We start from the raw sequence: 144,179 nt of genomic DNA, 5'->3' as shown, positions 1-144,179 counted from the left end.
GTGGTCTTCTTGGGCTGAGAGCGGGGAGGAGCTCACCTCTAGGGACCACGGGCTCGGAGAATTATGTCACGAGGCAGCCGGGATGCACTGAAAGCACATGTGAATCCTTCTCCCTTCTGAGTACCATTCTCAGTACTATTTGTGTTTCAGAGAGGGGAGGGGGACGTTTGTAATGATAGAAATGGAACTTTCTGCTGGTCCCCTCCGAATGGAAATCCCAAATCAGAATTAAGTTAAAGTAAGAAAACAGTTACATTTCTTGGATACATACATGGATCAAGGTTTGCAAACGCACGTCCTCCACAAATATCTATCACAGGAGAGCATCACTCTACTGGCCCCACTGCCGTGACAGAGTTTTGATTCTTGAGACTAAGATACCTGCAGACCATGTTGATTCTACCCACCTTTGAGAAAATATATGTGGAAATCTGTGCAAAGTAGAAAGTGCTGGAAGCGATTATAATTACTAAATAAAATAGGTGTCAGGTATTGCTTGAAGGACTTGGAGTGAGAATCCCTGTGAAGCAGTATTGCAAATTTGAGGGAAAAAAAATTGAAAAGTTCCTTTAGAGATTTATAAAACTGAATTTTAATACAAAACATCACCAAAGAAATCTTTAAAATAATTTCAGGGTTGCCTATAACAATGCACTCTGAATCTCAAGTCTGGCAATCTCGCTGTACTTCATTTTCTTCATTTGTTTGAGTTTGGTTGAAACTATGAAATTGCCATTTTGTGGGACAAAAAATTGTCGACTGTCAGTGATTTCATGTAGTTTATTTACCCAAATCAGTGAGGGGGCTTCTGGTTTCTGGTCAGATGTGTGAAGAGTGTGAAAGTCCTCATTCCTGTCTTCACAACAAGAAAAAGGTTGAACAAAGTGAAGACTGACAACTCTTCTTAGATCCATCGGAGAACTGAGGTCACAGGCCAGCTGTCGCCCCTAAACCTGGAAAGACAGGTGGAGACAGTGGGTCACATCTTCCTGGGAACCGAAGCCCAGGAGCAGAACGCTGCAGTCAATATGGATACGAACACTTGAAGGGGTAATTGACAAGTTGCTGGAGGCTCAGTGTGGGTGCCTTGAGGGTTAGAAACTCCTGGCATCCTGGCCTCAGGGAGACCCCCCCCACTTTCAGGAGTTTTACCTCCAGGAGCTCTGCCAAGTTCTTCTGTGAAGATTGGAGAAAAATCCCCTTGTTTTTCTGGCAGGTGGAGGGGCAAACAAACATTCTGAAATATACCCAGAGCATTCTGTTCTCCTTAGCAAGGACCACACTCAAGGGAAATTATTTTACCCAAGCCTCAACAACCAGGCTGAAGAGAAGTCCCAACTCCAGCGCCTTCTAGTCCTCAATGTGGGGAATGGGAAATGCCCGAGACAGGCTCAGTAAAAGACTGAGACCTAATCGTAGGACTGTAAATGCCTCCCTTCCCCACACCTCACCACCACGTGACAGAGATCCTGGGCCATAACAGGGGAATATGGATTAAGAGCTGCAAGCCTCAAGACCCTATTTTTTTTTTTTTTTTCCATATGTGGGCCTCTCACTGTTGTGGCCTCTCCCGTTGCGGAGCACAGGCTCCGGACGCGCAGGCTCAGCAGCCATGGCTCACGGGCCCAGCTGCTCCGCGGCATGTGGGATCTTCCCGGACCGGGGCACGAACCCATGTCCCCTGCATCGGCAGGTGGACCCCCAACCACGGCGCCACCAGGGAAGCCCTCAAGACCCTATTTAAGGAGTCTTTGGGGAAATGCAAAGACAATAGGGGAGACAAAAACAATGGCACTGGAGGACATTTTAGCCTTGGACACCACAGCTATAGGAAACAGTAAACAGACTAACTCCTAGCCAGATAAATGTAAAACCTCATGCATAGCCCCTCTACCTCAACTCCTTCTAAGGGTAAAGGAGAGGCATGGATAGTCAGGAAGCACCCAGGGAATCTCTTAGAGGTGAGGGTGGGGATACACTGAATCATTTCCACAGCATTTATATACAAGTTACCCCCAGGCTATAGCAGTTATCCTGTGCAACACTGCCAAAGATTCACAAAGAAACATGACCCTTCTTGAAAGATTTACAGATTACCAGTGCTGAAAGGATTCATCTAGGGCTAGTCCAACCTTTATTTTGCAGATAAGAGCACTGAGTTCCAAAAACGATGAGCATTGCCCTGTACAATATAAATAATGGGAGAGTCACATCTGGAAGCCGGCTTTCCTCACTGAAGAAAACAAGCAAATATACTGAACAGGAAGGACTCTTGGGATGTTATGTTAGAGCTGAGTTTATTTTTTGTCTCCCACTGTTCTGGTATATTTGCTCTGTAGTGGAAGTTCTTCCCTTACCTCTGAAGGAAAAATACATCTACTGGTAATCAGCAGGTTCTTGATGTAGTAATTTACAGTGTTCAGACCTACATAAGGAGCAAAATTGCAATCAGACTTAGAGGAAACATCTCACCCTGTCCTTCCTTCCGCTCATATACCCAAGCTGGGCCTGCTGAGGACAAACCCCTTCAAATAGGAAAGGAGGGAGGGGTCATTCCCTCTCTTTTCTCCTCCTCCAGCAACAGTGTCTGTCCCTGTGATGTTGTGGTTTATAATAAAAAATATATATTTGGTCTTCATCCCTGGTTCCGACACAGAGCTCCTAAAACCCTTGAAATCATCTCCTAAATGATGAGAGTGACAAATGTGTCTTTTATTTATTTATTTAATCTTATCTTTGGCTGCATTGGGTCTTCGTTGCTGCGCACGGGCTTTCTCTAATTGCAGTGAGAGGGGGCTACTCTTCGTTGCAGTGCACAGGCTTCTCATTGCAGTGGCTTCTCTTTGTGGTGGAGCACAGGCTCTAGGTGCGCAGGCTTCTGTAGTTGTGGCATGTGGGCTCAGTAGTTGTGGATCACGGGCTTAGTTGCTCTGCGGCATGTGGGATCTCCCCGGACCAGGGATTGAATCCATGTCCTCTGCATTGGCACGTGGACTCTTAACCACTGCGCCACCAGGGAAGTCCCGACAAATGTGTCTTTTGTAACATTGATCACATAACTTTTGGGTGCATCTAAGGATGGGGACTGGTTGCCAGGGAACCAACCATGTGGTTTGAGGATTGGCACTTTTGGCCCACGCATTTTCCCTACCCCAAAAAGGGGAGAGGGGCTAGAGATTGAGTCAATTGTCAAAGGCCAGTGACTTAATCAACCATGCCTACGTCATGAAGCTTCCATAAAACCCCAAAAGGATGGGGTTCAGACAGCTTCAGCGTTGCTGAACACGTGGAAATTTGGGGAGAATGATGCAACTGGAGAGGGCATGGACGCTCCGAGCCCTTTCTTCATACCTGGCCCCGTGCATCTCTTCCATCTGGCTGTTCCTGAGTTAAATCCTTTTATAAGAAACAGGTAATCTAGTAAGTAAAATATTCCTCTGAGTTTTGCGAGCCGTTCTAGCAAATTACTTGAACCCAAGGAAGGGATTGTTGCAACCTCAGATCTACAGCCGGTGGACCAGAAGCACAGGGAACAAACCGGACTTGCTGCTGGCATTTGGGGGAGGTGGGGCAGCAGTCTTGTAGGACTGAGCCCTCAGCCTGTGGGATCTGACACTGTCTCCGGGTGGATAGTGTCGGTACCAAGTTGAATGGTAGGACACGCAGCTGGCAATGGCGAATTGCCTGTTGGTGTGGAACTCACCCCATCCCCTGTTAGAACCGATGATCAGAATTGTTCAGACCTGATTAGGTTGATGCAGGGAGAGCAAGAAGTAAAAGGCGATGGAGAGTTTTTACTTGAATGGTAATGTTTTTATAAATTTATTTATCTATTTTTGGCTGCGTTGGGTCCCCGCCGCCGTGCGCAGGCTCCCTCCAGCAGCGACAAGCAGGGCCCACCCTCCGTCGCGGTGCGCGGGTCCCCCACTGCGGTGGCCCCTCCCATAGAGCACGAGCTCTAGGCGTGCGGGCTTCGGCAGCTGTGGCTCGTGGGTTCAGTAACCGTGGCTCACGGGCTCCAGAGCGCAGGCCCGGCGGCCGTGGCGCACGGACCCAGTCGCTCCGCGGCATGTGGGATCCCCCCGAGCCAAGGCCCGAACCCGTGTCCTCCGCACCGGCAGGCGGACTCTCAACCACTGCGCCACCAGGGAAGCCCTGAATGGTAATGTTTTAAGGTGATTTCATGCTCTCTGAGTCCACTCTTTCCCTCCTGAGGCACTTCTGAGAGTTTCTGAGACTCTTTCCCAGCGGTCAGCAAACATGTTCTGTAAAAGGCCAGGTAGCAAATGTATGAGGCTTTGCAGGCCCTACAGTCTCTGTTGCAACTCAGCTCTGCCATTACAACACCACAGACAACATGTCAAAGAATGGGTGTGCTGTGTTCCATAAACCTATACAAAACAGGCAGTGGCCTGCGGGCCTCAGTTTGCCCGTCCCTGATCTCTGCAACCCTGGGAAGCTCCCACTGAAGTGCCTTTGACCTGGGCAAATGGACTTTATTTTGTGGCTGTTCACGCCCCTCTCAGGCCTTTGGGAAGAGCAGACCCCGTCACCTTCTCCTCTCCTGAAGCCTGGTGCTTTCCTGAAGGCCACCCAAACAGGTCCTAAGGCAAATCTTCATTCCTTCTCTTGGTCGTAGGCTCACCAGATCAGGCCCACGGGAAACACAAACCATCCCCCAATCTCCCCAAAACTGAGCAGCCAACCCTCAACCTGGCAATCTACTTCACTCTGCCATCAAAACAGCTGGCCAGGCAGTTCTGGACCTTAGATTCCTCGGGCACAAGTCAAATCCAAGCCCACTCTGTCTATCTACATGTAGGGCACAAGCGTTCTGAGTGATCCTTCAAAGACCCCCTGCCCACCCTCTCTGCTTGAGGTAAGAGGCATAGGTAGAACTTGTAACATGCTGATAGCCATCTCCAAATAAATATAATCTCCACAAACCCCTTCCATCTCCAACAAAGCGACCTCCTTGACCCTTAGTGTAGATGAATCATCTGACAAGCTTTCCCATTTCCATGGGAGAGTCAGTCTCACAAAGCACCTGGGACACATCATCTATTGTCTTCATGCCTCAGATAAACTGAGACAGGAGATGCCAGTTTCACATTGTGTGAATAAAGCACCATCCCCTGACTGTGCCCAATGATTCAGTCCCCGTGTTTCTCTTCCCTCCATCTGAGTTCCGGTTCTCCAGCGTGTCTCAAACTGGGGTCATATAGCTCTCTCACATAAATTTTAATTTTTTTGTGATGAAACTCTAAAAGTTGTGACGAACACACACAGCGAGTTAACACGTGCATGTTCACAATCTCCCTTTTTCCTTCACTGCACTCGTGAAACAGTGGGGAGGAGCTGCCAAGAGGGAAGAGGACAGATGTGAGGGGAGAATGAGGAGGAAGAGAGAGTGAGGAATCGCATGGAGACGGGGACAGGGAGGCTGCTGCAGCGGAGACCCGGGGGCGATGGATTCGGGGAGGAAGGATTTTAGGGTGCTTGGCTGTGTGTGTGATGCACCCACGTAAAGCATTGAACCCTCCTTCAAAGAAAAGCCGTAAGAAATATCTATATTACTCTTTGAGGTTTCTGGAAGAGTCTGCTTCCCCCCCACCCTTTTCTTTGTTATTGTTGGTGGGGAAGAGTGGCATCAGCAGGCAGAATTATGCTTCAACATGGCCCAGCTATATTCAGGCTGCATTCCAGGTTGGCGGATAAATACAAGTATCGCCACCTGATTTCAGTGCCCATGTCTGTCTTACCAATTACAGACCACCCTTAGGTAGGGTAACCCTATGGCCGGATTACCCAGAGCAGTCCCCATTATTGCCTGTTGTCCCAGCATAATAAGAGGGTGTTATTACACCCCCTTTCACTTTCAAAAGTGTCCTGATTTGCATGATACATTATCTGGTCACTTTGACTGACAGCTTTTAACTTTACAGCAGTGTTTCTCGCTGCTTGTATTGCTGAAGATTAAAGTATGTTTTATACTATGAAAAACTAGAAGTCAGGGCCTCCCTGGTGGCGCAGTGGTTGAGAGTCCGCCTGCTGATGCAGGGGACGCGGGTTCGTGCCCCGGTCCGGGAGGATCCCACATGCCGCGGAGCGGCTGGGCCCGTGAGCCATGGCCGCTGAGGCTGCACGTCCGGAGCCTGTGCTCCGCAACGGGAGAGGCCACAACGGTGAGAGGCCCGCGTACCGCAAAAATAAAATAAAATAAAATAAAGAAGTCAATTATTTCCATTGACAAAATCAATCTGGGACGTAAGAAAAACAACTGTTCAGAGAGTTAGTCTCACATTGGATCCTCATGGTTCCAGAAATGAGGAGTAATTTAATTAGCCTCTGTTGCACAGGAAGCAATGACTGGGATTCTACATCACTGTGGCACCAATGTGGTTATGGTTCACCAGCTTGGCTATCCGTTAACATCGGTACCCAGAGAATTTATTCTGCTCACCTTCTACACATGGGCAGTTCTGGGCATGAACACCTCCTGTCTCCCTTCCTCCTAACCAATATATTTCTGAGACTTCCCAAATAACCAGACTGTTCACGTCAGAGCCCCCAGGACATCTGCCATATTCTTCATCTCCTCCTCTTGTTTTTTCCTTTTCCATATCTGCTGCTTACAAACGTACTTGAAGGAGCCACCTTCTTGCTACAGCTGATGGAATCACAAATAAGGCCCAAGGTCAGTGCAAAGATGATCTGTCCTCAAGGGGTCGCTGCAGAGCCAGCTCCGTGGAGAACTCGGGAAAGGATCCCTGCTGGCTGCAGTAGGGTCCCTGGGTCCAAAACCCAGCCCATCCTATCGCATAAGGACTTTCTAATAAGTAGAATTGTTTGAAAGTAGAAATATGTGCCTGGTTAGGTCATGATTTGCCCATAATACTGGCAATATTCAAGGAGTAACTGGATCTGGGTCATTCCCAGGCTGTTACAGAAGGAGTCTCTTCATTGGGTGAGAACTTAGACGTCAAGCCCACCAGGATACCTGCAATTCTGGGTCTGCTATTCTGAAATTAAGTTACTTACTGTCCATCGACACACTTAGAGATATGAAAAGAGTTTTTTCAACCATGGTACATTGTTTAGATCATGCGATTTATAAACTAGAAAAAAAAGCATGGACAAAAGATGTGTTCTCTAAGCAAGCTACCTTTTTGGTTTACGTGATTCTTCTTCTCCCCTCTCAACTAATATTTTGGTTTGGGACAAGACATTCATTTTGGACTCTATATACTCTTGGCTTACCTACTTAGATCCGAATGTCAAACACTTTGATACCTACACTTTATAACAGAGCCGAGGCTGTCTACAGCTGTTAGTGATGACTGGGCCCAGACCCGTGCTGTGGTGTGTGTGGCAAGGCACCTGGTGAGCAATCACTCAACGCCCCACCTTCCCCTTCAAGGAGATGGGGTTGGTAGGTCTTTCATCGCTTCCCGGCTTCCTGTCACGCACTATGCGTCAGGACAGGATAATTGACAGGATGTATACCGAGTTATGAGTAATAGTCTTTCCCCAGCAGTACCTAATCTTTTATTTGGTTGCTGTTGCCCTATCATTAGCATTTCTTACAAGGACAAGAGGTCTGCCTAGCGGAAGAGCTGACACATCTGTGGGGAAATAAAGTTGCAACCAAGGTAACTACTTTCATTCCATTTGCCGAAAAGTTAGGACTTAGGAGAAGCAAACAAACAAACAAACAAACAAAATCCAGGGAAACCAAAAAAACAAACCCCAAGACAGTCTAAATCGTTTTTAAAGGCTTAGTTATGCTCTCATATTTAAAAATACAATGTTACATAAGCCATGCATATGCAAACTATATGTGATATCCAAATCCATTCCCTCCTCTGTAAATAAAGGGGTGTATACAACCTCTGTGCTCTCTCTCCACCCAACAATTTGATATGAACCCAAGCATCATGAACATGGAAATAATTAATTTTAGATAATGTAACTAAACACATTTAAATGTGTTTATGTATACACATATTTGCATTTACCCTGCGAAAGCAATAAGTCAAATATTAAAGAATACATTTCCTCTCATAGGGAAATAAACTGGGCGAGTGACTTTGCCTCTGCTGGTGCACAGGGACATGAAAACCTTTCCAGCGCGGCCAGATCTGGCCAACTAGCCTACTGTTGCTTGATGCACCTCTTCCTTCCTGAACCTTCCCTATTACACTCTTCCATTCCCCACCCTGTTTCTAAACCTTCTTCATTTTGTAACTTCATAGGGATACATTTTAGAATCTTGCAGCTCTTTTTATGGTTTTATGACCTCTTGGGAGAAAAGCTCCTCTAAAGAGAGAGAGAGAGATGAAACCATACCCTGTAACTTACAAGGCCCATTATTAGGTAGAAACAAAATGATCAACTGACACCCGCCACAGGCTTGCCTCCAAGAGTACCAGGGAAAGTGCAGGAGTGGAAACAACTTGCTAACCACGCATTCAGCTGGGCATGGCACGGGAGCATTGAGGGACTAGAATAAGGACAGGGAACTTTGGATGTCACAGGCTGAAAAGCCACCGCATGTAACACATGAACACCCTCGCCCCCCAAATTGCACACACGACCCAAGAAGAGGCATGAAGGCAGTCGCACCTGCGCATTGAACTCTTGAAACTTACACTTACAGTCGTTTCTTTTTTTTTCGCGGTCCGCCGGCCTCTCACTGTTGTGGCCTCTCCCGTTGCGGAGCACAGGCTCCGGACGCGCAGGCTCAGCGGCCATGGCTCACGGCCCCAGCCGCTCCGCGGCATGTGGGATCCTCCCGGGCCGGGGCATGAACCCATGTCCCCTGCATCGGCAGGCGGACTCTCAACCACTGCGCCACTAGGGAAGCCCCCCACCAGTCATTTCTTAGACCCCCTCCCCATCTCGTTCCCTATGTCCACGGTAAATAGCCCACTCAAAACCTGATCACGATAAATACCCCACTCAAAAGCTGATTGGGGAGACAGATCTGAGCATTGCCCGCATCTCTTTGCTCGACTGCCCTGCAATAAAGCCTTTTCTCTCTCTGAAAAAGACCATTGCTTCGGTACCTGGTCTTTCCGTTGTGCAATGGGCAGTGACCCCGCTTGCTCCATTACAGAGAAAGAGAGACAGAGTTATTCCCCTTCATTCCTTTTATCTTTATTACCATGGATTTCTTTCTCCTTCCCTGTTTCCCTAACCTTGCTGTCTCTTTAAAACTGTTAAAACGATTTTATTAAGTCTAAATACATGAGAAAAAATGTATCTTATGGTTCACAACTTATGCAAAAATATTTAATCGTTAGCCAACTAGTGGGACTGAGACAGAGAAATATTACCCTGTATATTTTTTCTCCTCTGCTCACAAGTTTCTGTCACCATTTGGGTACAACACAGGGTACTGCAAAGAGCATTAGAATGGGTCTTAGAGGACCAAATTTGGTATTCCTGTTGAGCTCCTACTAGGTCTGACTTCCTCATTTCATTTGTGCTATATGCAAATTTAAGATATATGCAAATATACATATGTATGCACACACATACGTAGATACACACACATATTTTTATTTGATCATGTAATCACTACAAACTTCATTCTCTTTTTTTGCTTTATTCAGTATAAATTGATAAAGACTTGTCTTGCTGAAATTTGTACACAACGGAAGTTGATTTTTTGAGGGTATAGTAATATTGTTTTTCATTTGGCTTTCAAATAATCAATATTAGGATTCAGAGGTGTATGATATGTATAAAGATGTGCTGTCTACAGGGGATGTCAGACGTATGCTAACCCTCCATTGTGTAAAGAGATCATCTCTAAATCCCTTGAGTGACTGTTTAGCTAACGTTTAGCGTCTCTTAAGCTTATATTCGATGCTAAACCAAATAGGCCCTTAGGGAAGAATTAAGAACGAGCCAGACAGTATAAAACTCTTATTTTGTTAAAGTTGAATAATATTTGTTGCATTAGGTATAGCCAGGGTGATTACTCTGAGGGTTAGTTGAGTACTGTCTGCCCTCATAGCCTCTAAAATAAAGAGACCCAGGTACACATGTGGACTAAACGGATTAAATGCTTTTATCTTATTATTTGCCATTCGGAGGATCGCCCTTTCAGAAACCAGAATGTCATTCAGATTAATAGACAAGGTCATGCCTCCACTACCACAATGAATCAAAATTGCGGGGGCAGGGGCTGGGGTGGGGGGTGGGGGAAGAGGTGGGGAACAAATCTTGACCTAAATGCCATGAACTTTCTTTTTGTATTCTTGAGTCTTGGATTTTATCCATAGAAACACCAATGTTATTCAAACAATAGGAAGTAGAAAAGACTCATCACTATTTAGCAAAACTTTAAGGAAACAAAAGTCAACAAACATTCCTAAATAAACAGATTTTTTAAACACTAACTCTCCTTTGGGTTAATATTGTGATAACCTAATATATGTTCTTTCATTTCAGGAAAATTATTCATGAACATTCTTTTTGTTAAAACACAGATTTTGCCTAAATTCTAAGTTAAAGCAATGCAAATACTTCTCTGTAAGCCTAGTTGAATGCGCCCCCAGGGAAGCCCTTTTTTTTTTTTTTAATTAGAGGTTACATGTTCAGTAATCACTTGTATTTATTGCTCTTGCCACAGTTTTTTTTCAGGGATTCTTCGGAGTTTTTTCGTATATTTATTCATGAATAAGATTACTTCTCTTTTTCCCATTTCTTCTGTTTGGACATAGCTCTGCTGGATGCTTCAGTAACTGCCAGGTCCCACCATCGCTTCCAGATACCGCAGCAGGTTTGGTATCACGGTTCTGCTCGGGACCTGCCGCCTCTCCTAGGCAGCATGCTTTGTGCACTGGGTGCCCAGCCACACTCCCGCTGAGCTGCCAGGTGCTATGGTCTCTGCCATCCTCCTGGCACCATTGTTTCCCACTGTTCGCTTTTACCCCCCAGACACCCAAAGTTGGATGTATAGGCCCTCTGTATCCGCAAGCTCTGCATCCATGGGTCGAAAATATTACCCCCAAAATTCCAGAAATTTCCCAAAAGCAAAACTTGAATTTGCCTCATATCTCATGGCAACTATTTACATAGCATTTACATTGTATTAGGTATTATAAGTAATGGAGAGATGATTTAAAGTATACGGGAGGATGTGTGTAGGTTATATGCAAATACTACATCATTTTATATAAGGGACTTGAGCATCCATGGATGTTGGTATCCGAGGGGCATTCTGGAACTAATCCCCCCGTGGGTACGAAGGATACTGAGAGAGGACTGTACCTCAGGCTTAAGCTGGCGTACACTCTGTATAACGTAACTTCCCCGGTAAGAACAGGAAGAGAATGAGGGGAGAATTTTCCCAAACCCCTTAAGTAAACTTACTCATCGTGAACTTCTGTTATACGTAGACCGTTAATTCTTATCCATTGCATGTAGCCGTTCTTTACTTCTTCAGTTCCTTTACTTCTCTGTGCTTCAGTCTCCCCATCTGTAAAGTGGGGATAATAATAGCATTCATCTCATAGGGTTTCCGTGAGGCTTAAATGAGTTAATAAATGTTTCGTGCTTAAGAAAGGGCTTATAGACTGACTGCTATTTAAGTGTCGGCTGTGATTATTTTCCTAGCTTATTGTAATTCATTTTGTCATATCCTGTATTTCATTAGCTAACTGAATGGTTTTCACAGGTGACCTAAGTTTGCTTTTCCCTTTCTCTTTTTTATTTTTGTCTCCCTACTTCCAATGTGAGGATTTTCCTTTGAAATATCCTTCCTGCTTTTGTTTAGCGCTTTTGCCAGGATTCCTGATGTGGTTGATTTCTCATTCATTTACTGGCTAATCTCATTCAGCTTTTCCATCCCTTCCTAGGCAAAAATGGAAGGGTAGGTGGTGCCTAAGAGTCAAATCAAGGAGAAGCCAGATTTGTGACAAGTGAGGCAGGATCCAGAAGAGGGGGATGTATGAATAAATTATCCCAGAGGCGGAGAGGGTGACGAGGGATGAGAGGAAGGTGCCCCTTGCTCCCCACAGCCTCCTTCCAATTCAAGGACTGTATGAGCCTTTCAAGGCTTGATGGAGAATCAAGAAATGGAAGTCCCTCCTGCCCCCACTCACCCGGTCCCCCGTCACTTCAGCCAGCTCACGGTACCCTCAGCTGCTATCACTCACCAGACGTGACGTGCTTCTCAAATCCCAGGCCTTTGTGCACCCCTTCCTTCTCCCCAGAATGAGCACCATTTCCTTCTTGGGGAAAACCATCCTCCACCTCTCAAGACCCAGCTCACAGCGTGGTCCTAACTAGCCTCTGAGAAGCCTTCCCCTCCCTGCATCTCCCTGACAGGGCCCCTGACTCTTTGTCCCAACTCTTCCTCCTGTTGCCACCAGCACAGAACTTACTGGGGTCTTCATGATGAACCGGGCTTATTTCTCCAATTTGAAAGTGAGCCCTTGGAAGGCTAGGACTTTTTAATCTACAGGCCTGCTAAACGGCCTGGCACCCGGTAACCAAACCAAACCAATGGTGATTACATGACAGACTGAATGACAGCAGAGCGAGGAGAGAAGAGAAAAGTTGCTAAGAGGTGAGATTGTCCAAAAACTCCCTGTAAGTACAGGATAGTAAACTATGGCCAGATGGTAATAAGTAAGGGAGAACAGTGGGAACAAGAAATTGTTAGGAAGTATTCAATATCCTTCCTTCTGTGAATGAGTCACTTGACCCAGCTGTACCCTGCGAACCTTTGTCTACCTGGCTAGTTCAGCTGGAGCTGCTACACCTCATCCCCAGGGCTGGACATGATTGAGGTCAAGTTCATGGCTCCCCATTCACCCCTTCCTGACTATGCAATTGGTCACTCCCAGGAGGGTGAGGGATCCTGAGAATGGAGCATGTAAAGTGCTGTGAGCATGGAGAGCTAGGGAACCAGCTGACCTCGCCAGCCATGTGCTGCTTCTTTCCCTGTCTCTGGGCGCTGTCCTTCACGTCCTTCACAGCGGTGACTTTAGAGCCCTTCAGAACTGGGGGCCCCCAGCTCAGTGCTGTACGCAGCCTACTCGCTTCAGCTCCAGGCTTCGGGGCCCCCCAGCCTCACCCTGGTCCGAGGTCTCAAGTTCAAGGTGGGGTCCTGTCTCAGTCAGGCCTTGTGGCACCTCTGTGAAAACTACTTCTTTTAAAGTCACAGGCCACAATTAGGCCTCTGCCGTCCTCTCTAAGCTGCTAGATCCCGTCTTTGGAAGTGCTGAGCACATGGGTACTATTTCTGAATCTGTGAGTTAATTGTCTTGAGTTCCAGTCCATTCTGTTGAGAAAATGGGCCCCTGCAAGTGTTTGATGGGAGACACTTCTGAAAAGTGGTGCAAGAGCACACCTCCCACTTCTCAGCCCAGGGAGTGAACGTCATTGATGGCCTGCTATGTGCGGGGGACAAGGCACAGCCTCGCCTTGTCCTCAACAGAATGGCATCTTCCTTCCCCGTGGAGGTGGCTGGTAGAAGCAAGTGGCTTCCTCCCACTCCTTCCCAAGGAGCCCAGAAGAGCAAACCCATCCAAGGAGCGACCAAACGTTCAGTTTGTTCCAAGAGGAGGATGTGTGGGACTCGGTGGAAGAAACCTGTGCTGAGTCCCCTGCCCGCACCCCGGGGCCCAGAGCAGAGCGAGGGACCTGGCGGGATAGGAGGGCCGCCCAGCTTCCTCCCTTCCCTGGCGCTCGGTGTGCAGTCTTGCTCGGCTCTAAGTCTCGGCGTCTGGATCCCTCTGACTCACCTCTTGCTCTGACTGGGAGGGTGTTTCCAGAGCATTCCATCGGCCTGACCTCAGCGGCAGCCCCGGCCTCACCCACTGCCGGGGCGCCCAGGGCGCTGCTTCCTGAGAGGCCTGTCACCCCTTCACCCCCTCTTTCTGCGAGGAGCCCACTTTCCTGGGAACCGGGCAGGTCACGCCTTCCCAGAGGCCTTGGCCCATCCACACAGAGGGAGATTTTTGTGCAGAGCCGCGAGACCGAGCTTTCTCTGAGCGTCCCTGGACCAGGAAGGGGAGAAATCCCGAGCTGGGCCTCAGGGCTTCTGCTCCACAGGGATCATTTGTGGAACAAGAGGACATCTTCTCGGTCGCAGGCACCCGTGTGGTGCAGAGAGGCTGCCAAGGGACCCTTCCCTTCAGCCAGGCTGGGAAGGACACCGGGAGGCAAAGCTGGCCGTGCGGAAATGGGGGTGGGGGCCGCCTGGGGCTGTTTCTTCTCCATCTTCAGGAGTCGGTGTGGAAAATTCCAGTTCAGACATGAAAACGGAGCCCTCGGAGGGGCCATGGAAAAATGTAGATTGGACCAAAGGACATAATGAGATCTGATTCAGATGCAACTTCCAAAGAAAGCTAAAGGTTTAGGCCTTCACTGAGTCCTGTGTAACCAGATGATGTGGTGACTTTGATGCCCTCCAGCTCCCTTCTTTTTTGAAATGGAGTTAATTGTATGTCTTGCCATCCCCCAAAAGACACAGCAGGAGCATAAGCACTTAGACGGTGGTGACATTATAGTAAAAAAATCACTAGTGTTCAGTCATCGCAAAGCAGGATTTGGAGCGCCTGGGAGAGACCAGGTGCGGAGACCAGGCAGAGAAATTCCTCTCTGAGTTTTAACTACTGGGTTAGGGTTTCGGGTCTGAGCTCTGCCTGGGAAGGTAGGCAGACTCAGAAGGGAAATGAATGGTGTCCCCTGAGGGCTGACCACCTAGACAGGGTGGGTGGGTCAGCTGAGAAATTCTTATGGATGGGGGAACTCTCGGGACAGTATTTTAACAAGTGGCAATGTCTCCCCACTAATGGAAGGTGGAAATCAAGAAAAAGCCAAAGAGGGTGAGAGAGAAAGATCATGTGAGACGAGGAAAGAAGAAAGAACCAATGGGTAGTGTAGAGGGACTCAGTGTCAGGAGAAAATGAATGTTAACATTCCAAAGAGTCTCTGCTACAGTAAGCCATTCAGCCACCTTGAGAAAGCCTTAACCTCTTGGAGAAGTACTTCAGCTAAACACAAAGACTGAGGATAAATACTCCAAAGGAATGATGGTAAGAAAGAGAGCAGGATAGAGGCTCTGCTTTAGTGACCGTAATTGCTAATAGTGGCAGTAGAAGATCTTAACCATTCATATATTTTAATAGCTTTAATCATAAGTTAAAAGAATAGTTGTGTCTATTAACAGCTTATCACGTACCTCCTCATTTTGACCCAAAACAAGGCCCTCAGAGCACTTACAAAGCACAGAAAAGAACGACTCAGGTGCCACCCCAGGACCACGGACCACAGAGAGGGCTCCAGTCAAAACAGCCAGATTCTAATTCTAATTCTCATCAGTGTCCCTCGGATTAGAGTCGCCCAGTGAGCCAGGATGGCTTGTCCTTTGTACACGGTCCTCAGCTGCATCTGGCTGGTGTTTAAAGACAATAGTCATGTTCAGTCCCCTTTTCGGTTGGAGTGAGCCAATTGTCCAAGGAGACAAACCCCAACCTACTGCCAGACTGTCTAAATGAAGAATCACAGTTAAAACTTGACAGGAAAAATAAATCCCTGAATTCCTAGGCTAAATGTCCAGGTACCATGCTGGGTCTGCATTAATAATAAAGTTCCTGACATCTGTGAAAGGGCGGAAACCTTCACTGCTTACAAAACAGATGCAGTCACGATTTGTTTGTTTAAGGGGAAATAGCCTCTGGAGAACCACAAAACTGGAAAAGACATCACAGATTATCTTCTAAGGTAACCCCTGGGCTAAATTTTTCCCCAAAAGATTTAAAATGGACTGATTATAAAAAATAAACATATTTATAAGTGATTACTAATAGTGAGGTCGTGTTTGAGAGACGGAAAAAGGAAAGCTGTAGTTTTAACCAGGCTTTAAGAAACTGCAAGTATAAAGACAGAAAGTAGCTTTGGAGTTGTCCAGGCCTGGGAGGAATGGGCGCTTGAGAAGGGATGGCTAAGGTGACAGTGTCTTTATGGAATAATAAAAATGTTCTAAAATCGATTGTGGTGATGGATGCAAAATTCTGAATTTACTAAAAGCTATTCAACTGTACACTATAAATGGGTGAATTGTATAGTATGTGAATTATATCTCAATAAAGTTTTTAAGAAGTAAAGCATTTGTATGATAATTGAGTATTTTGCTTATAGCCTGGGGATCTAGAGAACTAAAGGGTGTACAGCAGCACTTCCCAAACTTTAATGTGCAAACAAATCACATGGGGATCTTGTTAAAATGCAGCTTCAGATTCAGTAGGTCCTGGGTAGACCCTGAGATTCTACATTTCTAGCAAATTCCCAGGGATACAGATGCTGCTGGCTCATGGGTCACGTTTTGAAGGATGTCAAAGATGTAAAGGATAGTCATTTTCCCTGAAGAATTTGAACAAGAATTGGTGAGACAAGGTGCCCAGAAATTACTGATTAAAAGAGATGTGTTTGAAAGAGGTGTGTGTGTGTGTAAACTTTAAGTGCTATACAATTTTGTGAAAATTATCCAAATTCCAGCCCTTAGAATGCTCTAAGAAAATGAACATAACTTTTTTCAAGCCCTGACTATCCCCATCCTAAGCCCATAATCCTTTCTTCGTGTCTATGAGTCTCATGGATAAAAGTCACAGGACATGGTCATGTCATTGATCTCTGTTTTTTTCCCATATGGCTACCCTGTTCCTTACAAGGATGCTGGACAAGTGAGTGGGGGGTTCTAACCTGGGTGTAAAAGCGACTTAGGGAAACTTTCTGAGATTAGCATAGCTCTTAGTTGCTGAACAGTGCTACACATTTCTATCAATCAAAAAAGCAATGACTTGAGGACATTACTTAGGGCTCGGGGCATCCAACAGTGGCATTATAGCTCAGTGATTGACAGAGAGAAAACATGACTTCTCACCCTAGGATTGTGGCATGTCACATTGACTTTTTTTTTTGGCCGAGCCAAAAAACCCTGCAGGATCTTAGTTCTCCAGCCAGGGGATCTTAGTTCCCCAACCAAGGATCGAACCCATGCCCCCTGCAGAGGAAGCATGGAGTCCTAATCACTGGACCTCCAGGGAATTCCCTCATTGACTTTTTTTAATGCAGACAAATTTCCTGAGGAGATCTATGGATGCAAGAGTGAGTTAAATAGGAGTTGGAAATGTTTGTACCTCTCAGGTGTTCTTAAAAAAAAAAAAAAAAAATCTAATTTCAGCATTCTGCAAGATCCCAGATTTTACCAAGAGCTGGATATTATCAACTCAGATAGAAGCTTAAAAAAGGTTTTATGATCTTTATGGCACACGCGGCAACCTATGCCCACTTTGGAGACTTTCAGTTCTTGTCAGGGCCCTTGTACTGTCTTAACTTCCTCCACCCTTTCCGGATGATGCGAGCTGGGGGAAAGGCATGGCACCCACAAATCCACCCTGCTACAGCCAGAAAGAGTCCGTTGCAGTCACCCCTGACTCCGGATGGAGAGAATATAGTCATCCTCAGCTAAAGCAAACACTTTCCCATCTGGGAGGCCCACTGAGCGACAAGCAGCTTTTGATGTAGACATCACTCCCCCAGAGAGCTATTTGTCTGGAGGCTTTGGTGGGGGGGAGAGGAAAGAAGCTTGTCTGCCAAGATGCCGTGCTATCATATTTTTGCTTCCTGCAATGCGATCCTCATGGGTTTGGGTAGAAGCGGTTACCCTGGCACTTTCAAAGGAAAGTTGCTTCTGAAACCAGATTCTTCCTGCCAGAGCCCTGACATGCCTTTATTAAGGCTGATGAAATAATCTGCTAAGGACTGAGCTCACAGACCTTTCTGACCAGAAATGGACAGAAACCAGGCATAGGTCTGAACTCCACCAAGTGTGGCTGTCAGGGACACTGGGCTAGGTTCATAGAGCCTTTATGCCAGAAAGACTGAGAAATTATTTTGGAAAACTAAATTCCTGCTGTAAGAACATCACACTGAGAAGCAGCTCAAAGGGAAGGCACCGTTGGGCCATTGCCAAGAAATAGAACTGCGTCTTAAAACTGGTCGGAATTTTGGGAAACCCAAACAGAGCATTCATTACATAATGGAAATGTTTCTCAACAGTATTCCTTAAAAATCACTGATAAACATTTAAATGATTTGTAAACTTATGAATTCAGGTGATTCTCATTAAATTTCATCCTACCTTTTACCTAAGCGTTGAAGAAAAATGCACCTCATATAGAGGAAGTCGCGTGAAATTCTCTATTGCAAGTAACTAAGATGATGCATATCTAGCCTTTCAGCCCTGAGCCCCATTTCAGAGGTTCAGTGCTGGGGATATTGGGACAGCCTCATTAGAAGCCCTACGTGCCACCAAGCTGGCGTCTCAATGACACTCAGAGTCAGCCTTAAGGAGAAAAATCTCCCAATGCAGAGTGGAAAATAAGCAGCTTGCGAAGTGTGAAAACTCTTGCTTCCTTTCTGCCCAGGGAGCCTCAGTTCGGGGCAGAAAATGGAATTTGGCGTTTGGAGCCATCTGGCAAAGAAACCACACTGCTCTCTCTGTCCAGCTGTCCTTCCTGGAGCTGGGCGCCAGGGTGGCAAGCCCGAGGTAGGGAGACAGCTCAGGAGAGTGACTGTGGAGTCATAGCAGTTTCAATGTGAGTACCTGCCTGGGACATCCCCTACGTGCCCGTCACAGGCCCCTCATCCCCCGAGGCCTCAGCACAGCGGGGCGGCAGCTTGGCAACCGGTCAGGGCCGAGCAGAGGGTCTGAGGAAAGAGAATGTCTTTCTCTGGGTACCACGGAGGGGGGCATCATCACTCTGGGAGTGCATATAAGGTAATTCAATTGAAAATGGTGCTAATAAAACTTGTGTGCATCTGTTACTACCCACCTCATTCCTACACATTTTAGAGGGACAGATAGTGTTGGCATGACGTGCCAGAGAAATTGTAAAATGTTCCTTTGAATTTAACTTTTAAATTTATTTATTTATTTTTGGTTGCGTTGGGTCTTCGTTGCTGCACGCAGGCTTTCTTTAGTTGCGGTGAGCGGGGGTTTCTGCGCGGGCTTCTCATTGCGGTGGCTTCTCTGGCTGCGGAGCACGGGCTCTAAGCATGTGGGCTTCAGTAGTTGTGGCACGTGGGCTCTAGAGCACAGGCTCAGTAGTTGTGGTGCACAGGCTTAGTTGCTCCGTGGCATGTGGGATCTTCCTGGACCAGGGCTTGAACCCGTGTCCCCTGCATTGGCAGGCAGATTCTTTTTTTTTTTTTTGCAGTACGCGGGCCTCTCACTGCTATGGCCTCTCCCGTTGCGGAGCACAGGCTCCGGACGCGCAGGCTCAGCGGCCATGGCTCACGGGCCCAGCCGCTCCGCAGCATATGGGATCTTCCCGCCCGGGGCACGAACCCGCGTCCCCTGCATCGGCAGGTAGACTGTCAACCACCGCGCCACCAGGGAAGCCCCGAATTTAACTTTTGATATTAGTCATGGAGCTCAATGTAGTCACTATTGGAATGGAAAAACAGAAAGCAGCTTAGGTGTAAAAGACAGAGGCTTTTCGGTGGGGATGTTCCCTGTGTGAACAGGAGTGAGTCGTTCTTCAGAAATGTGGAGGCAAGACCGATGGGTTTGACCACAGAAGATGTGGTTCCAGTCTGGGTCCTGTCCCTCACCAGCCATAAGGACTCTCCCGCAGGTCAGTTCCTCTCTCTGAGGTGCACTGTGTGGACTGTCCTTGGCGAAGCTGTACCTCCTTGGAGGGCTGATGTGAGATAAGACATGTGAAAGTGCTTTGCAACTGTACGGCCCTGGGTGATGAGTGGAGCACCGTTTTTCCTAAGCGGTGGTCCCAATCGTCCACCGTAGACTGTGCATCATAATCAATTCCATCGACACGTTTATTAAGCACCTACTATATACAGTATAAGGGGCTGGGGTCGTTTCAGACATGGTCACTGCCTAAAGGAGCTCATGGCCTACTTGGTGAGAAGGAATATACTCCATCGCCACTCTTATTACAATGAGATAAAAAAACAGGCCCTGCCTCTCCATGAGCGTGTCAGGAGTGAGTCAAGAGTACCTGGTCAAGAGTGACCCAGGAGGGACTTCCCTGGTGGCGCAGTGGTTAAGAATCCGCCTGCCAACGCAGGGGACGCGGGTTTCAAGCCCTGGTCCGGGAAGATCTCACATGCCACGGAGCAACTAAGCCCGTGCGCCACAGCTACTGAGCCTGCATGCCACAACTACTGAAGCCTGGGAACCTAGAGCCTGTGCTCCGCAGTAAGAGAAGCCACCACAATGAGAAGCCCACGCACTGCAACAAAGAGTAGCCCCTGCTCGCCGCAACTAGAGCAAGCCCGTGCGCAGCAACAAAGACCCAACGCAGCCAATCCTCCTAAAATGTAGATTTCCTGTCTTGATTCCTACATACAACAGAGAAATGTTCTACGGAGGTAAAATGATATCTCAAACACCAGGACTTGAAGTCTTTTGGAACAGAGAAATCAGGTAAACAAGGAGACTATTATTATGTCATTCATAGTTTTCCAATATTTTCATTAGACACCAAACCAGAAACTTCTGTTTATACAACCCGGGGAGTTCACGAATGAAACGTTGCCCAGATGAAGGCATTCCTTTCTCGGTGCTCAGACCACAGGGGTGTGTGAGTGAAAGCTGGACAAAGAACCTGGATTACATGGCCGGTTTCTGTTCACTAAACATCGGGGTGTCCACTTACAGACAGACACACTGACAGCAAACAGAGTCCCGCAGTAGCATTCCCAGGGCTTGTGACATGCTCTTAACAGAATCATTCCAGGGATATTAAGTGTCTCTCTCCGACAGCCTTTCTTTCCCTTCACGGTAACGTTAGAGGTACTACAGAGGAGAAGTTCCAGACCTTCCAGGGTTTGTGCCCTGGAAGGTGATAATTCTGACTCTTCAGCAAACTGCTCCCAGAGAGGAGCTCCCAGAGAAAGCGCCTTTGTAGGAGCACTTGTGAGCTGGGCATTGCTCAGCAACGGTTATCCTACCCAAAGGACATCAATCCCCATGTCACAATGCCCTTGGTTTACTTCATTCCAATGCTTTCTCCGATGGGCTGCTGTCTTTCCAGAGTTGAAACAAAGGGGGCTGCCCAACGATCAGGCAGGGCCCAGCAGCTGGCTCGGGGCTGTCAGCAGGCTGAGGGCTGCAATCAAATGTGTGATTCATAGCTGGGAGGAGGCTGCCAGCTCCAGCTGCAGGGGTATAGTCAGTCGGCACTGGCCGAGAAGGCTCTGTCTGCTCTGTGCCCTTGTGTGCCTTCTGCGCTGGAAGCATGGCCCGCACACTCACTCCCCACTTCTCTCCCCCAGTCCCTGTTTCCATGCGGAGCTGTTCCACTGGACAGAACAGCCAGCGAGCCCCTTCAATTCTGTCCATAGTCAATCAGGTACTTGAAACAGCGCATGACTCATGCTGAACTCGGCCAAGACCAACAGCATCAGGCTCCTTTTGATGAAGAGTTAACTCTAAGTTCCATAAACAATTTCCATTAGTGGAGTTCTTGTTGCTTACATGGCACTGTCTACAGTCAGGGAAAAGCCACAGAAAAGCCAAGCCGCAGAGTAGCACAGTCTTTTCCCTCCTTGAACGCTCTTTCTGGAAGACCATTGTGGAAATGTTTTCCTCTGCGACCTGGCCATGGTCAGCAGGTCGAGTTGGTGGTGTGGGCTCAATCCAGAGTTTATCAGAGAAGTGCTGGGTTTCAAGTGCAAGAACCAGCAGTGCCACTCCAGAGAGGAGTGAGGGTCAAGGATAAAATTCATCTTTAAACTCAGGGGTCTGCTGTCAATGCTGACTGCGGTTTGGGGCAAACCTCGGGATTTCTATCTGGGAGGAAAAACAGTCCATACCTCTCCATGGCAATGAAATGGGTTGTCCTAAGAACTAAGGGATCTTTAAAACTTTGGTGGATGAATACTCTTCAAGCTGTGCAAATGATGTTTTTAATACCTGGGTTGAAGGCGATAAAACCCTGTCAATTCTCTGAATCAAGTGAGAGGTCAAGTTGCCTCCTCGCTTTAAGAAAGCTTCTGTTGACACACTGCTAAGAGAGAAAATCAAAGTGCTCTTGTATCTCCAGTCTACTAACTTTTGTGTGAGACAAAAGAAATATCTTTGCCACTGCTCATTTGGTTCATGGCACACAGGAAGGATAAAGAAGAAATCAGTGAGGATGGGTGGGAGCAGGGTGGAAACGATGGAGGGATGGCGACAGGAGATGGGGGGGGGGGTGATACTTCTCTGAGTATATATTTTTTTAATAGTTTGGGCTTTTATTGCCATGTTATGTTTTACATTCTCAAAATAAATAAAGCCAATAAGACTGAGGGGTAGGGGAGAGGCGATCTCTGTCACTCCTTTAGGAAAACCAAAAATTGTTTCCATCATCATGGTGATGGGAATCGTCAGTAAAGAAAGGACATAAATAAAGGGCACAGTTTTTAAAAATAAATTTATTTATTTATTATTTTTGGCTGTGTTGGGTCTTCATTGCTGTGTGCAGGCTTTCTCTAGTTGCGGCGAGCAGGGGCTATTCTTCATTGCGGTGAGCGGGCTTCTCTTGTTGTGGAGCACAGGCTCTAGAGCGCGCGGGCTTCAGTAGATGCAGCACATGGGCTCAGTAGTTGTGGCTCGCAGGCTCTAGAGCGCAGGCTCAGTAGTTGTGGTACACGGACTTAGTTGCTGCGTGGCATGCGGGATCTTCCCAGAGCAGGGATGGAACCCGTGTCCCCTGCATTGGCAGGCGGATTCTTAACCACTGCGCCACCAGGGAAGTCCCAAGTCTTTCTAACTTTTAAAGGAAACTGCTATAAACTTGGAAATTGAAATCTACACAATCTAGAGTTCTATAGTTTCCACATGGCTGGAGCTCTTTGAGAACAGAATAGTGTCCATATGATCCCAATGAAGGTCTTGACAAGAGTGATGCTGTGGACTGAATGTTTGTGTACCCCCCTCTCCCCTCAAAATTCATACATTGAAACTCAATTCCCAATGTGATGGTATTAGGTGGTGAGGCCTTTGGGTGGTGATAAGGTCATGAGGTTGGGGCCTTCATGAATGGCATTAGCGGTCTTACAAAAGAGACCCCAGAGAATTCCCTTGCCCTTTCTGCCACGTGATGATACAGTGAAAATATGGCCATCTATGGACTAGGGATTGTGGTATTACCAGAACTGAATCTGCTGGCACCTTGATCTTGGACTTACCAGCTTCTAGAACTATGAGAAATAAATTTCTGTTGTCATAAGCCACCCTTTATGGCATTTTGTTATAGCAGCCCTACTGGACTAAGACAAAAGAATACCTTTTTGGGAGTTGTGGGAAGTCCTCAGGGCTGGATCCAGGCAAGTGATAAAACAGGTGGTTTGTCTCTGAATCTTGTCTTCTCATTTCCTGCCTTCTCTTCTACCCTTAGATGAAGAGTTCAGTTGCCATGCTCAGTTCCTTAACCTGTCTCCATGCCTGATTAGCTCTGATAGGGCATCAAGTCAGGAGCCGGAAGAATGACCTTTAGGTCTTAATACCATACATAAATGTTTTGGTAGTCTAACCACATCTGGTGTTCAGGACAGTGTTTTTGTAGGAAATAGCTGTAATCGCTTCTGGTAAAATATCTGGAAAGATTTGAATCCAGCATTCAGAATATGTGATAAGTGTACATGTTCAGGTCCTACTGGGATAGCCCAATACCAAGTTGGCTTGCTGGCGTGCAGAAAAACCCCAAGTAAACCTGACTTTGCTTCCGCCACTCCAGAAAGTTGGGATGGATGTAGTCAAGTCCCAGGAGGAAACGTGCAGATCAGAGAAGACTGAATACCCAGGATCCAGGAAGTTTCCAAACTGACCATGGAAGTTCTGGCCCATCCCCGGTTCCCCCTCAATCAATGATATTGTGTTCGGGTTAATTCGGACTCCTTTCCTTAAGACGACCTCCTTTCCAGGGCACAGGTCCTCCAAAGACATCTCTTGCCTGGAGTAGGTTTCCTTGACTGTCATTAACCACATACTTAGCATTGGAAAAGAGAAGGAAAGAGTAATTTGTCAAGACTTTTGTCCCATAGAACTTACCCTAGATGTTTTATTCTTGCCTTTTATTTTTAGCAATGACAGCAGTTGGTTTAAGTTTCGGTTCCTAATAAATCAATTCCATTTACCTCACCCTCTATTAAATATGCCAAGCAGATTTTACGTTATAAAGCTACTATTTTAATGAGATTTAATGAGCTTATCCTTAGATCTTCAAAGATTTATAGACATTCATCAGAGTGGGAAAGGGCTGCTTCCTTTATTGGCTGTATATTTAAAGAACACATTTCAGAGAAGTCATTAAAGTAACGTGTGTCTTCCCTCTTCAAAATCTTCATAACTGCTTTGTGTACATGTGTGCATCACAAAAGAGCTTTTTCCAGCCCCAAGCCTTTGAAAACCAGGACGTGTCACACGGTGATAACTACAGCTCCCCAGAGCCCTGTCTTTTTAGATCTGAGCCATGTGTTTTGATAAATAAATCATCTCTGAAGTGCTTATCTTGCTTCTGGCAAGGATACAATAATTTAGATGCCTGCTTCGTAACGCCTACAGGAAAGAGAACGATTCCACATCTTGGCATGAGAAAGGGAAAGGCCCGTTAACAACCCAAATTACAATGTGGAAAGGATATGGGGGCGACTTGACTCAGAGTTGGAGGGAAAAAAACCTGGAGATTTAAATACCAGTAGTTGGGTCTAAAACCAAGAAAAAAAGGAGATGAACTCACAGATAACAGAACTATGAAATAGCCGGATGTTACAGGACTGTCATCATATAAAGGTCCCTGCTTATTTCTGAACCTCAGTCCGTGGAAGAAGCTTTTGTTACTGGACTTAATCCATTCGGTGCTTGAACCTTCTGTGAGGTAAAGCCATGCATCCCAGGTGTATTTTGGGGTAACAAAAAAACAGTTATATTGAGCCCCTGAATTTTGTGTGAATGAAGCTGTTTGCCAAAGCTAATATTTGTAGCCACGTGACTTACCGTTCACGGAAGAGGTGGACCAATGGGGATGAGTGGGTGGCCAGTGCCCTGCAGAACCACCTTGATGAAACGAGGCCTGAACACTCCACACTTGGATTTCACCAACAGTGGATAGAAGAAATTGTCCTATCTAGAAAAATGTTACTTTGTTTATGTGCTATTGGGAACATTATTCGATGCCTTCAAACAAGGAAATCCTTGGCAAAGTCCCTTCAAAACCAAGCGCCGGGAAAAGCTTTGCTCCTCCCGATGAACAGTTTCCTAAAATTACACGAATTCTGCAACCGGTTGTTTTCTACTTTTCTAGGTTGGTGGACAGCTCAGAAGTAAGTTTTATGTTTGATCGCTATCATTCCTCTCAATTAGAATGTATTGCTATAGTTCCTTTTCTTTCCACCTTAGTTTTGGGTTCATTTTGGTTCCTAAAACCTTTTCTACCATCTCAGTTTTTTTTTTTTTTTTTCCCTGAAGTGGGTGGCATATAAAAAAGGTGCAATTAGTTCAGAGGTTTAAAATGTGCCTCTTGAGACGTTTATTTCCAAATAGCGCCTTATTCCTCGGCAGAATATTTGTTTCCTCCCTCTCCATTGTTTATTTATTTGAAGTAAGAAAGAACAAGAAAGCAAGGCAGAGGGTTTGCCTGGAAAATTCCCAGGAAGAAACAACGGACAAACTAATACGCCCTGAAACAGGAAGGTCCTATGGAGAATTATGATTTCCATGTTCAAAACTCTTTCTCTTGTACAAACATAGTTGGAAGCTGGTTTTAGCCACTTCTTCCCTCAATGCTCAAGCAAGAGGTGAAATGACAAATGTGTCCCGAAGCCCCAGGTTTCACCTCAGATGCTTGGAAGTATAGGTGTGTTTACCTGGAGTCCCAGGATGGAAGGCTTGTAAAAGGAGTGAAACTAATATGCAGAAGGTGACCTGGGAGATTTCCCCATCCTGGTTGCTAGCCACATTCCTAGATTTCTAGGACATTCATTAAGATCTTTGCATTTGTTTTAAAGTTGTCCATAGTTATTAACAAGGTTTGAGAAATTAGTTCACAAGTTGGAAGATTACTCTTTAGGTAGAAATACAAGGGCCTTGGGCTGTTTCTCTTCAAATGAGTATTTAGTGACTTCTTGTGAGTCTAGTTTTGAGGAGGAAAGATCTGCTGCTTCCTAATTTTCTTTGAGTATTTTTAAAGTATTTTGAATGAGTTTTTGAAAATGGAAACCCAAAGGAGCTTAGAACAGCAGGGGGACTAGCGGTCTGAAAGTGGGAACACTGGAGTTCGATTCTTGCCCTGCCCTTATCTAGGACAGCAGTAACAGTGGGCTGTTTTCCACCTAGCCCTCCATCCATCCTTCTCAACCCTGCCCAGGGAGGCCAATCCTGCAGACTGTATCACCCAGGGGCCCTTGCTGTCTGGCATCTCACTGGTCTTGGCCTAGGGATGACAGGTGGGAAACAGGTTGAGTGAATCCTCCCCATTCCTGCCCTTGCTTTTGCCTCATCACCCTTTGCTTTTCTCTTAACCCTGCCCACAACTCTCTAAGTGGTCCCGTCAGGGTCTTGTCATTTGAACCATCTGGGGTGGCTTCTGCTTTGAGCCAGGCTTCTGATACAAATGACAACCAGGTTTAGCAAACTGGAAATGGATTTCAAGCAGTGGGATTAAATTCTGAAATTCTGGGATCACACCAGCTGTGTCTGAATTCTTCCTAAGAGACTTGTTAGGTGGGGAGAGAAGCAGGGAAGATTAACTGGTCTCCGCATGCCTGGGGTCCTTGCGGCCTTTTGCTCTATCTTACGAGAAGTGTAAGATAGAGGACAGTTCAGGTGGTCTTGAAGCCACTGCTTCAGGGGCTTAAAAACAATTTTACCCGCCAAAGGTATTAACGCTCTTGGGCACTTGAGGATAAAAGAGCTTTCTTTACTCATGAGTCAACCGAAAATTTTAATTAAAAATGGAGAGTTTTATGGTTTTTTTTTTTAAATAGCCATTTGACAAGAGGGTAAAGAGAGCCCATAATGGGGTAGTGAGACCAGAGTCCAGGCTTCACTCTGCTGGCCACACTGTTCTCAGGACCTTGCAATAAGCTAGAAATGTACACAATTGTAGGCGAAAACTTCAAGGCTAGGGGAGGAGAGGAGGCCAGACCAGGGTGGGCAGTGACATCCTCAGTCTTTTGTATTTATATCTTACACACACACACACATATATATATAACATCCAAGTACAACAGTCATTTGTACCATTTCCCAGGAGACACAGATGTTTCCAAGGCAAGGCAAGGCGGGGTTGGGGGCAGCACGCGGGACGGGGGCTGCCTCACAGAAGCTGCAGGAGCTTCAGCGATTGTAAGAGAGCTCCGGGCTCCGCCGACGCCAGATACTGGCAGCAGAGCCAGTCCTCCAGCTCCACCCCGCGCCGGCGGTCCACCGCCTTCTCGGCGAACTTCATCATCATCAGGGCCCGCTTCATGTCGATCCAGTTGCTGAGCGTGGCGCACAGCGCCTCCTCGGAGGTGCCCGGCTGCTCCACCAGCTCCCGCCGGGGTCCCCACAGAAGGCACTGCAGCACGCGCTTGGCCTCGCCGATGCGGATGCGCTTGATGGGGTCGGCCTGCAGCAGCAGGTGCGCGAGCCGCTGCAGGCCCGGCGAGTAGAGGGACAGCACGGGCAGTGGGGGCAGGTCCTCCTGCCGGTAGTCCTGCTCCCGCAGCTGCGCCCGCACCTCGAACGGGTTGGGCTGGTGGAGCAGCTCGTAAATGAGGATGCCCGTTTGGAACTCGTCGAACTTGCGGTACTGGGAGGCAGACACAATCTCTGGTGCCAGGCGGGCCTGGCTCTTTTTCTGCTGCAGGTTGGTGGAACCGCCCGGCTTCTGCTTGGCCTTCAGGAAGTTGCTGATGATGAGTCGGGGCAAGTGCTTCTCGCCGGGCCCTCCCTGACAGGCAAGGCCAGCCGGAGGGGTGGGCGTGACGCCGGCCGGGAGGGCGGCAGAGGGGCAAGAGGAAGGGGTAGCGGCAGGGGCAGGGGGTAAGGTGGTGGGAGGGGCCCAGGAGGTGGCGGAGGAGGGGTCCGGGGAGGCCTGCGGGGCGCAGTGCACCAGCAGCAGGTTCTCCAGGCATAGGTCCCGGTGGATGATGCCGTGCTCCTTCAGGTGCTCCAGCCCGTTGCAGAGCTGCAGAAGCAGGAAGCACACGCGCCGCTCGTAAACCTCGGGCTCAGACTGGTGGCTGGTGGCTGAGTCTTGCACAAAGTCCGAGGCGGTCTGGTGGGGTACCTCTCGGGTGATGACCACCACGCAGTCCTGCTCCTGGGCGGGGGGATGTGAAGGCAGGGCAGACAGGGGGTCCTTGGGCACATCGGGAGAGGTGAGCATGCTGGAGGGCACCGAGGCGACAAAGTGGCCGCAGTCCTGCTGGATGTTGAAGTGCACGGGCACGGAAGGGCTGCAGTACGAGGCTGCTTTGGGCTCAGGGGTTTTGCAGATCTGTGGGGGAAAGGGGCAGTGAGGTCAAAGGGCCAGAGCCATCATTCGGTTCAGCAACTGGGGTTGGGACGTTTGGATATCCACACGCAAAACGGTGAACTTACACCCGTATCTCACACCGTACACACAATTAACTCAAAATGGATCCCAGAGACCTAGGTCGCAATGGAGAGACTTAGATGTGAGAGCCAAAACATATGCACTTTTGAAGAAAACACAGGACAGGATCTTTGAGACCTCAGGTTGAGCAAGGGTTGCTCAGATACCACACCAAAAGCATGGTCCATAGGAGAAAAAAATGGACAAACTTGACCTTACTGAAACTCAAAACCTGTATGCTTCAAAAGATACTAAGAAAATGCAAAGACAAGTAATAGAGTGGGAGGAAATATTTGCAAAACACATATCCAGTAAAATGATTTCTATCCAGAATTTACCAAAAATTCTTGCAACGCAGTAATAAGATAAATTACCCAATCAAAAAGTGGGCAAAAGATGCATTTCACCAAAGAAATATATAATTGGCCATAAACACATGAAAAGATATTCAACATCATGAATCATAAGGGAAATGCAAGTCAAAACCACAATGAGAGACCAGGTGAGGCCCACCAGAACGGCTATAATAAAATGATAACAGCAAGTTTCTATGAGGATGTGGAGAAATGGGAACTCTCATTTATAGCTGGTGGAATGTCAAATGGTACCACCACTTTGGAATACAGTTTCGCAATTTCTTAACAAGCTAAACCTAAAATTATCACACGACCCAGCAAGAGTGAGTTCCCTTGGTAGGAAGACGTCCCCATGCCCAGAGCGTAGGCTGGACAAATTCTCAGGAAGCCAGATAAGAGCTCACACAGGCAGTCAGCCTCACTCCTCAGCCCTCGCACCTGAATTGGCAGCTACCTTGTAATAGATGTGTTCGACCCCTGGGGTGTTCCCTTCTTGGGGAATCTCAGGGGCAGATGCAGGCCCTAAACCTCTAGGACTTGGTCAAATTCTCTTAGGCTGCCCTAGTTTCTAGATCCAGGTACATATGCCATGCCTACCAGCTGGCACAACCTGTGGGGCTGATTTCAGTGGAGCCGCTAAGTGGAAGCCACGAGCTTTTCCTCCAAGGGTGAGTCAGAGCAGCTGAAAGAAAACAGAAAGCTCTCCAGAGAATAGGGAACCCAGAGGGCCCAAAGGCACCCTCTGAACCAGAGGTGGGAATAAACAGACGGATGATCTCAAGCTCCTTTGGGGAATTCCCAGTGTCTTTCCCACCTCTTCTACATCTTCTTGTACTAACGACAGCGACTGCCAACTAAGGATCCTGAGCAACAGGAACCCTCATCTGGTGGCCACACAACTGAAGAGTCTTGAGCCAGACACAACGGCCCCCTGTCAGGCCTCAATTTCCCTCTAATTACACTGAAAGGGACAGTATATGGTCTGTGGGTGCCCCTCTCAAAAGGAGATGATGCAACCCCAGCCATACTTTGTAGAAAGGTAGGGATCAGTGCGTAATCCTTAGAAGAAAGGCATTTCGCCTCCATCTATAAAATATCATCCTGCAAACAATCCAAAAATAACCCTTTGGGGTGCTGCATGGCTGCACTCAGATGAGTACAGCAGTGTTTATGGAGCACCACAATGCTTACAGGTGACGTTTTTAGAAGTTCTGCTGCAAGTACCTTTTCAAAGAGATATATTTATATTGCAGTTCTACAAAGCTCAGCATAAAACCTGGCATAAAAGAGCTCCGCTTCTGAGAAAACTTTTTAAAAGATAATTGGAGGGCTTGGGGGAGAGAACACATTAATTTATTGATCCCTCTAATAGAGAAGTAGAATAGAAATAAAAGGGAATTACATTTTATCCCAGACAGTGCTTCCTATTACTAACAAAAGTGATTTCAGAATGCATGCCTAAAAGGCACTGCTGCAGGCTCTTTCTTATCCAAGCACACCCAGCTATATTCAGTTTTTATTTTTGGCTGTGTTGGGTCCCCATTGCTGCACATGGGCTCTCTCTAGTTGAGGCAAGCAGGGGTTACTCTTCGTCGCGGTGCGCGGGCCTCTCATCGTTGTGGCCTCTCTTGTTGCAGAGCACAGGCTCCAGAGCGCAGGCTCGGAAGTTGTGGTGCGTGGGCTTAGCTGCTCCGCGGCATGTGGGATCTTCCCAGGCCAGGGATCGAACCCGTGTCCCCTGCCCTGGCAGGCGGATTCTTAACCACTGCACCACCGGGGAAGCCCTGTGTTCAGTTTTTAAATGGCAGTCTTCTGGAACACTATTACACTAAAGGAAATTTGGGAGGGGTCCTCAAAAAACAGTCTTGCATATAAATACCAACCCCTGTGTATGGACCTGTCTGCTGTGCCATCCACGGATACTAATGTCATCCCCTCCAGTGAGGGCTTCTCAACTACAACATATACCTACCGAACCCTTGCACCATGCCTACCAAGCATTTTGTCATGTAGTGTCTCGTTAAATCTCATTGAACAACTCAATGAGGTAGATGCTACTACAGAGGAGGAAACTGAGACTTCAAGAGGTTAAATTATTTGCCCTAGATTATACAGCTAAGAAGTGTTCTGGAGGTGAAAAGTACGGGCTTTGGAGTGAAAAGGACCTTAGTTTAAATATAAACTCTGCAAACATTGGCAACTTTCCCTTGATTCTTGTTATTTGTGGTCGTTATGTTCTATTAAGTAGCCACAAACACTGAATGCGTGAATGCTGAACCACTGCTCCTTGGGAAATACAATGTGAAGTTCTTGCAAGCCTCTGGTCACAAGGTGTTCACCAACTTATCAATATGTAACCTTGTTGTATACTGTGTGTGTTTCTGTTTAAAGATGCCTTATTCATGGATACTGCTGATGCACTAACACTGACTCACGGCCAACAGCAGTGTAACTCATGCCTGAGCTAAGCTGATCTAACACCCTCTCAAAGGTGCATCACAGCCTTCCTGACCTTAGGAACACGAGACAGGACTTCAGCGCTCAGCGTGGCCATTTTAAAGAGCGAAATCGCCAACAAAAAGCACAAAAGTGTGACGATGAGGCATTAAATAGACACAAAAAGTACACCTGTGTACAGTATGAGAGCTGAAACAAGAAGGCGGAGGGTCCCTTTGCACCACCTCAGCTGAAGATTTGCAAGTCAGATGACCCGGATTTCCGCCCCCGCCCACTGTGTGCCAGTTCAGTAATGAACCCCAAAGCCCTCCAAGTATTGATGTGGGGTTACAAGTAAGTTTCAGCATCGAATTCACAAACGCAGGATCCACGAATACTGAAGATCAAAGGTATTTATCTCCAAGTGTGTTTCTCCTCTGTATCTCAGGGGCAGTGTCCCTCTTCACAGGGCCACTGGGAGCATTAAAGGACACAACACAGGTGTGGCTTTCAACACAATGCCCAGGCGAGCACCCACCAGGAGAGGTTGCTATGGTGACTGCCCTTGCGGGTCCGGCTGTAGCCATGTGGTGGTGCTGGGCAATTCCAGAGCTGGCTGGCTGTACAAACCCAGAGGGTTCAGCTGCCGGGGCCTGGGCTGTGTTTCCAAGGATCCCCTCTCTCCAGGGTATCAAAGGCCTGGGCCCTGCAAACACTCTCCTTGGGAGCTCCAGGCACCTCGCACAGAGGTGTAGATGAAAGAGGAGAGTAAATGACAAGTGGCCTGGATGCATTTCAGAATCAGTGAGCTGGTCCCTCTGGCAAGACCTGCAGCTTCCTCACTGCCTCGAACAAAAGACAGAGCACAAGAGGCACAGCCCTGGGCCGCCGCCAAGATCATTCTACAGTGTCAAATTAGAGGTGAGGGGAGAGGAGGGGGCGGAGGGAGGGGACGGCTTCTTTTCCACCCCATCTCCCCTCACCGCCCCCCAAGTTCATTTTCAGGGAGTCTGTGCTTGGGTTCTGGCTCAAGACCTTCACACAGACCTTTGGTTCAGCTCAAATTTCAAACGTTTCACTGAGCCAAGTCTCACTTTAAACTTTGGTGCCACGGCCTGATTCGTGGTTGAAAATCTGGGCTAAGTCACGTCTGTTAAATAAAAAAGGCCCAGCCCGCTTAGCGCAGGTCCCTAATTACCGGAGTTCTGGCTGACTGAGGCATGAAACAGCTTCAAAAGTACACACAACTAAGGCATTTTTTTCCCTCCTCATACTCGTGGAGCTGGGCTACATGAGCTGGCTTCACCTCCTCGCGGCTACAGGGTGCCAAGCCCACAAACGGAGGGACCAGCGTCAGCCCGAGCAGGTGCGAGCCTGCAACTGAAGCTCCTGCTTCCCAGGCACGGATGAAATGAGCTCAGCCACAGCCAGGCGGTGCGGGAAGGAGCCCCGCTCCCCACTCCTGGGGATTCAGCCGATTCAGATGACTGTATTCCATCTAGGATCAGCACTAATGAAGTGCAACAGCAGTGCGGAAGGATGCTCCGTGCCCCGCCCCCCTCCCCTCCCCCGCCAGGCCAGGCCCATTTGCAAATTGATATTGTTGTTCCCCAGACTCTGAATACTGGAAGCTCTTCTCCAGATTTTCTTTTCACACATTACAGAGATAGTCCCTGAGCTGCCAAGGCTCCAGCAAAATCAAAGAGGAGACCCCGGGGACTCTCTTCCTTAAGAGGACCAAGGTCTATCGCTGGCTTCCTTATGGTTTAGATTTCGAATGCAATGAACGACGCTGCCTTTTAACATCCTCTGGAAATGCTGAAATTTCTGCACTGTTCTTCGGAGAACTGGCTAATTCTACATTGTTACAGGAGATCCTAGAATCCAAGCTGCACATCGCCATCGTGGATAAGAAAAACAAACCCCTTTGCCCGGAGGTTCTGATCCAGCGGCAGATCTTGCACCACGTGGCCCCCTGGGCCATATCACTTTCTACCCCATGGGCAAGAGGGATTGAGCCTGTCCCACCAGGCTCTTTCCTCCTCAGAATGGAGAAGTCAGCTGTCTCTTGGCAGTGAAGGAGGTGCCCAGGTCCAGCCCAAGGAGGCGGGGGAAGAGTAACACATAAACACAGGAAATGTTCAGGGTGGAAGCAGAGACATTATTCACAAATCCCTTTCTCAGGTCCACTAGGTTGGCAGAAGCAAAGAACTTCCTAAAGGCACCTCCATCCCCTTGACTTTCAAGGAGCTCAAACCTACATCCCTTTCATTGCATGGATACAGGCCCCTGGCTCTGGGCCACCAGCGATGACCAGGCTGACCATGTCCAGCTCTCTGGAGGGTCTACTCACTCTTCCTTTACTGGATACAGCACCAGGCTAATAGGAAGGGAAACGCTGGGGTTGTTTCTTTTTCTTTTAATTGTGATTGGGGGGGTGACCAGGTAGGGTAGCTCAACAAGAGAGTAGCTGCCGAGTTCAGATATAAAGAGGCAATGAAGTTCAAAACTCTATCTAGTCTTTTGGGGCCTTGATTTCTGACAATGAACTGGATCCTCCTAATAGCTACCTTCCTGCCTAGTTTTTTTGCAAGAAGGCAGCGAGTAATTATACAGAGCCCCTTGAACAAATAAATCAGGGGTTCCCAATCTATATTTTATGGTGGTGTCACCAATTTTTTAAAAGAAAAATCTCACAGTAAAATTCACTGCAATTTTCCTTGGGTAATAAGCATAGTATTAAAAAAACTCTTACTGGTAAGAAGGAAGCCACCCCGCCAAGACCGTTCCACGTTAGTTCACTGTTTGCATTTTTTCTAATTAGAAATAAAAGAATGTCTTGGGGCAGGTGATGGCAGAAAAGAGTTCAGGGTTCCCTTCTCACTCCTCACAAAAGCCTGCATTTATAGAAAGACCACAGACCACCAGGTACTCAAGGGACACCAAAAGAAGATGAGAAAAGGGGCCACCAGAGGGGCCAGATGGATACAGACAGCTCCACCAGCTTACTCAGAGCTGTGCCCCAAAAGAGCAATGGGGCGTGCTAGCAACAGCCCTGATCCAGGGCCAACGATTAAACAGCTGTGTTACTTTGGGCTAGTCACTTAACTTCTCTGAACTTCATTTTTCTTAACTGAAAGGGTGGTAGCATAGGCTTTGAGACAAGACAAAGAAGACTTCAAATCCATCTTAGCCACCTGCCAGCTGTGGGCAGATTACTTAATCATTTTGAGCCTCAGATTTCCCACCTGTAACACCTACCTACCCTGTGAGGATTTGAGGTCGTGTAGTTAACACACCCATCCAAGAGTCTAGTTGTATACTGACTGCTCTATCAGTAATATTACTGTTGTGGTTCAAGATGATGTTTGGGTCTAACTCTCCTTCCGGCTCTATTTTAAGAACTATATCTTAATTGCCTATCTCCCGTATTGGATTATAAGCTCCACAGGAACCGTATGTTCACCTCTATATACTCAGATCTTTACAAAATACCTGGCTCATAGTAGGCGTTCAACAGAAACCTGCTAAGTAAATGAATGAATTCTCCATCACATGAACAGGCAACTGTCTTAATCCAACTCGATCATGTAGGCTCGCTCCTGAAAGCACAGAATGAACCTTCTATTCATTGTACAAATCACATTGCACCACGTCCTGGACCAGGCAGAGAGTGAGATCACCGAGCATTTTTTGGAAACTACCCTCCTTCGGGAGCTGGCTGAGGGGAAATGACTTCCCCAGCCATAGCGCTGCCCCCTCGAGCCAGGACCGGCTGGCGGCACTGTGGAATGGGAGGAGGGGTTGGTACCTACTTTCACAGCGTAGGTGCTGCCGGGGTCCTCGGAGCAGGTGGCACAGTAATAAATGGCATCCCCCGAGTCGCAGCAGGGCTTGTTACAGGCCAGCTTGAACAGGGACCAGTTATTCTCGCTGAAGTGCAGCCCCTTTTTCTGGCCGCCCATGAAGAGGTCCTCACACCTGGCCACGAGGCGGACCAAGGACTGGGCGTAGAGCCCTCCCAGCTTGGTGTAGGTGCCCTCCTTGCTGCTGATGCTGCTCAGGAGGCTGTGGAGCTGCAGCTGGGCGCTGCCCGCCGAGGCCTGGCTGGACACGCTCATCTGGGAGGCCGCGGCCGAGGAGACCCCTTTGCCCTGCAGGCTCTGGCTGCCCGCCAGCCCTGGCGCTGGGCCCCAGGGGCCATTGTCTTTGAACGTTTTCTCCAGAGGCTCGGAAGCAGAGAAGATGTGCTGGTGGCGGCTGCCGGGGCCTGAGGAGTAGCTGAAGTGGGACTTGTCATGGACACAGACGTTGGTTTCTGAGTGGCTGAGGTTCAGCTTGGGACCTGCTGTTCTTGGCTTGGGGGAGCCTTGGGTCCAGAAGAAGCCATCCGGAGAAGAGGCCGCCCGGCTCACTAGCTTCTTCTGGGGGAGAGGTGGGGGTTGCAGGGGGCCACCGGGGGACACATCCTCAGTGGAGCCCGAAGGGAAGGGAACAGGGCTAAAGAGCTCCTTCCTGCTGCTGGTGGGCGAGTGAGTCAGCTCAGATGATGGACCTGAAAAAGAGAAACAGAAACCATCAGACCGGGGGCCCAGGCCACTCAGTTCCAGGGTCCCGTGGGCCTTTTTTTTTCTTTCCATCAAAGCAATGTATTTTATTTTGTTTTTATCTATTTCTTGAAGAGACAACATATGCACAATGAACACAACTCAAAATGCAAAAAAGGTGTACAATGCCAATGAAGTCTTCCTCCTACCCTGTTCCTTAGCGCCCAGTCCCTCTCTTCGGAGGAAACATGGCGGGCAATTTCCCACACATCCTCCTGGAGATCTGCCAAACAACCCAAACACACACACACACACTCACACATACATGCACACACACACATTTACACAAAGGAGAGCAAACGGTGCCCACTGATTGCAGTATTCCTTTTCTTCACTTGCCACTATGGCTTGGAGATATTCTACATCAGATGATGTTCAGGTCTATCTAATTCTTTTTAAAAGCTATCCCATACTGTATCATCACATGCAAGTACCATAATTTATTTAACTGCTCCCCTGTGGATGGACACTTAGGTTGCTTCTAATATTTTGCAAACAATGTTGCAACAGCACCAACAAGCTTCAACATGTGTGGCTTGGCTGGATTTTTTCAAAATGTCAGTTTATAGAGGGTACAATTTAGCTACAGTATAATTCCTCCTTTTTAGGGTATAATTCTCTGAGTTTTGACTAATGTCCTGATGGCCTGGGGGACAGTGCAGGCCCACAGACATTTCAGAAGACAGAGAATGTGATTTCATGAGAAGAAACAGATTTCAAGGGAAAGCGAGTGGTTCCCAGGCCCCACAGTTCCCAGAGGTGCACGTGGATATTGATGTGATTTGGGGAAAGTTCCATCACTGCCTCAGGCCTCCGCAGAGCATGGGGACCTTCAGAAATGTCACAGACTGTGAGATAAGGGCGAAGACTGGACTTACTCTTTATATCAATGTATGAAATGGAGAGTTCACAATGAAACAAGAGTTCAGGTAAAAAATATATAAGAAAAGGTACTGACATCAGAGACAAGAAAGGGCCAATTGAAAATAATACTCATTTCTTTCATTCTAAGAACTGACTCAAAGATGTATCCAATATTTTAATAACAGTTTTTAAGGGGATTAAAAAAAACCCAAAACATTAACTGTATCCATACATTATAAAATACATCCTATTATCCTGAAGGTTAAAATGTGAAAGAAACACGGGTCTCAGATTCAAGGAAATAGGCAGTTATGATGTGCGCCCCTCATTTAGTTGACTGTGCATGTAGCCCAAGGGCGGGGCACACAGTGCCTCTCTGGACCCCCTCCCACCTCAGCAGGACGACCAAGATGCAAGACGTACAACAAATACAGAGGCCGAAGGCAAGTGGAGGAAGGCCCCAAAGGAAGCAAACTGTCTGTTAGTTTTGTGTCACTTCACTCAGAGGCACATGGCCTTCGCAGGGCTGCTTCTGAACAGGTAACAGCTGTCTCTGCTTGAGTCCCTCTCTGCTTTCTCCAGCCAAAGAGGGACAGAATGGGCTGGCACCAAGCCTCTCCCATCAACACGGGGGCCTCCTTACATGGGGGTGCTCCACCGGCAGGAGGGAGCCGGGTGGATGACATGTCCTCAGGCGCCGATGTCCGTGCCTCAGCCCCATTGACCAGCATCAGTAAGTGACAGCAGGGGCCTCCTGCACAGTACAAGCTCCAGCGCAAAGCCCCCAGGAGGACAGAGTTGGTAAACGCAGCTAGTTGAACACAGGAGCTGGGAACCAGGTTTGTGCAAAGAGATGCATTATCAACACGCAGAAGATAAGGGTTGGGGAGGGGGCAGGCAGAGCGTGATCGGAATCCCGGTCAACGCTTTACTCAGCGCCTCCAGTCTCCCTGTCCAGACAGGGACAGCCTGCCTATGGTCAGGACTCCTGGGTCCCCCGTCCAACCGGCCGGGGAGGTTTTTGACAAATCAGTTTCATGGCTAGTCCCCTCCTTAAGCCTTATGCTTATTCCCACCCCTTTCTTTGGTTTGTCTTCCTGGGCTTCCCCCTACAGCTCTCCTTGACGCTTTCAACACATCCCTTTCTGCCTCTGGTCTGATCTGAGGGCGCACAGCGGGATGAACCCTGATGTAAGCTGTCAATCTTACTCGGCTGAATTTCCTCATTTAAAAACGGACTGGGAGGCTTCCCTGGTGGCGCAGTGGTTGAGGGTCCGTCTGCCGATGCAGGGGACACAGGTTCGTGCCCTGGTCTGGGAGGATCCCACATGCCGCGGAGCGGCTGGGCCCGTGAGCCATGGTCGCTGAACCTGCGCGTCCAGAGCCTGTGCTCCGCGACAGGAGAGGCCACAGCAGGGAGAGGCCCACGTACCGCAAAAAAACAAAAACAAAAACTGACCGGATTGCATCCCTGCGAAGGCTCCTTCCAGCACTAATAGTCTATAATTTCAGCCATTCTCTCCATTTTCAACAACTCCTCATGTGCATTTTGTCTCAAAGCTGCCCCTGAAATAAAATACCTCTAGGCAGATGGTTATCTTGCTTCCACTGTTCCTCTATCTCTAGTTCCCACAAGCTGCTGCTGGAAAACTTTTCAATCTTTAAGGATAGCAGGAATCTTAAAAAAAAAAAAAAAAAAAAAATACATATATATATATATATATCGGTAACACTTCTCATTCCCTAGATTACCAAAGAAAACCAAGAGGTTGTGCTTTAGCACAGAAAATAACGCGTGTGTTCAGGCAGTTGGATGGAAGTGATTTTCTCCTTTGCCCTGTGTGTGTTCTCTTGCTTTCTCGTGGGAACTGTGAGTGCGTGGCTTTGATCAGATCTATATCCCATAACCATTTAGCTAAGTAGGGGCAGGAGTACTGGGTATTAGAAGGAGGTGCGGGTTCAGGGATTAGCATGTGGACTGGTTCATTTTTCTTTATTTCTTAGATGTTAGGTGTTTCTCACCCAACAATCACTGCCTAAAGCACACAGTAATCAGAGGGCGGCACTGCACAGGAAGGCTCCCAGCCATGCACTTCCCCAGAGGTTGTAAAGGACTGCATTACACAGACCTCATCTGGTGAAGTGAGGCTCATCTGAGATGTGCACTTCCTCTGTATAACTGGGCATTACATACACATATTGTGATTTTTGCATTTTAAAAAAAATCTCCTACTTGGGTAACAGGTACACCATCTTCTGACCGTTCTCCAGATGTGGACCCGCACCAGGCAAAAAGACCATAATTCACTCTGATCGCCCCCAGGCACCCCAGGACCATATAACATCTCAGCCGTTAATATTCTTGGCTGTTAATATTTGGAGGGAGATGTCTACGTGTAGCCCTTCTCGATGAAACCGATTTCTCCAGCATGAGACAAGCAGTTAGCTGTCTTCTGCGGGACCAGAGAGCCCCCCAGAAGACCCACTCTGGTTCTGTCGTGTTGTTGGCTCTCGCATGGGGCACCTCCTCACAGACACAGCTTATCCCGGTTCTATGCCGGTGTTAGATCACCCTGTTTCCAAATTCTGGCTTACAATTAAGGGTGTAAAAAGGATATGAATGGAAAAATACTTTGCTGGGAAGTCTGCCTACATCATAGTTACATAATTAGTGTTTTTTTTTTTTTTAATGACTTTGAGTCCTAATTGGGCCAGAGAGCTACAAATCCCATTTCCTAAGTTTTCCTTCCAATTTCCAATTCTGCATATCAAGCCTGCAGCCGGCTATAGAGCAGAACACCTCTGCATCTCCTTAGTGCCTGTGCTTCAGAGAAGAGAAAAAGGTTTTCTAGAGAACTTCCTAGAGAAGTTTTCTAGGAAAAAACTACACATCACATTTGGTGCACTGGGTGGGATCTTAAAACGATGGAGAGGAAAGTATACCAGTTTGGTGCCATTATATTTATAAAGCAGGGAAGAGAAATCAGGATTTCAACGGTGGGGAAAAAAAAGGCTCAACTCCTATGCAGAAATGCAGGCCAAAAGTTCAAACCCAGCATTGTGAGGTTTTCTGATTATAGAGCCCTCTCTTCTGGCTGGGTTTTAATAGGTACTTTCACTGTTCTCTATAGCCAAAATGAGAGCTGGGCTTCAGGAGGAAGTGGTCAGTCCAGTTTTGAACCGTATAAATGAGCCCGTGTGGCTTGCTTGGCGCCCGGCTCTGCCTCCTGACGGCAGCTGGGCCAGAACAAATGTGGGGACAAAGGGCAGGGTCCCAGCTAAGAGTCCCCCAGCTCCAAACTTCAGCTTTGGTGTCTGACGATTCTCCAACTTAAAGGAAAGGAAAGCAAATTGAATTTTCTTTTGTTCGAAACACTGAGTGTTCTGTGGATCGTTTTTAAAAATGAGGATAAGAGATTTGGCTGGAAACGGCTGTATAGATTAATCCATTCATTCACTCAGTATTTCTTGAGCACCTACAAAATGCAAGGCAGAGGGAACAAAGCAGATGGAGAAAACCTCGCCCACACCCTGTGGCCTGGTTCAATCCCTTCATGTTCAAGGTGAGAAAATTAAAGCCATCTGTGTAGGCCAGGGTCACACAGGAAGTGGCAGTCTTACAGGTTTTGGCCAAAACCCCTCTTCCCACCCCCAGAAGACGTGAAGAGTGGTGGCAGAGGGGATGTTCTAGCCTCACAGAGAGGAATTTTTTCCTCCAAAGGAAAACTTGGTCAGAATAAACTCTAATTTTTTTTTTAAAGGAAGGCACATAGTATTCCTTCAAGAGGAACCCTTGCTTTTCCAAGAAGGTAAACGTGGTCTGAAAATGGAAGCATAGTATTAGCATTTTACAATTGGATGGAAAATGTGGCATTTGTGAGAAGTCTCTCCAGACCAGTTAATCATCCCAAGAAACAGTGATCCAGATGGGTAGGCAATTGACATGCAAAACAGGAGAAGCACTGTCTCAGTTTGGAAAACAGGCTCGTGGAAAATACTGCGTGTCTACAGCCCATGTGTGGTTCCAGAATCATGATCTTTCCCCTGTTGTAACAAAATCATTATGGGTTTTCTTCCAAATGAACAGTAAAGTTAAGTTAGTTCAAGGCACTTTCACATGCTGTTGACAGAAGCATAAACTGACATTTTTAGAGGTTAATTTGGTAACATCTGTTTAAAAATGCATATACATTTTGACATATCGATTCTACTTCTAGTAATTTATCTTACAGATATGCTCACCAAATTATCTTGGTGTACGTCATAGGATCTTCCTGCAGACTTGTAATGAAAGTAACCTAAACATGCATTGACAAGAGAAGGGTTTAACCAACTTATACAATGAAAAAAATATACAGCATGAAAAAAAATGAGGTAGACCTAGAGGTTCTGATTTGAAGGACTTCAAGATACATTAAGTACAAAAATGTGTAGAACTGAAGTTTATATTTAAAATATGGATACGAATTTCTGGGATGATATAGAAAAAAATGTTCCAAATGAGGGGTGGAGCTGGGAGTCTAAAGACTCTGACTTTTCACTTTGTATCTTTCTCCATTGTTTGGATTTTTATCATAGACATGTATTGACTTCATTGAAGTAATAATATATTTTTAAAAATTTAGTTTAAAGGGAATAGCTCAAACTAAAATGAAGCTTCACTTTAGAGATATTGTGAGGGCTCAGGCCACAGACAATCTTAAAAATGTGTATTTTTTCCTTTAGGATAACTTCTCCATCCTTCAGTAACACATCTCCCAGAATAGAACCGGTGACTCAGTCTGTCTCCGTGGGGGATGGGAGGGTATACTGTGTTAGAGCAAAACATCAGTGTAATATATTAGACTGAACCCATCAATTTAGGATCAAGTGCTCTAATAAGCCTGCTTAATTGTCAGAAAGCACGCTATTTTTGGCTAGAGAGTTTTAGATGCCTTTTTCAGGACCACCTTTCTTTTTTCTTTTTTTTTTTTGGCTGCAATGTGCGGCTTGTGGGATCTCAGTCCCCTGACCAGGGATTGAACCTGGGCCACGGCAATGAAAGCCTGGAATCCTAACCACTAGGCCACCAGGGAACTCCCAGGACCACCTTTTTAAAAATACTATTTCTTCTTCTTTTTTTTTTTAACATCTTTATTGGAGTATAATTGCTGTACAATGGTGTGTTAGTTTCTGCTTTATAACAAAGAGAATCAGCTATACATATACCTATATCTCCATATCTCCTCCCTCTTGTGTTCTCCCTCCCACCCTCCGTATCCCACCCCTCTAGGTGGTCACAAAGCAGGGAGCTGATCTCCCTGTGTTATGCGGCTGCTTCCCATTAGCTAACTGTTTTACATTTGGTAGTGTATATAAGTCCACGCCACTCTCTCACTTCGTCCCAGCTTATCCTCCCCCCTCCCCATGTCCTCAAGTTCATTCACTACCTCTGCATTCCTGTCCTGCCCTTAAGTTCTTCAGAACCTTTTTTTTTTTTTTAGATTCCATATATATACGTGTTAGCATACGGTATTTGTTTTTCTCTTTCTGACTTACTTTACTCTGTATGACAGACTCTAGGTCCATCCACCTCACTACAAATAACTCAATTTCGTTTCTTTTCATGGCTGAGTAATATTCCATTGTATATATGTGCCACATCTTCTTTATCCATTCATCTGTCGATGGACACTTAGGTTGCTTCCATGTCCTGGCTATTGTAAATAGAGCTGCAGTGAACACTGTGGTATATGACTCTTTTAAAAATACTATTTCTTCTTAGAGTCTCAGGTAACAGCCTGAGTGGGTGAGCAAGGGCTCAGTGAGGGTCAGGCTGTCACTCATTCTGACTGACGTCTTTGTGTACTATCTCCCCACCCTTCCCTGGCCCCTTCCTGGCTGACTTTTCCCCATAGCACTTACTGCCGTCTGACACAGTGGCTACTTTAGTCCCTTATCTTCCTCATTGCCCATCTCTCCCCACTAGAATGTGAGCTCCGCGAAAGGAAGGGACAGGGCATTTTTTGGTCACTGCTGTATCTTCAGCATCTAAAACTGTATCCAGCCCATAGTTTGTATTCAACAAATATCTATCAAACCAATGACTGAATTAATGTCTATATTTCAAAAATCTTCTTGGCATTATTGTTGAGAAACACAAGCTGACTACTGTCAAGATATTTAATTAACTTTCTGTGTTTCTGGTTTGCCAGTTACAAAAAAAATCAGAACACAAACACTGCCTTGGTGCATAGCTTCATGGGAGTTTGTAAGTATATTCACTACTGTATAGTTATTTAGATCTCTCATCTATCACTTCTGCCCATATTTTCAGTTCAACACAGCACTCATCTCCTTCGGGAAGAGGGGAACCTGGCATCTATGATGTTCGTTTAACTGTGGAACTCAGTTGTAATGTTATCCTAAATCAAAAGGGAAAATGATCTTAATGCAATTATGAGGTCTGCATATTTAAAAGTAACCATTTAAAAGCACAAGAGTCTTCTGGTGACCATTTCTGCTGATCATTCCCCCCACGCCCATCCATCCATCCACTACAGAGGACCTTACCCTTGGCAGCGTTCATGGATCTGTCCTAATGCATGCAGTTTGTCCCTCCCCAACCAAGCATAAACCCGACAACTGCTTAGATGGATTTTTCCTTTCACCGAGTTGACCCACTGTTCAATGGAACTGCCCACATGGACAAATGGGATAACAGATGTGCTTGGAGAAGTATGGAATGTGATACAAGCACAAAGAGCTGACATTAACACTGATATAAAATATTTTGTCAACGAAAAGTTTAGACACACTCGTTTTTAAAATGCAACCAAGTTATAGCTTTCGATTATGTTTATTTTACTTAGAAAATTTAAAACTATATTTGGGGGGACCACAAAACCTGAATGGTAGAAAACTAATTTTCACCATTAACCCTGATGAGGTTCCAAGAAGTTTACACAAACTACTACTATGCTATACCCCGGAATGACTTTGTCCTTAACTCCCCCAGGCCCGCCCATACCACAGACGCACAAAGTCCACGAAATGCATTGTTTTCGTTACTGAATTCTTACTGACAAAAAAATCAATGTATAGTTGAATGGTCTCTTTTGACTTAATATATAATATTAAAGAGGTGGACGCTACATTCTTGACCTAACTCTACCTCTCCTATTTGGATTCCCTCGCTCACCTTTGGCGCTAGATGCCGAATAGTAACAAAAGGCAGGATGGGTCAATATTTCAGCTACGAGGTAAAAGTGAGTAAGGATTCACAGGAGGGAAAGCTAATTGTTCAGTAATAGATTAAAGCCAGCTGTCTTGGCTACTGATGAGCGGTTGAATGAAGGGTTTCTTATATTTTAGGACCTGCGGTTCTGGACATTCTCCAGCTTAATGTTTAAGAGACACAGAAAAGGAAAAAAAGAGAGAGAGAATATGTGGTCTCTTGCCAGTTTCAAAGCATGGTTCTGGGTACAGAGCCATAAGTAGGAGCAGCAGATAGAAACTGCTTTGCTCTGAGAAGCCAGAGTCCGGTAAGAAGGTATATATACCTTTTTGTTGATCTTCTAGGAATCTAAATTTCGAGGTGCATTTCCACTGAATAACTCGTTCATGATAAAGGACTAACCATGAAAATATATTCTTTTTTAAAAATTGAAGTACAGTTGAGTTACAATGTGATTTCAGTGTCAGGCGTACAAGAAAATATGTTCATTTTAATTCGAAAATGACTGAGTTAGGTGTCACCGTCGTACTCATAAACCCTCAAGTGGCTCCCTATTTCCAAACTCCACAAACTGGTTTTGAGAGCTTTGTACAATCCAGCCCCCAGCCTCCCACCACCTCATGTCCCACTGCCCCTCATTTGCTTCCACTGAAGTGCGTCGGGCTGGTCTGACCCTTTCCCCATGTGCACCGCTAACCCTGTGCCTTCTCTCCTCTTGAATTGTTTCCTTAACCTGCAAAGACCCCTCCTCCTCCCTCTACCTTCTCAATTTTAACCACTCTGGAGACAAGAGCTGAAGTCCCATGTCCTCAAAAAGTCTTCTCTGGGACTTTCTTGGCAGTGGAGTGGTTAAGACTCCACGCTTCCACTGCAGGGCCGCGGGTTCCATCCCTGGTCAGGGAACTAAGATCCCGCATGTCTTAGGCACGGCCCAAAAGAAAAAAAAGGAAAAAGCCTTCCCTGAACCCTACATCAGCACTCATTGATTTCTCTCTCTCTGGAAGCTTTCATAAGCACTCCTGTTCTGAGCAGCCCAATTTCCTAGCTTAACCCATCCACCCACATGTCACGTATTTTAATCTTACCTTCCTGGCTAGACCGTGTAAGAGCCCTGAGAGCAAACATCATGATCTGCTGGTTCTGAGAAGCAAAGTGCTGGGGCAATTAAGTCCAGTTCTCACCAACACCAGCTGGCAAGTGGAGGATGAAAGACCCCTCCCTCAGAATTGCTCACAATCCCAAGACAGCAGGTCAGGGCTGACCAGCACAGGGACTAACGGTTCACGTGCGCAGCCCAGCCTTCGATGGCACAAGGTGCCTTGTAGAATTTCTGCACAATGGAATGGGAAAAGGAAAAAGATAGAAACCCAGGAAAACCTGCAGAGAAAGAAAATCCTCTTTTGCCACGTCCCACCCAAATCAAGGCTAAGATATTTCCTGTTTTGAAGTCAGAGCTGTCAGAAGTTTCCCATCAGAACACACCACAGGCTGACGTACAACATATGCTTTTGTCTTAGCAGTGCTAATCTTTTAGATAGAAAAATGTTGGTGACAGTAAATTCACAATGGAACCCTCTACTCCAAAAATGCCTACTGAGAGGAAATACTTCCTTAGGACTGAGAAAGACAGTCATGCTAGCACACGTCCAAACCTAACATGCTAGGGCAAGTCAATGAGAAATGCAGGAGAGGACACACACACACAAGTGTTAAAGGGTGAAGGTTTTAATACTACCCATCACAACTACAGGAAAGCAAGAGTTCTTTTTTTTAGGAATACAGTCGTCCTTCATTATCTGCGGGGAATTGGTTCCAGGAATCACCTCAGCTACCAAAATTCGTGGATGCTCAAGTCCCTTATATAAAATGGCGGAGTACCGTCGGCCCTCTGTATCCGCGGGTTCTGCATCTGCGGATTTAATCAACAGAGGTTGGAAGTTCTTTGAATCTGCGAATTCGGAGCCTGAGAATACCAAGGGCCGACTGTACACCCAATCAGGACTTAGCCACATATTATGCCTTAGAGCTTAATCCAGAAAGTGGGATGGATGGTGGTCTAATGAAGCCTGCATGCTTTAATTCAACACACACTTATGTAAACACCTGCTGTGTGTCCAAGGAAGTGTGTGCATATATGTGTGTGTGTGTGCCCATGAAAGAATGAGAGAGCCAGAGGGTGGAGGAGGGGGAATTTGTGGTTGGCATGCACCCAATCCCCTGTAAACTAATCCTGAGGACAGAAATGGAACGCAGACCTATACACAGATGTCTCATTACCCAAGGAATCAGGAGTATTTCGATATGCTTCCAACTTCAGCCTCCTCCCACCTTGCTGCCATGCGGATGCGCTGTGTGTAACTGGAGAGGGAGATATGGGATGAGGCACCTTGTCATAAATTCAATAGGGAATAAATGTCAACTGCTCCTTGGTAGAGTCTACTTCACAGGGAAAGTGGGACCAAGACAGTAGGTCAAGCTCGGCGCTTCCGAATCTAGGCAATTAACCCAGGCTGGCCTTCCAGACTCAGGGAATCTAAGCCTCTCCATCAAGGTCAAGTCTGTTACCTCCGTCGCTGCAGGTCCTGGAGTCGGAGGCCAGGCTGTCCGTGGAGCCCGTGGTGAAGCTGACGTGGACGCCCCTGAAGGATGGGCTAAGGCTCTCAGCAGAGCCCTGGCTCACCTTCTCCAAATCAGAGCTGCTCTTGTTCATTTTTAAAAGGTGCCTGGAAAATGTAGAGACAAATGATAGAAGTAATTAATTTGGTTTCTATTCAAAAACCAGCTGATGGATTATGAACTTACTATGCTCCTGAAGCCTGATCAGTGCCAGTAAGTTTTAAAAAAACAATTTGGGGAAGAGAGAACAGGGACTCTTCTGAAACCTTACGCACATGAATGGCAGGAGATTTCTCAAGCATGGTTAAGGAGAAGTGAGTCTATTAAATTTAGAAAAGCACCAAAATCATGATTTGGGAGGAACTGCCTTCATATTCTGGCCCTGTCTGCCAAAACATTTACGTCATCTACTATATCCTATGTAACATCTCTACAAAGAAAAATTAAACATTATCATACAAGCCAATGTATAGAGATACACAGAGATTGGGTAGGTTTTGCAAGATCAGAGGACAGGGGAATTGCAAATTCAGACCAAAAACAAGAGATTTCTTTTGTGCCTGATACTCTCTTGACATAGCTTCAAAGGGTCTAGCTTATTCCTTGGACTTAAGGTCAATTTTAACCAGACATCTAGTGCAATGTTTAGATGGAACCATGTTAACATAACCCTTATTCCAGAACTATGGAATGGATCTGCCCTTAGGCTTTCTATGAAATCTTTGATTGAATCTCTAAGATAGCATGACCGATACATCAGGGACAGGAATACCAAGTTCAAGAAAAAAGAACTCGCCTTGGAGAAAACAGTTCCATTATTAAGTAGAAGGTTTAGCTTATTGATTTCTCTTTCCCTCTTTCCAAGGACTACATGAATATTCACTCTGACCTGACATTTTCCCCACGCAGCGGGACAGACCACAATCAATCCAGCCCTTTCCCTGTTGGTGGTAACCCAGATTTGTCTGAACTGGTATTTCCTGATTACATGCCTGCTCCCACTACGGCAGATCTATATCTCAATATCTGCTGTAGGAAATACACAATACAGTATCGATTTGGCATCAGAACTGCCTCATCTAATGCACATGACCTTACAGCCAAGAATGTATCGATCATTCTCTGTGCTCAATATTGCACAGCCCTGTACTGGTCCTCACAGGCACTGGAATCCCTTGTTCATTAACAGAAAAGTTTAGAGAAAGTTCGTTCCCATGAAATGTGCTCCCTAGAAACATGTCTGTCTCCCCACCTCCACCCCTTAGAACCAGAATAAAAAACGTTTTAAAGCTGTTACACCTAAGTGTGACAGTGATGGCAAGGTTACAACTAATACTCTTCTTTATATTTCAATGTCACTGTAGGGACTGTGGGGATATCAAATCTTTTGGAAGTGCTACGGCAGTATATTATCTTTATTTTACCCTCTGGCAAAATATAATCATAGAAAGTTTCATAAAATATTTTTATCCTCATCAAATCCATCAATAATGGCTTTTGCAGATGAAGCCAAGATATGAAGCTGTGAATAACGACAAGTCCTCAGTCTAGGAAAAAAGCCAGATCTACGGCAATCCAACTACGCTGCCCTCTTCAAAGTGGCCCCTGGAGTCTCTTGGTTTTCAGGCTCAGAAAGCTGCCAAGGGAGAAATTCTAGCACCATAGCTGCTGAGCTGGTGCAGAAAAACACTAGATGAAATGTATATAAATAGATGAAACTAAGAAATACATAAATGTGTGTATGTATGAGTATATACAGATACACACATGCACACACACATAATTATTTAGTATAACAGTCAAGTATTAAAAGAAAGAAAAATGCGCAGTGCCGGATGCAAAGGGAACAATGATTTTCAAATGACTAGTAGTGAATGAATGGCCAGGTCAATTTCATGAGCCAAGGCAGTTTACCAACTAGCAGTTTATTTTAATAAGAACAGACCAGAAAAAAATATGAAAATATAGAGTGAGGATTTGTGAAACTTTGTTTTGTGGAATTTTTGTTTCGTGTGTGTTGGATCACAATATTAAATATATTTCTTTGAAATATATTTTAAAAACCTGGTTCAAAAAAGGTTAAATAGGGATAGACAAACTTTTCCTTAAAGGCCAGATGGTAAATATTTTAGGCTCACAGATCATATAGTCTCTGTTGCAAGTATCAACTCCGCTGTTGTAGCAGGAAAGCAGCCACTATATGTAAACAAATGGGTACGTTTTCTAGTAATACTTTATTCACAGACATAGATGGCTGGCCTGTGGGTGGTGGATTACTGACTCCTGATCTATTGATAGAACAGCCTTATTCAACAGAAGTATAATGCAAGTCATATATCTATACATGTATATATATATATAATATAAAAAATTTTAGTAGCCAAATTATAGATGAAATTTTAATAATGTATTTTATTTCACAAAATGCATAAAAATATTGTCATTTCAACATGCAATGAATATAACATTATTAAGGAGATATTTTGTATATTTTTTTCATTCTAAGTCTTCAAAATCTGGTATGTATTTTATATTTACAGCACATTGCAGTTTAGGCTCACCACATTTTAACTAGTGGCTACTGCACTGTACAGGGCAGATCTAGAGAAACTCATGTATGGACAAGACTGTTCACAGTGTTACTAACAGCAAAAACAAAATCATAAACAGTCCAATGTCCATCAATAAAGGAGTGGATACCCTGTGGTATAGTCTTGTAATGGAATACCACATAGCATTCAAAAATAAATAAACTTGATTTTAAGGTACCAGTATGAAAATTATTCTTAAAATGCTGAATATTAAAAGTAGATTGCAAAAGCCTCATGTAAAGTGTGATACCATTTATATACAATTTAAAAACACATAATGATGCTATGTATTCTTTATATATTACATATATGTGGTAAAATGGAAATAACGTCATCAACTTCAAGATAGTGATGACTCTGGGTAGCAAGGGGAAATTGAAATGGAAATTGGATGGACAGGGATCTTCCACTGTACCTGCAATATTTTATTTTAAAAAATCCAAAACAGGTAACAAAATGTTAATATTTGAAAAATCTTAGGGGGACACATGAAAGTGAGTTAAATTATTCTTTGAACTTCATCGTATGCTTGAAATACTTGATAAGTTGAAAATGAACATAGAAATGTTCATTTCTAGAAAGAAGGAAAGAAAATCACTAGGGCCTGAATGAGTCCAGGATGGCCATTCCTGTTGACCTGTTGCTGAGCCTCTGAAAGGCAAGGAACACAGAGATGACCCAGTGAGATTTCCATCAGTCCCCATGGGACAGACAGGCTCTATGAGGATTGGTTCCACCACAGAATAGCCTCATGGATGGAAAAAGTTATTTCTCAGTCCTAACAACTCGCCTGAGACTGTGGGTGTTAATTTTTCTGCCTCTAGTCACTATGAGAAGTCATAGCTGTGAAGCCCACCGAGTGAATGTAGACAAAATCAGATTCCTGTGGCTGCAGGATAAACTGTGTGTGTGTGTGTGTGTGTGTGTGTGTGTGTGTGTGTGTGTGTAAGTGGGAAGCCTCCAAATGCAGACTTTGGTCAATCTTAGTACAAGCCACAGTGGAATTTTCATGTTTCCATGGCTTCTGGGGATATTACTACTGTTTCTCTACCAAAAAAGCTCAGGAAGCCCAGGTTCCCGCCCAGTAACAAAAACCCAATAGGCAGTTGGGATGCTTAGATGTAAATCTAAGGAGGAAAGGGGTGACCCCTTCTCTTAAATCTGTCATATGAACTGCATCAAATATCTTCCACCTTGGAAACCTGTATGATCTGCTGTCTTAGAGAATTGCCACTTTAATTATTGAATGAACAAAAACACACCAGATTTGAAAATGAAAGGGGAAGCTGGCCATCAAAGCAGACTGACAATCACATTGTCTTTGTATCTCCAGTCTGTGTGTGCAATAGATTTCTTAAGAATCCCTGCAAAAGCCTTAACATTCCGAAGGTGACTTTTCTGAGCCCTAATGGATTGTTCTGTCAGATGCAAGGCCAAGGTCAATCCGAATGTACTCAGCAACACATAACAAGACTACACTTATTCTAAAGGCACTTTTCCCTCACTAACGACAGTTTGATTTGCCTTTCATAAAACCAGTGCAAACCATCTATAAGATGAACTGATGTCATGTGATTTAAGGAAGTGGCTTCATGGGCCCAAAACCACATACTCTAGTCTTTCCTCTCTGGGTGGCAAATAACACTCTTATCAGCTGCAGCGAGAGCCGGGCGCACAGATGTCTTTGCTCCGCGCTGTGATAAATGACTTGCTCTTGCTCAGACTTCCTTCCCTGCCTCCCCACGTTGATTAGACACAGTCAAGGAGAGCAGCGTGAAATACACAGCCAGTGGCACAGCGTCCTTAGAGACCTGAGCCCTGCAGCTGCTGCCCGGTGTTTGCAGAATGGCTTTTCCCCCCATTGTCCTTGGAGAAAGAAGCCTTGCCAGAGTTTTCTCCATACTGTATTAGTAGAAAGCTGCAAAAAATAATAATAATCCAGCCGGAAGAGCCATCTGCCAGACTTCCTCATTTGTAGGAAAAAAGCCGAGTCTAAAAATACCCCCTGAGTTTTCAGAATGTCCAAAATTTTTAACGGATACTGGACCCCAGTGTGGGTCAGAGATTGTATCTCGAACTTCACATGGCTACTAGAATCCTCATGCGGCAACACAACTTAAAGTGTGACACAGGCACAGTTTCATTCTCACGGCCGACTTTGGTTTAGTTCACATCCATTTGGTTGAAAACTTTTTGCTTCTGGAGCAGAAGATAGGAAAAGTCACATAATGCCAGCATGCAGTTTTAGACTAGCTCTCCAGACCCTGGTACACAATCACACCACCCAGTCTTTGGATTGGGCAAGTTCACTGCTAAGTTTAGCCTTTTGGAGAAGCCCTTGCAGGTAGCTCTGAAAGCACAAACACGTTAGAAAACTCTATATACCTTGTTTACATTACCAAGAAGTGGAAACAGACTGGTTTAGATGCGAATAAATCAAGGCATGCCTAAATCAAAGAATGAGAGCCTCTTACCATCCCGGACTCCAGCCTGCAGTGCTGTGATCATCCGCATGGCCCCCCAGAGCCTGGGGATGGGCCGTGCCAGTGACCGTGGGGTCCTGTGGAGCAGCCCTGAGGATGAAGGGCCAGCTTCAGAGGCGGCTGAGAGTGCCCTGTCAGACTGCTGTGAATTCACCAGCTCAGAGCTCTCCGTTTCCCCTCAGTTCCTCTCTGACTTTTCTATAAAATGCACTTCCTGCAAAAGCACAGGAAAATAGGGACGGCTTTGCCTCTGTGACCTGCAGCTTTCAATCTCCAATTGTCCTGTTGGGCTGCATCATTAGAAGCAATTCAAATACCCTCTCAAATACACTCGGTTTCACCCCATTCACTCTCTACTATTTGGCCACATCCTGAAGTCAAAATCATTCAATGATTTGAGCTAAAACATGGGGTTTGCTTGGTGAATAAGAGCACCCCGTTTTTATTTATCTTATGCCTGTAAGACCTGCAGTGCATCCCCCATCCTGTCTCTTCTGACTCTCAGATTTTCCAACGAATAAATATTGACTGCCTGCTGCGTGCCGGGCACTGTGTCAGGTCTTGTGCATACAATAGTGAGTAGAGGTGACACCGTCCCTGCTTCAACAACCCTTCCCTGGTGGCACAGTGGTTAAGAATCCACCTGCCAATGCAGGGGACACGGGTTCGAGCCCTGGTCCGGGAAGATCCCACATGCCACGGAGCAACTAAGCCCGTGCGCCACAACTACTGAGCCCGCACGCCTAGAGACCGTGCTCCGCAACAAGAGAAGCCACCACAACGAGAAGCCCACGTACCACAACGAAGAGTAGCCCCTGCTCACTACAACCAGAGAAAAGCCCGCGCGCAGCAACGAACACCCAATGCGGCCCAAAATAAATAAATAAATAAATTTTAAAACATATTTATCTACAACCTGGTAGATAAATATTGATCAATCTCCTTTCAAAAAGTATATACAGTGTTCAAGCCACATCTTCCAAAAAGATCTGCAGCCTTGGGGTAGATCATCCTGACTGAAAATCTTTCCAAAATTCTACTCTCATAATGATGACCAACCCTGAAGAGCCCTACATGGAGCTCTTGTAAGTATTCTGGACCTTGGCAGCCATACTAGATCAGCTCTGGTCCTCTATGGTGACAGAAACACACACCCTGGATTTTCTTTGACACTCCCTATTTCAAATATTTCCCCACACGGTCTGTACATTAGAACATATGCCTAGTTTTTAGTTTGGAAAAAAATTATCACCATTTTGGTTAATCAATACCTATTACTTATGCTCATATATACTTTGCTCTAATGGGGCTAGCCTCCCACTGGCCGCAAAGCACCCTGCATTCCTGTCCTTTCCCCACCTTGGCACAGAGGAAAACATTCTCTCTCCCCTTCAAACCTTTTCCATCCCCAAGACCTAGCAGCAGGATCACTCACCTAAAAACCCTTCCTAAACCACCTCAATCTTCTCTGACTGGTCTCTCCCCTCTGGAACTCACACCAAACAGTCTGATTCACATCACTAAGCATTTGGTTATAATCCTGGTTAGATTACTCTGTTTCATGTGAAATAGGCTTGTTGCCACCACAATTATAAACTGTTTGAGGAGCTCTGTCATAGTCAGGACATGCTGGAACACAGAGTAATTATTAAATACTTCTTGATTAAGTTTATCTGCCTCTGTTTCAATAACTGGGAGGCATCTAGGAGGATAAATGTTTCCTTTAAGAAAAGAATTACACTTGCCCAGCTACACTTGCCCAGCAAAACTTGCAAAAGGGGCAAAACTTGCAAGAGGCAGGGACACTGAGTAAACAACAGCCCTCAGCAAAGCTGGACCTTTCTCATATCTACAAAATATAACAGTCCCAAAATATCCTGAATTTACACAATCTTGCAGTTAAAAAATTTTCTTTTCAAGAGATGGGATGAGAAAGGCAGATAGCTACACCAGAAAGGTTCTTATTGTTTTTACCTTTAGTGCTCTTTGATGAAGATGCTATGGGAGTTATTTTGCAAGTGTCTAAGTGCCAAATGAAGGAACTAAAGGATCCAGTCTGCTCTGGGGCAGGTTTCCCCGCTGATTTATTAGCATGTATAAAGATAGGAAATCAGTTTCATTTTGGGTCAGATGACCTTTACGGTCCCCACGGTGCAGACTTGTTAATTTGCATTTGCAGTTAATGCACTGGTGACTGCTGGGGCTCTTCAAGCTGAAAAAGCCTTTGGTTCAACCCAAAAATGAATGTGCTTTGCATTCAGTGGAAACCATTTAAAAATAGAAATAAAGCCTTTTTTTTTTTTTTTTTTTCTTTCTTGCGGTACACGGGCCTCTCACTGTTCTGGCCTCTCCTGTTGTGGAGCACAGGCTCTGGACGCGCAGGCTCAGCGGCCATGGCTTATGGGCCCAGCCGCTCCGCGGTATGTGGGATCTTCTCGGACCGGGGTACGAACCCGTGTCCCACTGCATCGGCAGGAGGACTCTCAACCACTGCGCCACCAGGGAAGCCCAAGCCACGCTTATTTTTAAAGATAGTGGTAAGCGCGCCTGTGCATGCACGCACGCATGCCTGCACCTACACACACATCTTTAGGTTACTAGTTAGCTAGTATAAAAATGGATAAAAATGCTTAAATTGGTCAAATGGAAATTTGGAGCCATTTGCCCTGACTATACAGAGATATACTTTGGCGTTGAGAGACACAAATGGTTTTAAAAGATGACCTTTCCTGTCTTGGAAAATCAGTCTCTTATTTGTGGCCGCAAGTCTGCGTGGCTGTGTCCTTCCCCAAGGAGGTTCTGGTGCAGGAGTGAGAAGGGCAGATATTTGCAACTACCAAGCGTGGGGAGGTTTCAGCTAAGGCTGAGGATGGGGAGACCAGCTGTTGAGAGCAAGTAAGAGAGTACGGAAGAACACAGCGGCTGGACCCCATCACCTGGTCCACTACGCTTACACCTCCAATCCCATCACCTGAGAACAATAAGTCTTCAACTCCTGGCCTGTTAAGCCAAGGTGGAAGCTCTTACATCTGTTCACACAGGGGCAGATGGGAAAGAAGATGATGAATAACCACTGGAAGTAACTGCACTGAACAACTGCAATCCACAGAGGGGCCCCTCCCACCAGCTGCTCCTGCCCACAGGCCAGCATAGCGTGGAAGGACCCTCTGGAGCCTTTGGGAACAACAGCAATGTAAGCATTTGAATAGCTTCCCAGACAGATTTCAGAGTCACCCAGGAAGGCCACTGATGTAGTTAAGAGCATGAACACTGGGGCTCCGCTGCCTGGGTTTGGGGTCCTTGCTCCACTGCTTACTGGCTAGGTGTCTTGGAAAAGACGCTTAATCTCTCTGTGCTATAGCTTCCCATCCATAAAATGGAGATAACAATACTACTTACCTCACTGTGGGGAAGGAGAGTGGTTAGGAAGGTTCAATGAGTTAATATTTAAAAAGCACTAAAAACAGCACCAGGTACATAGAAGGTACTGGTTATACAGAAAGATGGGTGGATGGGTGGATGAATGGATAGATGGGGAGAGAGACAGACAGAAGACTTCAGCAGCCTCCAGCAAACCCAGTAATTCTTTCTGCGACCTGGATAGAAGCAGAAAATGGATGGGCTAGAGATTTCACTCTCTTGGTACTTTGAAGAGACCCAAAAAAGAAAGTTCATCAGGGTGATTCTCTGAGGACATGCATTATTCTAAAATAACTAGGAAGAGTTGACTTGTCTGTCATCCAGACCTCAGTTTGAATCTACATATTCAAGAGCTTGATAAACTGTAGTGTAGCTCCAGGTTCAGGGGCTGACGTAGTCTTCAGATGACCAGGTAGCTTAGCTCCATTACACAAAAATTTAGAAACAGAAGAACCTCTTTTATTATATTAGCCTGCCTCCCCACTGTAAAAAAAATAACCTCCCATGATTCCTTCCCCCTTCACACCACCTCCCCACCCTCTAGCACACAGAAGACTTCCAGTGATGGACTGAACTAAAACTGTACTGAGTTGTTGCTCACCAACCTGGGAATCGCCGCTGTTCTAGTCCTGACCTATTCCTGTTGGAATCAATCCACCACAATGATCTCTGCCTGGCCAGAATCTTTTTGTTTCTAGACTACTGATTTTGGCAGCCCTGCTTTCAGAATGATCTTTCCCTCCTTCTCTTGACTCAGCAAATGCTTCAAGTCCACTTTGTTGGCCCAGCTTCTGAGCCCAGCTATTGGGCTTAAGAAATCTGTATGTATTTATGTTAGATTTCATTCCTACCCTCCTGACTCGGGAGATTCAGGCTATTTGTAACTAAGCTCCTAGGATGATCTACTTCTCTACTCTCCACTTTGGTCCAGCCTGTTGCCTAATAAGGATAAGGTTCCCCTCCTACTCCTGGGTCAGTTTGTCAGCACCCTCTTACCTGCTCCCCAACAGCTTCATCTCCTGTCCACAGACTTAGCTGAACCCTCCCCACCCCAGGTAAGGGTTCTGGTCACCCAATTCCAACATGGGATGGTGTGCTCCTCACGCCATCAATTCTCGGACACCAGCTGGGTGTTCTACCATTCAACTCAATTCTGACACTATCTACCCAGAGACAGCATCAGGTTCCACAAGGTTAAGGGCTCAGTCCCACAAGACCGCCCTCTGTTGCAGACGACCGGCTAGGGTTAGACAGGTTGGAGGTTCCAAATTGGCTGCAGAAGCTCACAGAGAAACATTTTACTTAAAATTAAAAGCACAAGACTCAGGAAGAGCCAGATGGAAGAGATGCCTCGGGCAAAGTATAGGGCAAGGGCAGGGAGCTGCCACGCCCTCTCCCAGTGCCCCACAGGCCACATGTGCCACTTGCTTCACCAACCTGGAAGCTCTCTGAAGCCTGTCCTTTTGGGTTTTTATGGAGGCTTCATTACATTACGTATGCATGACTGATTAAATAATTTAAATCATTGGCCACTGGAGACAGATTCAACCACCAGTCCCTCTCCCCTCCCTGGAGGTGGTAGTGGGGGGTAAGACTGAAATACCGACCCTAATCACATGATTGGTTCCCCTGGCAACCGGCTTCATCCTTAGGTGGGGTCCAAAAGTCAGCTCATTAACATAATAAAAGACACCTTTATGGCTTTGGCACTTAAGAAATTCCAAGGGTTTTAGGAGCTCTGTGCCAGCAATGGGGAGGAAGACCAAATGTAGATTTCTTATTATAAATCAAAATGTCACACTAGGTAACTCCAAACATACTCACTCTTCACTAGGCAGCCCAGTGCTTCTCTAGGAAAGCACAAAACCGTGCAGACTGGGACCACAATTAACGCATGCTTCCTGACCATCTAGCTCTTGCGGCTCCCTGGCCATCCTTTCACTGGACCTCCCATTCTCCAAAGCAAGACTGCTGTTAAGTATTTCATCGCACACACATTTTACTTTTCTGTTTCCGTAGAGATGAATACCTGGGTTTGCTCCAACTCCCCGCTACTGTAAGCAATGTTGTTAAGATCTTCACTGGGGCTTCCCTGGTGGCGCAGCGGCTGAGAATCTGCCTGCCAATGCAGGGGACTAAAAAAAAAAAAAAAAGATCTTCACTGTATATGCCCCTAATTGGTCTGTGTGTGTTACCCTAAGGCATGGCTCAGGAATGAAGACCATGGGGACACAGTGTGGTCTCCTACTTAATTGTCCGGAGTAATTCGTTTTAGCTCCACTTACACCAAGTCCTCAATACTTGGTGATTAAATGACTATCAACACCAAGAAAGTCTCAGACTCTGTACTGTTGGAAGAGTCTTTCATTAGCTTTCCCTGCTTTCACAGGAAGCGCAGACCAGTATTTAAGGTAGGCCAAGAAGCTGGATCAAGGGGCTGGATTTAGGATTTACTGCAGACAATTCCCTGTTTCAAGAGAACACAAATATAGAGAAGGCATTTTGAGAGATTTGAAGGGAGGTCACCAAGTAAACGTAACAGATCAGTGAATATTCCTGTCCCAGTTTTCTTCTACTTTCTTACCTAGGGAGATGCGTTTTGTCCTCACGTTGAACATTTTTATTAAAAAGATGGCCTTGGGCTTCCTTGGTGGCATAGTGGTTAAGAATCCGCCTGCTAATGCAGGGACACGGGTTCAAGCCCTGGTCTGGGAAGACCCCACATGCCACAGAGCAACTAAGCCCGTGCACCACAACTACTGAGCCTGTGCTCTAGAGCCCGTGAGCCACAGCTACTAAGCCCGCATGCCACAACTACTGAAGCCCACGTGCCTAGAGCCCGTGCTCCGCAAGAAAAGAAGCCACGGCAATGAAGAGTAGCCCCCGCTCGCTGCAACTAGGGAGAAGCCCATGCACAGCAACAAAGACCGAACGCAGCCAAAAAGAAATAAATAAAAGAAATAAATTTATTAAAAAAAAAAAAAGATGGTCTAACTTGCTACCAGTCAAAAAGACTTGGAAAAATTATATGTAATATGAATTATGAAAACAATAATTTGTCTTCAATTTCCAAAATTTAAATTTATATTATAATATTTAATTTCCAATTACAAAAACTATTCCTCCAAAAGATTCTGACATACCTCCTAACCCGACCCCCTTACCCCTCAATCTGGGACACAGAAAGTCAGTGCTATAAGTCAAAGAGGGTGAGGCTAAGTGAAAATTCATTGTTTAATGAGATTTAAGGACCGAAAATGTAAATTTAAGGTCTATAAGGAGAAATAATACTTTAAATATTGGATACTAGACTTAATGGTAACTGTTTTTTACTAAAACAGAGTTCCCAAGATGCATGGAATGTTCATAATCACTCATTAAACTTCACAGAATATTCACAGTTCACTCATTAAGAGAAAACCAACCATTTTGGCACAATAGTCTGAGATTGAGGCTGTAATCAGAGAGGAAGACCATCTTTTGCAAACTCTTTGCTTTGGGCCATGTGGGCTGGACAGACCACACACCCCTCCCAGGTATGAACTTTTAAATTAGTATACAAAACAGTTATTGACTACCAATGATTTTGCATCACCGATGGTGAACTTTAGATTCCGAAGCTGGATTGGCAAGCAGGTGGCACACATGTCTGCACTCCCCCCTCGTATAACGTGCAGACAGTACTGATGGGACGATGGCAAGCTCTCCTGCAGGGTGGGCACGTGGCCTCACTGTTTTCCATGAAGAGCTCCAGACTGGTACTCCAACGGATTGCAGCTGGTGTGGAGGATGCAACCTAACTTGTGGTGCGAGAATATGCAGTCACAAAACCCTCCTTTTGATCTGCACACATTCATAAGGATTATTTTAAGTGACCTCCTCACTACGACTGATTTTAAAATTCCAAGGACTCTTCTTCCCTTTCTTCCTGATCTTCAAGGTCTTATTACTAATTAATGTGTCTATTTATCTCAACCATTCATGGTTTTATCCAAGGTGGCTGGATTTTCATTCATTTTGACTGTCTACAGAGCTCCTGAAGTCAGGAGCCATTCTGGAGGGTTTCTACAACTCAGGGACATACGGTGCACACACCGCCAATTATGGACCTAAAACACAAGTTTTAAACTCTAGGGAAAATTTTTATAGCATGTGCATAAATGGGCACGAAACGGCTAAAAACCAAACTGACAGGAAGTCAGGGGGATCATTTGACAGTGACAGATACTAAAATTAACTGGAGAGTAAAATATCTGAGTAAAAAGGGAAGGATTTTTTTAAAGTAGTCTTTAATCTGGAACTTCCCCTTTGCCCCCAATGGAGAACACTTGTTTATATAAGTCTGCCTGTTAAAAAAGTACAGAGAATAAACTGTCCAGGGCATCAGACAAAAGTGGAATCAGGGGATTTTACAGAGCTGTATGGGAACTGCACGAACACCCTTAATACCCAGCATTTTTAGGGATCTGCTCAAAAGCCAATAGAAAGAAATAATGAGCGATTTTAGCACAGAGGATGAAGACTCTCATCTTAAACTCTGAAAAGTATTAGCTACAGAAATGGCTGCTGAGGATTCTTTGTAGTTGGTCTATCTACCCTGATAGAGGGAAACGCAAGCCTTTTCATGATCGCCAAACAACAAATTTCTTGCACTACAAATAGAGAATAGAGGTGTGAGTTCCACACCTCAAAGGTAGGCTGGCTATTCTAGGAACAAAGTCCCTTTGATCACTTGATGGGCAGAGGGGGCTTGATCATATGGCCCATGCTTGTGTTTCCCAACCCACCTCGGAAAGCACAGAAAATCTATTCTCAGAGAAATTAAACCACACCCTAGAATTCCTTGCAATTCATGGGTGGGGGAAAAAAGTCCTTAGGTGATTACTGCCTGAAAGGAACATTCTTGCGGCAAGAGAGGGCTGGGCTCCACACACCTGCTCAGCTTTAAAAAAAAAGAGCAAATGTACAATCGTTGGAGAGTAATTAATCCATGAAAGGATGCATTGTGCCCTCATGGTGTTTGCCCACCTTGAAGCATTAATAATTATTAACTTCAGTTTCTTTAACTCAAGGCGACAATGTTCTATTGAGCAAGGCTGGCCACAGAATTATAATGGGGTGTCCAGTAAAAAATAAGGCCAAGATCTGTAGTTCCCTCTGGCCTTTCTTCCCCCAATTCAATAATCTTTTATTGAATACCTACTATGTCCCAAGGTATCCTATGGGAAAGTCAAAGGAAAATGTATAAAACATGGTTCTTGTACTCCCAAGAGTTTACAAGCTTTCAGAGAGATATGAATATGAATCCAGTTTAGTTCAAGACGCTACATTAGCTGCCAAAACAGAGGCAAGAAAAGAGCACTGGGGCCACCCGAAACCTGGGTGTCAGAAAGATACTTTGATACAAGTATTTAATGATGCTACTTGTTCCTTTTCCAATATTTCTTCATGCGCAAAACATAAAGTTAGGTGCTTTGGGCCATGATGAAATAAACAGGGTATGGTCTCTGCCTACTACTGTCTAGTGGATAAAAATTTCTTGAGCATCTACACGTGCCCGGCATCGAACAGGATATTTTGGGATGACAGATGGTTAAGCATGCTTTTCACCTTCAAGGAGCATCTGGATTTTTTTTTTTTTAATAAATGGTTATGTATATGCTGTACTATGTGTGATCTTGTATCAGGTCAAAGGACCTTAAAGGAAGGACTATTTTTTCATTACTCCTGGACACCAAGCCGAGCTTACCTTGGCCTTACTGAATAGAACAAGGAATCTGGTGAGAGTCCAGATGCTATGGTAAACAGTCTCATCAAAAGCAATCAAAGCAGGAGTGAACCTTTCGTGGTCATTTTGCACATCTGCCGATTTAATTCATACCAACTCAACCCTCAGGGGCCTTAAGGGGCAGAACCCCAGTCACTGGCTTTTTAGCACCTTGCACAAAGTGTAACAGAAAGTAGGCAATTAGTAGATATCTGATGAATAAAATAAAGAATCTCTAATCCCTAACCTTCACCATGGATGCCTGCTCAAAAATGGAGAGAATATTGTAAATATTTCATATATATGAAAATCAGTGGTTTTTAAAAAATTTACAGAATAGGAAGAGAGGAATCAATTTGATTTCTCCCTGCTTCAGCATCACTAGATATCCCATGTCAGGTTCTACCCACAAACTCATGGGAAGAGGCCAGCTAGTAATTTCCCTCTGGCACAGAGCAGGATATAAACTTGTATTGTTGATACTTGTGCTTTGTTCTGTTTGCCAAACTTTGTGTGTGTGTTGAGGGGGGCGGGGTGTGGAAGGCAATTTCTCCCCCTGAAGTATGCCCAGTATTCAGTCTCCCCTGGACCGACTCGACCTCCAGCTGACTTAGTTTTGTCAAAAAGGCTAAACATAGAGAAGATTCTTGAAGCACATACAGTGCTTTCCAATACAAACTGTGATCTTCAGAATGCCACCCAGAAAAACCTGTTGTACATGAAGAGTGTGGGATTTCTTAGTAAATTGTTGCCATCCCATTGTAATCCACTACAGTAGAAAGGGCTTCAAGAATAAAGCATTTGGAGGTTTCATCAGATTGGATATGGGGTCTGGAGACAATGACCCATCTCACTCATCTGACTCCCATCCTCAAGGTCATGCTAAGGGATCATGTGATTGAGAGACCACACCATGAAGTCGTTTTGGTTCCTCTGGATAGCAACGTGGCCACTTCTGTGTGCAGAAAAGACCTCCATCTTTGACACCATCACCACCTGTCTGCTGAGAAGCCATGTGGAAGGGAGGGAGGGAGGGAAATTAGGAATGAACGGAAGTCCAGGAAAGACTCAGTCTCTGCCCCCAGAATCCCTGCAGAGGAGGAGGAGAACTTAGTACTCTTGGGTTAAAATTACAATAAGCATGAGTGATAACTTGAAAACAAAGTCATCCCTCACTTTCTTGGGGAAACGTTTCTTTCTTTTGATTAGTCTCACCTGGGGCCAGACCATCTGGAAACTAAAACCCTATAAACCTGTCTTATTTCTCAGTCACCTGTTGTCCTCCAATTCCACCTCCGAGTTCAGGTCTACCAGCCTAATTTGGGGTTTCTTTGTGAAATGCCTGTTCTGCATTAATCAGATGATTTTCCCTCAACTGACCTTGTCATTCAAAAGCCATAAGTCATTTAAAACGCAGTTTGCATCCACAAGGAAATAAAAGGCAGAAATAAATTTGATTTTTTCGCATCTTAATTACTCCCCCAGGCACTGGCTGCTCTCATTAAACTGCCTTAAGTCTTGAACGTGACATTTAAACTAAGAAGTCCACACTTCCTTCCTGCAGGTTTTCATTTTCTAACCAGCAATATTTGTTGACCCTCACCTTCCAACTCTGCTCTAAAGTGGAGCAGGGGTGACCCAGACTCAGTGGGGTCAGTTAGGCTGAGTAGGTGTGAGCTTGTACAGGTAGGAGGTTGCCTTGGCAGCAGCAGGTAAAGAAGGACCCAGGGCCCTTACCTGCCCGGGAGGAGGGGTGGGCATATACTTAAACACCTCTAAATGGCTTTCAGGCATTAAATGAGTATTGAGAGCCTTCGTCCTACATGGCATTACAGCAAGAGTTTCCTCAGGAACCCTAATGGGAGTTTACAGAGGATGATATCTCAAAACAGATAAGCTACTGCCAGCCATTCAAAACAAGACCACAGGAAAGCCAAGCCACTCTCAACATCTTTTTTTTCTTCCCTCCAAGTGAGTCAGTTTTGTAAAACAGGACCGTAGGAGCACGATTCTTTCTTCTTCCATAATGGCCCAAGAAAGTAGGTGGATCTGCTTAAGTAAGTGTTAGTAAAGAGTAACACCACCTTGCATGCAGCAGCCCCCTTCTCTAGAGCTGTGAGGGTACATAATACACATCGTGACAGCAGTTATCTTTGTTCACAGGTGAGCTTGATCCTTAGAAACAGGACCCACTGAACAGATGACCCATGTGAAGAAATTAACCTGGGATGTCGCTCAAAGACCTTCCAGCATTTTTCCGTCTTGGAAAACTGACATCAGCCTGCGATAGTCACCAATGTGGTGCTGGTATCGGTACTGGATCAACTGTGGGCTGCATTCTCATCAATACTCTGATGTGCCATCACATGGCTAGGTTTGAAGGCTGTGGGTTCCTGACACCCTCCTCAAAGGAATTCAGTACGTACAGTACCGAGTTCCAGAAATAAAAGTCAATTTATGGTCCTGAGCCTGCCCTCTTATCTCCTCATGGGAGAGATGTGATGATTCAAAAGAGAATGTTGGTAATGCTTGAAAAATCTTCCTCAAATGAATATATATATACTAGTTTGATTTATTTTAAGTGGTACCAGATGCTCTTTTCTTTTTTCTGTGTTCCCTTATGCTAATTTTATTTCCTAGATTTTTCTCCCCAAAGTTCTGAAAATAAAAACGTTTTTTTAAGAGCTGGCACCTAGAACTTCTGAGATTCCCACCTGGTTTATGTTTTATATAATCCAGTGGTTTTGTCATAAAAAACTGGCCCCCAAACTTGATCTCAATCAAGCCAGATGCTAACGAACATTCTACCTGAGTCACATTGTTACACTGGGTGACCGGGGTTTCTCCAAACATTATGATTCTCACCAAGAAAGTTTTAGTTCCTTCCCAAGGCTCAGGTGGTGTTCCTGGGATCGGGCCAGGCCCATTCCTACAGGGTGTGTGTGTCCCTGCCACTGTCAACAGCTTGGGGTGGCTTTTGCCTACATAACTAATCTCTGCATTGGATTCTGCTCATCTCACTCGAGCCTTTCAAGAACAGGGTGCTGCAAATGTATTACTATTATTAGCCCATTTTGGACAATAACTTGGAGGCCCGTTCACAGCGAGTGGCTTGCGTAAGATCACTTAACCTGTAGGTGAGACAGGCACAGCATGAACTCGATTTTCTGACTCCAAAGCCAGTGCTTTCCACCAACCTTCCCAGGCCTGAGGCAGACAGATACAATGCCCACGTTTTACTCGCATGTCCTGCCTGCTCCCTAAGCCGGCTGATGTGCCCTAGGTGTTTGGAAGCACAGACTTTGGAAGCAGACTGCCACGGATGGCCGTGTGACCTTGGCAGGTTACTCAGCTCTTCCTATCTCTGTTTCGTCATCTGTAGATGGTAATTCCTACTTCCTAGAGCTGTTCTGAGCATCAAATGAGTTAACATGTCTAAGTCTCTTAGCTCCCTGCCTGGCCCATAGTAAGTGCCATATAAATGGGAGCTCTTCTGAGCTGCCTCATTCATTTAGGGAGTGAAAACTGTAGCCCAAGAGTCTGCGGTCACCCTACGATCTGGAGGATGGCTGTCTACTCTGCATAGCAGGCGCCCAACTCAATACCAGAATAAAGTAGCGGTCCCAGAAAAAGCCCATGTTAGAACGCATCACAGCCCGTGATGCTTTGATGTTCAAAGTCAAGTGTCACAGCCGCTTCCCCCTGCGGTCAGTTCCCCGCATCCGCTTCTGACATCAACCTGGAGGCACATGAGCTAAAACAGAACCAACAGAGATGACCCGACTGAAGGAAAGTCTGTTCGGAAAGGCTGTCAGCTTTTGAAAAACAGCAGGTTGCCCCTTTCCCTGATAGGAATCAGTTCTGCTCTGATAGAGGGCCATTTTTACGCCCCAGAATTTGAATTCCATGCACAACTCAATACCTTAAAAAAGGCATTTATTTTTCTTGGGCCTTTGAGAGGGACTTTAAACTGGACTTTAAACTCGGGCCTTTGAGAGCAGTGAAGCAGTAGAGAAAGCTTTCAGTTTCAGCATGCCACCATGAAACTATATATATATTTTTTTCTTTAAAAACCCACATCTGAGGGTTCCAAACCATGTGCAGCACCTCCTACTATTCTGCTTTTGGCTCCAAAGCCTAATCGCCATCATGGTCACAATTTAGGAGCCCTTGCTCCTTGGCCTCCCCATCTCTTTGCCTCTTGAGATTCTGTAGCATAGCCTCCTGGAGCCTTCTTTTCCATGTTTAAAGAAATGGGGAATTTCAGGATTTGGGGGGAAAAGCCTGCTGAAGACACTTCAGAGGGATGGAGAGAAAAAAGAGTACCAGATTATAAGAGGACGGGCACCAGGAAAGAGGGACAGCTTGGCATTGCTTCTTGGAAAGATGCCTTCCGAATAGCCAATCCCAAGCAGGGCACTGCTTGTAGGTTTGTGTGCTGAGCACCAAGTCACAGAAATTTACACAAAGGCACGAGGGCCTTTGGGCCGACACTGGTGCCTGGAGGTAGGGCTCTGAGCCTGGGCCTGATGGCTTCGGTACAGGTGGCAAAGACCAAGGTTTCTGGAAGAGGCCTCGGTCCTGCCAGATGAGCCCCGGAGTCGCGCGCACACACACAACTGTACTCACCGTGACTTCGGAGGCGGCGGGGGAGGCGAGAACGCCTCGATCCCACTTTTGTCCTTGGGGAACTCAAAGGCAAACGAGGCCGATTTGCTCATCCCGGTCCCGGCTTTGCTCTTTGGCCCAGAGGCGCCGTCTGTGGGGCGGGAGCGGAGCCAGGTGGAGGAGCTGCATGGGCCTGTGGGGCCACCGTCCACCCCTCTCCCCCAGCTTTGGCTCAGCAAGTCCTGCTCCACCTCCTCCTCTTCCTCTATCCGGCACTGGCGGCTCCAGGCGCCGGTCTGGTACCGGGGCCGCCTCTGGTCCGAGGCTGACGTGGCAGTGGCGGGCGGGGGGCCCCTGGCAGAGTCGCTGGCAGGGACACCGTTGGCCCGGCAGGAGGAAGCAGGGTCAGCGGGGCCCCTGGATGGAGGCTGGGGCCCAGTGACACCCGAGTTGCCTTCGCTGAGGTTGGGCTGGGGGGAGGCCGATGGGGACACTGGGGACCCTCCGGGGCTACTCTTGGACAGCTTGGGAGGGATGGCAGGCCTCCCCTTGGGCGTGCTCTCACTGGCACCGTGATGGCGGCTCTCCCTCGAGCTGAGCCCCTGCCCAGCCGAAGGCTCCCCTTCGCCTGCCTCAGGGGCCTGGCTCAGGGGCCCGCGAGGCCACTGCACCCCCACCGAAGAGTCGGGGCTGCTCAGGTAGATTGTCCGGTGGTCTTCTTCTGGGTGGGCCGCCATGACTGTGATGGTGGCCGCCACCTGGGGTGCCACCTCTGGGCCTTCCCTGTCCTGGCCCCAGCCAGACGCTGTTTTCTGAGCCCAGGTGTTAGCCATCCTCACCTGGCCCTGGCCCTGGCCCTGGGCAGCTGCTGCCTGTTCTGCCTTGGTCTGTGGCCTGGAAGGAACTGGAACAGCCTTCTTCCTCTTGGTGCTCTCAGCATAGATGGGTTCAGGCTGTGCAGTCTCCCCGGGGTGGGATGGGGCCTGGGGCTCCCCAGTCAGCCCCAGGCACCTGCTGGAGGCCACCCCGTGGCAGCCAGAGTCCTGCTGCTTCCCCGGCCCAGGTGCCTTCATGAGGGAGCAGGAATCGCTCTCGTGCTGGGGGACCAGGGGGCTGCTGGCGCGGCTACTGGCACTCCCGCAGGAGAGGCCATCCGAGGAGCTGGCGGCCTCTGAGGTGAGGGAGTGCTTCTTGGGGCCCAGGCGGGGTGGGTTCTCTGTCAGGCCCTGGCTGCGGCACTCCCCGGGGAAGCTCAAAGCCCGCCTCTCCTCCTCGGTTGGCTTCGAGCACATCCCCTGCTCCCAGCAGGCCGGCGAGCAGTCCCTGCAGCCCTGTCTGCGCCCGGAGTCCTCAGCCTGTGAGGCGTCCTGACCACCTGGGCTCCCAGGGCAGCAGTCCAGGATGGAGCAGTATTCTCCCCCTTCGCTGTCCCCTGAGGGCGAGCACCTTTGATCGCTGTCATCCTCCGAGGGCAGGGATTCCCGCAGGGGCTGTGCAGAGGGGTAGGGCCTGGGGCCCTTGTGGCAGCCAGAGGTCATCTCAGCAAAGGCAGCCAGTTTCTGGCGGAAGCTCTCCTGAGGGGAGGTCAGCTCTTGGTAGGGAATCGTGGGTTTATCTTCTCGTCCAAGCTTCTCATCGGGGAAGCTCACTGGGTGGAAGGCGACACTCCGTTCCCCCCGGGACTCTAGGCTGTGCAGGCCGACCATGGCATAGGCAGGGGGGCAGCGAGGGTGCCCCCCGTCTGCCGGGGCCAAGGGCCCAGCAGGCTTCTGGACGCCTCGGAAGCTGCCCAGGTAAACTACTGGCACATCTTCCTGCTTCGGGGTGGGGAGCTTGCCGGGGGCTCGTCTCCAGATGACCTACACAGCCCCAAGGTTAAAAGACTTACATTAGACCTTGTCAGAGAAAAAAGGAAGAGAGAGAAAGTGAGAGGGCAGGGCCATGACACTGTAAACTGTCTTCCGAGCCACCATGAAGCAGGCGGGCAGCGTGCCTACCCTCTAACCTCCCCACAGCCTTCTTGTCATCACTGGGGGCCCGTGGAGCCACTGGGCTTCCCATACACTGCACTCCTCAGCCCTGTCTGTAATTCTTTTGGCTTAGGTCTGTGAGGTAGGGGGGGAAAAACGCCAAAGAATAACGTTTTGCCTTCTCCCTCGAAACTGCTGGACGAGATAAGTTCTCCCAAGGGCTTCGAAATAGAGTTTGGGGTTTTGTTCAATTTTTGCTTTGTGTCCATTAGTGTTTTGATAACATTGTCACAGCACAAAGAAAACAAAGCCATAAAGCTTTTAAAAACACTTTGGGGGGCTTCCCTAGTGGCGCAGTGGTTGAGAGTCTGCCTGCCGATGCAGGGGACACGGGTTCGTGCCCCAGTCCGGGAAGATCCCACATGCCGCGGAGCGGCTGGGCCCGTGAGCCATGGCCACACAGTCTGTGCGTCTGGAGCCTGTGCTCCACTACGGGAGAGGCCACAACTGTGAGAGGCCCGGGTACAGCAAAAAAAAAAACCAAAAAAAACCAAAAAAACACTTTGGGTGGGTGGTGGTGGGGTCAGAGGGCAGCAGGGTGAGGGCCAGTCTCCGAGCTGGGTCCCGGCTTCCTTGCTTCGCTCTGAGCTGTGCTCTTTCTCCCAGTTACAGGCAGTGACCTCAGCCGAGGCTGCATAAGTGGCTGGACTAGTCGAGCTAGAGACAGCGATGTGGGGTGGTCATTCCCATCACTGAAATCACTGTCCCCTCCTCCTTCCCCTCTAGTCTCCCCTATCCCCACTTTTAAAGCAGTCTCAAGGCAGGGTCGGCCTCTGGCTCGTTTCCAAGATGATTCAGAACAGAAAGAGTCCCTGGTTTACATCTATGAAGGTCAAAGGTATCGAGAAAGGCCTGGGGAATGGGTGTAACCAGCTTCTGCAAAATGGAGCAGCTTTGAAGAGGACAGGAAGCTGAATGCAGCCCCAGGAGATGGCTCACCTTAGTCAAGCCTCCCTCGATTTAAAACTGACCTCTGATTTCACATACGCTCACACCCCCTTCCTGACCCACTGACTATGATATTTTAAGGAAAACTAGTTAAGTTCTTAGAATATGCCCTATGAATGCAGATTCCCAGAAGACATGTCTAGAGGCAGCAGGCTCCATGTGCCCTTTAAAAAATTAAACCTTGGTCAGGGTCACCTGGGGGATGAGTGGAATGGTCTAATCTCTAAGGATGTAATTGTCTTTAGTAATCCTAGATCAGAGCTGGAAAAACCCAAGCTTCGAAATTGAAAATATGAACACTGTCTGGGAGTTGGATGACATTATGGAATTACTGCTGACATTTTTAAGTGTGATAATGATATTTTTGTATAAAGACTTTATGTTTTAAAGACGTACTGACATGATGCAGTATGTGGGGTTTGCTTTAAAACCCCAGGTGGGGAAGGGAGGGTCGGGGCAGGGGTAGAGACGGAACAAGATTGGTCATGAGTTGATGATTGTTCAAGCTCACGCGGCAGGGTGGTGGATGCATGGGATTCGTTAAGCACTTCTTGCTACTTTTGTATATATTTAAAATGATCCATTAAATTAAAAAAATTTTTTTAACTTTTTAGAAAAAGCTTCATTCTGGTGTGCCCTGATACAGTCTTCAAATGAACTTGGGGGGACTGCATTGATGGTTCTCAGCCTAAAGGGACAGAGAGAAAGGAGGGCAGAGAGAAAAGAGAGGGCGGTAGTTGGGAAGGAGCAGTTTTGAGGTGAGCCGACAGGAAGCCACCCTGCAGGAGTCCTGCTGGGACAGCCCTCCTTGGCCGCCCGCCAGTCACCGGTGTTACAACAGGAGCAGCCTCGTAAAAATACCACAAAAATACCACGGGGCTGAGTCAGCCTCACCTGCGCAACTTCGGCACTCACGCCAGCCTCCGTCCACCCATCGGAGGCATCGGAGCTCATCATGGTGGGCTTCACGGCAATGGTGGGCTTGGAGTAGGGCGAGCTGCTCAGGCCTTCATCTTCCGGGCGGCCGCTCTCGGGCCTGGGGGGCAGGCGAGGCGGAGGGGGCAGGCTGCCGGCTCGGGGCTGGGGGCGGCCAGGTGCCGGCTGGTGGTCGGTGCGCAGGCAGAAGCAGTTTTTGCAGGACCCGGGCTTCCAGATGTGCTCCACAAAGTCGCTGCACGCAGACATTTTCGGGCTCTCGGGGTTCACTGGGATGGTCTGGTGCATCTTGAGCAGCAGGCGGGGTGCTGGTTCATCTTGCGCCTGGCTCCCTGCCGTGGTCTCAGGGGAGGCGGATGGGGCGCACAGGGCGGCTTCCTGGAAAGGCAGAACACTCCTCATCAGAGATCTCCCCTGCCAGAGGACGGGGGCGTGATCAATTCGAGCCTGACGATGTGACTGGGGAGCAGAGCGGGGAGCAGGGGGAAAGGAGGAGAAAGAGGTAAAGATGAATATTCTATTTATTCTGAGACCCTCACCCATTTGTCATGAGGCTCTTAATCCCTTTCTAGTGGTGTGGCCTTAGAAAAGCCGTAAAAGCTAAACACGGCTCTGTTGCTTGAGTAGAGAGCGTAAAAGACACTTCAGTCCCCTAAACTCCTGAGTGCTTGGAGGTTTGGGGCAGTTAACAGGAAGAAACCGCACAGGGCTGGCGATGAGAAGCTTGTGGCTGACCCATGCCTGCCCTGCTGCTAGGGGTCTCGAGCCTGGGACTCTGCCCCAGAGAAACAAGAACTACCAAGTAGGACAGCAGATAAAAATCGTGGCTTCTGGAAGACAAGCCACAATTTTTAACCAAGAACCATGTGTGTGGGGAGGCAGGCCTGGGCTCTGAAATCAGCACTGTAACCCATACTTGTGAGGATATGGAGACAGAAGTGGTGAGCAAGGGGGGAGGTGGGGTGCCGGCTGCCCCCCAGGGACCTTTGTCGGAAGGTCTGGCATCTTGGGAATTCGCCCTCCCCGGCCCCCCTTTCTTAGTATGCCTCATTCAATCCAGGGCTCAGTGAGATCAATACAGCCAGAGCTGCAGGGCCAGGGGGAAACCGAAAGAGAGATCCATGGTCACGACAGCCCTGTGGTCTAGGGCTGGTTAGGCTACAACAGAAGGAAGAGATGATCACAGCTATTTTCCCTACGAGGCCCCTGAAGGGGAGGCAGTGAGCTTGCTGAAAGAGTTTGTTGCCTCTGACAGTAAAAACTGAAGGCTGAGAGTTTGCACCATAGAATTCACTCGGTAAATTCACCATTGAGGGGGAACTCGAAGGGTTGCAGATTTTAACCAGTTAACCTGAATAACATCCATCAGGTAGCTGTCATCCCCATTTTACAGATGGGAAAAGAACGGCAGCGACATCAACTAAGACTTGGCCACAGACACAGAGAGTTCGGGGGTTCTAGAAAAAGAAGCCAACTTTGCTGGCAGCTCTTCATTATCACCTCACTCATCACCTCATTCTTTATACTGAGTTGCTGCCATTATCTGTTAGCTGCTTTTGCTCTTCTTTCCTCATTTAAATGAACTGACTTCCTCAAAAGGAGAGCGTTCAGGAGAAAATCGTCCTGAAGAATCTACAGTGAACACACTCTCATTAAACAGGGAGGGTTTGGCCCTGGGATCTGCTTTCCACTTTCCTCCCGTGAGACCTGGCTCTGAGGTTGATGCTCTCTATACCGTCAACAGGACTAACCAGGTGGAATGAGCCAGGAGCCCCAAAGATCATTCCAGAATCTCTGTGGGAAGAGCTCTCTTTCTGGTCTCCCACACTCACAGAGAGGGGTGCCTATTCAACAAGAGCTGAAGCTATATTGGCCTCTTTTCCCTCCAAAGTTAACCAGGAAGCCCACCGCATCATCTTTAAGCTAAATGAACTCTCTGAAATAAAAGACAAGTATTTGTCTTTTAGTTTGTGACCGTTGTTAGGATTCATGCATCAAGATGATTGCAAGTTGGGTTCTCCTCCTCCTGCTACACCCAAGTTGCAGGTTCATTCCCTGCCAAGTTCCCAGAAGAGGTCACTAAGCTTCAACAGGCAGAGGAGAGCAAGGATTTTTCTTTCTCCTACAGTCCCAGGCCACGGAGAGCTCTAGGCTCTCCTGCTAGATTGTGGAAAGAGGAAAAAGCAGAGGAGGTGCTCTGGTATTCAGTAAGGCAAATCTCCGTACCCCTGCCCCGAGGTGAGGAGAAAGTCCTTTCCTGGGGTTCCTGGCCCCCCTCTTCTACTGCAGGCAGAGGCTCCCACGCCCCAGGTGGGATGGAAGGAGAGAGCTTGGGAATCGGTTCTGTGTGGGCTCATCTCCTTCCTGCAGCTCCTCACAGGGCTGGGCTATCTGAGGACTGGGGTGGGGGGGGGGCATCCTACAGTTTCGCAAAGCAGCCGCTTGGGGTAGCCACGCCTCATCTCCTGCTCAACAGGCAACTGACCCACGCTTGTCATGGTTGCTTGGTGCCGGAGGTTCCCCTCCTGTGCCGCAGATGGCCCACTCCAGCCCTGGGACTTTTGGTAGGCTCTGGATTACCAACGTTCGGGAAGCTTCCAGAACCCCTCACCAGTTCATGAGCACTCTCCTTGCTCCCATCCTCAGCTCTGAAATTCTCTGACGGTGAGTACAACTTCTACCACAGACTGGAGAGGTTTTTCAGGAAAAAAGAATGAAGACAAGAACAGAATAAAGCCCTGAGCTCCTCTCCATCGCTGACTCACTACACATCCTGTTAAAACTGGTTTGTCAGTCACAGCAAACAGAATCTATCACTACATCAAGCCAGAAAGGATTCTCTGTCTAGAGAGGTTCTGTGCTTGGAATTATATCCAATTTGTTTTAAGTAAAAGATGGTGGAAAACTCAAGTGGCACTCACAAAGCAGGAGCCCTGCCTGCCTGCCGGTGCCAGCTCTCCACAGCCTGGGAATGGCACCTTTCCAGCCCACATTCCTTGCCTCCGAGGGGAGGTAGCCCCCAGAATTATGCAAATTCCTCCATTTCAGTGGGAGGCAGCGGTGTAAGATTAGAAAAAGATCTCAGCATTCTTTCTGATCCAAGTCATGATAAAATATCTTTGCCTCTGCAAACTTCTGCACCAGATTTGTGGCTAAAATGTGCAAGATCGAAGCTGTCAGACACACACCCACCCCACTGGAAAAAGAATCCGAAGAATGGTGACCAGATCCATAAAACGAAATCTTTGGGCTCCAAATGCCCCTCATACTTGCATCGAAAGTTGCTCACACCTTACCCTGAAGTGACAGAATTCCACAAAATTTTCATCTAAAAAAATTATCTACATTACAATTAGATGAATGCAACACCGGAAAAGAGAACTATTTATGAAAGTGTTTGTCTGGATTTCAACACTCCATTGACAGAGGTTGCCCCGGCAGAAAGGAGAAAGTGACGGCCTTACCTCCCCCCTCCCCCCGCGCACACAGAGGGTAAGTCATGATATTCACTCAACTTTTAATTTTCTTTTTTCCTTCTCCAGTGCAATGTAATCTAATCTTAGCAGTAGGAATGTGGTTTCTGTGGGTTAGACCCATTAGTCTAAACCAGTAAGGAAGATTCCCGCGTTCCACAAGACCCCATGATAGCGAAATAACCGCACAATTTCCCAGTGCTTCCTGTCAAATTTCCGGCTCAAAAAGGTAAGGGGTTGTTAAGGACAGTTCAGGCCAATGATCCATAGGGCCTTCCCAACCTGACTCTGGGTTGGACGCCTTGCAAAACTCCTCCCTCCTAGACCTTTGGGCTTTGCTATCGGCTCTGCAAAGCCATGTGCTTGCTGGCTGAGCTTCACCTGAGAGAAATATACAGAGCCGGCCCTGCCTCCATTCTCAGTGGAGAGGTTCTATTTTCTAAGTGTGTGTGTGTGTGTGTGTGTGTGTGTGTGTGTGTGTGTGTGTGTGTGTGTGTGTGTGTCTGGGGAAGCGGCAGCACAAGCAAAGGTTAACAACGTGCCCACAGTAGCCTTTCAGAAGGCTCTGCCACGGCTCAAGAAGAAGGCATCGTCTCGTTCCCCTTTGAGACCCCCAGGCTGGCATCCAACTCGGGGCTGCCTAAGAGGCAACTACTAACTTGGGGCCCCAAAGCATCACCCCCGGGGGCCTGGTCTGAGGCGCGCGGGCGGTCTCTCCCTCTCTGCTCCTTTGACAATCCTGCGGCCGCGGAAAGGCAGTCTCCACAATAGCAATCCCCAAAGCGCTCCGGTCTCCTGCCCCAAACCCAGCAGCCAGACCAGCGAGACCAGCAGAACAGGCGGTTCCCTTGCCTGAACTCGGAGGAAAGTTTCCCCGTTCGAAACAGCGCGATTCTCGAATGAATCGAAAACACCTCTCCGGCTCCCCGGTCCTCCGGGATCGGCGCCTCCACCTCGGGCGCAACCCGGGGCGCACGCGGTCCGGACGCTCCACCCTCCCCCAGCGGCCGCCTGTCACTCCGGGTGACGCCGACTGGGGTCGCCCGCTCGGTAACCGCCGCGCTCCCCCGGACCTTCCCTCTGCGCCCACGTTTGCCAAACAAAAAGAGGCAGGCTTTGGAGAAGGCGCCGCGGGCTCACCTCGGGGCCGCGCTCCCCCGGCCTCGCCGCTGGTCTCCGAGCCGCCCGCCGCCCCGCCGAGCGCCTCGGAGCATTGTTTGGAGAGTGTGTGCGCGCGGTCCGTGCCCGGCCGCGGGCGGTTACGGAGGCTCCGCCCCCAGCCCGAGACTTGGAGGCGTCCGACCCCCGAGCGAGCGCCCTTTTCCACCCCTCTCCAAGGAGGGCCCGAGGGGTTCTGCAGGGGCGAGTTTCGGTGTCTAAAGCCTTCCTTTTCCCATGATGTGCGCATAGGTATGTAGTTGTCTTGCGTCCCTTCATCCTGCCTGCTCTGAGAGACCCTGAGAGGACCAGAGAGGCGTGGAGGGTACGGCCCCAGAGCTGGAGGGGCGGGCGAGGGGGGAAGGAAAGCGAGGGGTCCGGAGGGGAGTGATGAGGTCAGGACCGAGACGCGTTCCGAAAGCTGCGTGGGCACCGAGATTGTCATGACTTTTGCAGGTAGTAGGAGGCTGACGCACGACCCAGCCGGACTGGGCGTCCTGACAGCGGGTTCTGGGTCCTGCTCAGTCCCTCGACTGAGGCCTCAGGCAAATAGCTTAACCCCCTTGAACTTTAGTTTTCTGAAAGAGGCATACAACGATTAGAGTGGAAAGAGCTGGTCTTCCTCCACGCTGGGAAAGTGAGGGCTTCCGCAGGCCAGTATTACACCTGTGTTTACACAGTTTCCAGTGACTCATTCACTGAGATAGAATGAGTTCGAGATAGTCCTCGGGCTAAAAATCTTTTAACCGAGAGTATGACAGCCTACGACCCAGTCAGTGCCCTCCCTTTCTCCTGCTGCCTGCAACAGGCTTGCACCTTGACCTGGGTGTTTCCTCAAGGAGCCCGCACCAAGGTCACCACCTGGCGCCGGCCTGGTTGGGGGGAATTCGCGAAGACCCCAGAAAAACACCTGTGGCCTTCTCTCTGCTCCTTCCTCCTCTCCAGAGAGGCAGTGTATAGTAACTCCAGCGGGAGTCCTCCGCCAGGCAGCCCACCACGATGCGCCTGTGAGCCTCCGCCCAGCTCAGAGCAGGAAAGCTGGTTCTCCTTGAGATTCCTGCGTTCTCTTAGTGATCCGGCGGTGACAGAGCAGGAATGGGGGGTGGGATAAGGGTGGGGAGAAGACATGTGTTTGAGGTTTGGTTTCTGTGTGAGAAAAAGAGAAAGTTAGAAAGGATATTAAAAAAAAAAAACTTCCTGTGCTCCAATGTCACTGATTTCTCCTGAGTATGAGTAGAACTGGGGAGAAGGTTTAGAGAGAGGAAGGTAGGTTAAATACCTACCCTGTACTAAACAACCCCATGCGAGGGACATCATCCCCATTTCACAGAGAAGAAGACCAGGGCACAGGGGGGCCACATCATTTGCCATGGCCCATCAGCTGAAAAGTCGTGGTTCTGGGGTTGGAACCAAGAGCTGTCTGACTCCTCTGATGGGCACTTGCACTCTGCCACTCTGCCCTCTGCTAGTACTGGTTGTCCAGCTCTATTTTTCTTTCTTCTCGAAGTGAAGGGAAACCATTTGAACAAACATGGAAGGAAAACTCCGTTTAGGCTCCATCATCATCCAACAAAACTGAAGGGTCAATCCCACTCATTTACAGAGAGACCAGGAGGGGAAGGTGTTGATAAGCAGGTAGGGACAAAGTGGTTGTCGCTGGAGAAATCCAAAAATGACATCAGGAGGTGCATGCAATTCAGTTACAATGGAAGAGGGCAAACCCAGGTGTTTGACAAGTTCCTAGTTCCCATGATTCAGGTGGGATATCTCCGTCCTTCCTCTGTAAAGCCTGGTGGGGACACCCACCCCGCGGAATGGAGCATACAGGAGGCATTCGCGTTCTCACATTGTTCCTTCTCTTTACTTAATTTGTCTTTAATATATTAACAGGCTAAAGAACGTAATTATAAGAAGCAAAGGCTATAGTATAAGATTGGCGGTTCTGTGGCATGGTACAGCAATTGAATGGTTAATTCAGTCTTGCAAAATATACTGTGTTTTCAAGCGTTTTGCTGCGCTCACACGAAGTAAATGCATTATACTGTAGTTGCTGACATATAAAGTGCATCTTTTAATGCCAGCGACATGGCCTTAAAACTGGCTTCATCTTGCCTAATGAAAAGAATAAAAAAATACTTCAAAAGAGTTGCTTAGATCCGCACAAAATACCTGTTATCTTATGCAGTGCTCCACCAGTGACTGTTAAGTATGTTATCTCCTCAGTGAAGCTACAGTAAGCTCATGCATTTTAATAAACAATTCTTGCTTGAACTTCCAAAATTCACCCTGCAATGCAGTGCAATTAGCGTATACACAGCATTCTGCGTCTACCCACTTATCAGTTCATTTTCACAACATTTTTAACTGCAGGGCTTGGCTTCCCAGATACAGATCAGACCTCGAAGAAGAGTGATTCCCTTCAGGGTTTTAGTCCTGGAGCACCATTCTGTACAAGAGAGCAGTTAAATTTGGGGAAATTAAGACAAAGTCTGGGGCAGGTGGTGCTTTGAGATAAATAGGGTAAAGTAATTTGGAATTAGAAAGGCAAAAAGGTAGGATTAAATTATACAGAGAAAATAATGCTAGCTGGGGTACTTGAGGAGTTAGCATGAAGATTGGACCAAAATAATCCAAGCCTGTGTCTCCCTAGCTGGAGAAGAGACCTCAAATGATAGAGAGGTGTTCAATTTTAGTCAACAAACATTTATCGAGTGCCTTCTCCTTATGAAGCACAGGATGAGGGAATATAGGGGAAAAAAGAAAGATGAAAAAAAGACAGAATAAAAGCTTTATGAGAGGAAGATAAGCTAGGAGCAGTGAGGATTCAAAGGAGGAAAAGATAAAACCGCAAGAAGTGGTTTCAGGGAGGAAGGGGCTTTGTAGGATGAGAAGGATTATAATTTGTGGACAGTGGGGACTTTCCAGACGGAGAGAGTGGTATCCGCAAAGGAATGGACGTGGGCGAGGCAGAAGACTTTTTGAGAGATTTCTTATCCAGTCTGGCTGGAGCATGATTATTGGAGACAAGCCTGGAAATGGCGTGGGGCACTGGACAGGAAAGGCTTGCTTTCTAAGTGAGCGAACGGGAGAGGATTGACATTTCTGATCAGCCGAACGATGCTCTCCAAGTTAGTTTTTCATTTGCTCTATCTGGATCTTATATCTCAGGTGGATTAGGAAGTGGGAGAAGAAATTGGAGACAAGGAGACTGGCTTAGAGTTTCTAACCCTGGTCCAGATGGGAGGTCAGGGCTTGATAAGGGACATAAGCAGGGGCAATGGAAAGGATGGATGTTGGAGGGAGGGCTTTGAAAGACATCAAGAGGGAGATGTGGGAACTGGATGCTTCCTGATCACTGTGAGCAGTGAGATCTTAACTACTCATGGCTTACAGAATGGGGTGCTTCCTCTGTGTCAGGCCCTGTGTGCTACATGGGTTACGTACTTTCACTTAAACTGCAGAGGAACTCTGAGGTCAGTGCTGTTGCTGAGGGAGAGGAGGGAATCAAAGATAACCGACAGAACTTCCGCTTCAAGAGACTGGTAGAAAGATGATGTCATTAGTACAAATAAGGAAGTCAGAGGATTTCGTTTGTGGTCTCTGGAGTCTGAAGTGTATGGAGCCATCTGGTGAATGAAGTTCTCCTGCCAGAGTGGTGTCTGGAGCCAGAGGAAAAATGAAAGAGCTTGGAGGGGTGGGTGAGGAAGGAGCAAAGATGAGGCGAAGAGAGACATGGTGATCTAGCAGGCCATGCATGAAACAGGAGTTCTCTTCCAGACCTTGTGTAATCCGGAGCAGTGTGAAGAGAGGTCTCTTGGAGAGGATGGAGGAAGCATTGTCAAGGGAATTCCAGGTTTCTGCTAATTGCATGAGGTGGGGTGTGTTCAAGACCAGCTTAAATTCTTAGTTACTTTGCTTATATCAGCAGGTGTTTCCAGCAGACCCCATGGAAGTATATCAAATGGGAGCACAGATGGGATGGGAAAGGCCGGCTTGACAGGGGTGCAAGTCGGGAAAAGGCGGATTTAGCAAGGGGAGGAGGGTGACGGCAGGTGAGAGAGGATGAAACTCCTGGAAGCCATGGGTGTATGCCGGGCTGCCTTGGTGGCATCTGAAGTCCCAGAGCCATCATGGAGGGGATTGCCAGGGTAAGGAGAGAAGGAAAAAGGTCTTCTGAAAATTTGCTGTAAGGAGCCCTTCTGGGTTCCTTCTGTCCTGCGAGAAGATGGTATTCTCAGCCAGCCAGTAAAGGTTCCTAGGCATACACGGCCCCACTCCTCTTTCTTTTTCCTTCCAAGTGATAATCAGCTCTTTAAGTTGCCAACCCTCAATTCTCTCTTCCTTCTCGAAGGTGTGGAAACTCAATCTGATCAGTTAATCCTGGTCCTGTGGTTATGGCATCACATCCTTGTGTCCCAACTTTTTTTTTTTAAACCATTCCCAACATCCCGTTCTTCCCTGTCTTTAGTCCCAGGCAGTGCTACCCAGGATAAGCCATGTTAAATAATTTACATTATTTTATCCCAAGCACTGAATAGATCCCCCCCTCCAAACTGAAAGCTATTATTTTAAATAACTGCAGATGTCAGAATCTCAACCCACATGGGACTGAAAGCTTAGGGTTCCGGATTGTTACGATGTTTCTTTGTGCCCAAGTGCCATAGAACTCAGATGTCAGGTGCTGAAGAAGGAAAACACTTTTCTCCCCTTTTATAATGTAATTACAGTGAGATGTGTATTCAGTGACAGATACCTTATTGCAAACCTCATTTTTTTCCAAAATGTTACTGTTATGGATTGACTTGTGTTCCCCTACCACCCCTCCCCCCCAAAAGATATATTGAAGTCTTAACCCCCAGTACCCCCAATAAGGTCAGATGTGACCTTATTTGGAAGTAGGGTCTTTACAGATGTAACCAAGTCTAAATAAGGTCATTAGGGTGGGTCCTAACCCAGTATGACTGGTGTCCTTATAAAAGGGGGAAATTTTGACCCAGAGACAGACACACAGAGGGAGGACAGTGTAAAGACGAAACGAGAGAAAGGCCATGTGGGTAAAGTGATGCATTTACTAGCCAAGGAAGGCCGAGGATTGCCAGTGCACCCCAGGAGCTGAAAGACACAAGGAAGGATTCTTCCCTGAACCTGTCAAAGAGAGCTTGGCCCCTGTGACACCTTGATTTGGGACCTCTAGCCTCCAGCACTGTGAGACATTAACTTCTGTTGTTTTGAGCCACCCAGTTTTTGGTATAGCCAGCCCTCTGTTTCTAAGGCTTCAGATCCACAGCTGGTTGACTCCAAGGATGTGAAACCCAAGGATACAGGAGGCTGACTGTATTCATTGAACTACCTCATTTTATATAAGGGACTTGAGCATCTGTGGATTTGGGTATGCGGGGCACTCCTGGAACCAATCCCCCACGGATACCTAGGGACGACTGTACTTTGTTAGAGCAGCCCTAGGAAACTAATATAGTTCCTAAAATAAAAATGTTCCAATGAGTGATATACACTACAGCTTCTAGACAGATGATCGATATTTTTCAAAAATCAAGAACATGACCTACAGAGGCATGTTAATTAATGCCCACCATGAATGTAATGCCAGACAGTTCACTAGAATAAGAAAGTCAGAGTGTCCCTTCATTCAACCTGCCCGAGGAAGAAAAAGGTCATTCTTTCATCTGTAGCTCCCTCTTTCTCCAGTTTTAAGGTCCATGGTTAGGGGAAAGTCCCAGTTCCTTAATTGAGTTTGTATTTGCATGGTTGAGAAACTCTTTACCTCCATACCCAGGCAGTGTGCATTAAGTATCTCGAAGCCCATCAAGGGATTTTTCTGGGTCCACAGACACATCCAGAGATGCCCTTAATGGACATTAGAAGTCATCTTGGCCTAATCCTTCACTGACAAATGGGGGCCCTGAGGCCCTAGATGACCAATGTGACTTGCCCAAGGTCTCATAGAACATTTCATAATACTTCTTCTGAGCTTTCAAGGTTGTTTGATTTTAGTGTGAACTCAGCTGTGAGTTAAGGATGTGAAAATGAGAACTATTTGAAGAATTAATTCATCACGCCCACTGCTTGGCTTTCTGACTGAGCTGGGGTCAGAGTTGAAAAGCAGCAGAACATTTTACATTGGGGAGGTCACAAAGGAAAAACAAACCCATTTGAAAGATGTGTTTACTTACCCTCAAGCAAACCTCCTGATGGCACAGCCACTTTGGAAGACAGTCTGACAGTTTCTTAAAAAGTTAACTGTACAAGAGGGAAGGCATATGGGAACATATGTATATGTATAGCTGATTCACTTTGTTATAAAGCAGAAACTAACACACCATTGTAAAGCAATTATACCCCAATAAAGATGTTTAAAAAAAAAAAAAGCATAAAAAAAAAAAAAAGTTAACTGTAAACTTGTCGTATGGCCCAGTAATTCCACCCTCAGATATCTACCCAAGAGAAATGAAAATATGTCCACACTACAACTTGCATACCAATGTTCATACAACATTATTCATAATAGTTAAAGAGGGTAACAACCCAGATGTCCATCAGCTGGTCAATGGATAAGCAATATGTGATATATCTGTGTAATGTATTACTATTCAGTAATAAAAAAGAATGAAATAGTGATACATGTGGCAACACAGGTGGACCTCAGAAACATGCTAAGTACCAAGTGAAAGAAGCCAGACTCAAAAGACAACTTAATGTATGATTCCAGTTCTGTGAAATATCCAGGGGCTTCCTTGGTGGCACAGTGGTTAAGCATCCACCTACCAATGCAGGGGACACGGGTTTGAGCCCTAGTCTGGGAAGATCCCACGTGCCGCGGAGCAACTAAGCCCGTGCGCTGCAACTACTGAGCCTGTGCTGTAGAGCCTGCGAGACACAACTACTGAGCCCACGTGTCACAGCTACTGAAGCCTGCGTGCCTAGAGCCCATGCTCCGCAACAAGAGAAGCCACCGCAATGAGAAGCCTGCACACCGCAACGAGGAGTGGCCCCTGCTCGCCGCAACTAGAGAAAGCCTGCGCGCAGCAACAAAGACCCAATGCAGCCTAAAAGAAAAAAAAGAAAAAAAAAAAGAAATATCCAAAAAAGGCAACTTTTCAGAGACAGAAAGTAGATCAGTTGTTGCCTAGGGCTGGAGGTGGGAAAGGGGTTGGGGAGTGAGGATGAACTGTAAATGGCCGTGGGGGGGATCTTACTGAGATGATGAAAATGTTCTAAAACCAGATTGTGATGATGATTGAACAACTTGACAAGTTTACTAAAAATTATTGAGTAGCACGCTAAAAATTGTTGCACTTTATCGTATATAAATTATACCTCAGTAAAGTTGTTTATAAAGAGAGAAAGATGGAATAGTATTCAGCCTTAAAAAGGAAGGCAATTTTGACACATGCTACAACACAGATAAACCTCGAGGGCATTAGGCCAAATGAAGTAAGCCAAGAGGACAATTGCTCTTTGATTTCACCTAGGTACCTAGAGTAGTCAAAGTCATAGGGACAGAAAGGAGAATGGTGGTTGCCAGGGCTTTTGGGAAGGGGGAGTGGGGAATTATTGTTTAATGGATACAATTTCAGTTTGGGAAGATGAAGTTCTGGAGATGGATGGTGGTGATGGTTGTACAACAATGTGCATGTCCTTAATGCCATGGCATCGCACACTTAAAAAAAGTTATAACGGTAAATTTTATGTTACATATATTTTATCACAATTAGAGAGATCACCCATGTCTCTGTGAGAGAACTGCCTGAGTGTGAAAGATGAAGCAGGTCTGAGAAATCTCATGTATCTTTAGGTCAATGAGCCTTAGTCATTCAGAAGGCCATCGGGTTTAAACTCCTGTAGCAGATAGGTGGATCCATAATTCTTTAACATCACAGAAACTCCAGGCTGATTGCTACCTGATAAATCAGGTCAGGGTTGAGAAAACATCACATGCTTTACTGTGGTTCAACAGTTGCTTCCCCCTCGTCTTTCCCAAGGCAGCTTTGGTTTTGGTTTTACTAGGTCAGTAGGCTTCCCGAGTGTCCTGACCTCTGTGTTGTTGTTGACTTTGACAGGAAGCCTTCTGTGTAACCTTACCTCTGAGACCTAGTTATCAGTTGCCAAAACCCAGCCATAAGGATGTCATTCCATGGACCATATCTTAGAGGTTTTCACTTACAAAGGTAAGCCGGTGCTCTAAATCAAGTTTTCCTGAGGATTTTTTCAGTGGTAGAATAAAAGGTTTCTATTTATCTAAAAAGAACATGTCATTTGCCATCTGTTGTAAAGTTGTCTAAATCTGTTGAAAAACTGTTTCCTTTGGTTAGTCACCCTTGAAGTGAGGTGGCCTTTTCTCTTTTCCTTCTTCTTTTTTTTTTCCTTAGCTTCTCTTTTTTTTTAATTTTTTTTTTTTGCGGTACGCAGATCTCTCACTGTTGTGGCCTCTCCCGCTGCGGAGCACAGGCTCCAGACACACAGCCTCAGCGGCCATGGCTCACAGGCCCTGTCGCTCCGGGGCATGTGGGATCTTCCTGGACCGGGGCACGAACCCGTGTCCCCTGCATTGGCAGGCGGACTCACAACCACTGCGCCACCAGGGGAAGCCCTTCTTAGCTTTTCATAGAAAATATACCACAAAAGGATCTCAAGACAATTTTTGGACACAGAGCATTTTACCAATAAACAGTCTTGGCCCTTTGCAGGAGTAAAATCCCATTTTAATACAGCACAAGGGACGCTGGAGAGAGGTCTTATTTCTCTCTGCGGTATACCACATGGTGAAACCAAAAAAAAGACTTTAACTTGCTTCCTTCTTTCAGGTTTCTGAGTGCATGCACTCAGTCCAGAGACATATGTTGCTTGGTTTCTGCATGGGGTGGGGTGGGGTGACATGGGGGAGCAAATAAACCTCCCCTGTAGGACCTCTGGTACCCTGTAGCCTCCTTCAATTTCAGGTCCACAGTACATCATTGACACAGAGTATCTATCTATGCCAACCCCTGCACCTTCTACAAACACTGACTCTTTTTAGTAAATGACCTCTTCCCAAGTCATAATATCACAGAGTTAACAGTCTCGTTTTGCATCTCTGTCAAGTAGTAGGGGGAGGACTTGCCTAGGCAGACCAGTTAATAATCAAGTGTAGAAGATTGGAGGGAAAAACACAGGATTAATTTGGTCTTCCAGATCCTCTGTATAAAACTCCCAGGTAGTGTCGCATGTGCAGTGTCACCAGTGCGGCACTTTGTGGGGTCGGGATGATCAGCACACTCCTGACTGGTGCTGACATATAATAATTGTGGCCGAGAGGCTGCTGGAGGGACACTTGGTGGAGTATCCAGTGACCACAGAATGTAGCCGATTCAGCAAGCTTTGCAGTGACCAGTGAATGGGGAAAGGGGGGCATCATAGCTAGAAGAGAGAGCAGAGCAAAAGCTTGAGCTAATTTACTGGAAAGCCCCAGGCCTTGTTAAGGAATCTTTATGATAATAGCTCTTTTGACTGGCCATTCTGTTTTTTCCCTTTCAGAAGTAGCAATGGTGGTTGGCTGGGAAAGATGTGGAGAGAGCAGGGTAGGAAGGGGGTCAAAAGACACGTGACAGGGCTGATTAACAAGTAGTCTTTGTGAGCATTGGCCAGGGGACACCTGCAGCTCTTCCAGACATGCCTGCCCAGTAGGGGTGGTTTGAATGAGAAAACAGCTTCCCAAAAGATGTAACACAAGAGCATAAAAGGAAAAGAAAACTGTGCATTTGTGAGATGAGGGAATTGTAGAGTTTTATCTCTGATTCTCCTTTAAATAAACCTTTTACTATCTAATACTCTCACCCGTAGGTCAGGGCTCACCAGATGACGAGAGAGAGGACTCATTACCAGGGCTCCAAGCTGGTGTTTTGCTCAAAAAGGAATCTGCTTTCAAACAGACATGTATTCACTAATCTCTTTTCTTTAAAAAAAAAAATAAATAAAACAAACAGAAAATCTCTTCCAACTCAGCTGACTAAGTCTGAGTGGGGATGACAGCAGCATTCACTGGCGTGATCCCACAGAGCAAGTGTCCAGGATGAAAATAAATGTGACTTTTCCTATCAGGGCACAGTGGTGCCTTGTTTGTAATTCAATTAAAGAACAGGCGTTACAATGCTCTTGTATGACAGAGGAGATAATAAAGAGATCCACATCTTTGGGGCTGAAATTCAGCTAAACCTGTGCTTGACAGATTGGAATCAGTATCTTAAGAGAGCCAGAAGGGGACAGTCCTTGGTTTCCAAGGGGCTATACTTGGGGGAGGGGGGAGAAGCAAAAGAAAAAATCCTCATACCGTCCATGTTCAACCAGCTTAGCCCAGATGTATTCTAGGTGGTTGTTTCTCAAATTTATTGATATTTTCCATAGCTAATAGAGCCTTGATGAATATCAATTGTGTGATCATATTGTGAGATATTAATTCATTTTTCGGTCTGTCTCTCTCTCTCTCTCTCCCTATTGAAATGCTAAGTCGCCAAATAAGGTTTTAGCAGGACTTGGAAGGAATTAAGTGAGGTGTCATCACTGTCACCTTTGGAAAAGCTTTCCTGACTGTGGAAGCTGAGTTGGATGTCCCTTCTTGGCATTTTCACTGGCTTCAATTTCCTTGTCTGTAAAACATAATTAGCGATACCTTCCTCGGGAGGTTGTTTTGAAAATTAAGTAAGCTAAGTTATGTAAAATGCCTATTTCAGAACCTGGTGTCTTAGTCCATTCAGGCTGCTATAACAAAGTACCAGAGACCAGTGACTTATAAGCAGAAAACATTTCTCAGCGTTCTGGAATCTGGGAAGTTTGAGATCAAGACACTGGCAGATTCAGAGTCTGGTGAGAGCTCACTTCCTGGGTCATAGAAGGCTGTCTTTTTGCAGTGTCCTCACATGGTGGAAGGGGTGAGGGAGCTCTCTGGGGTCTCTTCTATAAAGGCACTATTCCCATTCATGAGGGCTCCACCTTCATGACCTAATCATCCCCAAAGACCCCCCATCTCCTGGTACTATCACCTTGGGGGTTGGGTTTCAATACATGAATTTGGGGGGGACCCAAACAATCAATGTGTAGCACCTGGCATGCACTCTGAATAGTTGATGGGCATTGTTAGAGCATGCATCAGAAAGCTAAATCCATTCATTTACTCATTTGGCACGCTTTTTTCTTTTTGAGGACACACCTTGTACTAGGCGCTAAGCAAGCCCCTGATGATAACAGCAGTGAGCCCAACAGATATGCTTTCTGACTTTCTGAATCGGACAGTATGATGGAGGGGAGAGGGGTAGGCAATGACAGAGCCAAACAGGACCATGAACTTTTGATGACAAATTGTGACAGGTGCTCTGAACGGACAGTGCTTTGTAAGGTCACAGTGCAGGAGAACTCCATCATCTAGGGAGTCAAAGAAGGCTTCCTTTTGAATGGACTTTGTTGCCGAGTTTGCAAGGATAAGGGTTGACATGGAGGGTGGGACATGAGACAGAAGCAGGATGTGAGAAAGGGTATCTGTTCTGTTGTGGTTTAATTTCATACTGTTGGAGGATCAGGAGATTTATTGATGTGAACTTAGAAGACTAATTCCTCCAGTGCCTTTTCTGGCATGAGTTGCTGTCCTCTGGTATCACAGGGATGTGTATGAAGGGAACACAGACAATGCAAGGGAGATGGTTTAGGGGTCTGCGGGGAAGGCACCTGGCTGGCAAATAGGAAGGAGCCAATAGGATCATGGAGTTAACACAAGGAACACCGGACTGAGAGGCAGGAGAGTCAGATCTTGTCCCCATCTAGCAGTTGTAGTTTACAGATGAGAAAACTGGTCTTCAAGAACATTGTGTATTTACCCAGGATATACACCTGATAGGTGGTAAAACTTAGACTAAAATCCAGGCCTTTTTATTCCAGGTCTCTTGACTATACCACAAATGGAAGGATTTGAGAAAATAATCGCTGAGGTCCCTTCCAGGTTTAAAGTTCGATATTATGAATGATCCCTATGGTGCTTCCTCAATAGTAAAGAGAAAAAAAAACGAAAAAGAAAGAAAAGGAGGAAAGGTAAGGTCAACAAGGATGGAAGGAAGGAAGGATGGAAGGAAGGAAGGATGGAAGGAAGGGAGGAAAGAAAGAAAAAGAAAGAGAAAAATGAGATGAAGACCCACAGAGACAGACAAAAAAGAAAAAGAGAAAGGAAAAGAGAAAAGAAAAAAATCTTAAATTTTATCTATGATTTTTCTACTTTGGATTATGTCCAACTTAATCATTTATAGAGCCGTTAAAATCCACATCAGAGCACTTGCCAACTGAGTGTTCTGTCTCCAGCCCACCGTCAGGGCACTCACTAGGATAGATGTGAGACTTCCCTGCCATATTATCATAATGTTTATTCCAGCCAATGCTTGATTATCTGTGCCAAACACAGGGCAAGCCATGGAGACACGAACCCCTGAGAGAGTTCACACGGTTCTGAGTCATTAGCTCCAATATCCTCGCAGCTCCAAAAGCGGCCAAGCTGGAGGTTTCTGCTGAGCTTCATTGCCTTAACCTCTTCCATGCTATTGTGTTGAGCCTGTAGGTTCAGAAATGAGACATAACGCCAGGCAAAGAAACAATTTACTTTGCACCCAGGGCAGACAAGTTAAGTCACCTGGCCGAAATTAGGGTCTCGAATGTAGGCAGTGCCTTGTCCTTTTATTTTTTACACCAGACCTCCTTTTGTCTACTCTAGGTATAAGGCAAATTTGCTTCTCCTCACAGCCTTTTGGGCATTTCCTTTTTCCCTAAGCCATGGTGACCAGACACTGTTCTTCATGCCAATGTCTGCTTCACTGCCCTCCCCTGTCACACACACACAATTTTTCAGTTTACGCTTTTGTAAAAAATTTAAATGTGTTGCCAGTTAAACACAATATCAAAGGCCCCAAGTTGTTTATTTCTGTTTCTCTATTAGAAGAAAGGAATCATGATAAAAATTGGCCTTTGTGGTTCTAATGGAATTTAGATATGTTTTTAAACAAAATGTTGGTAAGAGACACCTATCTTCTCCTCACCAAAACCCCTCATTTTATAAAACAACTGTTTAAAAAAGTTGGATCTATTTTTTTCTGTGGAATAGAAACTCAGGAGTGACATTGAAACTTGCTGTTAGTAACACATAGCAACAGCTCCCGGGCTCTCTGTGGTGTAGAAAGAGCAAGCTAATGCCTAAAATTGAGATATTCTGACGTGATATAATACATAGAAAAATAAATTGTCTCTAAAAACAGCGTATTAATAGCACTCTCATTTTTTTTTTTTTTTCGGTACGTGGGCCTCTCACTGTTGTGGCCTCTCCCATTGCGGAGCACAGGCTCTGGACGCGCAGGCTCAGCGGCCATGGCTCACAGGCCCAGCTGCTCCGTGGCATGTGGGATCTTCCCGGACCGGGGCACGAACCCGTGTCCCCTGCATCGGCAGGCGGACTCTCAACCACTGCGCCACCAGGGAAGCCCAGCACTCTCATTTTTAACCAAAGTTACTGTAAAACAGAAGGATCTTCTCAACGCTTATCCCAAATTCCATTATTTAAGTATTTCCAAGGGCTGGAGGAATATCTAGAAATGTACAGACCAGAAAGTACAAGAGAGTCTAGAGAGAAAATAAGGTCAGTTCTTCCTGACACACAAACTACTTCAAAGGAAACTGGACATCTTTTAAGGAGCAAGGGACTGTCTTTTGGGGTCTAGGCCATCAGAAGACGGTTCTGTTCAGAAAGGTCATCTGTGTGTCACGGAATCCCCAGTCTAAGATTTAACTCAAGACTGGCTACACTGCGTCATGTCATTGGAGAGTAACCTATGTTACTTTAGAAAAGATGTTTTTTTTTTTTTTGGCCACGCAGCATGTGGGATCTTAGTTCCCCAACCAGGGATTGAACCCACACCCACTGCATTGGAAGCACAGAGTCTTAACCACTGGACCACCAGGGATGTCCCAAGATATTGTGTTTTAAGAAAAGACATTATTGCCCTTTGTGATGCTAACCCTCTGTTCAGGATACAGACACATCCCTAGTTCCTCTTAATGACCTATGATGTGTGTATAAACTGTGAGTTTGTATTCACACTTTTGAATGTATATACATTTAGTCTGTATCTTTCAAGGTTATCAGGTTCAATAAGGTTTCCAACTACTTTGCAAAGTAATACTTTATTTTACTTTCTCCAAATGCTCTCATTTTCTATCTCCAAAAGGTGATCCTACGTCCCCTTTGGGCTTCAGGGAAGCTGTTCATATTCTTTCACTACTTCTGCAAGATTTCTTTTTTTTTAATTAATTAATTTATTTAAAAAATTAAAAAAAAATTATTTTAGGGCTTCCCTGGTGTCGCAGTCGTTGGGAGTCCGCCTGCTGATGCAGGGGACACAGGTTCGTGCCCCGGTGTGGGAGGATCCCACATGCCGCGGAGCGGCTGGGCCCGTGGGCTATGGCCGCTGAGCCTGCGCATCCGGAGCCTCTGGTCCACAGCGGTAGAGGCCACAATGGTGAGAGGCCCGCGTACTGCAAAAAAAAAAAAATTATTTTATTTTTGGCTGCATTGGGTCTTCATTGCTGCGCGCGGGCTTTCTCTAGTTGTGGTGGGCAGGGGCTACCCTTCATTGCGGTGCGCGGGCTTCTCATCGCGGTGGCTTCTCTTGTGGCAGAGCACAGGCTTTAGGCGCACAGGCTTCAGTAGTTGCAGCACGTGGGCCCAGTAGTTGTGGCACTCGGAGTCTAGAGCACAGGCTCAGTAGTTGTGGTGCACGGGCTTAGTTACTCTGCGGCATGTGGGATCTTCCTGGGCCAGGGCTCTAACCCGTGTCCCCTGCATTGGCAGGTGGATTCTTAACCACTGCGCCACCAGGGAAGCCCCTGGCAGGCGGATTCTTAACCACTGCTCCAGCAGGGAAGTCCCTGCAAGCTTTTTTTAAAAATCTCTCTTGGTCTTGCCCTAAGTTTCAGTACACAAGTTCGTCCTAGACATGTCCCCTTAAATCTGTCATCATTGATGGAATGCGTTTACCCTACCAATGAGTTTTTCCTTCCATATTTTCTATTCTAATCAGTTCTAATTGTTCTACCCATAGAGATCTTTCATTCCACCCTCCCCCAATCTAAATTCTGCTCATTCTCCAAAGTTCATCTTTAGGTCATTTCCCCCACTCCCCCCACCATGTCCTTTCCCTCTTAATCCAATCCACTCCAAACTCCAAACTACTCTACCATTTCTATTGGTCCCCTTCATGCCACCTCCAAGCCTCCTTTCATTGTTCTTAACCATTTTAGAGTTTTCTCTCTTGCTCTTGCCTTGACAGTGAGAGACCAAAGGCCAGATATCCCAGTTTAGACTTGTTCTGTAGGAGGGGGCTTTGCATCTAGCAAGAGCCATACACTGCATTTTAGAGTCTTTAATGGTTTTTCCCTGTCAATCTTTGTCAAGAAAATATTTAGTCTGTCCTCTTGCTAAGTTTATTCCCCACCTGGATCACTTTTATTGCATCTGTACACACAAGGACACACCTATTATGACCGTGGAAGCTGGTTATCTCAATATGAAGCAGCAGGAAGGGGATTCAGTGGGTTATCATGCTGATAGATGAAGACTCTGCAGTCTTTAGAGCATCTACAGACTTCGTGGAGGTTTTTGACTGAAAATTTTATGGTATCTTTGGGTAAAAGAAGGGAAATAAATTGTGCTGAATCTGAGCATATCTGGCTCCTGAAGCAGTCATTGCTTGTTCTGAATTAACTCACTGGCCTTCTGGATTTTATCTACTGTACAACCTCACAGGCTTGTCCTGCCACAGGCAGCATGATTGACCTTCAGGGTACTAATAAGGTCAGCATTTGCTGCCCTGGTCAAACCCACCACACGTACTTGGTTGTCATCACCGCTTTTCTGAGCCAGGGACCTCATCTTTTCCTTATGCAGTTTCTATCACCATAAGCTCAGGGTTAAGCCAACAACAAGGTGATGTGTTACCAAGAAAAGTCAGTACTATCTTAGACTCATTGCAGCTTTGGGTGATGGCATCCTGGGCAGAGCTGACGTTCTAGCAGAGCCAAGAGTCTGGACACTGTTGATAAGGAACAGTTTAAAAGGCTGGAAGCTGTATCACCCAGAAAAGAGGATGAGAGCGAGCAACAGGATTCTCTTTTTATCTCTACGGGTTGGGAGGTAATGTGGAAGTGGGACTTTGTTCATATGAAAGCTAGGACTAGTGAGGTTAAATTATAGGGAAGCTCCATAAGTTTAAAAATGGAAGGGATTGCATTGTAACTGGTGAGCACTCTTCTAACACTAGTCAGATGTAAGGACTTGTGTTCAGTGGTTAATCAAGATACTATGGAAGAGATGCCTGCGTTACACGAAACTAAAGAGACGCAAATCAGCTCTAACTCCAGCCTTCTTTGAATCTGTGATGGTTTCCAATTCATTTATGTCTTTCAAGAGATGTAGCACCTGAAACAAGTAAGACTCCAGATTTCGTATGGATGAAAAGATTTTATGCGGGGACAGGATTGGGAGGGGGGAATGGGCAGGGGGAAGGTTTGTCCAATATTAATCTTGATGGTTTTGTTCTAGTAGGTCTATCTTGAAAACAGCAGTGGTCACTCACAAGGCAATACTAATTTTGTTCCCTCCTTCACAACCAGTACACAACTCAATACAGTCACCCCTTACTATTCATGGGGGGTTGGTTCCAGGACCCCCACAGATACCAAAATCCACAGATGCTCAAGTCTCTTATATAAAACCTGGTAGTACCATCAGCTCTCTGTATCTGCGGGCTCCACGTCTGCGAATTCAACCAATCTTGGATTGAATTTCGACTATAAGTATACCAGGATGTCAGGCATTCTAAAACCTCTAAAACTTTGAAAAATAATGTTTGGTTGCTTTTTCATGTCAATTTACAATGACTAGGAGTACCAAATAATTAGGCTTTGGGGGAATTATTCTTTGGAGAAAAAGTACCTTTTACTGAGTTGCTTTCATACATATATCACATTCAATCTCTAAAATAATTCTACAAGGTAAGCACTTTTATTCCAATTTTACAGTTGATGGAGTTGGGGACTGCAAGCAACTTACTCAGGTTCACATGACCGTAATGCTGCTGAGCTAGTCTTTGAATCTGGGCCTGTGTGATGCCACAGTCCTTTCACAGAATCCCATGGCTCTAATCATATATCCTGCATATTTTTGAAAGATGGAAGGCAATGTTTAGAGAAGCCTGTTACTTCTGAAAGACATGACTTGGCTTTACAAGGATGGAGGAGTATTTGCTTAGTGGGTGGGAACTCCAGCTCTGGCAATGCTCTAGCATGGGTCTGAATATCAGCTCTTCCCTCTTAAGTCGCTGAGTGCCCTTCAGCAAGTTCAATAACTTGTGTAGGTCTCTATCCTTATCTGAAAAATGGGAGTGCTAACAGTATCTTCCTCATAGGACTGTTTTTAATAGTAAATGAAATAATATATGGAAAGCACCTAACACAGTGTGGACATGGTAAGTTTTAGCCATTGTGAGGAGTATACGGTTGACCCTTGAATGATACAAGTTGGAACAACACTGGTCTACTTATATGTGAACTTTTTTCTATAAATATATTGGAAAAATTTTTGGAGATTTGCAACAACTTGAAAAAACTTGGAGATGAACCGTGTAGCCTAGAAATATCGGTAAATACAGTACAGTATTGTAAATGTATTTTCTCTTCCTTATGAGGGATTTTCTTAACATTTCAAGATATAGTAGTTCTGTCACCCCCTCAAAGTTCCCTCTTGCCCCTTTGTGGTCAACGCCATCCGGCCATTTCTGGCCCCTGGCAATCGCTGACCTAATTTCTGTCCTTATAGTGTTGCCTTTTCCAGAAAATCATACTGGTAGAATCATATAGTATGTCGCATTTTGAGTCTGCCTTCTTTCACTTAGCATAATGCTTTTGATATTCATCCATGTTGTTCCATGTAGTAGTATGTTTTTTTAAATGCTGAATAGTATTCCATTATATGAATATACCACATTTGTTTACCCACTCGTCAATTGACGGACATTTAATTTCTTTCTGGGTTTTGGTGATTTTGAATAAAAATTCATTTTGAAAGGGTTTTTTTTTTTTTTTTGAAAGTTGTCAACCTTGGTTTTTAGCAACTTCCCATAACTTACTCATGTAGCAATTAGCGATTAGCACTTTTAGTTTGATTTGATATTAAGGAATTATCTTTCGCCTTTTCAACTGAAGTATTCGTTCTGAAATATGATGACAACTAGGGCAGCCTGGTCATGGGAAATCAGCATAGATGCTCCAATAGGTAGCCTTCTTCCTGTACTTGTCATTCCAGGCCTGCGACTTTCCTCGTGGAGAATAGAACGCCACTTCTTCTCCGTATCCGAACAGGCAAATATTCTGCTCGAGGAGGAGACTCAGAAGGCAGTGGTTGTAGCTGCCTGAGATCCAGTAGTCACCCTTTGCAATAAGGCTGTGATATAAATAATCACCTGTGAATGGGTTTTCAACTTTACTCGTGGGAAATTGGGAGCCGAACTTCAGTTCTTCAAACTGTTCCGTTTTGAAAATTACCTATCTGAGAAGTAAGAAGAAAAGGGCTTATAAAGACATCAAAGTTCTCAGATAGGTGAGTTCTGATTTATTACTTAGTGTATTCACTGAAACTGGAATTTGACTTTTAGATTCGTCTGCCTTTGGCATCACAGTGCTGCAGCATGCTGCAGTATCGCATTGCAAAGCTATGGCTGTTGAAACTTCGCGCTCTCTCTCTCTCTCTCTCTCTCTCTCTCTCACTCTCGCTCTCTAACATCTTTCTTTTCCCAGAGAAAGGTTGGGGGGAGGAGAAGATGAAGCAAGGAAAAGGGGGTAAGGAGTGGAGAAGAAGGAAATAGAAACCCTGGGTAATTATATAGCACCTTGGATGTTAGAATCTCAAAAGTTGTTTTCAGAATCAACTCACTTGACACTACTTGACTGTCAGGACGGGGGAAACCAGGCAGGAACTGGAATGGGTTTTTGTAGAGAAACACAGTGCAGAGGTGAATTTTATGTGTCGACTGGCTGGGCCACGGGGTGCCCAGATATATGGTCCAACCTTATTCTGGATGTTTCTGCGAAAGTGTTTTTTGGTGGAGATGAACATTTAAATTGGTGAATTTGAGTAAAGCAGATTATTTCCGTAATGGGAGTGGGCCTCATCTAGTCAGTTGAAGGCCTGCATAGAACAAAAACTTGAGCTCTGGAACGAGAGGGAATTCTGCCAGCCCACTGCCTTGGGACTTGAATTGCAATTCTTCGTTGGGTCTCCAGCCTGCCAGCCTGTCCTGCAGATTTTGGACTTATCAAGTGTCCGCAATTACATGAACCAATTTCTTAAAATTTTTAAATAGTTGTAGATAGATATAGATATAAATAGATACACACACATATCCTCTTGGTTCTGTTTCTCCAGAGAACCTTGACTAATGTACACAGCGAGTCAGTGGCAGAAGGAGAACAGCCATCTGAGTGGAGACAGGAGAGTCCAGTGGTTAATGGTAAAGGCCCTGGAGCCAATGAACCGCCTTCAAATTAAGGTTCTGCCAATCATCAGCTGTTTGCTCAGTCTCCTTATCTGGGGAGCAATTCTACCTACCTTATGAAAATGTGAAGGAGTAAGGGCCCTGGACACCCAGCTGCAGTTGCCGTTGTAATTAATATCTGAGTCTTCGTGGCACCTGTTTTCTAGGTCTGATTCCACACTACGATGGCAGAATTGAGTAAGACCTGCAAAGCTGAAAATATTCACTGTCTGGCCCATGCTTGAAAAAGTTTGCTGACCTCTGAACTATGATATGGGAAAATCTGACAGTAATACTTCACAAGTAATTTGACTAGATAATGTTCTTTTTAATCAGAAACCACATTCTTGCAAATCTATCTTGAAGTTGGTCTCTTTGTATTAAACTTTAAAACTTTTTAGAGGCATCAGACAATCTTGCTAAGTCTCTGTGACGCAGGTTATCGTGTTTGAGCAGAAATTAGTCATCCTTATGTTTTCTTGAGTAGGCTCCTTCTGAATCTATTAAAATTGCCAGTATCATGTGTAACAGGCTTCTCAAAGATCTTGTTTTTGATTAGTTTGGGAATTAGTAATTTGGCCTAACCACCTTTGAGAAAAGGACAGAAATAATTACTTTAAAACTTGGAACATTTTCTGGGTTTGGGAGTGACAAGGTAGGGGATTTTGTTGGGATTATCTCATTTGAATTAGTGCCAGTCGAGGCATGCCAAGAGCATTTCTCTTAAGAGCAAAAGGAAACATGTCTAGGGTGGCTGATGTTTACTAAACAATGTATATGCTGTAGGCATAGATATGCATCCACACATATGTCACAAATACACACTCACATGTACGCATTTCAGGCACACCACTCTTCTTCCCGCTGAGATTTATTTTGTTATAATTTTTCTATTGCTTCCAAGAGACAGAGACAGCCCTGTCTTCATTCTGTGACTCTTATAGTCCTAGACTGACTACATTGGTGACCACAGTGGTGATTTCAGAATAGGTTGCATTCAGCCTTGCAAGTCCTACTCAGCAACAATTTCCCATCACCCCTTTATCACCATTCTCACTTGTCTTTAAGTTTGTTTGCTGGGCAAATGTCCAAGCAGTGACTGGGAGAATGACTCACTGCGGGGAATGACATCATAAGGAAGATTCAGGGGGTGCTCATCCACCCAAGGGGGGTACCTGCACACGCTGTGATGGGAACTGGGTGATGCAGATGGGGAAGACTATTTATCCTGACACAAGGGATACTTCCTGGCAGATGCGTTATCTGATTAGAATCTTAAAGGGTGAGTAATGACTATTGCCAAGAAAGTAAAGAGGAGCAGAAGGGACGAGTTTGAGTCAAAGGGTGCAAATGGTCAGAAGTCCCTAACAGTTACTCACTGGTCATCGGTTCTGCATCGCTTCCCCCTGTTTAAGTTCCTGCCTCCCCCTACTGCCCACTGCTACCCTGGATGTTTCCAGGGGAAGATGAATCAAGTCAACCCCGTAATTGAGGAAGTGCCTTCTGACCTCTGGTCTCTGTGAAACTCTAACTTCTGTTTCTTCCTCTGTAACAGCGTCTCGCGGTAGGAAGCACCACCGTCAGTTCATTCCTTCACGGGGCGCCTTGCGTGGCAGGCTCGCCCTGGGTGGGGCGGGGTGTAGCTCTTCCACAGAACACTCTTTATCTGGATTAGATGAGAGGCTTGATCTGCCATTGGTGCTGTTTAACCAAAGAACTGCCTTCAGGACTTTCCTTAGTTAGTGAAACTATTGTTGACAAACCAAAACTGCATGCAGACTCACACCCACAGTTTATTCAAGCCAGGTAATACGCTAAGTGCATTGTGAAGGTAACAGTTTCTTTCTTGTCAGAAGTCGTGGGCTCAGATATCAGTCTGGTGGTTTCATAAACATCTTCCATTAAGATTCATTGTTAGCCAAGTGTCTGCAGGATCTGATTTAAACGTGTGATAAAACACAGTGGGGCATGTGTAGTTTACACGTACATGTAATTTACATGTATAATTTACATGTTTAATTCTTTCCTGAATTTTTTCCTCTACTGTTCACAAACTTAGACATATCTCTTTCTTGAATTAAATAGTAAGTAAGAATTTTAATAAAGCACTCCCTGAATAAAATTTTAGAAAGTCTACTGCTAACTTTGATGGTTGGAAGATGGAACTGGTATGTCAGTGTTGATATTTGCTGGTGGTCCTCATCTCGCCTACATAATACGGTTTTATGTAGGGATGTGAGCACTGCCTTGCACAGTAATATGACACAATCCTTGATATTCAGCACAATTCTGGAGCAAAAGCATGACACTAAGACCCTTCTGACAGGCTTCCACTTTGCCCTGTTCAGCATTACAATGGGGCCATTCTTTTTCCAAGATAGTCGTTGAGACCAGCACTATCAGATTATGGCTTGATAGCTATTTATCACTTTGGTTTGATGTAAAAAGCAGGCATCCCTGATCACTCACAACTTAAAAAGGACACAATGTTATCAGAGAAGAAAGTTTTAAAGAAATATTTTAAACATTATTTCACAAACTTTCTAAACCCTTAAAGAAATCTGGCTTTCCATGCAGATATTTAAATAATACATGAAGCTGTTAAATTTGATCACTTTTTAAATTCCCTTCTATTTTATGTATTTAATGTGGAGAGGGCCAGGGGACAGAAAGAATTTCACTGCTCCTTCTAGGATTTAATCACAAATACCTTGTTTTTTACTTCTGGGGAATACTATAAAGGGAAGTTGGATATGATAAGAAAGGCTTGGTTGATTCGATTATATCTGATGCATTTGTCAATTGATTGAAATGATCAGGTTTCAGAAGTACCTAGGACAGAGGATGCAGTCTCCTGAAGGTGATAGCCCAGTGCTGGGTGACAGAGGGGATTGCACAGAGAGGACTTCTCCTTCCCCCATCTGAGTAACAGATGTTCTGTGTTCCCATCACAAGTGTCTTTTGCACATCCCTAGTCTGATATTCATATCATGAGGTTTCACGATCTGCCCATTCCATTCATCTGTTTCTTCTAGACTGTGAGCTCCTTGATACCAAGCATGTGTTCTTTATACTGTTTTCCTAAATCCTGGGCAGAGTAGATGCTCAATGAGCATTTTGGAAGGAAGGAAGGAAGATAGGAAGGAAGAGAGGAAGGAAGAGAGGAAATGAGGGAGAGAGGAAGGAACGGAGGAAGAGGCAAAAGTTTACATATAATGTTTACAAAGATACTCAACAAAGTAGAACATGTACTTAGTTTGATGAGTCATTTGATTAATAACGAAGTATGATTTATTTAAGATTCAAATACAAGTTATAGGACTTCTGGGAGGGGCCAAAACAGTGAGAGGCCCGCGTACCGAAAAAAAAAAAAAATACAAGTTATAATTGAACGGGTACTCTGGGCCTGACATATGAAAAATAAGTGCAATACATTCTAAAGGCTTTCAAGTCTTTTTTTTTGCGGTACGCGGGGCTCTCACTGCTGTGGTCCCTCCCGCTGTGGAGCACAGGCTCCGGACGCCAGCGGCCATGGCTCACGGGCCCAGCCGCTCACTGCGGCATGTGGGATCTTCCCGCACTGGGGCACGAACCCGGGTCCCCTGCATCGGCAGGCGGACTCTCAACCACTGCGCCACCAGGGAAGCCCTCAAGTCTTAAGTATAAGCTAAACAGATGAGATTTTTCAACCTTAAGAATTACCTGGGATATTAGCTTTGGAAAGTGTAAAAGGCAAAAAGAGGGAAATTGCTGAAATGAAGTCAGGGGGATTATTTGCATAAATATGTACAGTCACTATAAACTTCCAAAGGAATTTAAAATCACAATATAAACTTCCAAAGGAATAAAAAGGAATTGCTAAAAGAAAGCAGCTTTACTTATTGTCTTTATGTATTGAACCAAAATATTTTAGTAAGTCTTACTGTTAAGTGGTTGATTTAATTCTTTGTAAAGTTATTTTTTTAAAACCTGGATAATGTAAATATGTTGGTTAATCATTGGAGAACTCCCAGTCTTCTTCTTTGTTCCACTTCTTAAACAACCAGAAGATTGTAAATCCTTGAAGTTTCCTTGGAGTTATCTTAGGTAAAGTCCAAAGTTTAAGATAGTGTTCCATAAAGCATAAATCTCACCACCAAAGTCCCTAAATCTCACCACCAAAGTCCCCTAAAGCAGAGAAGGATCAAAGGACACTCAGCATTCTAGGTTAGTCCTTACTTAGCCTGCTTTCAACCTGTTTCTTTAAAGATTCATCATACTTGGCGTTTCACCCATGATCTATCCAGCTTTTCTTTAAAATATACTTTTTTTTATCTTAGAATAGTTTTACTTATTTATTTTTATTTTTTAATATTTATTTATTTATTTGGCTGCATCAGGTCTTAGTTGCAGTGCGTGGGCTTCTCTCTAGTTGTGGTGTGCTGGCTCCAGAGCGCACGGGCTTAGTTGCCCTGTGGCATGTGGGATCTCAGTTCCCTGACCAGGGATCGAACCCACATCCCCTAACTTGGAAGGTGGATTCTTAACCACTGGACCACCAGGGAAGTCCCCTAGAACAGTTTTACATTTATAGAAAAATCACAACAAGAGTACAGAGAGTTCCCATATACTCTGTACCCAGTTTCCCCTATTATTAGCATCTTACATTAGTAAGTTACATTTGTTACAATTAATGAACCAGTATTGACACATTCCTATTAACTAAAGCCATAGTTTACTCAGATTTCCTTAGTTTTAGCCTAATATTCTTTTTCTGTTCCAGGATCCTGTCCTGGGTACCACCTTTCCTTTTGCTGTCAAATTTTCTTGGGTTCCCCTTGGCTGTAACAGTTACTCAGACTTGCCTTGTCTTTGATGAACTTGACAGTTTGGAGGACTAGTGGTTAGGTATTTTGTAGAATGTCCCTCAGTTGGGATGTTTTTCTCATGATTAGATTACAGGTTTTTGGAAGGAAGACCGCAGATGAAGGGCACCTCTCAATACATCAAATCAAGAGAACATACTACCAATGTGACCTCTCAGTGTTGATGTTGACCTTGAGCTCCTGGCTGAGGTAGTAGTATCTGTCAGTTTTCTCCACTGCAGAGTTAACTCTTTTCCTTCTGGTTCCAGACTGTCCTCTTTGTTTTATTTTTTTTTTTTATTTTTTTTATTTTTTTTGCGGTACGTGGGCCTCTCACCGTTGTGGCCTCTCCCGCTGCAGAGCACAGGCTCCGGACGCGCAGGCTCAGCGGCCATGGCTCACGGGCCCAGCCGCTCCGCGGCACGTGGGATCCTCCCAGACCGGGGCACGAACCCGCGTCCCCTGCATCGGCAGGCGGACTCGCAACCACTGCGCCACCAGGGAAGCCCCAGACTGTCCTCTTTGGAAGGAAGTCACTAGGCACAACCCACACTTAAGAAGTGGACAGTTATCTTCCGCCTCTGGGAGGGCAGAGTACAGAAATTATTTGGAATTTTTCTGCACAGCCAATTTGTCTCTTCTCCGTTTATTTATTTATTCAATCATTTATTTATATACACATTATGGGTATTTATTTTTACTTTTGGTTGTAATCCAATTCTACTTTATTTATTTTCTTGCTCAAATTGTTCCAATTTTGGCCATTAGGAGCTCTTTTAGTTGGCTTCTGTGTCCCTTTGACATATGTCTATCATTATGGGGTTTTCTTTTTTATCACTTTTTAAAAAACCTCCTGGCACAATAAGATACTTCAGACTCATCTTTGGTGTTTCCTGCCCCAGTCCTAGAATCAACCATGTCTCCAAGGAGTCCTAGTTCCTTTTACTGGAGGATGCTATAAGGAACCAAGGTTTGAGGTCTAGGTATTCTTGGTGTCGTTGCTTCTAGGTCCTCTCAGCTGACAGAGAAAGGAAATTCATGTGTGTATATTAACTTGTATTTATATGCATGTCTATAAATATTTGTATATGTAACCAAATGTTTGTATATGTAGCCATACAGACACATCTATACCTCTATTCAGCTTAACATACAGTGTTTCCAATGTGGATCTATTAACATATGGATCATTCTAGCCTTCTCCCTTTGCTTATCTGTAAACTCTCATGCCAACAATGAGAAATCTGACTCCACTGTTGGTCATTCATTTACTTAATTGTCAATTTCCAGCATGCAGGTATAGTAAATCTGAATTGTTCATCTGTACCCCTGTGAGAAACAACTTTATCAACTCAAGCACAAAGCTTGCTTTCAGTTTCTTTTGCCTTTGGTCTTACAGACTCCACTTACTTACAAAGTTACTAGGGTCAACACCAATTTCCCCCAAGCCCGAAACCCCTTGATGGGTTGTTTTACGCATTTACAGTATAGTTAACTTGTTTCCTCACATTCTGCATTCCATCTCTGGGATCCCCAATCTCCAGATGATTTTTTTGAATTTGCATACATTGAGGTTCATGCTTTAGTATTAAAATAATGTTTTAAATTACCTAACATCTAGCAAAACCAATAAACTATGGCCTACCTTGTGTCAGGCCCTATAACAATGTCATTCGGTGGGGCTTTATCTTGTAGTCTCCTCGGAACAGCCCTGATGTGTCCCTGCATAATCAAGGCCCAGGCACCCCAGTCTAGGAAGCACGGACTACGGAAACTGCCTTGTGATATTTATGGCCGTATCTCTAAAATTCTAGGATTCCTTAGATTTGTGTAACCACATTTCTCTTAGCGGTTCCAGAATCTGCGAAACACGATCTATTTGGAGAACTGCATTTACATAAAGTTAGAATTTTTTTTCTTGTTGCTCTTTTGGTCCTAGGAAGAAAGTAATTTAAACCGCAGGGGAGAATAATAACTACTGAAGTCAATACTAGCTTTTGTCTAGAACAAATGCCATCAGCGCAACTTAAATTAGAATCCCCTTTGTCAGTCTGGGTTTGCTGAAAGCAACAATTAAGTTGCTCTGCACTCACAAGCGATCTGCTATATTGTTTTTGGGGGGGCTTTATTTGTTGCACCAACCACATTATCCAAACAGCATGTGCAAAATTATGCCAATAAAGGAAGGAAAGGCAATGGTTGTGTGTTGCTGTTATTGTTGGGTGGGGGTGAAGGATAGGACTGGCTGGAATTAGCACACTAACAAATAAATTGTCGTCCTGAAGGACTTTCATGCTTTGTAAATCTTTCCAACTTCATTTTACCTAACTCCCAGGACGATCATCCACCACATGATGGCATAAGGTTGTCCCCAGTGGGGAATATTTATTTCTAATGCTGCCATGACAGATTGAGGACTTGGTAGGAGTGATGCTCTGCAGTTGTATGATTGAGCTGAAAAGTTTAAGAAAAATATACTTAAAATCGTAACATTTATGTAGTAAGGCACTGGACTGTATCTTTTGTTTGTTTGTTTAAGCTACTATTTTTTAAACATCTTTATTGGAGTATAATTGCTTTACAATGGTGTGTTAGTTTCTGCTTTATAACAAAGTGAATCAGCTATACATATGTTCCCATATCTCTTACCTCTTGCAGGACTGTATCTTTTGATGTGCTGCCCCACTGAGAGATTGCAAGCATCCCTGGGGGTGGAGCCTCCCCTGTGGTAGGAGGGACTGCTGGGCGGGACTTTTCTGCATGTTAGTTATAGATCAAACAGCCACCTGTTGTGCAATGGGAAACTTGGAACCCAGAGAAGGAATCTAGAAGCAGATGCTTCAGGTTGAGATGTCCTTTGGCGCTTAGCAATGTTGATTAGGTATAATAACAGAACTCCACCTCTGAAGAGATAGAAAAAGGTTTCCCCCAAACTTTCCAGAATATTATTTTTGTTCACGGAAGCTAAGCATACTTTGTCATCCAAACACTTGGTTTTGAATGACTGGGAGGAAGAACCAGCTTAGTCAGGAAGGACAAGCTTACCTGAACTTCTGTTCACTTCAGGCTGGAGGAAGGGCTGAGAAAAGGAGTGGCTGGGCTGGGTCATTCAGCCTGGACTGTTGTCACGGCCCCCACGAGTGGTGATTTCAGGTGAAATGTGCCTGACATTGGGAGGGTTCTCAGGACTCCCATGATCGCCATGCCCGAGCTCTGAGGGTCAGACTCTACCTGCTTAAGACAAGGGTGGGATTTCACCCAAAGGGAAGAAATAATGATCTCTTATCCCAGAGGAAGAAGAGGCTCGGTTTGGACCAGACTGAGAAGATTCTTCTCTTTTTTCTGGGAACTGAGTTGGGCTTGGACTCTGAACTGTGGAGGTGGGGACGGTGCCAGGGGAGGCCCATGGAACCTAGACCGGGGTGCAGAGGTTGGGTCTGAGCCTGAAATCCTGACAGTATCCAACTCTAGAAGCAGTTGTGAATTTCACCGAGCTTATGACCAAGTCTTCTGTAAAGTTTTATGAAAAACCTGATCTCAGATGTACTATGTACAGATGTATTGCAGGGGGTTAAGGAGAATCAGACCCCCTCTTGGAGGCTGGAGAAAAGGATGCTATGAGGACAGAGATGCATGGCCCAGTAGAGTTGCATTCTTATATAAGAAGCAGCAGCAGAAGGCTGCAGGCCAAGAAGCAGGAAAAAAGCAACCCCCCAAAACTTACCCCTGAGAACATATGTGATGGCACCTTGAGAAACCTCAGATTAGCTGGGAGGCATGGGTTGAGGGTGTATGTGGGTGTTGGGGAGTGGGGGCTACATCTGAGTAACTAAATCAGGAGGGGCTCATGCAGTAATGTCTTGGGAGGGCAAAGATGGGAACCTAATTTCAGTTCAAGGTCACAGTTTGGAAATGTGAAGGACACAGAAGTCCCACTTAATTTTCTTCAGCTCATAAGCATGTTTCTATGAATTTTATCCCATGAAAGGAATGCTACTGCACATCAGAAACAAATTCAGTGGCTAATTTGAAAAAGCAGTTATTTAAAAATAGAACAACATTTCAAATATCTTAAGCTAACAGCAGCACATGGGAGTCACATTGCCCCCTTTCTCTTCTTCCCGTAACTCCGACGTATGTGCTTTCTTGTGCACACAAGTTCACTCTTCTCTCTCAAACATCCTTAGCACAAGTGGAGGACTTATGTTCTTTACAATCCTAAAACCTTCGATTATAACCCACGCTAACATAACAAAGGTAATAAAATGGTGGAAGCTTGCCAAACATTTGTAGAGTACTGTGCCATTCACAAAGCACTTCAAAAATATTTGGTCTCATTGGAATAACACTTTCTTGCCAGCGTAGCTGTGTAGGTTTCTTTCCATTTTATTTTATTTTACTTATTTATTTATTTATTTATTTATGTGTAAGTAACAACTCATTTTTAAAGACTGGGCAGACATGAGCTCCCACTAGCTTTCTAGATTCAGCACACAGGAAAACAATGTTCAGTTTCCTTTTTTGGTATCACATGCTCGATCTCTAAACAGATACATGAAGTGGGTCTCTAAACTGTGAGTGGAAGTAAGCTAATCATTGACATTCCAGACACTTTGCTACTTGACACACTTAAACAAAAAATGCCCAGCCGCTCTGCAAACTAAGTTTCTACTCTGGAGAAAAATTATCCCCTTAAGGGGCCCACACAGCTCTGCTGAGGTTCCTGGTAGACTGTGACCTGTCTGCTTGTTTTTTTTTTCCAGCATCCCTTGGAGTACCCCGCTCAGAGACTGGCACAAAGGGAGTGGGTATCGTTGTTGAACAGGAAAAAATAAGGTAATTGCCATCAAAGGCACACTCCTTCAGTCCCAAGCCTTTGCTAACAAGTGACAGATTGAATCCTCTTAACTACCATGTGATGTATTGATTATAATCCTATTTCACAGATGAAGAAACTGAGGCTGTGATAATCTGATATAATAAGAAATATATATTTGGTCTTTGTCCTCGGTTCCTGGCACAGAGATCCTACAATCCTTGTAATTTCCTGAGCAATAGGGGTGATAAAGAGCATATTTTGTTATCATATTTGTTGTAGTCCTCAATTCCTGACTCAAGGGCTTCTAAGCTTTTGGGATCTCTGGAGTGATAAGAATGTCATTCTTATGCTAATGAGATGACTGGTGGCTAGGGTCCTCTAAAGAGCCTCAGGATGGGGGCTGGTCACTGGAAAGACTACATTGATCGGAACTTTCATCCCCACCCCCTGAGTTCCCGGTGGAGGGGAGGAGCTGGAGACTGAGGTAATCACCAATGGCCGTGATTTAATCAATCATGCCTATGTAATGAAACCTCCATAACAAGCCCTAAACTGCTTGGGGGCGGGGGTTAGGGGTGATTTAAAGAGTTCCTGGTTGGTAAACCGACTGAGGTGCCGGGAGGGTGGTATGCCCACATACCTTGTCCTGTGCATCTCATCCACTGACTGTTCTAAGTTGTATCCTTTACAAGAAGCTGGTAATAATAAGTAAAGCTTCTTCCTGAGTTCTGTGAGCTGATCTAGCAAATTACCAAACCTGAGGAGAGGATGGTGGGAATCCCCGATTTACAGCCAGTGGGTCAGAAGTATGGGAGGTCCAGAACTTACACTTGGTGTCTGAAGTTTTGTGGGACTGAACCCTCAGCTTGTGGGATCTGATGCTAACTCTGAGAAGCTAGTATCATAACTGAGTTAAATTGTAGGGCACAGTTGGTATCCAGAGACTTGGAGAATTGCTTGGTGTGGAAAACCCACACTTGGATATCACAACTGTTATGAGTAAAAATGGTTTATAGAGACTCAGAGAGATTAACTTGTCTAACTCCACACAGCCTAAGAGTGTAAAAGCTGGTATTTGAACCGAATTCCTCAGATTTTAATTCCGTAATACCATGTTGTCTACTGTTTTATCTGTTTAACTTCTGGAACATTCTTATTAATCCTGGTGCTGATAAAAAATGTATTTCATGAGAAACCCACAGTGGCACTTCAAAATGAACATTTTTGTAATCTTTACGAGAGAAAAACAAAGCATAAATACACCACTGAACGTCACAGTGAGTGGCTGAAGTGCTACGTCTGGAAATTAAGTCTCTGGTCCCAGGTTCACTATGGACTAAAAATATTAATTCTGATAAAATAGGTGGTCTCTCACTTTTGCTTATTTTGTTTTACTCTTTCAAAACATAAGCAACTCATTATCTGTGTTTTTGCTTATGAGATAATATTAAACTTCAGGAAACCACATTGTTCGCTTCAGTGGAACCAGCTGGGGAAAAGGCATGATAAAAATTAGAAGGATCACGCCCACTAACAATAATTCCACCACCAGCAGCAAAACCAACAGCATAATCATCACCACTACCCTACCACCAGTAAGACGACCACCACCACCACCACCATCAGCATTAGGTTTTCTTGGGACAAGACAGAAGGGGTCGATTTCTCTTCCTTATGTGGATATCACATTTATGACTTCCCTTTCACTAAAAAGTTATGTCCCATCACTATCCAAGCCTATTCAGACTTCAAACATTGAAACATGGTTTTGACAGGATACAGAGTTTTAGTAAGTAAAAACAAAGAGCTAAGCCACATTAATGGCAGGGGTGGTTTACAAACTCTTTTTCATCAGTCAGATTCTTTTCATCATGTATATAGAAGTGGTCAACTTTCAAAAATGTCTTTGAAGTAAGTTTGAATATACGCTTTTTCTGACTTACCCCCACACCTCCGAAAACACGCGCGCGCGCACACACTCACACTCGCTCGCACACTGACACACTCACACACACACACACTCACGTGATTCTATAATAACATTTAGCTCTTCCTTATAAATTTATGTTATACAAATACAAATGTCTCTCTCACTACTTGTCTTTCGAGGCCCTAGATTAACACACTGTATGACTAATAAACGGGGGATCAGACTTTGCTCTCTGCACAGGGTAGTTTCTAATCTATAGTGACCTGTGTGATGAGCATAATCCCTATGTTTAAAAACTGTAACAAGTAGATAATGACTAAGATTAATTTTCTTAACCAGTTAGATTTTGAGCACACAAACAGATATTTTCCTTTTCCAGATATCAGTATAAAATCTATTAAGAATCCATCTGAAACTGTTCTCAAAGTCTATGACATCTCTTATTTTATGGTGGTGAACTCTCCCTATTCAAAATGGATTTGTTTTGAAAAAGGCCTCATTCAGAGGCAGGCTGTTGAGTAAAGGGAATAATCAAACTGAGTATGAAACTGTCTGTTTTTTGGTTAAAAACAAGCTTTTACTAAAATGTAATACAGTGATTCTGAGTGGGTAAGTAAAAATTCTGGGGATGGTGTATGTGTTGGTTATTTTGAAAATGCATTCTGAGATGGCAGATTGAAAAAGAAAATCCTTGATTTCATTAAATAAACAGTAAAAAACATTTCAACTTAAGTTTAAACTTTCTGGGATGGCATGATAAGTGTGGTGGGGTTTAGGACAGAGGATAGCTGACGGGCTTAAAAATTTTTTTTCACATGTCAAAAAGATGTATGAAAGGTTAAAAAACTTTGTAAGAAGACTTTTTTCTTGTGTGGCTTCTAACTTGATTTTAAAAGAAATTCACAAAATAGGACTCCAGAAATATTTTAAGAAATGGCCTCTGCGATGAAATAGAGGTATAGTCTTCTTAGGGCGACTGTTTTGAAGGTTAATGCTCATTTTAATATTAAAGTTCTAGTATACTCACTTAAAAAATTAGATTAGGGGCTTCCCTGGTGGCGCAGTGGTTGAGAGTCCGCCTGCCGATGCAGGGGACACGGGTTCGTGCCGCGGACCGGCTAGGCCCGTGAGCCATGGCCGCTGAGCCTGCGCGTCCGGAGCCTGTGCTCCGCAGCGTGAGAGGCCACGAGAGTGAGAGGCCCGCATACCGCAAATAAAAAAAAAAAAAAGGAAGACACATATGCTGGCTCCTACTCTGTAGTTTCTCTGCTGTCTAATCTGAGAGGCAGGATGGGCACCCAGGTGCCCAGACACATATGGGCACCCAGGTGTGATGTGTTACCACACCCCAAACAGAAAGAGCAATATATTTCCTGCTCAGCACAACTCCCCTATTCTGGACGTATGGGTTTCACCAACGTCCAGTTTCTTAGACAAGAAAATAGCTGGTCCAATGAAGGTTCACGAGTGATCAGTGTTTCTAAAATCTAAGACCCTTTGTTTCAGCCCCGTGTGGCAGTCTTGCATCCCCCCGGCAGCTGTGCATTCATTGGAATCCACTGAAGTCATTTGTCGGGAAGCAATTCCCTGATTGGGCTTGGAACATGGTGCAGCTATTTTTAGGGTTTCAGCTGGTGTCCTTACCAGTTCCACATGATCTAGAAGTTGCTCCACTTCCTTCTATTGAGATAATTTGGGAAATGAGTGTTAGATGGAATTTCATTCTCTGCATCTATCATTACTGATGTTTTAAAATAAACAAGTTCTTAGAATTCTTTCCACCAACCGGAAAAAATCTAGTTGCCGCTTCAGGTTTGAGTGCCTTAGGAAATTATGGGAAAAATCAGCTAAAGCGAGTTGAGAATCTTGGGCCTCTGTCACCATACGAGTAAGTCAAAGAAGGAGCCTCGCTTGGGACCGGCTTGCCAGGTAATTTTCACACTGGACTCTGCTGAGCACCACTGTAAAGGATGACAGATTGTGAGATGGTAGGGCAGGGTCACACACATCCTCTACATCCCCTGGGGTGCTTGTTAAGACTCTCAGACTCCACCCAGATCTTCTGATCAGACTCCTCAGGGGTTAAACCCAATAACTTGCATTTCTTATGGACTCCCAGGTGACTCTTAAACACACGCAAAAGCTTCAGAACCACTGCCGACTGTCCATAGATTTAGGAGCTGGAAATTGGGGTCTGGGCTGCCCCCATCCCCATTCCACATTCATCTACTTTACACACGGGAAGAAACACTTCTGTGGCCAAAAAATTTAAAAAGTTAGAAATAACTATTCCAGTGTAAACCTCTGAAAAAGACCTTCTCATGCTTATTTTCACTGATGATTTCTTTCTAGTTAGAATACAAATGAATGCATAAGAAAGTGATTTTGTCCAGAAAACTTCAGGATATAGAAAGCCACTTACTTCATCTACCACAAGGACCCAGTTCCGCATCTCCAGCTGCAACTGACCTGTAGGATTCGGGAGACTCCCAGGAGTGTTGGGCCAGGGTGTCTGGGATTAATGGCCGGCCACCATTGCACATCCAGGACCCTACTTCCCCGTCCACTTCTCAAATTTGGCCTTCAGCCCAAGAGCTCCTCATTGCAAGGTTTAAGAATGTGACATATACAAGCATGATCACAGAATGCATTCCATATGCTGGCTTTTGGGTCACACAGAATGAAGACATTAAGAACATGTTAATATGGTTGCTTGTAAGACAATTTTGTGGTTTTTGCTGTCCTAAATACCTGAAGTAAGTCTTTCTTACTGTGTCAAATTTAACAAGAAATCTAGAAGATGAAAGGAAGTAGTGGAACTAAAACTTCCAAATTTTAACTCATATAATATACCATTGAGTTTCACGTTATGAAAACTTATTACTATGACTCAGATAAGTTTCGTAGGGTAAAAACTTCAAATCCATAAAAATACAGTACATAGTAACTCACAAATGTTAATTAATTTATTAAGCATCTGTTATATACAAAGCTCCATTCTATATATTTTGTGAGAACTACAAAGGGGATAATATATTGATTCAGGCTTTCAAGGAATGTACGATTGAACAGAGTGTAAAGGAGAGGAGTAATGCTCGTATAAGACTCTGTAGCAAATGCAAGGATTAGAGCTCTGTCGTTATATATGAGAGAAGGGAAGGTCTGAGTGCTTCTTTGAAGCTGTTTTACTTTCACAAAGTATACTTTTTAAAGATGGTACCTTTTGCCATGGATTCTTATATGTATTTGTGTGTGTGTGTGTGTGTGTGTGTGTGTGCATGTCTGCCTTCCTCTGAGTATTTATTTCTGTATGTTTTGGCTCTGGCTTTTATTTTACAGGTTATTAAAAGAGTACATATGCACTAGAATATTAAAAAGTTAACCTAGAGGCAATTACTATTGTCAGTTTCCTATATATCTTTTAGAGCTATCCTATGAAATTATAAGCATAATGTATGTACATATTCTTTTCTAATCCCTCCTTTTTAAAAAGCAATAAATATTAGCACATGATATGCACCATTTTTGCTTTTACCTTGGAGATTATTTCCAAGAAATACATATATAGTTATTGCACTTTAAAAATGGCTGCAGGCTTCCCTGGTGGCGCAGTGGTTGAGAGTCCGCCTGCCGATACAGGGGACACGGGTTCATGCCCCGGTCCGGGAGGATCCCACATGCCGCGGAGCGGCTGGGCCCGTGGGCCATGGCCGCTGAGCCTGCGCGTCCGGAGCCTCTGCTCCGCAATGGGAGAGGCCACAGCAGTGAGAGGCCCACGTACAGCAATAAATAAATAAATAAATAAATAAATAAAAATTAAAATGGCTGCAGAGTATTGTATTATCTGAATTGTATTCATAGTATTCTATTATCCATAATTATTTTAACTAATTCTCTATAATAGTCATTTATAAAGTTTCCGTTTGTTGCTGTTTCAAAAATTTCTAGAAGTAGGATTGTGGAATATATGCACTGCATGCATATACGGTTACTCTGGAAATTTTTAATATGAATGTAAAGTCTAAAGTTAATGAATACATTTACCACCCACCCAAACAATCCAATGTATAGACACTTGAACTCCAGTCACCTCCTCCTTACTTCTATACCATTGCTGCATTTTAGTTTTATCTTTTTTGTTTAACTCTGAAAGTATATTATTATTGTTGTTTTCCACATTAAAAGTTTGTTTATGTATACCCACAATTTTACATATTTCTTTACTCACCATTCTTTCTTTCATCCCAGACCTTTCGTCTAGGATTAGTTTCTTTCTATGTGAAATGCTTATTTGGAAGTTCTTAAAGCCAGGGTCTGTTAGTTGGAACCTCTATTAGTTTTTATTTACCATAAAATATCTTTATTTCATCGTCATATTTGAATGATAGATTTGTGGGTATAAAATTTTAGTTTTTGAGTTATCTTTTTCTCAGCATATTGAAAATATTATTCCACTATCTTCTGATTTTCATTATTGCTGCTAAGAAGTCAGCTGCCAGTATAATTGTTAGCCCTTTGCAGATGATTCTTCTTTTCTGGCTGCTTTTAAGATCCTCTTATTATGTTTTTCCTACAGTTTGATTATGATGTGTATAGTTGTGGATCTTAAAAAACTTAATCTTCTTTGAAAGATTCATCTTTCAAATATGAGAATTTGAATCTTTTGACAGTAACAAAATTCGTAGCCATTTTCATTTTGAATATTGCCTCTTCTCCATTCTCTTTATTACATCCCTCTGAAAATCTGATTGTGATTTTGGGATTCTGAAACTCACTCTATGCTACAAGATTCTTAATATCTTTCTAATTTTCAGCACTTCATTTTCTCTCTCTGCTGCGTTAGTGTAATTTCTGCTGAACCATTTTCCATTTCAGTGAATCAGTCTTAAACTGTGCCTGTTGTGTAGCCTGAAAATTGAGCTTTGACTTTCAATCACTATATTTTTGTTTTTAGACATTCCTTTGGATTCTTTTTGAATTTTCTTGATTGATTTTATAATCTCTCATTCATGACTCAGGTTTATGTGTTTGTTGTAGTGCTGACTATGGACTCATGTTCCTTGGAACTTGATCTGTAGCAGTCTTTGAAGCTTTAGTTGAAAGTAATTTCCTTCAAATATGCATTTACTTCTACCTTGTACAGCAGGGCACTACCCACTAGGGGCTATTTTAAAATCAGTTCTAGATTTGAAGTAGTGTGAATTTGGGCTGAATATTCCCATGAAAACTAGATTATGGTTATGAATTCTCAGGAGAGAGATTTTTCCCTTCAACCCACCTCCAAGGTTGAGAGACACAAGCACTTTTTAATGGTCCCTTCTGTGGGTTCTTAGGTTTGTCTGCTGTTCCTAGATTACTCATGGGTTTTCCTTTCAGACTCCCCCCTTTTGTTGCACATGAGGATTTGTCTCATGCCTCACAGTTTGCACAGTTGTCAAAAACAGAAGCTCAAAATAATCATGATTTAAAAGATTTCCCCAGAGCAAAAGCCAGATTCAGTGCTTAGTTACCTATATATATTTCTCCTTTTAATTAACTTTCACCCTCCATTGATTTTCTTTTCTCCCTTATTCATGAGTGCATTTATAAAGAGGTTTATTTTTTTAAATAAAAGCAGCATCTATCTTTGTTGTTTTCAGTGGAAGAGCAGATCAGGCTATCTCTCTAAAATTATGTCAAGAAACAGCAGCCCATAAAATTCTCAAGAGCTGAGCTTCAGTTCCTTCCCACAGACACTTCAATTCTTGTCTCTCTGAGGCATACACTAAGATCACGGTAATGGGGGCAGTTACAGTGCAGTGCAGTGGGGATGCTGGTGCCTTTGATGGAAAAGTGAGGGCTTTCACCTCTGCTGTAGCAGCAGGACTGCACTGGCACTGCATTCTTCTGCTCACCCAGGTCAGGGGGATGTTGTGTGAGTTCCTCTTACCTCCAAACATTTCTGGCACTGCCCAAGTTTCTCACCTGATACTAATTGTATGACCAACTTTGAAGAAAGTATTAACCTCAAGTTGAATAACTATATCTATCTGTGTTTATGGTGCTGGGGTTACAGGAATAATCTGGTGAGTTTTCCGAGAGTGGATTTGTCTGCTCTTGTTGCCATAACAAAATACCACAGACCGGGTGGCTTGAACAACAGAAATTTATTTTCTTGTGGTTCTGGAGGCTAGAAGTCCCAGATCAAGGTCTGGCAGGGTTGGTTCCTGGTGAGAACTCTCTTCCCGGCTTGCAGATGGATGTCATCTTGCTGTGTGCTCACATGGTCTTTCTGAGGTGCAGGCTTGGGGGAAGAGAGAGATAGAGAGAGGGAGATTGAGGGCGAGAGAGAGAGGGCTCTCTTCTGTCTCTTCTTATAAGGGCACCAAACCTATCTAATCCAATTGGATTAGGGATCCACAGTTACGACCTCATTTAACCTTAATTACTTCCTTAGAGGCTCAACTCCAAATACAGCCACTCTGGGGGGTTAGGGCTTCACCATATGAAATTGGGGGGGGGCGGACACAAACATTCAGTTTGTGAATGAACTCACCTATACGAATGTCAGGTGTTAGGGGACTGTTACAGGTTACAATCCGAGGCAGTGACTGCCAGTTTTAGCCCTTAGAGGGCTTTGCTCTGATGTTTACCTGCTTGGTGATACACTAGGCCTGTGTTTCAAAGCAGGGTGTTTAAATCTCAAAGGGGTGGACAGTGCATTAGGAGAAAGGATAAAATATTAGAGCCCTATTTATAATTATTTCATCTTATCGTTTTACAATTTGTTTTTGTGTTTTTTATATATATGGAAAGTATTTTACTACACTTATACATGTATGTAGTTTATATAATCATAAATGTACTCATAACAAGGAACATGTCTAGAATAATTACTGAGGGGTAGGGAATCACAAAGTCCCAGGGATCACTTGCAAGGAAAGAAGATGGCCCTTTTCAAGGTATAGGAATGCATGAACACAGTTAAGATATAAAACTCGATAATAAGAATAGATCACAAGAAAAAACCATCAGAGAAGTAGAGACTGTTGATAGAAGGAATGAGAAGCATAAACCATGCCACCCCAACCCAGGAGGAACGGAAAAGAAAAATGAGAATGAAGAAAGTATTGTTATTATTTCCCAGTAGCTTTTAGCTGTCTCTGCTGTGTTTGCCCTACTGATTCTTTTGTTGTTGTTGTTAAAGATTTTTCTCTTTTTTAAAAAACTAATTAAGTTTTGGCTGTGTTGGGTCTTCTTTGCTGCGCGCGGGCTTTCTCTAGTTGCCGTGAGTGGGGGGCTGCTCTTCGTTTGTGGTGTGTGGGCTTCTCATTGCAGTGGCTTCTCTTGTTGCGGAGCTCAGGCTCTAGGCCTGTGGGCTTCAGTAGTTGTGGCACATGGGCTCAGTAGTTGTGGCTCACGGGCTCTAGAGCACAGGCTCAGTAGTTGTGGCGCACGGGCTTAGTTGCTCTGCGGCATGTGGGATCTTTCCGGACCAGGGCTCTAACCCGTGTCCCCTGCATTGGCAGGCGGATTCTTAACCACTGCGCCACCAGGGAAGTCCTGCCCTACTGATTCTTAATAATCCCATTGGTGGCGTGACTCCAGCTAACCACAAGTGATAATCATATAAGTGTTTGCTCTCACAGAGTACCATGATTTCTTACAGAGGGCTCTGAGTTGCTCACAGAGTTTATCCTGAACCATCTCTGTGTTTCCTTCGTAGAAAGAATAACGTTTGGCCTTGACCCAAACATCCTCTCTGCTGATTAATTCGAGAATTGAAAAGCAGAGTTAATTGCACTTCACCAGTACTCTTGAGGTGCAGGAAAACACATTAAATTGTTTTCTTTGAGAAGGTATTTTAAAACTTGATGTGTTGGATTCCCTTCTGAAAAGGGAAAAACCAGTCAGGGGATTGGCTACCCTTCAGTAATGGGTGAGAAGGAGTCCTCTATGGGGTTATAAAGAGGCCCAGAGCTTCGGTCCTTTCCTCTCTGGCCCCCACAAGGATGTAGAGTTTTATGTGCAGCCCCCAAATTGCCTGAAAGTCAGAGCGGCCGCTTCTACTCAGATCCCAGTCAGTGCTTGTCTCTCGGAGGCAAAAACACAGGCATCCATGCACAAAGAACAAATGCCCTTGTTGGCAACAGGCATTTGCAGAGAATCTGGGCTGGATAAAGGGGAGGGGAAGATTTTCCGTGTCTCATGATACACAGAGAGTCAGTGTGCATGCCCGGGGCCAGCGTGGAGGCAGGATGGGTCTAACTCAATGAGTTTATTCTCTGCTAGGTGTTGAAGGTACAGAAACACATAATGCAGTTTCCCTTCCAGGAAGAGTTCACACATAGTACAGGGCTCAGTAATTTGCCTAAAATTTTATGCCAAATTATGTGTTCATTTGGATACAAGCATTTGTTTTTTCTGGGGATGTACTTCATAGATTGCAAAAAGGTCTGTGACCCCCCAAAATGTTAAGAATGATTGTTCTACACAAATGCTTTTTCTTGGGCATCTTTTCATTCAAAAGGGATGTTAGTTCTTAGAATTAGATAGAAGCATCCAGGGCACACAGAGGGAGATATATAGAGCTGGCAGCACCTTTTCAGAGGTCTGGTCCTCTAACTCTTACCCTGCTGCTGAAGGGCCTGATAAAACGCTTCTAGGCAGATTGAGCTGGTGGCGTTGGTGGTGGCAGTGGTGGTGGGAGATTCTGTTTTTTAAGGACTTCTAGGCTTTTATCTTTTTTTGACATTCACATGGATGACGGATAGATTTCTCATCAAGATCAAAATTTGTTAAATCCCAGCATAAGCACTTTGAGTAGAAGAAGTTTCCATCATAATATTTTTAAACTTTTCTTTTCCTATACATCTTCAAGGAAGACAGATCTATAACAAAAGTGATGTGTGTGGCAGGGTGTTTGTTGGTTAGTGAGAAGCTGTCATTTTAGTGGTTAAGGGCACAGACCCTGGAGCCAGGCTGCCTGGGTTCAAGTCCCAGCTCCTCCAATTTGTCACTACTTAATCTCAGTTTCCTCGTCTGCAAAATGGGAATAATAACAGTATCGGCCTCGTTGGGTGGCAATGATTTGATGAGCTAACGTATATGAAGACCTTAGGACAGTGCCTGATTGCTTATAAATGCTACCTTAGCACATTCTTAATGATACCTCCCCCTCCAATCCCTCTAGACCCTACCTCTGCTCTCCATTCAGTAACTAGATGGTGGTAGGTGATCACTGTCATAGGGAAGCAATGTGAAAGCAAAGATCAGAGGAAAAAGTCTCCTCATGGCCTTTGAGTTTCAGAAGAATAGGCTTTGAGGAAATGGAAACAGGACAGAGGTAACAGACTATCAATCTCAGATGAGTAGTCGGAAGGGCCCTCCCTTCACCCTCACATACACACTGGCTAGAAAAGGGTGCCACAGACTGGAAGGAGAGTGAATTGGATCGGGGAGTTATGAGAGCTTAGATGCTGGGAGGTCCCTAAGAAAGGAGGCCGTGAGCCCTGGTTCCACGTCAAGCGTGAGGGATGCTGGAACCTAAAACCAACCCAACAAAAAGAGAACAGAGTGAGCCCACGTCCTGTTTCTGTAATGTTCTGGGGAAGTGACAATGACTCTATACTGTGACTTGGCAGGTGTGGCCTTATAGAGTTCTCCGGGCCCCATCATGACCCCAACATGATTTCTTGGTCCCCAAGCGTGGTAGAGAGTACGGGAATGAGGCAGCCCCAGCGACCACCAGGGCGGACAGTGTGTGACATGAGATGGTGCTTCCCAGCAGGAACCAGGATGAATAGACGACACTGAGGATGAAGACCAGGTCTGCCCTCACCCCGACACCACATTAACCCCCTGGTGCTCAGATGCCACACTCAGGAAAACAGAGGGGAGACTCACCCCGCCATCTCAGGAAGAAAATGGAACTTGAAATAAAAATTAAATCGAGTTATGAAAAATTCAAGATTGCTTTTTAGCACATTTGAATTTGCAGACAGAGACTTATACCTACTCTACCTATTCCTTCGTGACTCAGTCGTTGTCCTCATTCGGGGAAAGTGAACGAAATTTTGGCTTGAAAGATTTAGTTCAATATCCGAGTCAGCAGGGTGCATCTCCTCTGCCCGTCAAGGCTGCACAACACTGAGAAGAGACAGGGAACTGGGGAGCAGTGGACCCCTGAGATTGCCATCACAACACGTCAGAATCGGGGAGGGAGATGAGCAGGCGCTGGGAGCTCTCCACTGGGAGGGACGGGGAAGGGGAGCACTGCTCCGAGGCCTGGACCTCTATCCAAGGCAGGGACTGTGGGAACATCCATACCCGTAAGATGGGAGTACTGTAATCCTAGCTTCCTGTCCTGTTCCAGCCAGGATTCTCTACACAAGCATTAATGGATGTCTACTCTATTCCAGGTATTGTGTTGGATGCAGGGAACGTTCCTGGGTGAATGAGACGGGGTCTCTGCCCCCAGAGTGTCCATTTGTAATAGGGGCGGGGCAGGCACATGGCTGTTAGCGAGCCACCCGTAGAAGTCCCGCTCAGCCGTTGGTCGACCTTGCAGGGGGCCCCTCCCCCAAGCAACTGACCGTTAGGGAGTGACCGTTAACAGTCCTGCTCAGCCGTTGGTCGGCCTCGCAGTGGGCCCCTCCCCCAAGCAACTGACCGTTAGGGAGAGACCCTTAGGGACCAACCGTTAGGGAGTGACCGTTAACAGTCCTGCTCAGCCGTTGGTCGGCCTCGCAGTGGGCCCCTCCCCCAAGCAACTGACCGTTAGGGAGTGACCGTTAACAGTCCTGGAGCAAGCCGTTGGTCGGCCTCGCAGTGGGCCCCTCCCCCAAGCAACTGACCGTTAGGGAGTGACCGTTAACAGTCCTGCTCAGCCGTTGGTCGGCCTCGCAGTGGGCCCCTCCCCCAAGCAACTGACCGTTAGGGAGTGACCGTTAACAGTCCTGCTCAGCCGTTGGTCGGCCTCGCAGTGGGCCCCTCCCCCAAGCAACTGACCGTTAGGGAGTGACCGTTAACAGTCCTGCTCAGCCGTTGGTCGGCCTCGCAGTGGGCCCCTCCCCCAAGCAACTGACCGTTAGGGAGTGACCGTTAACAGTCCTGCTCAGCCGTTGGTCGGCCTCGCAGGGGGCCCCTCCCCCCAAGCGAGCCAAGCAAGCGACCCTTAGCGAGCAAGTGTCAAGGAGCCACTGTTAGCGGTCCCACTCACCGTTAGCGAGCTACCATTAGGGAAGGACCCTTAGCGAGTAACCGTTAGTGAGCGAGCCTTAGCAGTCCTCCTCAGCCATTAGTTGGCATCGCAGTGAGCATCTCCCCCTCCCCTTTCTCTGTGTAAAAGAAACCCGAATTTGGACTGAGGGAAGATGGTTTTTTGAGACACTAGTCAGCTATTTTCTCAGTCGGCTAGCTTTCCTGTTAAAGTCATTACTCCTTGCCTCAACAACTTGTCTCCCGACTTACTGGCCTGTCGTGCAGCGAGCGTGCTTGGGCCGGGTAACACATTCTGGGCTCACAAAGACCTTTCCACGTTAAGTAGACAGTAGGTAAGGTGGGAGCACAAGCTGGGGAGGGGAGTTTGTCCAATCTGAGAGCTCCAGAGCAATTCCTAGCAAACAGGGCTCCTACGCTGGGTCTTGGGAGGACAAATGGGTGTTCATGAAGGAGACAGAGATGCAGGGGACACAGCCGCATCACAGTTGTGCAGGGAAGGAGCGGCAGAGGGCACGGAGCACAAAGCATTCGGCATCTCTGCACTGTCGGGTCAAGTCACCGAGTGGAGACGTGAAGTCGGAGATGGAAGTTTGGGCCAAGTCACAGAGGGCCTTGGAGCTTATTATCAGGAGTTTAGCCTCACTTCTGAAGCCAATGAGTAGCTGCTGACAGGTTTCTGGGCAGATGGCGCTATAGCCAGGTTTATATTTCACAAAGACGTGTCTGGGGCAAATGGGAGAGAACTCGAGGGGTGGCCAGAATGTTAGTTAAGATTGTCTGCAGACCCTCATTCACCAACCAGCTCCAACAGGTCCCCAGATTGGACCACTGGCTCCACAGACCCATCACCAAGTCTTGCAAGTCTTGCTTGTAAAAGAAGGTCCAAAGGAGGAGGTTTCCGACTAACTGGGAACAGTGCAGGATCAGACACCTGAGATCTGAGGGCTGGTACTTAGTCTGGTTTCTGATGAGTTAGAAGAGCAGCAGACAACTCTCCTTGGCATCCAGACTCCTGCCTGTTCCCCCTCCGGCAACCTCAAGATCCAGATCGCCCACTTCTCTGACCTTGCTGCCGGGTGGGAGCTTCCAGTACCACACCCTCTAGCCATCCTTGTGTAGCTGCCCCCACCCCAGGGTGGAGGTGCTATTCTTGGAATGAAGAAGCAGGCCATCTCGCCAGTGACTGCACTAGTCCCTCAGTGCAATGGGGTCGGCAAGTGTCCCTGCACCTTCCAGAACTCCCAGTTTCAGCCTAGAGCAGGGTATGACACTTCTGTCAGCCTTAGGACAATTGCAGATTTGTACTTTATCAAAATTGCATTTTCATAATTACCAGTGTGTCCGGGGCTTCCAGGGATTGCAGTAACTCTGTCCTGCCTCTTGCTAAGTCATTTGGCTGCATTTCGGAAATACTGTCTCAGTTCCGACTGGCTTCAGTCTGCCTCTTCCAATTCATTATTCATGCCTGTGGCTCAGATTTTCACATCCTCACAGCCATCGGTGGCCCAGCGATCTTGGTTGGGAAAGGGAAGAAGTGGGAAAGGAGGGTGAGAGCATACAAAGTAGGGTGAATGGGAAGTGACAAAAAATAAATAAAATCATGCAGAGGGTTGGCGGGGGCGGCACAAGGCAGGGTGGGGAGCAGATCTGTGGATGACTGGGCAAGGGGATGGCTGGGTTAAACAGGAGTAAAAGGGAAAAAGCTCAGAGAGACAAGAGAACAGGGCAGAGGGAAGTGTGGCACTGTCCTGGAAAAGGAAACTATGTGACTTGACTGCAAGATCAAAAACATGCAGGGGGTGCGGGTTCGATCCCTGGTCAGGGAGCTCAGATCCCACATGCCCCGTGGCCAAAAAATCAAAACATAAAACAGAAGCAATATTGTAACAAATTCAATAAAGACTTCAAAATGGGTCCATGTCAAAAAAAAAACAACTTTAAAAACAAAACAAAACAAAAATGCAGCTCTTACTATTGATTAATTTTGTTTATCTTTGCAGCACACGCCGGGCTGCAAAGAGACATCATAGGTGGGTGTGAACAGGGAAATGAGCTCACTGTGCAGAGTTCCCAGTAGCTTTGATGCTGTCCCACAGGTTTCTTAGGAACCACTACGATTCCCTTTAAACAATCCTTCCCTCCCCCCCCACCCCCCCAAATCCTCACTCTTTAGATTGGGTAGTCCAGTTAATGATGTTGACTGTTTCCGCAGATCCTGTTGGAGCTTTGGCCCCGATGACTTATGCATCTGGAACGTTCCATGGGATGGAGCACGGCTGGGCAGGGTGGACCGCTGAGGACAGAGAGCTGACCCACCAGACACCTGATCTGACAGGAGCAAGTCCTGCAGAACCTGCGCTGGAGAGATTTTGGCGGTCACCCAGCCGCAGTTCACCACCCTGGCTGCACCTAGACGCACCTGGGAGCTTAAAAAAATATTCGTTTCTGGATTCCATCCCTGGAGGTTTAATTCAAGTGGTCTGGGGTAAGGCCCTTGCATCATTATTAAAAATAAGAAAATCATGCGAGGCTGCTGTGCAGCCAAGAATGGAGACCCCCAACATAGTTCAGACTTTTCATTTTACAGATAAGAAAACAAAGGCTCCCAAAGGCAACGTCAGGTGCCCTGATTTTCACAGATAAGGAGTCGAGGCTCTCCTGGCCCCTCAGGTGAATGCTGGCTCTGCCAGGCTAGGAGCATCTCAGCACAAGTGCCTTCTCAGCATTACTCCTGAGCCTTACTCCCTAACATGTCCATTTGGGGCTCAGCACCCTCTGGAGAGGTTAATTCTAGCCTGCTGAATATTTTATAAGTGCCTGAAGACAGGTCAGACACATAAATAACTCCTTCTGTGAGGGAACACACACACACATCCGTGCCCCCCATCCCAGCACGTGCATACACACGTACAAACACACAGACACAGCCTTTCCTCATTTGTGTTTGAAAGCAGGTGGCTTTGTTTCTGAAATGTAGTCACTGCTAACAATAAAAAACGTGAAGGGAAAAAAGTGAACAAAGGGAGCAGCTCTGCTGATGTTCCATTCCAGAAGCGTTCTGTTTGATCCTAGCTGGAGCAGGGCATTTCTTAGATGGATTTGGACTTCATACACATTTGACTGAACAAGGGGTGCTGGGGATGGCAAAAGTGAACACTGAGCCTGGTGAAATGAGGCAAAAGGATGCATGCCTCTCTTTACAGGAAAAATCCTGTTTATTAACAGTTTGTGGAATTTCAAATGTAGAACACACTGTATAGCTTTCTTTTTAACATCAACTCCAAATGTTTTTTTCCTTTTTCTTTTTTTTTTTAAATAAATAGAATAGCTTTGCTGCCTAATACTACTCAGGACAAATATTCTCTGGTAAATTACAAATAAGAGAAATCAATTTGATTTCATACAAGGCTGCATTTCATTTTGGAAGATCTTTTAGTCACATTTAAGTGCAAGAGAAAAAGATAACAGATGAAATAGCTTCATATGGAAATAGAACATTCTTGAACATTTGTTTTAATTCATTCCCACGTCCAGCTGAGCATGATGCAGAATAATGGTTTTCACAATGACTCAGGGCATCTCCCTCCCCCACCTCCAAGAATGTTTCCAGTTACATTCAAAACCTTAGATGATGGAGGATGAAAATAGCATCTTATTACACACCTGTCGGGTGGCAACATTCATTCCTAGGAGAAAGATCTCCCCCAAATGTTGCAGCGGGAGGCTTAATTTATACACACCACAAAATTCATATTCATGTGTGCTCCATTTAGGCTTCATTATGCTTACAAATCTTCTGATGAATGAGAAATCAATAAACTGAGGAACTGTAGATGTAGAAACAAAAAAAATAGAGTTCACCATCCATGACAGTTAGTGCCAGCCTGTAGATGCAGTTGTTATGGGGTCTAAAACAATGTCAAGTTCACTTGTGCAGTTTTCTCAGGGTATATTTTCCAACTATTTATCTTAAAAAGGGACACTGGAAACTTAAACTACAGGTACATTATAGAGATTCTTATGGCTTCAATTTCAATACCCCCTCTGGAAAATTTCCAGGTAGAACTCCTTCTGAAGTTCTATGAGAAAGAAGAGCTAAATGTCACCCATGACTGCAGACCTCCCTGGGGCCTTGAAGTCAGTGCAGGAGATGAAACAGCACCTGCAGGCTGAACAGGTAACGTTATGCAAAGGTGTGCCATCCTGTCTCATCATTATGCTTTTTATCATTACAACCACTATTATTTAGAAGTTTGAGACTTTTTTAAAAAAAAGATATTCTATGCTTGCAGAGGCTAAGAAGTCTCGGCATACATTTTTGAGCTTTGATGACCCATTCTTTGTGGTTTTAGTGTATTCTTTCTTTCTTTATTTATAGTTTTGACTGCATTGGGTCTTCGTTGCTGTGCATGGGCTTTCCTTAGTTGCAGTGAGCCAGGTCTGCTCTTCATTGCGGTGCGTGGGCTTCTCATTGCAGTGGCTTCTCTTGTTGCGGAGCATGGGGTCTAGGTGCGCAGGCTTCATTAGTTGTGGCACACAGGCTCTAGAGCGCAAGCTCAGTAGTTGTGGCGAACGGGCTTAGTTACTCCGCAGCATGTGGGATCTTCCCAGACCAGGGCTCGAACCCGTGTCCCCTGCATTAGCAGGCGGATTCTTAACCACTGCGCCACCAGGGAAGCCCTAGTGTATTCTTAAAACTGTTTTCTGAGGAATGTCTTGATTTTCTTCTGTACTTTTTTTTTTTTTTTTTTTTGGAGGGTAGGGCATCTATTCAGATACAATTCCTGATGGGCTTCGTTTTCATAAGGTGATGCAAAGACCCGTGAACGTGAATTAGCACTGTTGAGTTTCTGCATTTCCATTTCTCGCCCCAAAGTCTAACCCTGCATTTTTTCCCACCTGCTGTGGTTCATCAGACCCCTCCTACTTGAAACACTCAAGGTCAGGGGCTGATGGATAATCCAAACCCTGCTTGTTACTCTACTTCATGGTTCTAGACCCAGTGGTTGCTCCAGCAGGTGGGTACATGACCCAAGCTGGCCCAATTTAGAGCTTGTCTATGGATCTTCTACATTTGATGTGGAGAGTATGTTTTCTCTTTCTTGCCTCACAGGCTCTGAAGTGCCTAGAATTGTGCCTGATATAGATTAAGTGTCTCTTCTCATCATTGTTAACGGGATGTGCCTTCAGGGCTGCTAGTGGCCATGGCCCCTTCCACATGAAGGAGCCTGCAAGAATGAGGGCAAACAAAAACAAAAGCTGAGATGAGAGGTGGAGAGAGAAATCTAGTACCATTCACATGAATCCATCCTTTTTTATGGTTTGGTTCCATGAGCTAATACATTTCTTTTTCTTGTTTAATTTGAGTTTTGATTCTGCTATTTGTAATAAAAAGTTCTGATGATGAACATAACATGTTATTTAGCAAATGCTTGGAAGTGTGGACTAGAAAAAAGTAAAGATTGATGCAGGAGTTTCTAGTAGGATAGACTCAGAGACTAAGACAGAAAATGCAGGGAGACAGGTTTGAGGGATGATTATGAACTTCACTTTGGATGTATTGAGTTTGAGGATCTTTGGATTTTGCCATGTGGAACTGCCCATTAGGTGTTTAGAAATAAGGATAGAAAACTCAGGAGAGAGTTCAGAGGTGGAGATATAGATGTGTGGTCAACAGAATGGAGCTATAGCTGAAGCCCATGCTGGATGGGGTCCAGAGTGAGACTGGAAGAGGCACAGGAGGAAGAATAGGCAACGGGAGGTGATGTGGTCCAGTGAGAGGACAGGAGAGTCAGGGTATATAACATGAGAGACGTCAAAGAGGATAATCCCAGCAACACCCTCAAATGATGCCAAGAGGCTTAGATAGATGAGAACTCAGAAGAGACATCACATTTTAACAGGTAGTTTATTGGTACCACTTGAAAGAAAATTTCAGTTTAGCAGGAGCAAAACACAGACAGCACAGGGTTGAGAAATGGGTGGGAGAAATGGATGGCGGGCGTGGTCAAAAGAGGGAAAGGTGTGGGAATTCCACAGTTTCAGTGGAGTCAGATCACCTCTTTTTTTCTTGAGAGTAATTGTGATTTAAGCATATTTGTATGTTAAAGAGAAATCAAAAGGCAGAAAAATACATCTGATGGGTACTGATGGAAGAAGCATGTTAAAAGAGGAAGTGATAGAGGGTAAAGGAAGAAGTCTCAGAGAGAATAAAATACATTTCCTTATTTAAGACAACAGGGCAAGAGAAAATGACCACGATGAGCCTGGGAGAATTTAAGGTAGGAGGTGAACGGTAGCTGGAAGTCCATCCCATGATGTTGAATCCAGGAAGGTAGATGACAGAGTCATGCACTACATGGTGGGTGGGTGAAAGAACTTCATTGTGGACAGAATTTAGAACCACTATGAGAAATTAATTGAGTTTATTATAATAATTTTGGAGCAGCACTGAAGTTAGAAAGAACAAATTGGCAGTGGATTCAGTCAGTTGCTACTAGCAGCCCAAGATCAGGAATAGCAAAAACCAAAGATGCATTTGCCCAGTTCAATGGAAAGCCAAGGAACAAGGAAATCTAGGATGCCAGGGAGTCTTACTGGGTGAAGAGAGCGCGTTTGTCTCACTTATTAGCTTGCTTACTGTGGACTTGGTGCAGGTCGGTATCCAGCAATGAATGGAGATGCAATAAAGATTTACACCATTGAGAAAAGGCACTCGTTAACTTTTATGATGTACTCTTTCATCTAGTTTGAGCTCTGAAACACAGGAATCACTTTCCTTTCGTCTTCGCTTTTGCCCTGGTGGTGTGATTAAAAAGAACAAGATGTTTCTGGAATCATCCCTGTGGAGAGAGAGGGTGCTGATAGCCATGGGAAAAATGGGAAGTAGAAATTCTGGAAGAATAAATGAATGTATCTGCGTTCTCATTGTGAGGAAGGAACCAGGTGTGTGTGTGTTCTAAGCACATGTGCTGATGGTTTAAGATGAGGCAGTGCATGAGTCCCACGGAAGGAGAGGATTTATAAAGTGATGGTGAGCAAGGAGATCTGGGCAGAATATAGGGTGACCAATTGTCCCAGTTGCCCAGTGGAAGGTGAACATGGGACTTTTAGTGCTAAAACGGGCAAGTTCCAGAGTGATCAGGATGTTTGGTCAGCCTAATATGTGCAGAGAAACATGAACAAGTATATTAAATATCCATTTCTCTTTAAATAGAATAGTTTCAGAACTCCTGGAGACTTTGTGGAAGATGGCACCCTAGGGAGCCCCTGAGAAAGAACATTTGAGTTACATCGGCAGAGTAAGATTGTTAACTCCAGGAACTGGACACATTTCTAAATTGGGCTTCTTGAAGATTTCTAAAGCTTCCAAGTAATTGATCTGAAGCTAAAAGTGTAAGCCTAACCTTTATGATGACATCTTAGGTAAACTATCCTATTGCTCCATTTAAAAACATATATATATATATATTAAATAGAATCACACAATAGGTGGCCTTTTTTTTTTTTTTAAAGAAGATGTTGGGGGTAGGAGTTTATTAATTAATTTATTTATTTTTGCTGTGTTGGGTCTTCGTTTCTGTGCGAGGGCTTTCTCTAGTTGCGGCAAGCGGGGGCCACTCTTCATCGCGGTACGCGGGCCTCTCACTACTGCGGCCTCTCTTGTTGTGGAGCACAGGCTCCAGACGCGCAGGCTCAGTAGTTGTGGCTCACGGGCCTAGTTGCTCCGCGACATGTGGGATCCTCCCAGACCAGGGCTCGAACCCGTGTCCCCTGCATTAGCAGCAGATTCACAACCATTGTGCCACCAGGGAAGCCCTTAAAACATATTTTTATTAGAACCTGAAAGTGTCATTTAAAGCGACTCACCAGCTTTCTTGCAGTACAGTTCACAGGATACTAGGGGAAAAAATTGATTTTTATTTTTTCCTCTCCACCCTCCCCCAGCTGAGGAAACACTGTGCTGGGGCCCATCCACTGTCTCCAATTAGCAGGTGAGATGCTTGCATGTTTCAAAGGCTAAACAAAACATAAAACAGGCCTTATTAGCCTGCTTTGGTGCTGATCTGGACCAAAAGCTGAATAAAATGCATGAACATAATAGGAACACTGTAGATAAATCCCACACAGAAGAAACACACATATAACAGAAACATAATTGTCTTCAATTTGCAGATTCACACTGGATCCTAAGAACCTGGACTGAATGGAGCCTTTTCTTAGATCTTAGCTTGAGTCAGTGATTTCAGTAACGTTAACAATTGGATGGTGGTAGCGGTGGGTGAATGGGTGGGGGGACAAGTGTCTTCAGAACTTCTCTTGGGGGTGCAGAACCTGCAGAGGACGATCGAGGAAGTAGTGGTGGGAAAAACAAACACAAAAACTCTGAGCAAAGGAAAAGATGGTAATTCCCAGCATTCTGAGTTGATTGATACACTCACACACAAATGCTATGAATGACTTACTGCTTCATTCAAATTCTTGCTCCAAATCAGTGGGTCTCAGGCTTGGCTGCACGTTGAAATTACCTGGGGAGCCTTAAAAGACCTGGTGCCGGGCTTCCCTGGTGGCGCAGTGGTTGAGAGTCCGCCTGCCGATGCAGGGGACGCGGGTTCGTGCCCCGGTCTGGGAAGATCCCACATGCCGCGGAGCGGCTGGGCCCGTGAGCCATGGCCGCTGGGCCTGCGCATCCGGAGCCTGTGCTCCACAACGGGAGAGGCCACAACAGTGAGAGGCCCAAAAAAAAAAAAAAAAAAAAAAAAAAAAGACCTGGTGCCGGGGTCCAATCCCAGAGATTCTGATTTAATTGCTCTGGGTTGTAGCCTTGGCAGCGGACTGCTTCTGTGCAGCCAAAGTCGATAGCCGCTACTGTGCTGTCAGTCAAGAAATCAGGAGAAATGGCGCAGCAAGCGGTTCTCAAATTGTACGTGCCTAAGAATGGCCTGGAGGGCTTGGTAGAATCTCCTGGAGCCCATCTTCAGAGGATTCAGTAGGTCAGGGTGGCGGCTAGAGATGCTGCATTTCAAAGGGCCAAGGACCACGCTTTGAGGACCACTGGCTTCGGTGGATCTTCTGTTACTATGTCTGGAGACAACTAAGCCATTCAGCATTCCTTGTGTACCCCTAGGAGCTCTGTGAACCCTCATTTATGTGTGCTTGGAGGGCACATCCAAATTAATTTGCCCAACTCTCTCAAGCCAGCCGATGGGAGGCAGCCTCTTTTTTTTTCTAGCCTGGAAATGTAAGGGCTTTATTCTTTGCTGATCTTGTTGATTTTGGGGAAAGCCATCTAATTGTGGGTGTCTGGTAATCCCAAGGAACACAGTGTCCTGGGCATGCGCCAGTCAGCTCCATGGAGTCCCTCAGACCTCCTGGCACACCAGCTAGCCGGGGCACCCTTCCTCCTGTGTACCCCTCCATTTCACCTTGGAGTCCTCCCTCTGTGCTCTAGGCCTGCCCTGCCCTCATCCAACAAGCAGGACCCACAGTGCATTTGGAATCCTGCCCCATTGTGCTCAGAGAACCGTGGTGGCCCAAAGAATAGTAATAAATCACAGCTACTGTTTGTGAGGGCGCTTATTCTGCCAGGAACTGTGCTGGCACTTCACACACATCATTTAACTTAACCTTCACGCCAACCTTCAAAGATGAGAATTATTATGCCCATTTTATAGGTGAGGAAACTGAGGCTCAGAGAGTATGACTTGCCCAAAGCATTAGGGCCATTAAAGGAGAGATGGGATGTGTGGCTGGGCCTGGCTCCAAAGTCCATGCTTTTCCCCCTACCCTTCTGCCTCCCTGGCACAGATGGACTAGGGTGGCAGAAAGAGCACTGGATCCCAGCTGGTAAATGGTCTGGCCTCCACTCCCAGACGCCGCTGAGTGGACACCCTTGGACAGCTTGCTGGCCGCGCCCCTACTGCCTCTGTCCTCAGATCTTTATCTATGAAATGAGGGGTTTGACCAGATGGCTAAGGTCCCTCCCACTCTTACTTTCTCACAGTGTCTCTGTGACTAATGCAATTGTGCTTCCTTTCCCGGGACTCTGCCCTGCCTGGTGATCACATCATATGTTCAGCAGACCTGTATCCAGGGAGAGCATCTTCCAAAGGCGCAGGTTGAATTACTGAGGTGCCACTCAGCCAAGGTAGCGGGAGGTTATGTCAACCTGTCTGAGAGCTGCCTAACGACAATTTATAACCCACTTGTAAAATGTCCATTCTCTGGTGAAACTTGGCGTTCAGTTGTCTGAGTCAGTACTAGATCGAAAGCTGGTCACCTAAAACCTGAGGGGGAGGAGGACGGGGATCAGACACACTCCAGTGTGTGTCCCCTTGCCTGTTGGTCCTGGAGCAGTGGCCTCGGGGGTGTCCTCTGCCCAGAGGAGGCCAGAGAGATGTGCACTGGGCTCTGCTTTCTGTAGCCTTTCTCCCAGGGCCCCAGGGGGCGGGTGTGCGGAAGGAGGTTGTCCTTACAGCTTTTTATTATGATAGTTACTAATATTATGGTTATAGACTGATGTGCTACTTTCCCCCAGGTAAACAAAATCTGACCTGAAATTAGGAACCTTAAATTGTTCTTTCATATATTTTTTTTATTGAATTATAGTTGATTTACAATGTTGTATTAATTTCTGCTGTACAGAAAAGTGATTCAGTTGTACATATATATATTCAGTTATATATATATATATATATATATATATATATACACACACACACACACACACACACACACACATTCTTTTTTTATATTCTTTTCCATTATGGTTTATCATAGGATACTGATATAGTTCTCTGTTCTGTACAGGAGGACATTGTTGTTTATCCATTCCACGTATAATAGCTTACATCTGCTAACCCCAGCCTACCACTCCATCCCTCCCCCAGCCCACTGCCCCTTGGCAACCACAAGTCTGTTCTCTATGTCTGTGATTCTGTTTCTCTTTTGTAGATAGGTTCATTTGTGTCATATTTTAGATTCCACATATGAGTAATGTCATATGGCATTTGTCTTTCTCTTTCTGACTTCACTTAGTATGATAATCTGCATCCATATTGCTGCAAATGGCATTATTTCATTCTTTTTTATGGCTCAGTAATATTCCATTGTATATAGTACCACATCTTTATCCATTCATATCTGTTGATGGACATTTAGGTTGTTTCCATGTCCTAACTATTGTGAATAGTGCTGCTATGAACACAGGGGTGCATGTATCTTTTTGAATTATAGTTTTGTCCAGATATACGCCCAGGAGTGGGATTGCTGGATCATATGGCAACTCTATTTTTAGTTTTCTGAGGAACCTCATACTGTTTTCCATAGTGGCTGCACCAACTTACATTCCCACCAACAGTGTAGGAGGGAGGAACTTTAAATTAGAGTTGATCTTTTTGTTCAAATGGGCCTCATTTCTCATATGTAATGTAGGATGAAGGGGTGAGATGGACCACCGATCTTCAAGTCCCCTCCCATGCTTTGTGAGATTCCATCACAGATCAGAGGGCAAGCAGACGCAAGTAAGCAAAAGGGGACACAGAGCAGGTGGATGCCAGGAAACCTGCTTTCTAAACAATCAGATAATACAAAGATTTTGTTGTTGTTGACTATATATTTATTTTAAAAATTGTGGTCAAATACTCATAACATAAAATTTACCATCTTAAAAAAAATTACCATCTTAACCACTGTAAAGAGTTCATTTCAGGGGCATTTAAGTACATTCATATCATTGTGCCACCATCACCACCATCCAACCAGGAACTCTATTTATCTATAAAGATATGTTAACAGTGTTCACACAGCACTAAAAATAGCATCTCCAAAAGCAATAATATTTTGAATTTATAAACCTCCTTTGTAGAAATTTAAGGCATTTCACAAACATTGTCTTGTCCGTCCTTACGATGACCTTATGTAGAAGCAGAGAGATCGGAGAGTGGACAGATCAGACAAAAAGAAGGAAAAAGACCCGGGGGACATGCAAGTTTGCTAAATTTCATTGTGACCCGCAGAGACTCAGTGAATCATCCAAGGTCTCATAGTTTTCAGGTAGCTGAGGATCTTAGAACTCGGATACATGCCTTTAAGTTCAGTTTTCAGTTTTCTAAGACTGTGATAATATCAACCAGAGAGGGAAGTTAGAGGACAGTACGGGCTTGCCCTGCCTCGAAAGAGGAGTTTTCTTCACGGTTACGTTGTTGGGATGGGTGTATCAGTGTGGGAGTGGGGACTTGGGGAGCAGGGATGCTTTGGCAGAGGTGGGGTGACCTGGGAGATTCTTGGGTTCTGTCGGTTTCTGGGCAGCTGCTAATAGGGAGCTTTGGGTGGAAAGGGCTGAGACCTGTTTATAACACTGAGAGAGGAGTGCTCACAGGTGCAGAAAATTTCATGGCCTGGGAATGAAAGCTTCACTGTCCAGGCTGTGTGTGTGTGTGTGAGAGAGAGAGAGAGAGAGAGGGAGAGAGAGAGAAAGCCAGGTGGAATTCAGATACAAAAGATATAAAAGAAAAAGTATGTGATTTTTCCTGGCTGTGGATGATGGGTCAGATGATGAAGTTAGTCATCAAAGTTCGTAAACTGCATTCTTGTTTTCAATTTGGTGATTTGTTTTTAAAAAATGATATTTTTTGTTGGAGAAGAAAATTGTATTCGTGGAAAGTTGTGTTTCAGTTAGATTCCACCTTTTGGTGACTGGAAAATTTCCAGTGAATTTCCAGGAACAAGAAAATGGCAGTGTTCCTGGTGCAAAGTCTGAATCCTCAAAGTCCAGGAACAGTCATGCATAAACTGTGATTAAAAGACAGAAAATGAACTTAAGAAACAATCTAACAATTAGAGCCTGGCAAGTAAGATGCCGTCCTTTAGCCTGGAATATACTCATCAACGTGTGTAGGAGAAGGGGCTGCTTCTTCGTGAATAGAGTGGATGATTAACTGGTCTGGTGGTCTCTACTCAGCCAGTTATATGTCATTGGTTTCCCACTGAAAGCACATGGAATAAGTATTAGCTTTGCTGTTGTTCCCTCTGCAGTTGGCCACATTCTGGTGGATCAACAGGGAGGCCAAGAGGAGTTGGCTTCAGATATTCTCCCTTCATTCACTCCATTTCTTAAGAGCCTGCTTTGTACCAGGCACTGTGCTAGAAGCTGCTGGGCAGGGCTCCAGCCTTGACCTTGGATGAGTTTACAGACTAGCAGAGGAAGGGAGACAAGTGTCATTGGTGCCGTGAAAGGAGTTTGTGCAGAAGGTGCTCAAAAGGTACAAACTTCCAGTTATAAAATATATTTCATGGGGTGTGATGTACAGCACGGTGACTATAGTTAATAATATATTATTAACTATATATTATATAATTTTAATGTAATATATATTAATTATATATTATATAATTAATAATATTATTAAATACTGTGTATTTGAAAGTTGTTAAGAGAGTACATCTTAAAAGTTCTCATCACAGGGCTTCCCTGGTGGCTCAGTGATTAAGAATCCACCTGTCAATGCAGGGGACATGGGTTCAAGCCCTGGTCTGGGAAGATCCCACATGCCGCGGAGCAACTAAGTCCTGCGCCACAACTAGTGAGCCTGCGCTCTAGAGCCCGCAAGCCACAACTGCTGAGCCCATGTGCCACAACTACTGAAGCCTGCGCACCTAGGGCGTATGCTTCTTAACAAGAGAAGCCACCACAATGAGAAGCCCGCACACTGCAAAGAAGAGTGGCCCCTGCTTGCTGCAACTAGAGAAAGCCCAAGCGCAGCAGCCCAATGCAGCAAAAAAAAAGTTCTCATCACATGAAAAAAAAAATTGTAACTATGTGTGGTGATGGTTGTTAACTAGACTTATTGTGATCATTTCACAATATACACAAATACCAAATCATTATGTTGTATACCTGAAACTAATGTAATATATGTCAATTATATCTCGATTATAAAAAAGAAGTGTGTGTAGAAAATACAATGAAGGGATTGATTAGCTTGTTTGAATGGTGCATAAGGAACAGGGAGGGCTTTTGGAAGAGATGACATCTAAACTGTGTTTAAAAAAAAAAAAATCAGAATTTTCCAGGCAGGGGGTTTTTCCAGGAGAGGTTAGATGCACTGAAGGGAATGGGGAGCAATTGAAGTGAAGGTTTGGACTCCATATACAATCTTTAAAAAATGATTACCAAACGGCATGGGGCACTGGCAATCTGAATTGCCTAAAGGGATTTGGCCACAGATCCTTATAAGAGAAGACAAAGGTGAAATTGAATAACAGAAAGAAGGAAAATGATGAACAAGTACATGAGAAAAGTCAAATGGGAAAGGAGTAAAGAAAAGTGAAAAGATTTTAAAAATCATATATTAAATCCCAAACAAAGAACGACAAAGTGGTCAGACTTGGAGCAGATGATCAAGAGACAGACTTTTCCATTCTGAAGCCGGACAACATGGTCTGCATCGGACAGAGAACCACCTAAACAGAACTAGGAGAAGATGGTGCCATTTGGTGACACAGTCTGTAAAGACTAGAAGCCTGGTCCCAATGCCTGGTGACATTGTACCTGCACAAGGGAGGGGGCCCCCAGATGGCACCATGGAGCAGCAGCAAGGCCCATCGTGTGCCCTGGGCCTGATAGCTCCCTCACCTCCTCCCCGAGAGCTGCTCACACTCTCACTCCCTCCAGGAGCGGTGATAGGGCCCAGGGGCTCAGACGGCAGAAAGGCTACTGGAATCTGGCAAGCCCTGGACAGACAGTTGTCTGCCTTCACCTCCTTTTATCGGCTCTACCACAGCAGACTTTGTCCCAGGACATAAAACCACAGAACCACAGAATTTCAGTGAGAAAAGAGCATAAGTATCTCCTAATTTAATCATTTCCAAACTCCTTTGATCATCTACCCTCAGCAATAAAAAACAATTTGAGCATGTAGCTTCAATTTAAGCGTATTCATTCATTTTTAAATGACATACTTAGCCTTCTGTACTAATATATTTACTTTAAACATACACAAACATTATATTTACAAATAAATAGTTATATTATTTTCTTCCTGTCCTCTAACATATTATCTTTGTTGTCTCTGGGGTACATGAAATCTATTTTTAGATTCAAATTCAAATTCAACCAGATGTTTTCATCTCTTCTGTAACTCTCTTCCAAAAAAACAATCTTTTTTTTGAACACCTAGAGGGACACTGTTCCATTTTTGGGAAACTTCTCGGAGTTCCCTGGTTACCGTGTCCCAGGTGGCCAAGGAGGGGGGCTTCTGTACAGGATCACACCAGGAGTTTGGGTCAGAGCAGAACGCTTCTCTGGGAAAGAGCCCTGGTTCCGCATTTGGCTCTCCCTGTCTCTCACCACCATCTGAGCTGTGAGGACAGCAGGAAGGCCTCTCACTGCCACAGTAAATATTATGGTTGCTTCTGGTATGCAGAAGAGCAAGAGGGGCGGCTGCATTTGCTGCTTCCAGGTGGCAGACGGACAAGAATGAAAGCAGGCAAGGAGGAGCTGGAGGGGCGTCTGGGAAAAAAGAGAACAAGAAAACCTCACTAGTGTATGATATGTACTATAAACAGCCCAGGGTTGTTTGGGGTAAGAAACTGTCAACATAAATCAGTTCTTTCTCAGCGAGTGTGGGAGCAGGTGTTCCAGGGGAAGGATGAGCATGGCAGCTGTGGTGGGTTCTGTGATCAGGCCCTGATTGCACGGAAGTCCCTGGATGTTAATGTGGACAGGGCGCAGGGGCCCCTGCCATTTGTAAAACTCGCTTTTCAAAATCCTGCATTACCACAATGTGTAAATTCTTTCAGATCGTGGATTGTTCCCTCAGTTCTTCAGCAGTTTTTCCAAAGCACACAAACATTAGTTGTGGAGCTGGTTTGGGGCCAAGAATCCTTAACTGACCAAGAGTGCAGAAAGGCCCGGGGATGGTAAAAATGCAGGCCAGCCTTGCTCTAAAACATCTCAGGATGCTCAGAGAACCAACTGGAAATGCTTCTTCGCGCAGCTCTTTGCGAAAACATTTGAGAGAAAAATCTCTTTCAGTAATTAAACTGGGCGGGTGGGGGGGTGGTGGAAGGAAAGATCTTTCTGGCAATTTGAGATGAACTTTCTCTCTTCCCCCTCCCCAATCCTCCTTCTTTGGAATGACAAACTAAGTCAGATACTGAGGCCAGATTTAAAATCACTGTGACTTTTAATTTGGGTACTTATTGTTTGATAGCAAAAGAAAAATATTTCTTTTGAGGTAGGTGCCCCAAATTGAAAGCTGCTCTGAGTTTAGGGAAAAGGCAGAGTCTTCAGGGTCCATAGGAGTTGGATAAAACTCAAAGGGAAAATAATTTGGGTTTCAGTTGCGGGGGAGGGGTGCTTAGACTGTGGTAACAGTTGGTTTTTGCTTGTCTGGAATGCTTTTCCTAACTCCCGATTTCAGTAACTTGCCCTGCTGCCCTGGCCACGGAGATAAGTGTGTATCCCAAGCCTGGGCAATCATTGTATCCCATCTTCCTGACAACAGTGATTGGTACAAGGGTTGGATCCTTGACTCAGACAGGGCTTTGCTGAGGTCTGATGTATAAATAGGAAGTGAGCTTCCATGGCCGCTAAATGGGAGGGTGTGGATTTGGGATCTTGGACATCATACTATCTCCTGCCACGTGGAAAATTAGAGTGAAGCCAAGAGACAGGCAGAGATGGAAGATGGATGGACACATGCTTGAGGATGGCTGGGGAGGGAGAGAGTCCTGGGAGCAAGGCATCAAACATGACGCTCTCTCGTAGCAGCCCAGGTGGGATCCGTCAGCACGTTCTTTCATCTCCACCTTTCAACTGGAACCTGATCCTGATAATGTGACAGGGTCTTATCTCCATCATAACAACTTAAGGTTCAACCTTCATTGTGTCTCCCCTGGAAAATGACAGTAGCCTTTTCCTTGTCCTCCTGCTCCTGCTTTGCCTTGATGCAGTCCATTTTCCATGCAGCAAAGAGGTCATTTAGTTGTCTGCCTGTACAGTGTTTTGAAATGTTAATTACACCTTGTCACTGCTCTGCTCAAACCCTTCAAAGGATTCTCATCTCACCCAGAGGAAAGCCAAAGTCTTACTGTGGTTTTCCCTACAACCTCTGTCCCTTCCTCCTTGGAGCTCATCAGCCTCCTCAGCTTCTGAACGATTCTCCATCCTCTGACATGGCTGTCTTTTAATTTTTGTGCACTATATATTTACGTCTCTGGTTTTTATTGTTGCTTTCATTGCTGTGTTCCGCATGTCCCCGGGGGACCCTGGAACACAGAGAGCACCACAAATTCCAGTGCTGGCCTCCAAGACCTTCCAGAGCTGGTTCCCTCTGCTCTTGCCTTCATTCTATCACTGATCCCTTCCCGCCTTCTGAGCCTACATATTCCCTTTATTTTGCTTAAGCTAGTTTTGAGTTGTGTTGGAAATTTTTAACCAGGAGATTTGGGGGAGACCTGTACATCACTAAAGCTGACATAAGTGAATTTTTCCCTAAGCTTTTGATGTTGGTTCAACCTAAGTGCTCTAAAGATACCACTTGTTGAACCACCTCCTGCCGAAGTTTAGAGGTTATTAATATTTTCCATAATGTTTTTTATGCTTAAAGAGTGTGCTCTTAAGATTTTTGCTACATTCTTAAGCTTGAGCCTTAGTATATTTCAGGGTCAGCATTCTCCTATGTCTTAAATCAAATCTAATTCAGTGAGTAAATGGGTTCAATTAAGAAAACTTCGGTGTATAGTCAACTTTCCAGGTGGGTAACTACTCTTTAGTAAAATGAGAGACACTGTGGAGTTAATACTCCATCTTTTTATCCTCTAGATGGTATAGGGGGAGGGAGATGACTGACAAGGAAGCATCCAGGGATCATCTTTTTTTAGCAATAGTTATGTTGTTCACCTAGCTGGCTTCCTCTAGGCTGTGGACCACTGGTTTCCCTTTTCTGTGTGTTAGTGTCATCTGGGTAACTTTTCAAACTCTCTATACCTAGGCTACACCCCAGACCAATTAAATCAGATCCTTAGGGGTGAGAAAGCAACAATAATGAAAACAATAGTAGGTAACATTTACTGAGCACATACCACGTGCCGGGTCCCGTGCTACATGGCTTCACATGCATTACCTCATTTCACTCTAACAATAATTCTATCAGGCAGTACTGCTATGATTCCCTCTAAACATATGAGGAAATAAATCGAGTCACATAGAGCTTAAGTAGATTGTCCAACATCTTACAAGGAGCCAGTGATGAGAACCAGTTACTAATCCAGGCAGGCTGATGCCAGAGCCTAAGCTCTTTTATACTTTGGTTTTTATTTTTTATAAAAATTCAATACACGTAGTTTCAAGAGCCAAACAGTTCTTAAAGTTCATTACTAAAAAGATCAGCCTATCAATCCCGTAGCACCACACCCAGCTGTCCTACTTCCTCATTCTCAAGGCTGTCACTTTCAGTTATTTTACTTTTTCTTTTCATATTTGCATACGTGTCTCTCGCTATTACTGTTCATCATGTGATCTTTTTCTTTTTTCAGTTTTAAGCATTAGCTCTTACCTTCCCATGTGGAAGATTAAGGCAGAGTTTTACTGCCCATCACTGCTCACTTCTCCTAGTATAGCTGCATCATACTTTGATGATATCATAGCAGATTACATCATTTGGATTGTGTAAATCCTGTTTATGGCTGAGCTATATGGTACGCTCACTACGTCGTTATTTCTTCCTTCCTGAAACAATTCTATTCTTGTTTTAAGCTGTAATCTTTGTTGTTACCTCTCTGAAAGTAACAGTGGCAGTTTTCTGTTTGTTTTTGACAAGAGTGGGGAGTAATTCTCATGTCCTTGCATAGTTTCTGTTTACTTCAAGTTACTTTTTTGTCTGTCTGTTCTGGAGTTTGCCTTTCATATCTGAGACTTGCCTCAGATGTCCTGTGATCCTTGGCTGTTTGTTTCCAGATGTTAGAGGGGGTCTAAAAATCAGACTGGGAGCCATGTGCACAAGGGCATTTATGGTACGTCACTGGGCATTTGAATCTCAGGCCGATCGTGTTTCCCAGAGGAGATCTTCCAGTCTCCTGTCTGAAGAGTGTTACCCTGGATGCCAGCATTTTAGGAGTAGAGTCAGGGAGGGAGGTTGGGGATTTTCAGTTAATCCTTCTGTTTTCAACCAAGCACTCTGGCCCGAGTACTCAACTGGTCTGGTGTGTGTAGATCTTCTGTTTTGTCCTCCTTAGAGAATAAGACTCCAATCTTCTGGGGAGGGGTGTGGCAGGGAGGGACACTCACCCATCCGTGCAGAGTTAAGGAGGGGATCTGTGCACCTTACTGCTTTGTAAATAGACTTTTAACCAACTGTCTCCTTTTCTGCCCCTTGTTTACTCTCACTTCTAAAAGCACCTGTGCTACCAATTCCTGAGGCTTCTGAAGGTTCTGGATGCAAACTGAGTTGTTTCTCAGCTTCCTGCCTGCTGACTTAGAGTGATTCTGCCTAGAAATTCTGAGCCAGTTATCATTTGTCCTTCTGTTTTTAACAAACATCACACACACACACAGATATGTATGCATGTATTTGTTTTATTATCTTCTGCCCCAGTCTCTTTGTCCTAGTAACTTTATTCCGAATTCTCATTTTGTTGGGAATACAGACAGGAGTGGAGTTAAATGAGTGTGTCCTATCATGCTCCTTGTGGAGGGGTCAGAGCCCTCAATCACCACCTCCCTTGGAATGATAGACAATGAGCTATTTTCACGCTCCTAAATGCGTGTATCAGCACTGTCATGATTTTTGTTTCACTGGCTTTTCTCAGCCTAGTTAGACAGGTCATGAGGCTGTCATATGCCCATAGCACAGATGAAGGATGACATGGCAACAGTAAGGGACTGTGCCAGGACCACACCACATGCCTTCTGACTTCTTTCCAACGCTGTTTCTGCATTTTCACATCTGTGTCCTGGCCTATACTGAGGAGACCGTCTGCCACTAGGAACTCTCGGATCCACCAGTGATCCTGGGAAACCATGATTCAGATTTCAGGTTCCAGGCTTCCCTGGTGGCACAGTGGTTGAGAATCTGTCTGCCAATGCAGGGGACACGGGTTCGAGCCCTGGTCTGGGAAGATCCCACATGCCGCGGAGCAACTAGGCCCGTGAGCCACAACTACTGAGCCTGCGCATCTGGAGCCTGTGCTCTGCAACAAGAGAGGCTACAACGGTGAGAGGCCCACGCACCGCGATGAAGAGTGGCCCCCGCTCGCCGCAACTAGAGAAAGTCCTCGCACAGAAACGAAGACCCAACACAGCAAAAATAAATAAATTAATTAATAAACTCCTACCCCCAACATCTTCTTTAAAAAAAAAAAAATTCAGGTTCACTGCCTGAGTCTACAAAGAAGAGACATAGAAGAGGGAAGTGTGGTATACAACTCTTTTATTCTATTCTGGGCTTTCTTTATCTGCTCCAACTGTTCAGCCTCCTTAACATTTAGGAGCAGATAAATGCAGAGATGACTACACTTGGAGGAGCTACAAAGGATGCTAAAAAGGCATGGGGCTTCCCAGGACTGGAAGAATGAGTAAAACAGTAAACTTTGTTCCCAGGCTGAAGAAAAATGCTGTACCGAAACTGAAATTGGCCCTTGGGATGACATTTGGAAGCCAAATGAACTGCAGCTGTTTAAGCAGTGAGGTCAATGGCTCAGCTAATTGTGGAAACGTGGGGATTCCCCACTGACCCAGAAATCCTTGTCATCCATGGCTAAGGACATACATTGTGAAGGCAATGTGTGCAGTTGATCTTTGTAAACAGGAAGACCTGGGCAGCTCTAGCTAATGCACATGGCTATGTTGCCCTTCTCCTGAAGCTTAGGATCACTGGCAAAATCCAGCTCCATGGCCTACAAAATAAAAGAGGACCAAACGGTAAAAAGAAATCCAACATTATGGTGAATGGGCTAGACTTGATAAGGTGCACGCAGAAAACTGCGTTATTTTGTCTCTCTCTCGTGCAGTTGAATCCCTTCTGTAATTCTGTAGGCAAGTTCATTCCCATTGCTGGGGGAAAACTCAGGCAGGTCCACTGACTTGGTCACTGCCAGTAATAAAAAGTCTCTGGGTCCTTTAGATCTCAAGGTAAGTCTCATTTCAGAAATTAGGCATTTCAGTAATTAAATGTATGCATCAAAACTCGAAACTTCATCCAAAGTTAAAGCTTTTCTCCTGCTCTGTGTCTGCCGTGGGCTCAAGATCTGACATTGTGATTTTTCCTCCAATTTCTTCTTCCTGACACTGCTCCTGGCTTCCCTGGAGCTAGAGCTGGGGCAAGGGAGGTGTGGAGGGAGACCAAGAGGTCTTTCCTGAAGGACCCAGATGTAATCAGACAGTGGATTGCACATGATCTTAGTTAGGTGACTGTCTGCTTCTCTCTCATGGGGGCCCTTTCTGACTGTGGACCGCGTGGTGAGGACAGAGCTGTTCTGCTGCCTGGTCCTTACGATGACTCCCCCCTCAGTCTTGGGGTCTCTGCATGGCGGTTCCTCTGTTGGAAGGCAGTGCCCCTCCAGGAAGCCCTGTTGGGTGTGGAGGGTGTCTTCCACGGCCTGTGAGCAGTGCTTCCCCACTCAGCCCAGGCCCACCTCCCTTTCCCTCAGCTCTTCCTGCCCAAGCCTGTGGTCATAGTTTCTGCCCTAAGGTTTCCCAGGCAGGAATGAGGTGCCAGTGTCTGTGTTCTGCACACTCTACGAGGGTGCAGTCACATTAAAAACTCTGTCACCATGCTGCATTCTGTTCCGGGTAGCGCCTTACATGGCCTGGAAGAGGAGAAGGTCCTCTCTCCTCCATGGGGGTGGGAGGAAGTGAGCGGCATCCTGGTGACCCTCTCTGGCCTTCCTAGCATCCACCTCTGGATATCTAAGTGGGTGATGGTATTTGACTTTTTCTTTTAACCTTTTTGGATGCTTTTTGCATCCTGCATTGGCCTGGCACCTAGTGATTTGTTCTTGGCCTGTGGGAGCTGTCACAGCTGAAGAACGTTCCCCAAAGATATTCAGTCCTAAGTCCCCCAACCTGAGACACTTACCTTACATGGCAAAAGACAGCGTTAAACTAAGGATCCTGAGATGGTATTATCCTGGATTATATGGGTGGGCTCTTCATGCAATCATAAGCACTCTTCTACAAGGGAGGCGGAGGGAGATTGGACACATAGGGTTAGGATGCAATGTAATCATGGAGGTACAGGTGACAGAGCTGCAGCCACAAGCCAAGGAACGCCAGCGACCCCCGGGAGCTGGAAGAGGCAAGGAGCCTACCTCCCCTAGCGCCTCCTGACGTGGTGTGGCCTTGGCCTTGATTTCAGCCCAGTGATACTGATTTGGGATGTCTGGCCTCCAGAACTTGGAGAGAGTAAATGTCTGTTGTTTAAGACGCCCAGTTTGGGGTAATTTGTTACAGCAGCCCCAGGAAACTAACACAGGACTGTCAGCCAGAAATAAAATGGGAAGAATCCCATTTTAAATTATATTGTAAAAGAAAGAAATTTTTAAATTATCCCCATGCCTCTGAAAAGGGGCTGCTTATCACTTTTGCTGGTTGTGTTGATATATTTGACTTTTAATGTGTATGGATCAGCCTGAGGGACATGGTTGGACTGGTGATGTCTCCACATTTGTTATTGCCTCTGACCGAGGGGCAGAGGCACCACCCCGCAGGTGCTTTGTCACTTTCTGGCCTCAGTCATTCTTTCTTTGACATAATCTCTGTAGATAGAACCTTCTTAACTGTCCCATTCTCAGGCAGCATCCTTGACCCATTTATGCTTGAAAATCACTGTCTATATACGCATCTGTTTCTTTCCTTGAGAGGTTTAGTATTAATTTTTCCCCAGGGGAGCTCCCAGGGAGAACACGGAACAACATGCCCAGTGCACTCCCTGCGGAGGGAGCAGGATTGCCTTGCTGGAGATAAGAGATGTGATTGACATCTCTGATGCATGACTGGCTCCCAGTTCTGGCATCCTTACTGTTGACTCGTAGAAACTTAAGAACCTGAAATTGTATAGTCCAGCTCCTAGAGTTTTCACATGAGGCCCCGAAGGCCTGCTGAGTTCCCTGGTGAGTGGCAAAGTCAGTGTTACTCCCAGGCCAGCCATGTGGCACCCTGCCACTGGGTCACACAGTTCCCCTCCCTGTGCTCGTTTCCTCATCTCCAAGGATGAAGGGAAGGCAGGGTTGGGGAGGGTCATTTACTCATTCAACAAACAGTGTTGGGCAGCTACCACAAGCCTAATCTCCTGCCAGGTGCTGGACACCAACCAAACTGTCCCAGACTAATAGGACTCAGCCTGGTGAGCTACATACTCTTTTCAAGCTGACTTCCATGGAAGTCCACTGTATATAACAAAGAAAAGCAGAAGGAGGGCAGGTGGGGTGGGAAGAAGGGTGGAGACTGAGAAACTGGGTGCACCACAGCTAGGTACCTCCCACCCCCAACAGTCCCCAGTCTTAGGAACCCTTAGACTCAATGGTTTCTCAGCTTGAAAAATGCTATTTAAGAGCCCAGCTTAGGGCAGAGGCCACATGTTCTGACTCTGAAGACATTCTGCTTGGTTTCTAATCCTGACATTACTGCTTCCAAGGGTTGGGCTCTTGTTCAAATTACCTAATACTTCTGTGTTCCAATATCCTCATCAATAAAATCGGAATAGTACCTAATTCTAATAGTTCCTAACTCTTTGGGTATAGAAAAGATTAAATGAGTTCATTCATTCACAGCAGTGCCTGACACAGTTAGCAGTCAAGAACTGCCAGGTGATAGAATTTATGTGTTTATGAATTGCCCTTCGACTCTCCACTGTCCTACATACAGTCCTCATTCTTCGATCAGGGTGGCCGATGTCAATGGAACACACTTGAAAGTTTAGGAAAATTCCACTCGACTTCAAAGCACTATGATGAATGATCATGTAATTCCTGCCTTCTGATGGGCAGGACTGAACTTCAGCAAACCCTGGACACTGATTGGAGTGAAACCCAGTCAAGGGGAACAGAAGGGAAGCCATGTGGGGCTTCATCTCGCTCTGCCAGGGAATGGACTTCTCTTTGCAAGTTAACAACCAGAGAGTCAGAGGGAAGTTGCTTTTGTTGGAGGGTTATGCCTTTGCCACTAGAAAGTTTTCCCTCCTTGCCAAACCCTTAGCCAAGATCCAGCAAAAACATAAATGACAAAAGCTGGGAGTGTTCCAAAGCAGACCGGAGAGGAAATTTAATTTTGGAGATGGGGTAGGAGTTGGGGGAGAGGGCAGAAAGGAACAGGAAGGGAGACAGGCTTGGGCAGAATGTCAGGGATGGGAGGGGAGGAGGTGAAGGGGGCTGCATGGGTCTGCTCAGTACAGAAGCCCATCTTGCAATATACAGTCGGTGCTCAGGGCCCCAGGAGCCTGCATCTTGGACAATGGCAAACAGATAGGGCCTGGAGGGCCTGCAGATGACTCTGGGGGAGCTTCAGCTGGTGGCAGATGCAGCTGGGGCCAGTGGCCACCTGTGCTCTGGCGCCCTTGCTCCCCACCTGGCCCATCTGCATTTACTCAGTCTGCCAATTATAGCTGCAAAGCCCCAGGGGCTCCAGATCACGTTCCTAAGGAAGGCTGACATCAGACCCAAGGAAGGAGTGCTTCCTTTCTGGTGCACGTTCTAACCAACCATGCAGCCTGTGGCAGGCTTCCCTGTGTTGCAGAAACTGTGAGGAAAGTGAGCCTGGGCTGAGTGTTCCCTGTTCTCACCTGGGTGCCCTAGCATCTGTTTGTTCCCAGCCAGTGGGAGGAGGAGGATGGTGCCAGGGGTTGCCTCAAATTCTTGACCTTGCTGGAGAATAACCCCATGCTTCCTGGGGGAGTGTCACTTTCACATATAAAAAGAGAACATGGACACAGCAGTTGGGGATGAACCAACAAGAAGGAAGGTCATCCTACCCGGTATTGAATATCTACAACATCCCAGACACTGGATCTGGAAATTTACATGCATTCTCGGCTTATTCTCAGCAGTGATGCTTTAAGGTTGCGATTACATCTTTACTTTACAGATGAAGAAACCCAGTCTCACTGATTTCAATCATCTTTCCAAGGCCATGTAGCTGGATTCAAACCCAAGCCTGTCCTAGTCCAAGGGAGGAGTTCTTGCTATCACCTGAGTGGCTCCCAAATGTTAGACTGGTGTTGGGGAGCTGTTTAAGGCTACACATGTCCGGTCTCATCTCTAGAATCAGAAATTCTGAGGTGAGGCTGGGGAATCTGCCTCTGCAGATGTTTTGAGGCCCTCCTGGTAATTCTGATGCTCAGCAACATCAGGCACCAGACCACTGCATCACACTGCCCTTCCCAGCAGCATCTCTTAACACCGCTTAAAGCAGCGCTTGTACTTGTAATGGGCCTTGCACCTGGGGGAATTCCATCAGCAAATCTGCCTTGGCCTGTTATAATTCCCTTTATCCCGGATCCCTAACTTTCCTTGGGAGGACTTTGCTGTCGTCTGGTCGGCCTGCTTCCTACTGGCTCCCTCTTATAGCCTCCCTTAAGGTGGGATCTGGCCTCTCTGTAAACTCAGTCATGGATTTCTTCATTTCACAAACACCTCTATAGCAGTAACTCTGTGCCTGGTGTGCTTTAATCCTTTACATATGCAATCGAGTTTCATTTTTGCAGTAATTGTGTCTTTAAAGTCACAGTGAACACTGAATTAGCGAATACTGTACTATCCGTGTTCTTGGGAAGATTCAGGGTTAACGTTCCTTCAAGCCTGTAGCCACAACATTTTCATCAGCTGATCAGTACATAACTTGTTTTATCTGGCTTTCTGTTTAAAGACACCTTGTTTAATAGATATTGTGGACTCATTAACATCAAGCTTATAGCCAACAGCACTCTCAGGCGTGCCTGGATAAAGCTTATCTAACACATGTATTTTCTCTGAAAGATCCTTCCACAGCTTTCCGTACCTATAAACACCAGTTGGCACTTTTCAGTGCTCTGCTTAGGGGCCACTATATACAGCAGAATCATTAATAAAAAGCACAAAAATGCAAAAATGTGGCCCTAAATAGACTTCAAAAATGACACTTGTTTGGGCTTCCCTGGTGGCGCAGTGGTTGAGAGTCCGCCTGCCGATGCAGGGGACACGGGTTCGTGCCCCGGTCTGGGAAGATCCCACATGCCGCGGAGCGGCTGGGCCCGTGAGCCATGGCCGCTGGGCCTGCGCATCCGGAGCCTGTGCTCCGCAACGGGAGAGGCCACAACAGTGGGAGGCCCGCGTACCGCAAAAAAAAAAAATCCAAAAAAAAAAAAAAAAAAAAAAAAATGACATTTGTTTATAGTCTGAAGCTGAAACAAGAAGGCAGAGTGTCGTCTTGCTCCACCCCACCTGGAAACGTGCACGTGGGGAGACTCAAATTCCTCACCACCTCGCATGTGCCAGAATGACCACAAAAGTGCCACGAGTACTGATTTGGGGGGTTACAAATAAATTCAGCAAGCGGGCGAATTCTTGAATTGTGCGGAGGAACTGTATTAACGTGTCTAATCCTCACAACAAAAATATGAGGTAGGCACAGTGATTGCCCTTTGCCAATCCTGATGACCTTTAGAAGAAGTTACCAGCAAATTCTAAAGATGTCATTCCCATTATAACAGATGAAAAAACTGAGTCACAGAGAGGGCAAGTGACACAGCTAGTGTCAAAATCTGGATTTAAACCTAGTATATTTGGCTGCACAGTTAACCAGATAACCATGCTACTCTGTAGGGATTACAAACTTATCCATGGACTGCAGAGCTGACCCAGCCGAGAACTTGCCCACTAGAGGGATGCTGATAGACTTAAAAAGGGGAGAAAAATGAATAACTCTGAACAGGTGGTAGGCACTACTAGATATTCATTATGCCTGTTGCCTGAGTTCCCTTAAATTTGGGTTTCTCAAAGTATGTTCCAGGACTCCTGTCTTCAGAACCATTTGTGTAATGCAGAGTCTCAGAGATTCTGATTGAACTGGTGTGAGGTGAGGGCTACATTTTTAGTAGGTACCTCAAGTGAGTCTGATGTTTTAGGATTTGGAAAGCGCTATCTAAAATTCAGTACCACCTTGAATAAAAGTTACACATCAAAAATAATATTTGTGAAATTTGTAGCATTCTGAGTTCTTCAGACGTTTTTTTAAGGCCATCTCTTTTTTGTTTGTTTGTTTTCTTAATAGGATGGTGGGGGGAAAATGGGTCCAAAAAAGATTATTGGGAACTCAATTAAAAATTAGAGTATTTTTAAAAATGAGTTGCTTCAAGATTTCCATAATACCAAAAGTTGAAGACAATTTACCTTACCCAGAGATCTTATTTCTTTCTGAAGAGTGGATTTTAACCTAGCTCAACCTCCTCAAACACTTTGGCCTAGGGAGAAGCAAGTTCTTAACCTTCTCTGTTTATCAACTTCCCCAAGATCTGGCCTTTAAAAGAAAAGAAATTGCAGATTTACTTGAAAACAGGGGAGAAACAAGATTAGCTTGTTAATATTACTTTTAGAAATCTGAGCACTTAAAAAAAGTGAGTGATTGTTGTATCAGTGTGTGCATTTGTCAAAATGCTCCTATACACTTGTGATTTAT

At 45.5% G+C, this 144,179-nt stretch overlaps 1 protein-coding gene and 2 long non-coding RNA genes across 4 annotated transcripts; 2 read left to right on the top strand and 1 right to left on the bottom strand.

Moving 5' to 3' along the window:
* Positions 1-24,164: 24,164 nt before the first annotated feature.
* On the bottom strand, positions 24,165-74,228 carry PRAG1 (PEAK1 related, kinase-activating pseudokinase 1). Of its 2 annotated transcripts, none has more exons than XM_024765050.1 (6): positions 74,111-74,228; positions 69,456-69,875; positions 65,605-67,442; positions 46,664-46,821; positions 35,227-35,966; positions 24,165-28,520 (listed from the first exon to the last, which is right to left on the bottom strand). In XM_024765050.1, the coding sequence occupies exons 2-6, from the start codon at positions 69,783-69,785 to the stop codon at positions 27,354-27,356; spliced, it is 4,233 nt and encodes a 1,410-aa protein (XP_024620818.1). In that variant the 5' UTR covers positions 69,786-69,875; positions 74,111-74,228; the 3' UTR covers positions 24,165-27,353. The 2 variants fall into 2 exon arrangements, with proteins under 2 accessions (XP_024620818.1, XP_024620817.1); XM_024765049.1 differs by having other exon boundaries at positions 69,456-69,956; positions 74,111-74,223.
* A 41-nt stretch (positions 74,229-74,269) lies between these two features.
* On the top strand, positions 74,270-86,250 carry LOC112413234 (uncharacterized). Its single transcript, XR_003005925.1, has 3 exons — positions 74,270-74,380; positions 82,207-82,314; positions 86,051-86,250. It is a non-coding gene; the product is annotated as an uncharacterized LOC112413234 (long non-coding RNA).
* A 6,456-nt stretch (positions 86,251-92,706) lies between these two features.
* LOC112413233 (uncharacterized) lies at positions 92,707-120,708 on the top strand. The gene is made up of 4 exons (XR_003005924.1): positions 92,707-92,801; positions 103,343-103,415; positions 118,743-119,015; positions 120,590-120,708. It is a non-coding gene; the product is annotated as an uncharacterized LOC112413233 (long non-coding RNA).
* The last annotated feature ends 23,471 nt before the right edge of the window (positions 120,709-144,179 follow it).

The sequence above is a fragment of the Neophocaena asiaeorientalis genome, unplaced genomic scaffold (genome assembly GCF_003031525.2).
Source record: "Neophocaena asiaeorientalis asiaeorientalis breed wild unplaced genomic scaffold, Neophocaena_asiaeorientalis_V1.1 scaffold14, whole genome shotgun sequence".
NCBI classification, from domain to species: Eukaryota; Metazoa; Chordata; class Mammalia; order Artiodactyla; family Phocoenidae; genus Neophocaena; species Neophocaena asiaeorientalis.
The sequence above is the reverse complement of the archived record's forward strand: the minus strand, read 5'-3'. Positions and strand labels throughout refer to the sequence as shown.

What these genes read in the sequence shown, in the direction of transcription:
- PRAG1 (XM_024765049.1), bottom strand. Translation starts at nt 69,899, where the DNA reads ATGAGGAGTGTTCTGCCTTTCCAGGAAGCCGCCCTGTGCGCCCCATCC. An exon ending in TGAGTGCCGAAGTTGCGCAG is followed by an intron (nt 67,443 to 69,455) that starts GTGAGGCTGACT and finishes GGGGCTGTGTAG; the next exon opens with GTCATCTGGAGACGAGCCCC. An exon ending in GCAGCACCTACGCTGTGAAA is followed by an intron (nt 28,521 to 35,226) that starts GTAGGTACCAAC and finishes TTTCCCCCACAG; the next exon opens with ATCTGCAAAACCCCTGAGCC.